At 33.5% G+C, this 144,179-nt stretch overlaps 1 protein-coding gene across 1 annotated transcript; it reads right to left on the bottom strand.

Moving 5' to 3' along the window:
- Window positions 1-77,308: 77,308 nt before the first annotated feature.
- DICER1 (dicer 1, ribonuclease III) lies at window positions 77,309-130,219 on the bottom strand. The gene is given in 27 exon segments (XM_074291381.1): window positions 77,309-78,541; window positions 79,535-79,610; window positions 79,709-79,871; window positions 83,456-83,724; window positions 88,515-89,394; window positions 95,550-95,705; window positions 100,004-100,793; window positions 102,319-102,494; window positions 102,596-102,701; window positions 102,991-103,173; window positions 105,032-105,185; window positions 105,637-105,850; window positions 106,099-106,278; window positions 108,539-108,678; window positions 109,235-109,310; window positions 110,320-110,452; window positions 111,113-111,267; window positions 112,398-112,640; window positions 114,154-114,286; window positions 116,362-116,834; window positions 121,593-121,761; window positions 125,154-125,314; window positions 126,096-126,230; window positions 127,730-127,860; window positions 129,267-129,429; window positions 130,072-130,191; window positions 130,193-130,219. Coding segments are annotated over 27 exon segments (5,772 nt in total). The 3' UTR covers window positions 77,309-78,375.
- Window positions 130,220-144,179: the final 13,960 nt, after the last annotated feature.

The raw sequence follows: 144,179 nt of genomic DNA, 5'->3' as shown, positions 1-144,179 counted from the left end.
AAAACCATTCCATATTTGAAAGGCCCAGCAGAAATGTCATGACTCTGACTCCATCAGGATCTTTAAACTAGAAGAGGATGAACAGAAACCTCAAAGTAGAAGTGCTAGGCGTTTAGCACTGGTTTCAATTAAGATAGAAACTTTACTAATGAGTGTTCTATTAAACTTAAAAATAGATGCAAAATTGATACCTATTTGGTTCTATAACCTAGTAGTGATATACTGTCTTTTCCCTTCTGGGTAATATGCTTGCATTCAGTCTAAATTCTGGCAAGGAAAATAAAAGGAAGGGAAGGAAGGAAGGAAGGAAGGAAGGAAGGAAGGAAGGAAGGAAGGAAGGAAGGAAGGAAGGAAGGAAGGAAGGAAGGAAGGAAGGAAGGAAGGAAGGAAGGAAGGAAGGAAGGAAGGAAGGAAGGAAGGAAGGAAGGAAGGAAGGAAGGGAGGGAGGGAAGGAAGGAAAGGAAAGGAAAGGAAGGGAGGGAGGAAGGGAGGGAGGGAGGAAGGAAGGAAGGAAGGAAGGAAGGAAGGAAGGAAGGAAGGAAGGAAGGAAGGAAGGAAGGAAGGAAGGAAGGAAGGAAGGAAGGAAGGAAGGAAGGAAGGAAGGAAGGAAGGAAGGAAGGAGGGAGAGAGGGAGGGAGGGAGGGAGGGAGGGAAGGGAAGGGAAGGGAAGGGAAGGGGGGAAGGGAGGAAGGAAGGGAACAAGAGAGGTGAGAAGGGAGGGAAAGATCACAGAAAGAGAAAGAAAAAAAGAATGAAACATAATGACAGAGAGAGAAAAGACAGAGAAAGAGAGAGAGACAGACAGAGAGAAGAAAGAGAGAGAGACAGAGAGAGACAGAGAGAGAGAGAAACACAGAGAGAGAGACAGAGAGACAGAGAGAGAGAGACAGAGAGAGACTCAGAGAGAGAGACAGAGAGACAGAGAGAGACAGAGAGACTGAGAGAGAGAGAGAGAGAGAGAGAGAATTATCATGAAATAATAGAAAGAACACTGGCCCAGAAATCAGGAGTATGAATTCTAGATAAAGCTCTGTCATTAAACTGCTGTGTAACCATAGTTAAATTCATGTACTCTTTCTTTATCTTGCTTTCTTCTGTAAAATGAGGCAAATAGATTATGTAATCTGTAAAGTCCCTTCCAGATCTAATAATATTGGTAAAGGAAAGTCATATTATTTAGGGGAGGAATATTTATGTTCTAAAGTTTATATCTGCTCTAATATGTTATGATTCTATAACTATACTGGTAGGTTTGACTAAAAATCAAATCTTAAGTTAGACTGAAAGTCATGGTTGCAATCCTCAAAGCCATGTGGATAGCATGATGTAAAGGGCTGACCCTAAGTAACTTTTCTATTGGTTTGTTGTGGTATTTGAAATTCCCCCTATTAAAGTTATTCCTTTAAGCAAAAGCATTCTTTTTCAAGGGATATCTATTTTAAAAATGAGTGTTATCCTGGAGGAATAAAAATTGAGTCATATGCAGAGATTTTATAATTAGTTATAGCTATAAAATTTGTTATAGCAAAAACCATAAACTCATCTTTTCATCAATGTTTTTGACAAGTTACCATCTATTTAGTATCAGGCAGTCTACACTGATTATTAAATCAGTTATTGGAGATATCCATGATAGGTATAAGCAGTCTGCAGCACATTAGCAAAAATGACTTAAAAGGGAAAGTCAAACAATAATAACAATAACCATAAACAAAAATAACCAACACTTATATAGTACTTTGGGATTTATAAAGCGCTTTCCATTTATACATAATAGACACTAAATAATATTGTCATTATTTTATTTTTTTAAAATCACCAAAAGATATGTGGGATCAGAAAACGATGTGGGCTGGTCATGGAGCAAGAGGAATAATATATGGATTCTTCAGGTGCTATATTGGTATCTTCAAAATACTTATATAAGAACTGGAAGTGGGTGAGGTGATAAAGAGGCCATGTAAGTATCTCTTGAAGGGTTAAAAGACCAACCTGTTGAGTCAATAGTGTATGAGGGTCCCTAAAATTTACCACAAATTAAGAAAAGTGGGATCCCTTCTCCTATATATTCTTACCTATCAGTAAATTAGAAACATTGATGCTGACAGTTTTTTTTTTAAAAGAGACAAGACTTGTGCATGGCTCAAGGAGACAGATTAGGATTAGACTTCATAGGAGGCAAAATATCTTTGACAAGTAGATAGTAATTGTAAATTTCCATCCCTGGAGGAGCACATTTCAGAGACACTACCTGTTTCCAGGAGAGATGGGCCTATCTAAATTAAGAGATCTCTTTTCACATTGAGGTTTATAAATGAATCACAATAGCAATGATGAAAAAAAGTGAATCCTCAGGCTTCTACTTAGTGTCTCCTTTATTGAATCATAAGGATCTAAAGCAGAGGATCTTAATCCTTTTTTGTCATATACACTTCCCTTTGACAGTCTGGCAAAGTCTATGGACCTCTTGTCAGAATAATGTTTTTAAACACAGAAAATAAAATGCTTTGTGTTACAAAGGAAACCAATTAAAACAGAACAGTTATCAAAATATACATTTTTTTTAAAAAAACACACAGTGTTTGGGGCAGGATTTGACACAGGTCTTCAAGTCTTGACACAGACTTCAAGGCCAGCACTTTGATCACTGTAGCACCCAGCTGTCTCACATAAAGAGGAAAAAACCAAAACACTGGGAGAGCAGGCCCCGGTTGAGACACAAAAGGGAAACTCGATAGGGACCAATGGGCATCTCAGACCACATTTGTTATGTAGATATGTAGGCACATATATTTCACAGGATGTCAGCACTAGCAAGGACTTTAGATCCCCAGAACTTTAGCATGTTAGTCCTGGACAGACATTAGAATCACCAAACACAGAGCATTTAATCAAAGACTTCATTTTAACAATAACCAAAAAATTCTTCCAGAGAAACATTATAGTGAAAGAGGAATAGGATCGATATAGTAGACTGGTTATAATCCTGATTCTGCCACTAATTGTGGCCTTCCCCTCTCTGAGCCTCAGTTTCCTCAATTCTAAATAAGGGTCTAGTACTAAATAAATTTCCATTCAAGGCTTTTATATAAAGAGGACTATGATAAATGACTTGTTCAAGAACAGAACTAGGCATTCAGGTTTAAAAAATCAACAAGTTAATAACAAGCATAAATCAAATATCCTTAACATGAAAGAAAAATAAATTTGAAAAAAAGACTTCATTTGATAAGTAAAACTGAAAGTGATTTTTAAAAGTTCAATATTCTAAGCATATCTTGAACTATCCTAATTTAATTTAAAAATATGGCATAGGGAAAGAAATAATTTAGCAAAATAAAAATGACTACGGAAAAAAATAAAATTATCAGAATTGTTAATATTTCAACTAAACTGAAAATTATAAAGAAATGAATTTTTACAAATATTTAAAACATATAGAATATTAAAATTATTCTGAATATAATCTGAAAAAATAAAATTGAGGAAGCCATAATGAACTCCCAAGGGGAGAAAAAACAGATGATGAATTTATAACTTAATTCTACCTAATATTTAAACAAAATTTAACCCTCATACTACATAAACTATGGACAAATTTAGAAAAAAATGAAGGCATATCATAAACTCCTTTTTTGAGAAGAAGGAAGGAAGGAAGGAAGGAAGGAAGGAAGGAAGGAAGGAAGGAAGGAAGGAAGGAAGGAAGGAAGGAAGGAAGGAAGGAAGGAAGGAAGGAAGGAGGAAAGGAAGGAAGGAAGAAAGGAAAGAAGGAGGGAAGGAAGGAAGGGAGGGAGGAAGGGAGGGAGGAAGGGAGGGAGAGAAGGATGGAGGGAGAAAGGGAGGGAGGAAGGGAGGGAGGGAGGAAGGGAGGAAGGGAGGGAGGGAGAGAAGAAGGGAGGGAGGAAGGGAGGGAGAGAAGGATGGAGGGAGAGAAGAAGGGAGGGAGGAAGGGAGGGAGGGAGGAAGGGAGGGAAGGAAGGAGGAAAGGAAGGGAGGAAAAGAGGAGGGAGGAGGGAGGAAAAGAGGAGGGGGAGGGAGGAAGAAAGGAGGGAGGGGGGAAGGAAGGGAGGGAAGGAGTATGCAGATAAGAAGCAATTTGGAATAGGAGCTAGAGAATTATCCTTAGAAATAGAAAGATGTTGATCTAAAAGTTGTTTGGGTTTTTGGTTTTTTTTTTTTTTTTGGTTGTTGTTTTTGCTTTTTTTTGTTTTGTTTAAAGCAGGGATCCTCAAACTACAGCCCTTGGGCCAGATGTGGCCGACTGAGGATGTTTATGTGGCCCGCCGGGTTATGGCAAAATTAGACTGGAAGTGACGTTTGACCTAAACTCCTGTTAGCAACGCACACTTCCCACTGGGCTGAGGTAGTGGAGACAGAGTGTTAAGCGATACTTGGCACTCGACAAAAGTAATGATGTTCGTGATTCTGCACAACTTCTAATTTTTATTTGTGGGACGAATGATTATTTTGAAGTCATAGAAGAGCTTGCTGCACTGCAAAGCATCAAAGGAACAACTATGGAAGAGGATTTCTATGAAAAGGTTTGTCAAACTATGAATGGTTTGGAGCTGGACTGGGCTTAACTAGACAGCATGACAACTGATGGTGCCCCTAGCATGGTGGGGTCTAAGAAAGGAGTTAATTGCTCATATTGACCAAGAGATGGACAAACATAACCATTCTCATCCAATAGTCATACACTGCCTCATCCACCAAGCGCTGTGTAGTAAATCACTGAAGTGGGAATCTGTTATGAAAATTGTGGTATATTGTGTTAACTTCATTAGAGCTAATGCAACAAATCATAGACAAATTCAGGAATTTCTGTCTGAGCTAAATGTTGAGGATGAAGATGTTCTATATCACACAAAAGTCTATTGGCTGAGTTGAGGGAGAGTTTTGAAATGTTTCTATGACTTACTTCCACAGACTTTTCTGCTTTCAAAAAATAAAGAAGTACCAGAGCTCAATGATGCAGAATGGAAATGGCACCTTGCCTTTCTGACAAATGTAACAGAGCTACTCAACAATTTCAATATGCAACTTCAAGGAAAGGGGAAGCTCATCTGTGATATGCAATCACATGTCAAAGCATTTGAAGTAAAATTAGGCCTCCTCATCAAACAAGTGAAGGAGGAAAACTTCTGCCATCTCCCCACAATTCAAAATCTGTTAGCAGAAAAACTGCTGATTGCATTCCCAAACAAAACTTGTGTGGATTCATTGGAAAAATTGCAAAAGGAGTTCCAATTTAGATTTAAAGAGTTTCATCTCCATGAACAGGACATACAGCTTTTCCATAACCCATTTTCTATTGACATTGAAAATGTGGATACAATTTACCAAATGGAATTGACTGAACTGCAGAATTGTGACTCTGAAAGACGCATTCAAGTCCATCAGCCTTCTTAATTTCTATGCATCTCTCCCCTCTGAGACATATCCTCATCTCAGGAACCATGCACTCAAAATGGCAACCATCTTTGGCAGCACTTATGTCTGTGAAGAGACTTTTTCTAGAATGAAACATTTGAAATCTCCAACCAGATCAAGACTAATGGATGCACACTTGCATCACTCGTTAGGACTAGAAGTGACAAATATAGAACTAGATATTGACCATCTCATTAGCCAAAAGCAGGCCCATAGCTCCCATTGAAATGTTGGTAAGTTTGTTGATTTAACTTTACTTCGTTTTAAACATTGTATTTGTTCCCGTTTTGTTTCTTCACTTCAAAATAAGATATATGAAGCATGCATAGAAATTTGTTCATAGTTTTTGTTTTTACTATAGTCCGGCCCTCCAACAGTCTGAGGGACCACTGATTTAAAGAAAGAAAAACCAATGGTAGATGTGCTCAGGCTACAACACGTAAACAATGATGAACTTTCAAGAAAAATAGGAGAAAAAGATTTCATCAAGGAGGGAGGGAGGAAGGAAAGAAGGGAGGGAGGGAGGGAGGAGGAAGGGAGAGAGGGAGAAGGAAGGGAGAGGGAGAAGGAAGGGAGAGAGGAAGGAAGGAAGGAAGGAAGGAAGGAAGGAAGGAAGGAAGGAAGGAAGGAAGGAAGGAAGGAAGGAAGGAAGGAAGGAAGGAAGGAAGGAAGGAAGGGAGAGAGGAAGGAAGGAAGGAAGGGAGAGAGGAAGGGAGAGAGGAAGGAAGGAAGGAAGGAAGGAAGGAAGGAAGGAAGGAAGGAAGGAAGGAAGGAAGGAAGGAAGGAAGGAAGGAAGGAAGGAAGGGAGGGAGGAAGGGAGGGAGGGAGAGAGGAAGGAAGGGAGAGAGGAAGGAAGGAAGGAAGGAAGGAAGGAAGGAAGGAAGGAAGGAAGGAAGGAAGGAAGGAAGGAAGGAAGGAAGGAAGGGAGAGAGGAAGGAAGGAAGGAAGGGAGAGAGGAAGGAAGGAAGGAAGGAAGGAAGGAAGGAAGGAAGGAAGGAAGGAAGGAAGGAAGGAAGGAAGGAAGGAAGGAAGGAAGGAAGGAAGGAAGGAAGGAAGGAAGGGAGAGAGGAAGGAAGGAAGGAAGGAAGGAAAGAAGGAAGGAAGGAAGGAAAGGAAGGAGGGAGGAAGGGAGGGAGGGAGGGAGGGAGAGAGGAAGGAAGGGAAGGAGGGAGGGAGGGAGGAAGGAAGGAAGGAAGGAAGGAAGGAAGGAAGGAAGGAAGGAAGGAAGGAAGGAAGGAAGGAAGGAAGGAGGGAGGAAGGGAGGAAGGGAAGGAGGGAGAGAGGAGGAAGGGAGAAGGAAGGGAGAAGGAAGGGAGAGAGGGAGAAGGAAGGGAGAGAGGGAGAAGGAAGGGAGAGAGGGAGAAGGAAGGGAGAGAGGAAGGAAGGAAGGGAGGAAGGGAGAGAAGGATGGAGGGAGGGAGAGAAGGATGGAGGGAGGGAGAGAAGAAGGAAGGGAGGGAGGGAGAAAAGAATAAAGGAACTTTGATTTGGAAAGCAACAGAAGACTATATAATCTAAGGTCATAGATATGCTTGTCCAGAGATTTGAGGCTCCTCAGAGGGATTGGGAAAAGGAAAGATTTCTTTCTACCTTTCCCAATGGAAATATTTCCCAATGAAAAAGAATCATGTGACCCCCCACCTCTTTGTTTCTGTCATGTCCAAACTGTCTAATTCCATCAAGGAAAGGGCTCTAAAATACAAAACCCAGGCTTTGCCTTTGGGCCAGTTTCAAGTTTCTTACAACACAGTAAATCCGTTTGTTTTTATTTCTTCTTTCTGTAAACATTTCTCCATCTAATATGGTAACTGTTATTTATACAAAGCTATAAAAACAGAGGTCAGAACACAATAAGATTAAAGTTTTATTTCAATACATTTGGTTCATAATAAAATAAAATCTTAAAAGTATCCTGAGTACCCATTCAAGATTCTCAAAGAATTAATGTACATCACATTGAAAGAATTCTATTTGGATATAATATTTTCCACAGCTGTCAGGCCTTATTTAAAAGGCAATATCCTCTTTCTGGCATTTTATTTAGTCTCCATTTTCCCCATATGTAGGATTGCTAATTCCATGATGTATGAGTCAGGGGTGTATGATTACATGAAGGTAATATGCAGAATGAGCTAGAGAAATGATTTGGTGTGATGAATGAAAATGTGGTGTGTTACCCTATTTGTGGAGTTGCCTTTCTTGTTGATGATGTGTGTCAGAAAAGATAGAAAACAGCAGCATTGAAATAAAACACTTTTTTGGTGCCACTAGAGTATGCAGATAAGAAGCAATTTGGAATAGTAGCTAGAGAATTATCCTTGGAAATAGATGTTGACTTAATTTTTTTTTAAAGAAAGACCAATAGTAGATATAATCAAACTACAACACATAAACAATGAGGAACTTTCAAGAAAAATAGGAGTAAAAGATATTATCAAGGAATTGTATAATAGAAAGAAAATAAGGAATGGTCAGTCGGGAGGCAAAACTGAGAAATGTTAGATCAGAGCAGTTCATTGGCACCCTCATGAAGCTAGGAAAAAAAGAAAAGACTTTAACTCCAGGGCCTCCATTGTTCATTGTAATTCCTGTTTTAAAAAATACAATATCTATTTTACATTGAGATTGTAACTTCTCAAGGGTCATGGAGAACCAACCATGATTTTCTAGAAGTCTGATCTCCTGACTCCACCATCAAACTAGGTCCAACTCTCTCATGAACTTCTGGGAAGACAAGTTAAGAGCTGCACAAAATTGGCAGTAATGGATTAGTTTCTATTTGCATTGTTGGAGAAAACTCCCAAATTGATGAGATCATAGATCCATTTGAGTAGCTGAATGCTACTTATATATTGTATACCTCACAGGCTGTTGTGAAGAAAGTGTTTTGCAGAAAGACAAGTGCTATGGAAAAATGACTTCTGCACTGACTTCAATCGATTCATGATATTTTTGTGGATACAGCTAGAATGCAGTCCATGCCTTCTCATTAGAGATAATTCTCATCCTTGTTCTGTCACTAATCCTTCATAATGTGCCTGTCTGGTACGCTTGAGACCTTTGTATTACATGAATTCCTTAAGGCTTCATGAATACCAATGAAACAGGAAAACTGTCCATGTCTTACTTTTGCTACTGGACCAACTCATCTCCTTTTCCTTTCATGTAGATCCTTGATAATATCTTTTATACCTCTTTTGGTATAGAAATCATCATTTACATATGACTACATTCTGACCGGTTTTTTGTTTTGTTTTGTTTTGTTTGCCACCATGTGTTTTTCCATGTTTTTAGGGCAACTGAAATTTTAGTCCTCTTGATTATGGTATAGTGGATAGAGTTGGACTTGGGATCAGGAAGAACTGGGTTTGAACCTCACCTCAGATACCTATTTGATAAGTGACTAGGTAAGTCACTTAATACTACTCAATCTTTTTTTTTTTTCCATCTGCAAAATGGAGATAATAGTACTCACCTCACAGGATTGTGATTAAACAACTGAAGTAATACACACACACATACATGTATGCATTGTGTTCAGTTATTAAGTCACATATTTGACTCTTTTCAACATCATGTGGTGTTTTCTAGGCAAAAATCCTGGTTTGTCATTTACTTCTCCAACACATTTTGCAAATGAGGAAAGTGAGGCAAAAAGGATTACATCATTTCTCCAGGGTCACACAGTTATTAAGTGTCTGAGGCCAGATTTGGACTCTATTATACTCTATCTACTGCTCCACATAGCTAATATGTATGTATGTGTATATATATGTGTGTGTGTGTGTGTGTGTGTGTATGTGTGTGCATATATATAGATATATATGCACACACATATACACTATATATAGTATGTATGTGTGCTCATATATGTGTGTGTGTGTATATATATATATATATATATATATGTATATATATATATATATATATATGTATGTATATGTGGCATTTCACAAACCCTAAAGCACTATATAAATATTAACCACTTTTATTACATGATTTGCAGCCATATGGCATTACCAGAGAAATATTTGTGATTAAAAAAAAAATGAGTTTTTGTGACATGGAGCAGCTTGGAATCATTGAAAGTTCTGCACAATTTCCCACAATCTAACCTACTTTCTTCCTCCTCTTATACATCTCTGGACTTTGAACACTAACTACCTGCAATATTTGTTCAAAATATATAAACTGCAGTACTAATTCAACAGACTGGCCATCTAACCAATCATCCAAATGATACAAATTCTTCAGTCATGTTTTCTTATGTGGCTTCTAGGATAATATCTGTTGGGTAGTCATGAGTCTCGCTGAGGACTCTGCAATGTTTCAGTCTTGAGGGAACCACAAATTGGAAGCCTCAGGAGGAATTTACCTTCTTTCATTTGGACCATGTGTCTTCTATGTAGTAGCCACCTTTGATGACAATGTAAATTAAAACAATATAAATGCTTTACCAGATCAGCTTTACTCTAAAATCCCAAACATAAATTAAGTCTTGAGTAATTAGCTGTTGGGTTTTAATTTGGGAGCAGATAGTAAGTTGTTTTAGGATCATAGGCTGGGCCTTGAAGATCAGTTAGTTTAACCTCCCAAACTATGTAGAAATTCTATCAATAAAATCCCTGATTGATGGACACTTTCAGTGATAACAAGGTTAAGACTTCCTTTTACATGAATAAATAGTAAAAAACCATTAGAAGGTTTTTCATGTTGAAACTGAAGTATATTTGTCAACAGAATTATTTTGCTTAATGGTTTCTTTACTTTATGCAGTATCTAGGAAAAAAAATTCCATTCAAAATTATATTCAACTCCCTTTCCCTCACTCTACAGACCAGCCTAACTAACCTTGCTGTTACACACATGAGATTGTCCCTTCTCTTTATTGCCTTTGCACAGGCTTTCCGTCATGACTGGAACACGTTCCCTTATTACCTCCCTAAAATTACAATCCCTAAAAATGCCTCCCACATGAAACCTTTCCTGGTGCCTCTTGTCATCCTCAGAATATCCCAGGGGATATCTTCCTCCTGGCTTACTTTCTTGGTGTTTCACAGTCATCTTTCTCACTTGGATCTTCTAAAACTTTCTTCTGTTAATTTTTTAACCTCACTTAGTGCATATCATTATGTATTAACATCAGCTAAATGGCACAGCAGATAGAGTGCTGACCCTGGAATCAGGAAGACATCCTTCTGAGTTCAAATTTGACCTCAGACATTTACTAGCTGTCACTTAACCCAGTTTGCCTCAGTTCCTTCGTCTGTAAAAATGAGCAAGAGAAGGAAATGACAAATGACTCCAGTATCTCAACTAAGAAAACCCTAAATGAAGTCAGGAAGAATTGGACATGACTGAAAAATGAACTGAACATTATATATTACAGATATTTGCATTAGTATCTCATTAATAGTCTTTTAAGACAGTAAATATATATCACATCTTATTGAAACTTTGCATCTTTCCCCAGGACCCATTCCAGTGCTCTGCACATAGTTGATATTTTGTTGTGTTGTCCAGGCAGCCTCAGTGAGGAAAAGAAGCTGAAGCTTTCATGGTTATTGGCTGCAGCTAATGATTTCTGGATTACACAGCAATGCTAGCATGCAAGACCATATGCATCCTTGCCATATGTTTCTCCAGCAAGTCTCATTAGCTGCTCCTAGAGATCAGAACGGTAAACACTGGGCAAAAGGTTACACACACACACACACACACACACACACACACACACACACACACACGTGCAGAATTCAGGTGCATTCTGCTGCACTTTAGTCTGTTCTGAGGGTAGAAAGAAATTGTAAGAGCACAAGAGAGAAAACAGCTCACATTTTAGGCCATTGCCTGACGAGTGACCAAAGGTGGATAAGCAAACAGTGAAAAGGGCTTGGTAAGCCCTCACACTAAAATTCTCCCTCATCAATCCACACAACTCCTTTTTCTTGTGACTCCTAGCTGTAACAATCACATCCCTGTAAAATCATATGGGCAGAAAGTCATGCCAGGTTGAGGGTAACCAACAGGCTTCAAACCCATGGATGAACTAAGAGAGATCTACTCCAAGCATATGAAGACCTCAGGCTGGCAGGATGAGTGCATGAAAACAATTTGCTCCAATGGCAAGAAGGCAGCCATTGAAACACTATTTTCAATATGAAACACTAATTAGGACTTGGTCAGAGACTGCAAATACCATGGTCATCCACTATATCCTGGGTCTTTACCAATCATCTTGGTTCTTGTCTTGCCCTTGGACTTCAGTGACTCTGAAAGAGTGAGTAAGGCTGCTGACTGAGCAACTCCACCTCATTTAAATCCAATTCATTCATGAAATAAGATTTAACCTGTCACATATTAATGTCATTAATCTTCTTACAAAATGAAAGAGGAGCAACAAGAGATCACCTAGATAGGGAGCTGATTCTTAACTAACAAATCATCAGGAGGCAGTTCCAGTATCTGGGCCCATATATACATGTGCATATGTATATATGCTGAGGCAAATGGAATTAAGTAACTTGCCCAGGGTCCTACAGCTAGGATGTGTTAAGTGTCTTGATAGGCAGCATGCTGATGTTCTATGAGATGGCCCTTCCTTGCTCCCAAAGAAAATGACATAATCTCATATTGACCAATGAAGAACTCAAATCGATAATCAGCTCTTCTATCACCCTGCCTTACATAATGCTTAGACTGGTATCAACTTCAGAAAAGATGTCCATCTCAATATAAGCTCATCACTTCAAATCTCATCCCTGTGCTGATAACTTGAGGCCTCAGGTCTCCTATGATTGGATGACTGAAGGTAGAATACCAAATCCTAAACCTACAGGGAGAAAGCAAGAAAGTGATTTTGCCTCTTTGCATCTGTTATTCTGCCAAGTTTCAACTCCACAAAACAAAATACCCCCAGTACCCAACACTCCTTAGTGACTTCCCCTACTTTCCTGCTTCCTTTGATGTTTTCCCACATGTAAAGCTCCTTCAGGACAAGGATTGCCTTTCTCTTTATTAACTATATCTTAACACCTACCACAGAGCTTGACATTAAGTGCTTAGTAAATGTTTATTAGATTGGATTTTCTTTTTGCCAGCTCTGACATTCTATAATACTCAGTTTCTTTTTCATAGGCTGCTATAATCTGTCTATAAACACTTGATAAATATTATTTTAAGCAAAATCTGTAAAAAAATTTTAAATTCTTTGAAAAGTTGTTGTCAATTAACAATATTATCAAAATCACACAAGAATAGAGTATAATTGTATTTTCATTACTTTATACCTTAAGATAATAGTCATAGATTTGGAAAAGACATCTACTCTAACCCTTTCATTTTATTTTTAAAATTTTATTTTATTAATTTGTGGAATAAACAATATTTTCAAGCATAGCATATTTTTTTTAAATGATTGTACATGAAATTACAAATCTATTATGCACAACTTGCAATATCTTTTAAATATTTAATAAAGTTATTATGTAAATTTCTTTTTTGCCCCTTTTTTCTTCCCTTTCCCACCCCACTCTACTTCCATCCTAGAGATGCTTTAAGATCAATTGCCTTGTCCAAAGTTATACAAGTAAAAAAAAAGGGTGCCCTTATTCAAATCCAAGTTTTCTGACTCCTAATCTACTCGTCATCTTTTGAACCATATGATATTTAGTCTACAATATTTGGTCATTATTGTCATGTGATTAGTTCTTTTCAATGCACTATAACTAGAATACTTCCCTATAAACAACATCCAGCAGCCTTTTGACTGTGAAAATATTTTTGTGCAGTTTTCTGACCCGCAAAAAATATTTTTATAGTGAAAATGTATGACTGGCAACAGACTGTGTAATGTCAATGGTTTGTTAGTTTCACTGGAAAATAAACAAAGGTGAATATGTGAGTACTGGGGGATGGGTTACTCAAACAAATGTGATACTCAACAGCCCTTGGGTTGCATTTTTCCTCAGTCAAACCATAGCACTAATTGCTTTATAATCAAGTTGTCTGCCAGAGCAATTGGATAATCCTGGTGAAGGGTGGAATATGGGACAGATTGATGCCAGAAGGGGTGTACTTTCCTCTTGTTTAAATCACTCTCCTCAGGGAAGTTGTCTAGCCTTGAAGCACCCTACTGTAACAGAAGGGAATTGGTTTTATCTTACTATCTTTTTTATTCCTCCTTTCTTTCTTTCCACATTCAATTTCTCTTCTTCTATTCTTCTTATAACATGGAACTATGTCCTTTATATTCTGCAAATCACAAGATTACAGAATATTAGAGCAAGAAGAGATATCTTACAAGCAAATGCTGTCTTCTGTATTTGACAGGAAAAATTCAAATCCAGAAGGAAATGACATTCAGAATCCCAGACACAAGCAACCAGTTAATAGTGACTATTGTGAATTATATCTATTGACTCCTAGGTCCAATATTCTTTTGGCACAACATACTCCTCTTTCACCTTCCTCTTCACAATCTCATGCACTCTAATGCAGATGACTTTCAAATCTGTATCTCCACATTCTACACAATAATAGCAAGATTATGTGACATTCACCTATGATAAACTTAGCTCTTCTCAGCAATATATTGATCCAAGACAGTTCAATAAACTTGGGACAGAAAATGTCCAGAGAAAGAACAGTAGAGATTGAATGTAGGTCAAAGTACACTATTTTTTTTTTTTGCTTTTTTTCTTGGTTTTTCCTTTTTGTTCTGATTTTTCTTTCATCACATGACTAATAAGGAAATATATTTTAAATAATTATACATGGATAACCTATGCCAGATTATTTGCTATTTTGGAGATGGGGGAGGTAAGGGAGAGCAGAAGAAAAAAATTGTACCTCAAAATTTTATAAAAATGAATGTTGAAAACTATCTTCTCATGTAATTGGAAAAATAAAATACTATTAAAAGCTAAAATGAAATCTATATCTCCAGCCCTCACCTCTTCTCCAAGCTTAAGATCATCATTTTCCACTATCTGCTAAATATCATGATTTTATATCAGTGGCAGTTTTTGAGTTTGCAACCTTTCTGAAAGTCATATGCTATTGTAACACAAATAGTCTCTTCTCCAATAGATATAACCTACTAACTGGTTTTATCTCATTTTCTGGAATCTTCCATACCAGAAAGTTTCTCACTAATTAATAGCTCTCTACCTATATAACTTCAAAGGTAAGAAGCTAATCAGATGTACTTGACTGAGATTAATTCAACTTTTCAAAATATAAAATGTGTATTGCTCTTATAGATTATATATGTTCACATGGATTGTCCAAATGCCATTCACATGAGATATTGATAACTATCTCTGGAATATTCTCTACCCTTCTCCAAGGGAAACTGTAATTCCTGCTTTGAGGAGAAAAAGAAAAATGATCATGAGGCTAGTCTTTGGTCTCTAAGAGAGGAGGGAAATTATATCTATCTGCTGCTCTAAAAGTTAGTGATTTAGAGACATGATTTTGGTTCAAAATCAAAGAAGAACCATTTTTATAATCGTTCATGGACTGGAAAATGGTTGTCCCAATCTTATACCCACCAATTTTGGTCCTTTCTTGTCAATCACCATTTATACAAAAGACTGTCACAAATAGTGAATAACTAAATAAACCCCTTTATGCAAGCAAATGGCAAACATAAATTTCTTATAGATTAAAATATGCCAGAGAATTCACAAGAGCAATGAGCTCTTTAGTTAAGGGAAATATCTCAAAGTTGCTAAGGAGATAAGCTGATATTCAGGTGCATGTTGAGGAGTAAACTTCCACTGCATATCTGTAGCTTCTTTCTCTCATACCACATGTGGGAGTCAGTCCCCAAAAGAGTCTGTAACCATATGTATTCTCTCTCAAAGACAAAATACAGACTTTTCCTCTCCAGAGTTCTATTTCCAACCCAACTTCTCACATATAGAGGTGTAGCGTTGCATTAGCATTTTCTCTACTAATTCAGTCATACCTAAGCAGCAGCACATCAGTTGTGATGACAATGAACCCCATCCTGGTCCTTCACAATAAAATGGTTACTCTGATTAGAGACAATTGTATAAAAGTTGCCTATGAGAAAAAATGTATTCTCCAATATGATAGTGGTTGCCTGCCATAGTATGGGGACTTAACTAGAATTGCAGTACCACATCTTAAATTGTTACCAACTGCATCTGCCCCAAGATGTGTCTGGATTAAGAGGCTTCAAGTCTCTGTCTCGATCTTTTATCTCTTCCCACCCCATTATCCCTAACCAAGAATTTCAGAACCCTGTAGATTATTACCATCCACAGCACTCTGGGCTTCCAGGCTTCCTACAGTTTCTTTGGATAGAATGCTGCAGACTTTCAGGCCCTATGAAGTATCTGCATTCAGAACACTGGGGTCTTCTCAGTTTCATATAATATTCTCTGTTAGTGAAGTTGGGCCATCTTAATTAGAGCACAGATAATTTCAGACCTATTTACCTGAATATGTACTGGGTTCCTTGATAAGTTCCCTCTTTTGTTATCTTTTTTTTTTTTCTAAACTCTGTTGTATAAAAGTGCTTTACTGTTGTTTCTCTTTGTATTTCTTTATCTTGATCAAATATGAAATCTGGTGCTATTTATAGATCTTTTTTCTGGACTATATATCTGAGATCTGGGATTCTCTAGTCCTTGAATTCTTTGAGCCAGCTACTTTATAGATAACTTTTGATCCCAAGCTCATACCTTCCTGGTTCTTTAGTTCTTTTTATATTGTGCTGCCTTTTTGTTTTTGTTTTTTTTGATTGGTCCACACTTGTTCCTTTCACTCTCTTCCTCACTTTTCTTCTTCCTGATTGCCAGCTCCAGGAATATTATCTATTAGTAAAGATAAGGAAAGGAGACTGGAGCTGAATTAAGGTTTCAAGTGTATGCCATGAAAGGGATGGGCAAAGGAGGACAAAGAATAGGGAAAGGTAGAGCTAAGATGGACAGAAATGAGAGGATGAGAAATAGCAGGACTCAGCAAAAAAATAAAGGTTAAATCACAGAGATGAGGGAAACCAATGATAGAAAACATAGAATTAAAAAAGTATCAGTTGATTGGTTGTCTTCTTATTAGCTAGAATCTTTCAAATCTAATTAAAAAGATATTGAACTGAAGATAGAGGAAGGAGAAATATTTACATTTATCTATCAAGATAGATACATAGAAAACATCTAGAGTGTAGAAAGAAGAAAATCAGTAAATATCTTCATTAATTCACAGGGGGCAAAACTGAAGAAACTACTAATAAAACCCATGGAATTAGATGTCAGTAAAAAAAATATAAATAACAAGCAAAGTGCACAAGAGATTCTAACACAGAGTAGTAAATTTGACTTCATAGGTTTCACTTTACGACTAAAATATGACTAAGTCTATGTATTATCAAAATAGGTAAGAGGAAAGACATGTATCATTGTACATCAAGAAAATATAATTATTTGAGAAAATTTTGGAACTAACAGGAAGAAGCATTTGGAGAAAGCATTTGGGAGAAGATCAGTAGAGAGAGAAACAAGTGATATTGTCATCAGAATATACTGTAAACCATCTGGACAAAAAGAGGAAATAGATGAGGAGTTCAGGAAATAGACTACAAGCCTAGCACATGATATAGTGGGGATAAGGGACTTCAGTTATCTGGACATCTGCTATAGTCTCTCTCTTTCACAAAAATCAGAGCACATAATAATTCCTTTCTCATTCTCTTTTAATGATAATTTTGTCTTTAAAAGGGGAGATGTTATTCTTAGCCAAATTCTAAACAACAAGGAGGAACCCAGTTACCAAAATAAAAATGATAAGAATTTTAAGTGGAAATAGTTACTCCATCTTAGAATGTATAGTAAAGAAGGAATGGAAATCTTCCTAAGAGAAAACTAATTTCAGTAGATTCAAAATAAGGAATAGAAGGATACCATGGTTCAAAATTCAGTCTAAAAAGAAGGAAAAGCATTTTTAAATTTTGAAGTAAAAAAGAGAAACAATTTTGGTAATTATAAAAAGGGAAAAAAAATTAAAAGACCAATGTGGACATATAGTAAAATCATCAACCAAATTAATTTGAAAATGTCAGACACAGAAGACGGAATAACTATGAATATGAAAGTAGCAAAATCTTATAAAAAGAAAAGAATAAAGATCAGAAGGAACTTATACTAGAGAGGAATGCAAAGGTCAACAAAAATAAGTTTTTAGCTTTACACAGAAAAAAAGGAGAATCGGAGAAGGGAACTCTGAGTGGGGAAAATAAGGAAATCAGACAATGGAAAGAATATAGAACTGATCAACTTTTATTTCTTTGCTTTTTCTGCCAAGGAAAATTCTTTTTGGATTAAAAAGGGCAAAAGAAAAAAGGATTAATAAGGATCTAAAAGCCAAGAAAAATAGAGATACACTAGGGAATACAAATAAAAAAGCAAGATACACTTTGCTTTCAAAAAATTCATATTTTAATGGGGAAGATAACACACACACACACACACACACACACACACACACACACACACACACAGATACACCATATACAAAAGAAAGTTCAGCTATAGAAAGGATGGAAAGGTTCAGAATTCCTAAGGATACTGAGGTGTAGCACAATTCACTGCCCAGTAGTCAGGTGATAGAACTAGAAGTCCGTAGTAGGAAAACATAATAGGGTCTTGTAGTCCTCCACATCTCTGAAAAGAATAGAGTTGGTTAATCCCATTTTATGCATTAGGTATATGCAGCCTTCGAGAATTCTGGATGGCCTCAAGGCAAAGGGCAGATAATAGAGAAAAAGTTTCCAGTGCCCAGTTGGTTCTATGTTGTAAGTATAGTTCTAAACCCTATGAATTTAAAAAAAGAAGAAAAGGGAGCAAAAATAACCCCTGCCTTCAGTAGACTCTTATTGTAATGAGGAAGACAGCATGTAAATAACCAGGTACATATAAGATTGTTGTTTGTCCTTTGTTCTTTGAGAGGACCAATGATACCAATGACACTAATAATTTGGAAGTGAATTGGATTTAAGTGAAGCCAGTCTGGGCAATCACCAGTCTCACTCTTCTCCAGAGTCATCTTAATCCAGTAGCAAGAAATAGGTCAGGATGATGGAAGATGACTCCAGATGTATATGGCCTTTTAAAGCTAAAGTCTTTCCCAGGTAAGTCTCATTTGTCTGAGATTTAAGGCTAAATAAGAAATGAGGCAAAAGGTGATTTAGTTTGTCTTCTCAAAAAAAAAAAAAAATCAAACTGGGAGAGAAGGACCCTCAGGATTTTTGGCCAGAACTGAAACAATTGCTATTCAGACTCACTCAGAGCCATTAAAAACTGAACTCTGACCAAGTGAGGCTTGGACAGGGACCTATTATTAGCCAAACAATGAGCCAGGGAGATTTGGGTATAAGGCATGGTCAAGTAGTTCCATTTAAATTCCGATGGGCTTCATCAAAGTCTGATTTTTCAGAGCTCTTTTCAAGAAATCACAAAACTACATGGGACAAAAAAGTTAATTGTCCCATATAGAATAAAAAGAAAGAAACTCAAAAGGAAAAAAGAATAGCAGTGGGAGATCTGGACATGACAGGGAAAGAGTGGGAGAAGGTTTCTTGCAAAAATTGAGATTAGAGCTATCTTCTTTACAGGAAGCCAGAATAACAAGGAAATGGAGGTGAAAAGAGAGAGGAAGAACCAATGCAAAGACCCAGAAGCAGGATAGAGTGCATCACATTTGAAGAGCAACAAGTAGGTGAGTGTTGTTTGTTGTAATGTATAGAAAGGGAAAAGTAGAAGAACCTAGAAATACAGAAAAGAACAAGGTTATGAAGAGCTTTAAATGCCCCAAAGAGAATTTTCTATTTTATCCTAGAGGAAATAAGAATCCACTGATAACAACACAATCACATTACATGTATCTTTTGATCTTTAAATAATACTTGATGTAGTCGCCATTATTATGTCTATTTTGTAGATGAAACTAAGATAGATTAAGTGACTTGTCCATACTAGCACATGTGCGAGATAATATTTGAAGAGCAATTGGATTTGCTGTTGGGGTTTCAGGGGCTGCATCAGTCTAATATAGATACATGATAGAAAATTTTTCAAGGACAAAACCTTTTGAGAAGGGAGAAATAAAATGGTCAAAGGAAGCTTGTTTCTTTCTCTGCAGGCACTTTTCCATGATGAAGTCTGGGCATGAATTAAGTTCAGGGACAAGCAGTGAATGTATGTACAGGTAGGTGAAATGAGGATAAAGACAGGATCACTGACAGGAGCCAGTGTTTAATCCAATTTGCCAGTGGTGCTGAGTGCCCAAACTGGAGTGCTCAAATTCTGTGGACACTAAGAGCAGCTTGGGAAGCTCACGTTCCTGAATCATTGAAATCATTCAAGTCACAACAGGTTTAGCCATGAGTAAGAAGAACAACCTTGGGGTACATGTTTGTGGGGCAGCTAGATGGCACAGTATGATAAAAGATTGAACCTAAAATCAGGAAAAGTCACCTTCCTGAGTCCAAATTGGCCCTCAGAGATTTATCATGACCCTGGGGCAAGTAATTTAACCCTGGTTGCCTCAGTTTCCTCCTCTGTAAAATGAACTCAAGAAGGAAATGGTAAACTACTCCAGTATCTTCGCCAAGAAAACCCCAAATGGAGTCATGAAGTCAGATGCAACTGAAAAGCAACAGAAAACAACAAAGATGTCTGATAATTTTCTGCAAGAGCAGGAGCAGGAGGGATTGAATTTAATTTTAAAAGGAATTTGAGTTCCTGAATAGTGTTTCCTTAAGCTCCTGGATTTGGCCTGCCTACAAAGACTTTGAGTGCCCTGATCCAGAAGCAGTCTGAGATATCCAGGCAGGTGCGAAATCAGAGGACTTGGGTTTTGCATCTGATACTCAACACCATAGCAGGAGGCAGCAAAAAAGCTTAAATCACAGAGATGAGGGGAACCAAAGATAGAAAACACAGAATTTTTAAAAAGTATCAGTTGATTGAGTGTCTTTTTATTGGCTAGAATCTTTCAAATCTAATTTTAAAATGTTGAACTGAAGATACAGGAAGAAGGAGAAATATTTACATTTATTTATCAAGGTAGATACCATAGAAAACATCTAGAGCAGGGGTTCTCAAACTACGGCCCATGGGCCAGATGCGGCCCATTGAGGACGTTTATGTGGCCCCCTGGGTTATGGCAAATGGGCTGAGGGGCGGAGACAGAATGCGAGTTTTTGTTTTTACTATAGTCCGGCCCTCCAACAGTCTGATGGCAGTGAACTGGCCCCCTATTTAAAAAGTTTGAGGACCACTGATCTAGAGTGTAGAAAGAAGAAAAGCAGTAAATATCTTCATTAATTCACTTGATCTCTATGGGCCATAGGTTCCTCATTTGTAAAATAAAAAGGTTCAACTATATGGTCTTTGAGGTCCCATATAGCTTCAAATCCATTAGCCAATGGGTTCTTAATGCATTTGATTTTTTTCTTTTTTCCTATTGTTGTGATCAAAGAACTGTACACAGAGGTCACATTCTTCTGAGTAAAATCCATTGAAATATTATAAGGTTGGGAAGAAAGACAGTTCTTTTGGAATGGAAGAATTATTAAGGAAAGAGTGTAATGGATAAGTCCTTACATATTTAGCTATTATAATAATGAGAAGAACTTTCCTAGAGCTCTGAGGTAACCAGAGAAAGCTTGTGATATTAATCCCAGAGCATCTAATAGTATTGGGTGGAATGCATAATTGCTAAGTATGAGCCTTTGCCTAATTACAGAATTGAATAAAAATATATTATCAGTGGAACCCCCAGATAAAAATAGATTAAAATAAAAATTCAAGAGTTAATCTCGGATGTAACAGACAAATCTGGAAGGATGGCTGCTCTGGGAGGTTGTAGGCAATTGTTTATCATCTGGAAAAGGGAACCAGAATACCAGGAATGGGAGAGCAGTTAAAATGGAAGAAAATAATAATGATAATAATTCACTTTTATGGCTTAGAATTGTGATAGATAAGGAGAAAGCCTGAGAATAATCTGACATGCACCATAGATTTTGGATGAAAATGTCAGAGTTGGAAGAGAATGGACTCTAAAATTCTATATAAGAAGTCAATCTAAGAAAAAAAAGGAGTCTCTCAGGCATTGGTCTGAAGATGAATATCAAAAATTCTATCAAGAAAAGCAGTAACTAATGTGGATACAAAAAGAATCACTTAAGTGTGTGTGTGTGTGTGTGTGTGTGTGTGTGTGTGTGTGTGTGTGTGTGTAAGTACAGAAAATGAGAATAAGGTCAGGTAACAGAGGACAAATACAAAAGAATAGATTGTTTCTGTAGGAATAGTATCCTGAGTGTGATTGGTAATGTACGGCAAGAACAAGAAAAAGAAGTTTGGTTTTTTTACACTGTATTGGGTACCAAATGAAGATCAAAGAATAGAGAGAAATAATTTTCATGCCAGATCTTAGGAGAATTATGAAAAGCGAGATAGAGAGCCTTGCATAGCACAGTAGAATGGAGATTAAAATTATAGGAAGATAACTGTATGCAATTGAAAATAAGGAAAGTTTTTTAACCAGTAATGGTAGAGGTGATAACATTAGTGGAGGTGATAGTTATTGAAGCACAGAAAACCGTTTGTAAATGAGGAAGTAGGCACAAGAATGGGATCCCCAGAGAATTGTTAGGCTAGAACTAGAGGGTATCCTATCCCATGGTGGCACCTCTGGCAGAGCCTCTCAGACAAATGCCTCTCAGACAAATGCCTTTTATAGCTCTGATTATGAAGCCTTTTTAAAAATTTTCCTTTTTGTTATGGACTTAACATCCACAAACACAAATATTTCAACATATCAATTACAAAGAAGGATTGTAGAAGACATTGTGAACTTTTGTTATGTACAGTTTGTTTTTAAAGGGTATATTAAATTTAACAAGGCATTAAAGTGGCCCTTTATATTTGTGTTCCCTTCTTACCTTCATTTTGTTTTGTTCTGAGTATGTTTAATGTTTCCTTGGTCCTTTCTCTCTCTATCTAACTCTCTCTCCATCTCTGTCTCTCTTTGTTTCTCTCTGTCTCTCTCTTTCTCTGTGTCTCTCTCTCTTTGTCTCTGTCTCTCTCCTTTTCTCTCTCTCTCTCTTTTCCCCTTTCCCCCCTTTTCTCTCTCTCAATTTTTCTGTCTCTGTCTCTATCTGCCTGTGTCTCTCTGTCTCTGTCTCTCTCTTTGCATATCTTTTACTATCCACTAATTCATTCCCCTCCCCACTCCAACAAAAAAGAAGTTCTTTGAAACAAATAGTCAAGCAAACATATCAACACATTACTAATGTCAGGAAATGTATGTCCTATTCTGTACTTCTAGTCCGTTACCATGGAAGGCATACTTTGTCATCAATCTATTGAAGTCTTTCACAATTGTTTTCCTATACAATATTTTGGTCAATGAGTATATTGTCCGCCTGGTTCTGCTTATCTCACTCTACATTAGCTTATACAAGTCCTCCCAAATTTCTCTGAATCCTTCCATATTTATTATTTCTTGGGGGAATGAGGAAAAGATGAGAAGGGGAAGAAAATAAGCTTTTTTTATAGTGCCTTCTATGTGCCAGACACTGTTAAGTGCTTTTCAAAAACCTTCTCAATTGATCCTGACAATAGGAGATAGGAGCTTTATCATTCCCATTTTACAGTTAAGAAAAGTGAGATAAATATAGGTTAAATGATTTGCTTAAGGTTATACAGCTAGTTAGCATCTGATGCTAGATTTGAATTCATGTCTCTGACTCTAGCACCTGCCTTTTGTCAACTGTGCCTTCTGGGTCCCTTTATTATTATATTATATTATATTATATTATATTATATTATATTATATTATATTATATTATATTATATTATATTATATTATATTATATTATATTATATTATATTATATTATATTATATTATATTATATTATATTATATTATATCACAATAATATTCCATTACATTCACATAATACATTGTCTTTAGTTAACCCCATTCATGAAGTTTTTTTCCTTCTTTTTCAAGCAACACAAAAGTGAGTAATGGTTACTTCGTTTTTCATGATTTTAGCAAAGATAGTACTCTCTGGTATCCTTTCCAAACAATAAGAAGCTTTATAGGATTGCTAGATCTCCTCTTGCTAAAGTGATTGTAATATTCAAAGACATATATTCTATTCCTTTAATTCAGAGTTCATTAGTTATAAACAGTTTGCAAAAGTTGTAAAATTCAGGTGGTTGTGATTATACACTTGCTCAGAACCATCAGCAGTTCCCCTCCACTCTACAACCTAATATAACTACACCTGATGGCTAATTCAGTATATGGAACTACAATCAAAAAACAGGCACTAGCAAACAACAACAACAACAAAGCACCAACCAGACATACAAAAGAGTAGGGATGAGGAAAGCAGGGATTCTTAACCTTTTTGTGTATCTTGGAGTTCTTTGACAGGCTCATGAGGCCTATGGAGCCCTTCGTAGGATAACTTTTAATATATAAAATAAAATATATGAATCACAATGGAAACTGATTACATTGAAAAACAACTATCAAAATTATGGACTCCAGGGTAAAAAATCCTGGTGTAAAGAAAGGGGAAAGAGAATAGAGAAAAAAATGAGTGGACAAGGGATAAAAAGAGGAAGAGAGAATGGGAGAAAAGGGAAGGGAATGGGGAAAGGAGGAAGAAAAAAAGAAAAAAAAATAGGAGAGAAAGGGAGGGAGAAGGAGGTAAGGAGGAAAAGATAAGGAGCTATAGAGAGAAAAAGAGAGAAGAGGATACAGTGCAATATGAAATCTGGTACTGGAAGTCACAAAATCTATTCTTTAAACCTGATTCTGCTAACCATTTGCTGTGTAACTTTAGGGAAGTCTCATTTCCATAGGCCTCAACTTTGTCTTCTGTAAAATAAGAATGTGTGGTAAGATGTTCTTCAAGGTTTTATTCTGGATTAGGCATCCAAGCAAAAAAATTCAGAAAAAAATACAAAGGTTTAAAAATACTATCTTCCGTCAAGGAATAGAAGCCAAAATAATCACTAGAAGGAAAGAAGGAAAAATGAGTGAAGGAAGAATGAATGAAATAGGATTTATTGAGCCTTTACTAGGTGTAAAGCACTTTGCTAAGTGCAAGAAATACAAATAGAAAAGCAGAAATAGTCTCTGCAGTTCAATAGTTCAGATCCTAATGGGCAAGACAACATACCTAAAAAGAAGAAATACCAGAAACATTTTTCTATAAATAAGGAAAGAACATTGACTGCAACCTCCTGTGCCTGTGGTACGAGACAGAATCACATGCAAATGGGTAAGCTTTTAAACAGTAAAAAATAATCCAGGAAAAACATTGTAGGTGTCAGTGTCGAAGTGAGTTACAGTTATGGACCATGTTCTGTGTTGACAACACCTTATTTCCCAACTCAGTGAATCCTCACCTGCTAATGATATCAACAAGGTCCTGACCCAGCAACCTCCAGGCCTTCTCTGGAAAATATCTGGAGCAAATCATTAAGCGATCAGGTTCCCAGCCTCTGGAGGATAAGTAGGTGCTAAGTATCAGCCAAACTGGATTTGTTAAAAACAAATCAGACCAGGTTGCTGCACAGTGAGATTTGTCTAATATTCTTAACGACAAAACCTGGGGAACATGCCCAATGCATTTAGAGCTAAAAGAGAATATAAAGAGCATTTAGTCCAGTCTCCTCATTGAAGAAGCAATGTGAAACTACTCATCCAAGGTTACATCCTGAGCCAAACCCATAATCTTTGGAGCTAGTGATCCTAGTGTGATCTCTCAAGTGAGAGGGAACATCGTTTTTCAGTTCTGGATAGAAGATATTTTTTTATAAACGCCTTGGACATAAGGAGGGACATAACTGTTGGCTTCATGAATCTGTAGGATTATCATATAGTGCAACGATTAGATTTATTCTGTTTAGTTCTAAATTGCAATCTGTATTAATAGAAGGAATTTCCTCATCCTGTCATTTCCTATATCAGTGAAATATTTCTATCCGATGGCTCACTTTGAGAACTGTGCTCATTTCTGGTTGACATAGTTTAAGAAGAACATTGATAAGCTGGAGTGTCTCCAGAGTCATAAAATGTCAGAGTTGAAAGGAAACTCAAAGGCCATTTGGTCCATACCATACCATAAGAGAAATGCCAGTATGCAATGTTCTACACGAATGGTACTCCAGTTTTTGCCAAAAGGCTTCCAGTGAAGGGAAATTTGATCTTTCCAAGGAAACCCATTTCATTTTTGTGTGGCTGTAATTGCCACACCTAAATCTGCAAATAGATGCAAAGGCTTCTTAACAATGAGAGCTGTCCAACTATGAAATTTGTCATCTTGGGAGGGAGGGAGTTCCCTGCCAAAGGGATACCTTTCTGTTAGAGACACCATGTAGGGGTTAACTCATCATGTTGGATTTTTAATATCTCTCAATTCTATGAAAAAATTTTAACATACTTTCAGAAACTATGTAATGGCTCAAATACAATCTGATGTTAGCTGGAGATTGATGTTGATCCTACCCATAGGCCTATCCAGGCCACCAGGTTCAGGTTTCCCATTCCCATTCACACTCCAACTATTTTCACCTCTTACTCCTACCTCTCTCAACATAATGTATTTATGTTGTACTATGACAGTGCTTTGAGATGCCAAGAAAAAAAGTAAAAGAAAAAAAAATTTAATTCAACAGCTATTTATTAGTGCTTACTACTCAAACATTGTGTTGTGTTAGATATATAATGACAAAAAATAAAACAAGGATCTTGTAGAGAGATATAATATATGCCCAGATAAGTAAATACAAAGTAATTTAAAGTAGAAGAGGGAAATGACAGCATGTAAATCAGAACAAGAGATGCTCCCTAATCTGAGCCTGAGGGAATCCAGGCATTCTTAAAATGTGGAGGTGAAAAGAAAGTACATTTCAGGCTCAGGGCTCAAAGAGATGGGATATGGCTTGTCAAGTTCAGGAAAAACCTGGTAGGCCAATTTGTCTGGAATGTAGAATGTGGGATGGGAAGTAATGTGAAATATCTAGAAAGGTAAGAGGGGACCAAATTGCAGAGGACTTTACATGTTAGTCTGAGTTGGTATTTTATTCTATGGCTATCAGTAGCCATTGAATACTATTGGTCAGGGGTAATGTTAGATTCATTTATTTTGAAGGAGAGTGACCTGTCCAAATTCATACAAATTGTAAGTGAAAAAATGGAGATTAGAATTCAAGTCTCCTAACTCCTAGAGTTCTTTCTATTACACTACCTGTTTCTTTCCTTTTTCCTTTCTGTGTTTATTTTTATGGACTCGTCTTCCTAATCCCAACTACTTCTTCACTCTCCCTAGCATTTGCACTTTCATTTTTTACAATCTTTGGATCATTTATCCATCCATCTCATTCTCCCTGTCTTCCTACCTTAGCTTCTCATTCTCACTGACCCTTTACATATATATATATATATATATATACATATATATATATATTTAATTTTATTTAGAATTTTTTTCTACAGTATATATGCATGAGTAATTTTTTATAGTATTATCCCTTGTATTCATTTTTCCAAAGTATCCCCCTCTCCCTCCACCCCCTCCACCCAATGACAGGCAATCCCATACATTTTACATATGTTACAATATAACCCAGATACACTATACATATATATTTTTTTCCAAAAAAAAAAAAATGCTCATTCCAACTTCTTCCTTTTCCTATTGGATCTACAGAGCTGGGAATGGAAAAAAAAAAAAACAACACAATGCTTCTGAGAAGGTAGCAAGCAAAAGAAAGAACAGGAGCAGAAGAATAAGAAAACCAAGAAGGAAATGAGAGTCTGATCACAAGAATGAAGAGAAAAATGTAATGAGGAAATAATATGAATGAGAAGGGAGAAGTCTTCAGGAAGAAGAGGAGGAATAAGAATAGCAGAGAAATAAGAGCAAATAGGAAGAAGGCCTTTTGAAGGGCAGGAACCATGTGGACTTTTTTTATTTTTATCACAGAGGCTAACAGATGGAAGAAAATAACCATTTATTAAGAACATGTTATGTGCTAAACTAATCACATAATAGCAAATAAGCACCTATTAAGTACTTATTATAGGTTAGTCACATAATAGCAAATAAGCATTTATTAAGTTCCTATTCTGTGCCAGGCACTGTATTAAGCATTTTATAACTATTATGTCATTTGAAACTCATAACAACCCTAAAAAGTACCATGTTCCTCATTTTATAGTTGAGAAAACTGAGGCAGAGATTGTGACTAATTTAAAGTTACACAGCCAGTTAAGTGAATGTGGCCAGATTTGACCCAGGATATTCAGACCCAGTGTTCTATTTCCTAGCCTCATAGCTGCCTCTAAGAAGCTCCTTTAAAGCAGTGTTTTATATAAAGCATTAATACGTGTTTGTTCAATTCAATTAACAAACATTAACACCATCAGCACCCGAGCACTGTGCTGGGCACTGAACATGCAGAACATTAAACAGTTCCTGTTCTCACAGAATTCAAAGAACAAGGAGAAGAAAAGGTGCAAAGGATGAAAAATGAGAAGAAAAGGGGAAGAAGGGAAGGACAGAAAAAAAGTATAGGAAGAGAAGAATTGGGGCAGTAGATGGCAGAGTAGATAGAGAACAGGGTGCAAAGTCAAGAGTACTTGAGTTCAAATGTGACCTCAAACACTTAACATTTGCTGGCTGTGTGACCCTGGGCAAGTCACTTAACCCCAATTGCCTGGGATGGGAAGAAGAGGGGAGAGAAAGAGAAGAATATAAAGAGCAAGAAGAAAGAGGAGAATAGAATGAGAAGCTGGGGGACTAGGAAGCCATAGAGGAGGATAAGAACAATTAATTCATAAGAATGTGCTTCTAGTCTACTTAGCATGAGCCCTGCTCATTCCTAAAAGAATGGGGAAACAAAACACTCATCCAAGAAGGATCTCACTACAGCTGAATGAAGCTCAGGCTACTTCTCCAAATTCAAGCACAGAATTAGACTTCACACCCTGTCAGGTGTCTGGACAAGTTATTCCTTTTTCTTGGATGCCTTTTTCATTTGAGCCTCATTAGAGTGGAGCCCAGACTTGCTCACACATGGCAGGTGCCAGCATTCTTAATGTGTGCCGTGACAGATACACGAACTGCGACATTTTAAAGCCATGAAGTCTACTAGGAAAGTCCCCAAACATCCTGGGCTTTGCTAAGCCTATAAATCCCTTTGGTTCCTCCTTTTTCTGCTTCCCCTTCACTACCATTTTCTTTCCCAGTCTAATATGCTGAAGTCCAGGTTTAATCAGAAAGCATCCATCCTTCAATACTTTTCTCTAAGGAGCTTTTGGATTATTTTTAAAAAAAGAACTCCAAAAACAATTTATAGGAGAGAAATCCCGCCCCAAGACTTAATGGGAAAAAAGACATTAATTCAAACTTCTCTAAAAGAACCCTGTGGTGCCGATGGCAAGATGAAGAAACTAGCTTTGCCAAAGTTTTTAAAACTTCTTTCTCCAACAGCCTCATTCTACTCCTACAGCTCATATTCCTTAATGAATCTCTTCCCAGAGAAAGGCTCTGGGCAGAGATTGCTCTAGAAATAATGACATACAAGAAGGCTTAGTCCATGCAATACTGTAATTAAAAAAAAATACAAATGTGTCTTGATTAAGCAACCCGGTTTTGGCAAGATTATGCTGACCCAGCATCCCACGTCAGGAGGGAGTGCAATGTTAAAAAAGAAAAATCCTGGAGATGGTCTCCTTGAAGACAGACTGCTGCATCATGAACAATTTCCTTTTATTGACTTTCAGAGCTCATGGCTAAGGGTTACATACCCAAGTCACTTGAACTATATTTTCTATATTACTTTCACCCCAGAACATTGTGGGTCTAGAAAAAGACTGAGCATTTCATCAATGCTAATTTATACATTAGCTGAATGCTCACTTGTCAGGTACATTAGAGTAGGATTCTTTTTTCACAAATAGGTTGGACTAGATGGTTATTAAACTTCCTTCCAGCTTGGAAATTTTGTGAGGATTCAATGATTCAGTGATTGTTTGCCCCAAAGATTGCAGAACACCCATGTTATAAAAAGAAAAGAAAATATTGGAAAAAAATGGAAAAATTAATCATATTTTCATACTTAAATAGACCACTAAAATATGTATGTACAGTGAATATTTAGTGTTGTCATTTCTATCAACGTTCATTAAAGGCAGGAAAATAAGAGTAAACTCATTTTTATAACTCTCCATCTTCCACTGTTTTATATATATATATATATATATATATATATATATATATATATATATATATATATATATTTTTTTTTTTTCTCCATTATGCCTCTGGCACATAATAACTGTGTGACCTTGGACAAGCCACTTAACTTTATCCTTAAGTTTCCTCCTTTGTAAAAATGGGAATAAAATAACATCTACCTCAGAGAGTTGTTGTAAGAAGCCAATATGTTAACACATGCCAAATGTTATGCATACCTCAAAGCACTTTATAAATTTAGCTATGATAATTGATGGTGATAAACCCTAGAATATACTTCTGTATAGTTCTGAATGGTTGTTTTTTTCTAAAAACCTTAATTTCAAAGAAGTGTCTTGGCCATTGCACTCTAGTCTCCACTCCAGACTAATGGCCATGTTCAAGGCACTTTCTCCTTCCACCTTCCAAACCATGCTTGCTTCCTCACTTTGTTTTCTTTTATATGTTGGCTTCCTCTTTAGACTATAAAGTCCTTCTTGCTTGTATATGGATTCTTAGCATTTAGTACAGTGCCTTATATGTAATGAACATTTAATGTTTGTTGACTTGACTTGTAGCTATTCAGCTACATTGGGCTGGATCTAACCGAAAATTTTATTTTCAATAATTGAGACAATTCTGTTAAGCCCATATCCTGAGAAGAAAAAATGGAGCCAGTAGGAGAACATGATAGACCAAAAGATTAGCACTTTGGACTCCTGAAGCATACAAGCAAACACAATAAAAAAAGACTAGAGCTTTGTGGAGAGATATTGAGCAAATTCCATCATTGGCACTCCCCATATTTTGTTTCTTGACCTAGTACTAAACTACAATCCTGAATGTCTCTTCCTTATCCTCTTATCCTATTCAAAATTTCTCCCTGTCAAGACTTAGCCTTGAATTACTCCTTTTCTATTTTGCCTTAGCTCCTATTCATATGCTACTGAACAAAACTGGAAAAAAAATCATAAAATCACAGTGATCAGGTCCACTACACATTGAAATTACATAATCCCACTCTCTATGGAAAGGCAATCCTTTTATATTTCCCTAATTGATTCACAATCCCATTCACCACAGCATCTTTCCTAAACCCATTTTCCCTTTCCTATTCCACCCTCTCTTTTGAGAATTTTAATTCATATTTCACTGAAAAAAAAATTGAAGCCATTTGCCAAAAGTTCCTTTTTCTCCCCTCCCTCTTATCTCATTTTATTCAGATGCCTTCACTGCTATCTCATTCTCGCCCCTATCTCATATGAAGATGTGGCTCTTTTCCTTGCCAAGATAAATCTCTGTACATGCATGTGATCCCATTGTAACCTCTTTTTCCAGCAGATTGTGCTTTCTATCATCCTTACTTTCTTACTTATCTTTAGTCTTTCCCTGTCAACTGATTGCTCCACTAAAACCTTCAAACTAGCCCTGTCTTTTCTATCCTTAAAATATCTCATTTGATCTATTCACCCTCTCTGATTATCATCCTTTTCTGTCCTCCCTTTTGTTCCCAACCTCCTTGAGAAGGCTTTTTACAATGGAAGCCTCTGCCTCTTTTCTTCTCACCCTCTTCTTACGTGCTTGAGTCTGGCTTTTGAACTCATTATTCAATAAAAACTCTTCTTTCCAAAGTTACCCATGATACCGTAATCACCAAATTCAATGGCCTTTTCTCAATCTTCATTTTCCTTAACCTCTCTGCAACCCCTGACACTGATGATCTTCTTCTCTATGATTTTCTTCTCTTATGTTTTCAAGGCATTATTCTCTCCCAGTTCTTTTTCTATCAGTCTGATTGATCTTTCCTTCTTTCCCTTGCTGGACCTTCATTCATCTATTCACTGTGGGTATCCCCCAAGGCTTTGTCTTGGGCCCTGTTCTCTTCCTCCTGTATTTTATTTTGTGATTTTGTCAGCACTCATGGATTCAATTATCATCTCCATGCTAATGATTCCCAGATCTACTTATTCATCCCCAAACTCTCTCCTAATCACCAGTCTTGCATCTTCAACTGCCTACTGGACATTTTGACTGGATGTGCCATAGGCAGCTCAAATTCAACAGGCCCCAAATGGAATTCATTATGCATCCACCAAAATCCTCTCTTCTATCTAACTTTTCTATTACTGTAGAGGGTATCACCATTCTTCTAGTCATCCAGTCTTATAATCTAGTTATCATCCTTGATCTATAATTCTCTCATCCTTCCCTACATCCAATTTATTGCTAAATCTTGTCAAATTTTGTCTTTGTCACATCTTTAGAATATGTTCCCTTCTATCCTCTGATACTGCAGGCCAACCTAACCTTATACTTGAACTATTAAAATAGCCTGCTTGTTGGTCTCCTGCCACAAATCTCTTCCCACTCCAGTCCATAACTGACTTCTAAGCACAAATCTAACCATATCACCCATCTATTCAATAAACGCTAGTATTTATCAAGTCCAGGTTTAAATATGAAATTCTCTGTTTGCTGTTCAAAGATCATTATAACCTGCCCCCTTCCTTTCTTATAGTTTTCTTGTACCTTACTCGAATTTAAGTCCCAATTCTTTCACTTCCAGATAGAGATTGTCTTTCTCCTACCCAAACATCTGCCTAATTCTGGGCACATATCAGTCCTACTTTGGAGAAAATACCAGAATGCACATCAACATAAGCAAAACAATGAAAGAGAAAGCCCACTTTGCATCTATAGTTCCTACACCAAACCTTCAGCCTTATCGATCCTTTCCCTCATTCTTCTACTAATTCTTATAATATGCTGCTGTTATCACTACCTTCTCACACACAAGTTGAGTGAGTCTACTGTCAATAGAGATAGAGCATCAAACTGATGCACACCAGTCCTATTAATATACACTGGCTTTCCCAATAAAAGAGCAGAAATATTGCAGTCCACTACCCTTTCCTTTATTCTCCTCAATGGCAAGACTGTCCCTATAAAATCTTTCCCTTGCTATGCAGCATTTAGACCCTCAGCATCCCAATATCCCCTGCCAAACAGAAGAGTGACAGAATTTTGGCAATATATATAATTTCATGTGTATAAAATTTCATCTTGAAGGGAAAAAATATCACTAAGATTGACATTTCTTACTAAATCATGTGTTGAATATCAAGGTTTCACAGAACACAGTGTTGAAAATGTTAATTTTGTCAATGCTTTGAGCACTGACCCAGGGGACTAAGCATTTAACAGTGTTTGGCTATCCTTTTTTTTTTAAATTTTTATAATTATAACATTTTCTTTGACAGTACATATTCATAGGTAATTTTTTTTTTACAACATTATCCCTTGTACTCCCTTCTGTTCTGAGTTTTTCCCCTATTTCCCTCCACCCTCTCCCCTAGATGGAAGGCATTCCCATACATACTAAATATGTTATAGCATATCCTAGATACAATATATCTGTGCAGGACCGAATTTTGTTGTTGTTTTTGTTGCAAAGGAAGGATTGTATTCGGAAGCTAAAAATAATCTGGGAAGAGAAACAAAACAAAACAATGCTCACAGTTTATACTCATTTCCCAGTGTTCCTTTTCTGGGTGTAGCTGATTCTGTCCATCATTGATCAATTGGAATTGGATTAGCTCTTCTCTATGTTGAAGATATCCACTTCCATCAGAATATATCCTCATACAGTATCATTGTTGAAGTGTATAATGATCTCCTAGTTCTACTCGTTTCACTCAGCATCAGTTGATGTAAGTCTCTCCAAGACTCTCTGTATTCCTCCTGTTGGTCATTTCTTACAGAACAATAATATTCCATTACATTCATATACCATAATTTACCCAACCATTCTCCAATTGATGGACATCATTCATTTTCCAGTTTCTAGCCACTATGAAAAGGGCTGCCACAAACATTTTGGCACATACAGGTCCCTTTCCCTTTTTAGTATTTCCTTGGGATAGAAGCCCAGAAGTAGTACGGCTGGGTCAAAGGGTATGCACAGTTTGAACTTTTTGGGCATAATTCCAGATTGCTCTCCAGAATGGTTGGATTCATTCACAACTCCACCAACAATGTATCAGTATCCCAATTTTCCCACATCCCCTCCAACATTCATCATTATTTTGTCCTGTCATCCTAGCCAATCTGACAGGTGTGTAATGATATCTCAGAGTTGTCTTAATTTGCATTTCTCTGATCAATAGTGATTTGGAACACTCTTTCATATGAGTGGAAATAGTTTCAATTTCATCATCTGAAAATTATCTGTTCATATCCTTTGACCATTTATCAATTGGAGAATGGCTTGATTTCTTATAAATTAAAGTCAATTCTCTGTATATTTTGGAGATGAGGCCTTTATCACAACCTTTAACTGTAAAAATGTTTTCCCAATTTGTTACTTCCCTTCTAATCTTGTTTGCATTAGTTTTGTTTGTGTAGAAACTTTTTTAATTTGGTGTAATCAAAATGTTCTATTTTGTGAACAATAATGGTCTCTAGTTCTCCCTTGGACACAAACTCCTTCCTCCTCCACAAGTCTGAGAGGTAAACCATCCCATGTTCCTCCAATTTATTTATGATTTCGTTCTTTATGCCTAAATCTTGGACCCATTTTGATCTTATCTTAGTATGTGGTGTTAAATGTGGGTCCATGCCTAGTTTCTGCCATACTAATTTCCAGTTTTCCCAGCAGTTTTTGTCAAATAATGAATTCTTATCCCAAAAGTTGGGATGTTTGGGTTTGTCAAACACTATATTGCTATTTTTATTCACTATCTTGCCCTGTAAACCTGATCAACTAGTCTATTTCTTAGCCAATACCAAATGGTTTTGGTGACTGCTGCTACATAATATAGCTTTAGATCAGGTACACTTAGACCACCTTCCTCTGACTTTTTTTTCATTATTTCCCTTGAAATTCTCGACCTTTTATTCTTCCATATGAATTTTGTTGTTATTTTTTCTGGGTCATTAAAATAGTTTCTTGGGAGTCTGATTGGTATAGCACTAAATAAATAGATTAGTTTATGGAGTATTGTCATCTTGATTATATTCTCTAGTCCTATCCAAGAGCACTTAATGTCTTTCCAATTATTTAAATCTGACTTTATTTTTGTGGCAAGTGTTTTTTAGTTTTGCTCATATAATTCCTGACTCTCCTTTGGTAGATATATTCCCAAATATTTTATACTATCGACCATTATTTTGAATGGAATTTCTCTTTGTATCTCTTGCTCTTGGATTGTGTTAGTAATGTATAAAAATGCTGGGGATTTATGTGGATTTATTTTGTATCCTGCAACTTTGCTAAAATTCTGAATTATTTCTAATAGCTTTTTAGCAGAGTCTTTGGGGTTCTCTAAGTATACCATCATGTCATCTGCAAAGAGTGATAGTTTGATTTCCTCATTTCCTACTCTAATTCCTTGAATCTCTTTCTCGGCTCTTATTGCCAAGGATAGAGTTTCTAGTACTATATTGAATAGTAACGGTGATAGTGGGCAACCTTGTTTCACTCCTGATCTTACAGGGAAAGGCTCTAGTTTATCGCCATAACATAAGATGTTTACTGATGGTTTTAAATATATGCTCGTTATTATTTTAAGGAATATTCCATTTATTGCTATACTCTCAAGTGTTTTTAGTAGGAATGGATGTTGGATTTTATAAAATGCTTTTTCTGCATCTATTGAGATGATCATATGTTTTTTATTAATTTAATTATTAATATGGTCAATTATACTAATAGTTTTCCTAATATTAAACCAGCCCTGCATTCCTGGTATAAATCCTACTTGATCATAGTGTATTATCCTGGGGATGATTTTCTGAAGTCTTTTTGCTAATATCTTATTTAAGATTTTAGCATCAATATTCATTAAGGAAATTGGTCTATAGTTTTCTTTCTCAGTTTTCGATCTACCTGGTTTAGGTATCAGTACCATGTCTGTGTCATAAAAGGAATTTGGTAGGACTCCTTCAATCCCTATTTTTTCAAATAGTTTATATAGCATTGGATTTAGTTGTTCTTTAAATGTTTGGTAGAATTCACAGGTAAATCCATCTGGTCTTGGGGATTTTTTCTTAGGGAGTTTGTTAATAGCTTGTTCTATTTCTTTTTCTGAGATGGGACTATTTAGACTACTTACTTCTTCCTCTGTTAATCTGGGTAAGCTATATTTTTGAAGGTATTCTTCCATTTCATTTAAGTTATCGAATTTATTGGCATAAAGTTGAGCAAAGTAGCTCCTAACTATTGTTCTAATTTCCTCTTCATTAGTGGTGAGTTCTCCCTTTTCATTTTCAAGACTAACAATTTGCTTTTTCTCTTTCCTTTTTTTAATCAGGTTTACTAAGGGTTTGTCTATTTTGTTGGTTTTTTCATAGAACCAACTCTTAGTTTTATTAATTAATTCAATAGTTTTTTTACTTTCAATTTTATTAATCTCACCTTTTAATTTTAGAATTTCAAGTTTTGTGTTTGTCTGGGGGTTTTTAATTTGTTCCTTTTCTAGCAATTTTAGTTGTAAGCCCAATTCGTTGGCCCTCTCTTTCTCTATTTTATGCAAGTAGGCTTGTAGAGATATAAAGCTTCCCCTTATTACTGCTTTGGCTGTATCCCACACATTTTGGTATGATGCCTCATTATTGTCATTTTCTTGGGTGAAGTTATTAATCATGTCTATGATTTGCTGTTTTACCCAATCATTCTTTAGTATAAATTTATTTAGTTTCCAATTATTTTTTGGTCTATTTTCACCTGGCTTTTTATTAAATGTAATTTTAATTGCATTGTGGTCTGAAAAGGATGCATTTACTATTTCTGCCTTACTGCATTTGAGGTTTTTATGCCCTAGTATATGGTCAATTTTTGTATAGGTTCCATGCACTGCTGAAAAGAAAGTATACTCCTTTCTGAGCTGTGTGAGCTGCCTGCCTCGCTCTCGCTGCCTGCCCTCAGTCTGCGCCCAGTCTGATCAACCCTCCCCTGAGCAAACACAGACCTTTTCTGGTGACTTTCAAGGATGTCGTCTGTTGGTGATTATTTCTGGGTTTCTTTCTCCATCAAGCATTAACTCTGAGGCTTGTCATGAAGTAAGTTCTGAGAGAAAACGAGGAGCTCAAGCAGCTGTCTGCCTCCACGCCGCCATCTTGGCTGGAAGTGTGTGTTTGGCTCTCCTTATCTTACTTATCAATTCCTTGGAGGACTAAAACCATATTCTCCCTCCAGCCACCTCCTCACTTCTTGCCTCCAGGAATATGAAGTTCTCAAATGTAAGAATTACTAACTCCAAGACATGGCCTGGTAAAGCAGAAAGAAAACTGACCAAGTCCAAAGATCTGGATTTGAGTTCTTGCTCCATCCATGATTAGCTGTTGGATTTGATGCAAGATACTTTGCTTTTCAAAGCCTCAGCCTCCTTGCAACTAAAATGATGCCTCAGAAATAATTTTGATAAATCCTTACCTAACCCTGGCTCCTTGCCTAGGCTAGCTCAGTGACCAATATATCAAAGGCAGTATGGTGTTGCAGAAAAAGTAATGAATTTGGACACCTAAATTTAAATGGATACTTAAATTTAAATCTTGGCCATACACTAAAGTAGTTAAATGATCTTAATAAGCCACTTAATCTTACTAAGCCTTAGTATTCTCATAGGTAAAATGGGGGCAATAATACTAGGATTACTTAATCTCACAGGCCACAGGATTCCATGTCAATGCATTTTTAAAAGTGTGATCCTGGCTGCCTGATAGGAAAGAGGGATGTCTGAATGAGAATGGTAAGGGAATGAGAAGCTTCTCCAGAGAGGAGAGAATGTCAAAAAATAATAATAATATAATAAACAACAAAAAAGAAAAAACAGTGGAAGGATACATCAAAGTTTTCATAAAGGTCAGTATAAACCATCCATAGTGTAGCTCTCAGTGGCAACTGTATTTCTTACGTTCTCCAATAAAACTATATATATCCCACTTGTTATGCTAGTTGTTAAAAGGGAAAGTACAAAGGGAGCAAGTAGAGTCACTTTGCCAGGTAGGTGTCTCTTGTAACTTCTCTGCCTATATTTAATCTCTTTTCAATCCAAATCTTTAGGAAAGAGATAACTATATGAATATTTCTAATGATATTTTAAACTATTTCCTTCCTATTCTGCCTACAAAATAATCAATTACATAGTGAAATAACAAAAAAATCAGTTAGTAATATCTTTGAAATGAGGAAGCTTCCTTCTGAACAATATGATGATTCAAGGTAATTCCAATAAACTTGGGATGGAAAATGCCAATCACATCCAGAGAGAGAACTGTGGAGACTGAATGTGGATCAAGGCATAGTATTTTCACCTCTTTGTTTCTTTGTTTTTTTTTTCTTTCAGTCTGATTTTTCTTGTACAACATGACAAATATGGAAATATAAAATAATATATATATGGATATATATAATATAAAAGGAAATATAAAAGAATAGTACATATTTAACCTATATCAGATTGCTTGCTATTTTGGAGAGGGTGGAGGTGAGAGGAGAGAGGAAAATTTGGAACAAGAAGTTTTACAAAAATAAATATTGAAAACTATTTTTACATGTATTTGGAAAAATGAAATACTATGGAGGGAGAAAAAAAGAAAAGAAATGAGAAAGCTTAGCCGCAGTAATTTCATTTCTTCCTTGGTCTTTCTGTGTGTCAGTGGGTTTTGATGACATGTCTACCTTAAGAGAAAGGCATCCAAAAGAGTACATGAGGTCTCTGTTTCTACCCAAGGTGTCTTGTCTATCCAGAGCTGAGATATACTGCCCCAGGGTCAAAGTGCAAGGACCACCATCTGGTAAGAGACTGTGTCCCTGAACTTTTGGACTCAACAGACACTAAATACCTGTTAAGCCTCATGTGAGAAAATTCTCCTTTTCAAATTCTCCTTGTCAAATTGCTTTCAGGTGCCAACATATGCTATTGATTAGGACAATGATCACAATATCACCCACAAACAAAAGAGCATCGGTAGGACTTTACCATTAATGAGCTCTCTCCCTATGTAACTTGCAATGACAGGGACATATGCAGCATAGAGAAGAAACATGTCACAGTGGATAGATGCAGACTTCGGAAGCCAAAAGGAACTGGGTCCTACTTCTCACATGGTTGGATGACCCTGGTCAATGTCTTGGTTATTTAACTTCTTAATACCTTCAGAGAAGGTGCCAATTTGCATTGCAGTTCTTCACCAAGAACTTCCTACACTAAAATTGATTGTCCAATTTCTGAGGGTTTTGGAGTATACATGTGTATAGTAATAATACTGAGCATTTGGAGTAACTTGTGTAACTGGGCTCCCATCTATAAATGCCCATACATGTAAAAAAAAAAAAAAAAAAAGTTGTTCATGTATAATAGCAATTAATGATTACAGGATTTAAGAGTGTATATAGCAGTTATTTTTGTCTCTTTTACTTTGGGAATTTCCCTAATTTTTAAAATATTATTACCATAACTAGCATTTCTTTTTAAAATTTATTTTTGTTTTCAGTTTTAAATTCTTGCTTTTTGGGGCAGCTAGGTGGCACAGTGGATAGAGCACCAGCCCTGAATTCAGGAGGACCGGAGTTCAAATCTAATCTCAGACACTTAACACTTCCTAGCTGTGTGACCCTGGGCAAGTCACTTAACCCCCAAGTACCTCAGGGGAAAAAAAAAAGAAAAGAAAAAAAAAATTCTTGCTTTCCCTTTAGCCTCTCCCTCATTGAGAAGACAAAAAACTATGATACCCCTTATACATATGAAGTCATGCAAAACATATTTTACATTACCCACCTTCTGAAAAATAAAAGCAAAAAAAAAAATGAACAAAAATATGCTTCAGCCTAAATTTGAAGTATATCACTTCTTTATCTGAAGGAGGACAACATTTTATATCTTAAGTCACTCATGGTGAGTCATTGTATTGATCACATTGTATTTTCCACAGTTGATTATTTTTACAATATTGCTCTTACTGTGTGGATAATTCTCCTGGTTTTGTCCCCCTTTACTTATATACCTAGCATTTCTAGATCTATTTTTAATAATAACAGCAACAATAGATATTTGTGTCTTACCCATAACTTCAATGGAAAGGCCTGTAAATTTTGCTTCTCCATTGTACCTAGAGCTAATTCTTGATTTTAAATAAATAATATTTTATCATATTAAAGAAAGATCCTATATAATTCTGTTTAGCATAAGTAACTATTATATTTCTATGCTAATTTATAGACATGTAATTTTTATTGTTCTTATAATTAATAGCTTCTACTATAGTTATATATTTTCTAATATTATCTAAATCTAATCAATCCTAAATTTCTGCTATAAATCCAAACTAATCACAATGTATAATTTTTTCAATAGTGTTATTGTCTCTGTTGATACTTTTTTATGACTTGTCTTTTAAATTTTTTATTTAATTAAATATTTCTCAATTACATATACAATTTTAATAATTAAAAATTTTATAATCTTGAAAATATCTTTCTTTCTCCTATTTATCCCATACCAATTGGGAAGCCAAGCAATATATCAATTACACATGTGAAGTCTTGCAAAACATATTTCTATATTACCCATATTGGGGGGGAAACAGTAAGAAAAAATAAAGTGAGAAAAAAAAGTTTCACTCTGTACTCAGAGTTCTTCAGCTCTCTGGAGGTAGATAGCATCTTTTATCAAGGGTCCTTTGGAATTGTCTTAGATCATTGTCTTGATAACAGTAACTAAGCATTTCACAGTACATCATTGTACAATATTGCTGTTACTGTGCAAAATGTTCTCCTGGCTCTGTTTACTTCATTATATATCAGCTCATGTAAGTCTTTCCAAGTTTTCCTAAAGCCATTCTGTTTGTCAGTTTATACTTCAATAGCATTCCATCAAATCACATATCACAGCTTGTTCAATTATTCCCAATTGATGAGCATCTCCTCACAATTACACAAATTACACTCTTCTTAGCTATGTTATTCAGCTTCAGATTCCTTTCTTATTTGTGAAATGGGATTACTAAATGCACTATTTCACAAAGTTATTGTGAGAACAAAATGAGATATTTGTTAAGTGCTTTGCAAACCTAAAAGCTATAAAAGCAAAATACAGTACTCATTCCCATTAAAAAACATATGAATCAATGGACCTTTGCTTAACATGATAGCAAATATCTATCTAAAACCAAAAGCAAGACTTATCTGTAATGAGAATAAGTTTGAAGCCTTTCCAATAAGTAGGGATAACCATTACCACCCTTATTATGCAATCCTATATTAGACAGTAAGTTTTATAGCAGTAAGACAAAAAAAAAAAATTGGAGCAACAAAATAGGTGATAAAGAAATAAAATTATCATTTTTTCTTAATGATATGATAGTAGATTTATAGAACCCTGGAGAATCAACTTAAAATGATGTAAATAATTAACAATGTAAAAAATATAAAATATAAAGTAAATCCACATAAATGATAATCATTTCCATATATTACCAATAAAAATCCACAGGAAGAAAGAAATTCTATTTAAAATATTCACTGATTATAAGAACACTATTATAAAAACACTCTTTCCACAAATAAAGAGATCTAAATCATTGAAGAAATATTAATTGCTCATAGGTAGATTAGGGCAATATAATAATAATTACATTTCTTGCAACATGAAAAAAATTCAAAACAATTTTGATTAAAACAAGATATGTCCATCATAACCCAAATCATCCATGAGCTATTTGCTTATAAGTCTTTTGAATTTACTACCAATAATAATACTGATTCAAAATGTTTATCAAGATACTTTAAATGATCATTTAAGAATTAATAGACAATTGGGCAAATTCTAAGTTTAAACAAGATGTATAAAACAGAAATATTTTATATAAACAGTATTTTCAGAAGGTAGTATGACTAAAATGTTGAGTTTTTTGGGTTTTTTTTTGCTTTCTTGGACTATAATATTTCTCATTGCCTTTTAAAACTACTGAACAATTTTGGAAAATGTAATTAAAATCCTATTAATAATGTATATTCAAAGTTAGGAACCTGATAGACAATTTTAAAGAATACTTATAACGTATAAAATGCTGCAGAACAAGATCAAATTTTTTCTTTTCTTACCAAAAAAGTCTGAAGAGCAAAGGCATCCATGAAATGACAGCCATTGATAATAATAAAGACAAATGCTACCAGAGATTTGTACATAAAATTATTAACAAGTAAAATATGTCAAATCTCTAATATATTTCTCTATTTGGGAAGTTAATTATTTTCCAAATTGTGATACAAAAAGATTTCTTCTTGTTAAAGAAGTTGTTATTCCCATATTTAAATGCTAATATCTAGTTTAGAAAATATGCAGATACAGCTTAAAAACACACTATTATTTAAAAAAAATTCTGTGCTTTGCATAGCCAATTTTTGAAAAGGTGCCACAGTTGACATATGTATGTAATACATACATGTATAGATGTGTGAAAACACATGTTTATATGTATAATATTATCTGTAAATATATACTTACTGCTTTGTATTACCATTCAATGATCAGTAGAGATTTATCATATTTAATTTTTCCAAAGCTCTATTTATGTTCTTAACTTCTATAGAATTTACTTCCATTACTAGATTCAAACTTATCCAAATTATATCCTGTACAATTATTAGCCATGTTTCCATATATCCAATCTATGAAAATATATGAATAGAAAGTAAGCTTTTTTGTTTGAATATCTCCAATACTTGCCTCATCATATTATGTCTAGACAGTTTCAATTGTTAGGATATTCAAGACACTCTAGTAAAATACTAAAAAGTAATTATATCCACCTTATGTCTTTTCATGACCCCTTTAATCAGGAGTAAATTTGTAATTCTTTTAAGATTGTGATGTTCTATTACTTTGAGCCAAAGTGCATCACCAAAAGAACAATTTAAATAGTATTTAAATGGTGAGCTCTTTAAAGGAGCGAATTGTTTAGACTCATTAAAAGTGCTATGCAATTTCTCAAAAAAAATCCTACTGAAACTCCTCATATTTAGTGCTCGTTCCTAGTCATTGTACATCTTTAATACTATTCCTAAATATTCATTATATATACACATACATATATTTATATATACAACATATACACATACATTCACATGCAAACATATATTTGTGGGATAACTCAATGGAAAGGACACTGAATATGGTGTCAGAATATATGAAGTAAAATTCTGGTTCTTCCTAGCTGAGTGATTTAGTAATAAGTAATTGGTCTATCCAAGCCTCAGTTTCTTCTTCTGCTCCCCCCCCACACAGAAAAAAAAAAGAGGAGAATTGACTAAACAATTTCTGAAGTCTTTTTAGATCAAATCTTGAAATTATATTATAATCTAGACAATATGCATTTTTATCCACTTTATTTTTTCAGTATAAATTTGCATCCAAATTCCTTTCTAGTAATAATAAATATTAGGGATTACAGAATTGTCAGGGATCACAAAATGGACATACATTCCTTCAAGGAAAACTTCCTTGAATTTCAACCTGAATACAATATAAAAATTGACTAGCTCTAAAAGAAAACACACAAATAAAATCTATATCAAAAGTACATTCAAATTCATATAGCTATTCTCTTAATACATGTCAAAAAGAAAAAAAAGGAACTTTCATCAAACAAATGTATGTGGATTTGTATGTATATATATATATATATATATATATATATATATATATATATATATATACATATATATGCACATACATACATATGTATGTGTTGTGTTGTGTTGTTGTTCAGTTCAGTTGTTTCAGCCACATCTGATTCTTCATAATGGAATTCTTAGCAAAAATACTAGAGAGATTTGCTGAAATGGCAGTCTATTCTTCATATCATTTAACAAATAGTTTCCTATTGGTTAAATTGGTTAAATTGGTAATATGGTTAAATAATTTGCCTAGGATCACATAGCTAGTAAGTTTCAGAGGTTGGATTTGAACTCTGGTCTTCCTGATTCTAGGTTCAGTACTTTATCCACTGTACCACCTAGCTATTCTGAATATGTATGTGTGGATAGATATATAGGAACAGACAGACAGACAAGCACAGTTAAATATGTGCATACATATATATATATATACACACACACACACACATATACATATGTATTTACACACACGGAAAAAGGCATGTCTGTATAGATAGGCACAATTTATTCTACATAACATATTATATCAATTACATATACAAATATATATTCTAAAAGTAACTAAAATTTATGTAGTGCTTACTATGTATCAGACACTGTGAGGTATCAATGATCCCCCCCACAACTATGGAAGATAGATGCTCTTATTATCCCAATTTTACACACATATGCACAATATGTGTATATGTAGATATACATGGATACATATCCAAATCTTATAAAAATTATATAAAATCACCATGGAGTAGTGTCTTTGATGCCAGAAGGAACTGGTTTCAAGTCCTGCCTCTAGCATATGTTGATTATTTGACTCTGGGCAAGTCATTTAATCTTTCAGTATTCTAAGTCATTTGTTCCACAAATCCCTTTCAACAACAACAAAGATGGGAACTCTGGGGTAATTTAACATACTATTCATAATATTCTTTTAGAATTATTCATTGAGTGTTGACAATAACTATGATGATAACTATTGCCCCCAAATGCTCCAACTTAAATTTGTATTACATATTATACTTTTTTAAAATTCTAGCTATTAAGTAACATAACTTTGAAGAAGTAAGATGTTACAACTTGGAAGACATAATATAATCATATAGAAAATTTAAATCCGATTTTGGAATTTTATTTTTATTTGGTCAAAGATTTGCAATATTTGGCTCAATGTCATATAATCTACCTTACATCAATATTTTTTTTTAAGTTAAAATGTGGAGTTGAAATGGCCACTTATACTAAAATATGATGGGAAATGGTAGGAGAATTTCACAAACTTCATTGCTGAGAGGTGGAATTTTTTTTTTAGATGTCTAACTAAACAACAGATATGAATAGTCAGTTAAAATACAAAACATTTCTGGAATGTATAATGACAAGTACTGTATTAAATGACAAATGTACTTAAAGTTCAATTACATGTATCACTTTGCTTTTGTTTTAACAACGTTTACATATTCATTAACCTTTTTAAAGAATCATCTTTTCAGACATGACATTTTTCTCTTCTATCACTGGTATCACTTGCACAGAAACTTTACTGAATGACTGTTTCCAAACAGTTTATTTAAAATTTTTATCAATAGAAAAACTTTAACATAAATGGGGCATGAGTTTAAATCAGAAAAAAAGCCTTCAATATTGCGATGAAAGGTAACATAAGCTTTATTTCTGCAAAATAATTGTGATAGTGGTTTTGATGGTTTTAAGATGGCTTGTAATATATGTGCCCAATGATCACTTTTAAATACCTTGACATTTGCACTGCAAGAGCATGAATGTTCAAAGAATCTTGCTCATGTAATTATATAATTGATTCCATGAGATTACAGGATAACAGAAGGAAATATGGTACAGCACACAAATGAGGGGATGTGCATGTCTGACCATCCTTCATGAATTAGTGGTGGTTTGGAAACAATCTGATCACAGGTTGAAAAATGGCAACATAGTTAAGCTGGAACTTAATGGTTAAAATTTGATATCAATGCTACATGAACACCTGAATCATACACATGATAGTGACAGTTTTCAATCACTGTAATAACAAACCTATAATACTTTAAATATTCATATGCTCCTTATCACAGAAGAAAAATATATTTATAACAATTGAGCATTTATCTCTTAGGCAAAACATTGCCTAAATACCATTAGAGAATTTTTGAGTATAAACACCCACTCTAAATCATTGAGGAATGACCATCCAGGCTCTTCTTAAAGGTCTCAAGTAATAGGAAGTAATCTATCACTTGATATAGACTATTCCTTCAAGAGGAGACATTTTTAACTTTTTTTATATCAGGGATTCCTTTGACAACTGCTGAAGCCTGCTGACCCCTTCTCAAAATAATGGTTGTTCCCTACATTCATATGGGAAGTAAATACTAAATTTCAGTTCAAGAATAGTAAAAATAAAGATAAAATAAAGTTTTCTCCATCCAAGCACAAGGACCCATTAATCCATCAGCAAAACCCTTGGGCCTCCATGAAGCCTGAATCAAAACTTTCTGATAGAAGATATTTAAATAATTAGGAATTTCATTCTTGCATATCACTTCTACTTACTAAGTGGTAATGATGACAAGGAAGAGAAAGTTTTATCATTTAAGAGTATTTTAAAATTAGAAAAAATAATTTACATACACTATGTCACTTGGTCTAGTTGCTAGCATTGGGACTAAGCTGAACAAATCTTATCTTTTCTCCACATAATAATCTTGTAAGTAGTTCAGAAAAATTATACTACTACCTAAGTCTTTTATTCTCTAGGCTAAATTCTTTCAATCTATTATTAATTGACTTAATTTCACACAGTTTTCTTCCCTAGACACACTCAAGCTCATCATAATCCTTTTCCAAACATCATACTCCTTTCCCAAATACAATTATATATTTTGTGCTACTGGACACAGTAACTAGATAGGATTTCACAAGGCCGGTGTCTTATGAGATCAAAATTTCAGAAGTCCTGGACTATATGCCTTTTCTTTTAAAAATGCAGCTTAATATCATTAGCATCATTAATACATCACACTGTCCCCTCATAGAAACTTAGAGTTGAAAAAGAACAATGACCTCCTCAAAAGCAATTTAGTGTGATCTACTTAGGGTCAAACTTGTTACATCAGTACAAGAAGTGCCCAGTGAGAAACTTCCCTTATCCATTATGGATTTCTATACCCTCTGCAGTTTATAATCTCAGAGAACCTCATTCACAATGGACCAAAAATCCACTCCAAAGAATAATGAACAAGTGGTCATCAAGCCCTCCAATGAAATGAAACCATAACTTCCTAAAATATTCCCTTCTATTTTGGATAATCTAATTACAATTAAGGTTTTCCTTATATATGCTTCCCTGAAATTTCCAATCATTTATCTTAAAACCTCTAAGTTCACACCAAATAAATCTTATCATCTTTCTATGTGATAGCCCTTCACATATTTGTAGACAATTACAATTGTTCTAAGTTTTTTTTTTTCCTCCAAATTGTACACTCTTTTTTTTTTAATTTATCATTTTATGGAGTGATTTCAAAACTGTGGTCACGTTCCTCTATAAAGTCTCCAACTAAAAATGAATTCCCTTCTTAAAATGTGGTGATGCCCAGAACTGAACACAGTAATCTATATGAGTTCTGATCAGGGCACAATAGAGTGAGATTATTATGTCTTCCATTGTGGTCACTATGCCTGAATTAACACAGTTTAAGATTGCTGCTACCATTTAGGACTGCCATATTATACTTAAATTGACTTATATTGAGCTAATATTGAGTAGTAGTCTACTAAAATTGGCAGATCTATTTCAGATAAACTACTATCTAGTCTGAGAAAAAATTCCTGATCATTTTCAGGCAAACTCTCTAGTCAAATTTTCTTAACTGATACTTGTAGAATTGATATTTTTAACTAAGTGTGAGAATTTATATTAATCCCTATTGAATACTGTTTAATTAGACTGCATCCAACATTCTAGACTGCTGAACTTTTTGTAAATCCTGACTTATTTTTTCAAGTAATTTTGTTTTCAAATACATTATTCCTCCTAGCTTTTTCTCATTTTGTCAATTCATTTTTGGCATTTTTTAAAATTTAAAAAAAAATTTAATCACAACTTTCTATTCCATTTTCTACAACACTGATAAAAATGGTGAAAAGTACAGATCCCTGGATGTACTCTACTAGAACTGATATCCAAGTTGATATCAAACCATAAATGTCTATACTTTGATTTTGGGGGGCCCCAAAGGAAAGTGTGAGAGAGAAGAGATTAGACTGCCTACCAAACTTAATTACTAAGTCTACATGAGTCTTACAATGAGTCTACAAACTCATTACGCTGATCTCATTCTTGTATACCTTAAATACCTGTGGCCAGTATACCAGCATCCTGCAAGAAAACTGAATCACTTTCATTCGAACTGTTTTAGGAAGATTATGAAGATTACCTGGCAAGATAAGGTACCAGACAATAAGGTCCTTTCTTTTTTATATATAAATTTTTAAAATTAATTTTATAATTATAACTTTTTTTTGACAGTACATATGCATGGGTAATTTTTTACAACATTATCCCTTGCACTCACTTCTGTTCCAAATTTTCCCCTCCTTCCTTCCACCCCCTCCCCTAGATGCCAGACAGTCCCATACATGTTAAATATGTTATAGTACAGGGGTCCTCAAACTACGGCCTGCGGGCCAGATGCAGCCCACTGAGGACATTGATGCAGCCCACTGGGTTATGGCAAAATCAGACTGGAAGTGACATTCGACCTAAAATTGCATTAGCAACTCACATTTCTGGCATTGGGCTGAAGTTCATAATTTTAGTTTTTACTATAGTCTGGCCCTCCAACAGTCTGAGGGACAGTGAACTGGCCCCCTATTTAAAAAGTTTGAGGACCACTGTTATAGTATATCCTAGATACAATATATGTGTGCAGAACCGAATTTCTTGTTGCACAACCTGGGAAGAAAAATAAAAATGCAAATAGTTTACACTCATTTCCCAGTGTTCCTTCTCTGGGTGTAGCTGATTCTGTACATTATTGATCAATTGGAACTGAATTAGATCTTCTCTTTGTTGAAGATATCCATTTCCATCAGAATACATCCTCATACAGTATTGTTGTTGAAGTGTATAGTGATCTTCTGGTTCTGCTCGTTTCACTCAGCATCAGTTGATGTAAGTCCCTCCAACCCTCTCTGTATTTCTCCTGTTGGTCATTTCTTACAGAACAATAATATTCCATAACATTCATATACTATAATTTACCCAGCCAATCTCCAATTGATGGACATCCATTCATCTTCCAGTTTCTAGCCACTACAAAAAGGGCTGCCACAAACGTTTTGGCACATACAGGACCCTTTCCCTTCTTTAGTATTTCCTTGGGATATAAGCCCAGTAGTAGCACTGCTGGATCAAAGGGTATGCACAGTTTGAACTTTTTGGGCATAATTCCAGATTGCTCTCCAGAATGGTTGGATTCATTCACAACTCCACCAACAATGCATCAGTGTCCCAGTTTTCCCACACCCCTCCAACATTCATCATTATTTGTTCCTGTCATCTTAGCCAATCTGACAGGTGTGTAGTGGTATCTCAGAGTTGTCTTAATTTGCATTTCTCTGATCAGTAGTGATTTGGAACACTCTTTCATATGAGTGGATATAATTTCAATTTCATCATCTGAGAATTGTCTGTTCATATCCTCTGACCATTTATCAATTGGAGAATGGCTTGATTTCTTATAAATTAGAGTCAGTTCTCTATATATTTTGGAAATGAGGCCAATAAGGTCCTTTCTTGAGCTGAATCCCTTGTATTCATTTTTCCAAATTACCCCCCCTCCCTTATTCCCTCCCCCCGACGACAGGCAATACCATACATTTTACATGTGTTACAATATAGTCTAAGTAAAATACATGTGTGTGAATATCATTTTCTTGTTGCACAATAAACATTAGAATCCGAAGGTATATGCAACCTGGGCAGACAGATATTAGTGCTAAATTTACATTCCCCTCCCAGTGTTTCTTCTCTGGGTGTATCTACCTCTGTCCATCATTGATCAACTGGAAGTGAGTTGGATCTTCTTTATGTTGAAGATTTCCACTTCCATCAGAATACCTCCTCATACAGTATCGTTGTTGAAGTATACAGTGATCTTCTGGTTCTGCTCATTTCACTCAGCATCAGTTGATTTAAGTCTCTCCAACCCTCTCTGTATTCCTCCTGCTGGTCATTTCTTACTGAGCAATAATATTCCATAACTTTCATATACCACAATTTACCCAACCATTCTCCAACTGATGGACATCCATTCATCTTCCAGTTTCTAGCTACAACAAAAAGAGCTGCCACAAACATTTTGGCACATATATGTCTCTTTCCGCTCTTTAGTATTTCTTTGGGATATAATCCCAGTAGTAGCGCTGCTGGGTCAAAGGGTATGCACAGTTTGATAACTTTTTGGGCATAATTCCAGATTGCTCTCCAGAATGGCTGGATTCTTTCACAACTCCACCAGCAATGCATTAGTGTCCCAATTTCCCCACATCCCCTCCAACATTTGTCATTATTTGTTCCTGTCATCTTAGCCAATCTGACAGGTGTGTAGTGGTATCTCAGAGTGGTCTTAATTTGCATTTCTCTGATCAGTAGTGATTTGGAACACTCTTTCATGTGAGTGGATATAGTTTCAATTTCTTCCTCTGAGAATTGTCTGTTCATATCCTTTGACCATTTATCAATTGGAGAATGGTTTGGTTTCTTATAAATTATGGTCAGTTCTCTATATATTTTGGAAATGAGACCTTTGTCAGAACTTTTGTTTTTAAAAATATTTTCCCAATTTGTTACTTCCCTTCTAATCTTGTTTGCATTAGTATTATTTGTACAGAAACTTTTTAGTTTGATGTAATCAAAATCTTCTATTTTGTAATCAATAATGATCTCTAGTTCTCCTCTGGTCATAAATTCCTTCCTCCTCCACAAGTCTGAGAGGTAGATTATCCTCTGTTCCTCTAATCTATTTATTATCTCCCTCTTTATGCCTAAATCATGGACCCATTTTGATCTTATCTTGGTATATGGTGTTAAGTGTGGATCCATATCTAATTTCTGCCATACTAATTTCCAGTTTTCCCAACAGTTTTTTCCGAATAATGAATTTTTATCCCTAATGTTGGAATCTTTGGGTTTGTCAAAGATTAGATTGCTATAGATGTACCCTTTTTTGTCCTTTGTATCTAATCTGTTCCACTGATCTACCGGTCTATTTCGTAGCCAATACCAAATGGTTTTGGTGACTGCTGCTATATAATATAGCTTTAGATCAGGTACACTTAGACCACCTTCCTCTGAGTTTTTTTTCATTAGTTCCCTTGCAATTCTTGACCTTTTATTCTTCCATATGAATTTTGTTGTTATTTTTTCTAGGTCATTAAAATAGTTTCTTGGGAGTCTGATTGGTATAGCACTAAATAAATAGATTAGTTTGGGGAGTATTGTCATCTTTATTATATTCGCTCGGCCTATCCAAGAGCACTGAATGTCTTTCCAATTATTTAAATCTGATTTTATTTTTGTGGCAAGTGTTTTGTAATTTTTCTCATATAATTCCTGACTTTTCTTTGGTAGATGGATTCCCAAATATTTTATACTATCAACATTTGTTTGGAATGGAATTTCTCTTTGTATCTCTTGCTGTTGCATTTTGTTAGTGATATATAAAAATGCCGAGGATTTATGTGGATTTATTTTGTATCCTGCCACTTTGCTGAAATTTTGAATTATTTCTAGTAGCTTTTTAGCAGAGTCTTTGGGGTTCTCTAAGTATACCATCATGTCATCTGCAAAAAGTGATAGTTTAATTTCCTCATTTCCTACTCTAATTCCTTGAATCTCTTTCTCGGCTCTTATTGCCGAGGCTAGCGTTTCTAGTACTATATTGAATAGTAATGGTGATAGTGGGCAACCTTGTTTCACTCCTGATCTTACTGGGAAAGGTTGCAGTTTATTTCTATTGCATATTATGCTTACTGACGGTCTTAAATATATACTCCTGATTATTCTAAGGAATAATCCATTTATTCCTATACTCTCAAGAGTTTTTAGTAGGAATGGATGTTGGATTTTGTCAAATGCTTTTTCTGCATCTATTGAGATGATCATATGGTTCTTATTAATTTGATTATTAATATGGTCAATTATATTAATAGTTTTCCTAATATTAAACCAGCCCTGCATTCCTGGAATAAATCCTACTTGATCATAGTGTATTATCTTGGAGATGATTTTCTGAAGTCTTTTTGCTAATATCTTATTTAAGATTTTAGCATCAATATTCATTAAGGAGATTGGTCTATAATTTTCTTTCTCAGTTTTCGATCTACCAGGTTTAGGTATCAGTACCATGTCTGTGTCATAAAAGGAATTTGGTAGGACTCCTTCATCCCCTATTTTTTCAAATAATTTATATAACATTGGGGCTAATTGTTCTTTAAATGTTTGGTAGAATTCACATGTGAATCCATCTGGCCCTGGGGATTTTTTCCTGGGGAGTTGATTAATAGCTTGTTCTATTTCTTTTTCTGAAATGGGACTATTTAAGCAATTTATCTCCTCCTCTGTTAATCTAGGGAGCCTATATTTTTGGAGGAAGTCATCCATTTCACTTAAGTTATCAAATTTATTGGCATAAAGTTGGGCAAAGTAACTCCTTATTATTTCTCTAATTTCCTCTTCATTGGTGGAAAGATCCCCCTTTTCATTTGTAAGACTATCAATTTGATTTTCCTCTTTCTTTTTTTTGATCAAATTTACCAAAGGTTTATCTATTTTATTGGCTTTTTCATAAAACCAACTCTTGGTTTTATTTATTAATTCAATAGTTTTTTTACTTTCAATTTTATTGATTTCTCCTTTTAATTTTTGTATTTCGAGTTTAATTTTTGGTTGGGGGTACATTTTCTTCTTTTTAAAAAGAATTTTTTTAGGTTACATATGTATGTTTATTTTTTTTACATATTTTTATATGCATCATATTGGGAGAGAAAAATCAGAACAAAAGGGAAAACCATAAGAAAGAAAAAAAACGAAGGAAAAAAGATGAAAATATTATATTTCAAACTACATTCAGTCTCTGTAATGTTCTGGTTGGTTTTCTGGCGGTCTATGGACCAGTCTTCGTGTCAATAAAGTAATCATCATGAGAATAACCACAGATAAAGTCCAAATTTTTTATATTTCTCCTTGCCTGGGGCTTGGCTAGCTTTCTGGAGGCCCTTCAGAGTGGCCTTGGTCTCAGTGGGGGGAGCAGGAGGACAAGCTCGGTGGTGGTGTGAGATGGAGTGAATGAATCTGGCTGAATTTGTCCCACCTTATATGCTCTATTATAATTACATTGTCATAGGTGTGAATCTTGTAGAATAGGTGTCAATTTTGTAGAACTATATTAAGTATTAGGTACATGTACTGAACTAGAGAACTATTAATCACCATGCTAACTAGATAATCATTGTCTTTTCAATTCCACTGAGTTAAGACCTTATAAGAATCCTTGTTTCAAGTACAGAGTTCTGGCCCATTACAAGTCTTCATAGTTCTTTGCAGATTTTGAACCTGAAAATAGAAAGATTATTGAGATTGCAGATTAGAATGCTGTTATATTCAAAAATTATGAATAGTATGAACGCATAAAAGAGTGAGAAGTTAGGAGGAGGGGCACAGAGTACAAGTTTGCAAAAAGATTGGTGTGATTCTCATTTAAACAAGACGGTTTAATACTCTTGAAGATAAAACCAAAAAGATTAAAAATGAAGCAGATATGTCAGCATTTCCATAATACTTTTTTTTATCAATGACAGTAAACTAGGCACATTTAGATTCTAACATCTCAATCCCCAAAGTATTAAATGAAGAATCAGAAACATAATTATAAGGACATGAGACAGATCTTTATTCAAAACGACAAGGAACATAGTTAGGCAGGGAGTAGGGACAATTACCTTGACTTCTTATTTCTTATGGTTTATATAGCATTGGAGCTAAATGTTCTTTAAATATTTGGTAAAATTCACATGTAAATCCATCTGATCCTAGGGATTTTTTCTTAGGGAGTTGATTAATAATTTGTTCTATTTCTTTTTCTGAAATAGGACTATTTAAGCAATTTACTTCCTCCTCTGTTAATCTGGGAAGCCTATATTTTTGGAGGTAGTCATCCATTTCACTTAAGTTATCAAATTTATTAGCATAAAGTTGGGCAAAGTAACTCCTTATTATTTCTCTAATTTCCTCTTCATTGGTGGAAAGTTCCTCCTTTTCATTTTTAAGACTAATAATTTGATTTTCCTCTCTCTTTTTTCTAATCAGATTTACTAGAGGTTTATCTATTTTATTGTTTTTTTTTTTTCATAAAACCAACTCTTAGTTTTATTAGTTCAATAGATTTTTTTACTTTCAATATTATTTCTTTTTTTAATTTTAGAATTTCAAGTTTAGTATTTGATTGGAGTTTTTAATTTGGTATTTTTCTAGCTTTTTAAGTTGCAGGCCCAATTCATTGATCTTCTCTGTCTCTATTTTATTCAGGTAAGCTTCTAAAGACATAAAATTTCCCCTTATTACCACTTCGGCTGCATCCCACAAATTTTGGTATGATGTCTCATCATTGTCATTATCTTGAGTGAAATTATTGTGTCTATAATTTGCTGTTTCACCCAATCATTCTTTAAGATAAGATTATTTAGTTTCCAAAAACTTTTTGATCTATTTACCCCTAACTTTTTGTTGAATGTAATTTTTATTGCATCATGATCTGAAAAGAAATGCCTTCCTGCATTTAATTTTGAGGTCTTTATGTTCTAATATATGGTCAATTTTTGTATAGGTTCCATGAACTGCTAAAAAGAAAGTATACTCCTTTCTATCACCATTCAGTTTTCTCCAAATATCAGATTCCAGGCCCTTCAATCCTTTAATGTAGAGGCAGCCAGATCTTGAGTGATCCTTATTGTGCCACCTCGGTATTTGAATTATTTTTTCTGACTGCTTGTAATATTTGTTCCTTAGTCTGATAGTTCTGAAATTTGGCCACAATATTACATGGAGTTTTTTTGGGGGGTCTTTTTCAGAAAGTGTTCAATGAATTCTTTCAATGCCTATTTTACCTTCTGGTTCTATTACCTCTAGGCAGTTCTCTTTGATAATTTCTTGTAAAATAGAATCTAGGCTCTTTTTTTCATCATAACTTTCAGGAAGTCCAATAATCCTCAAATTATCTCTCCTAGATCTATTTTCCAGATCTGTTGTTTTTCCAAGAAGATATTTAATATTTTTCTCTAATTTTCATTTTTTTGGTTTTGCTTAACTGATTCTTGATGTCTCAATGATTCATTCATTCCAATTTGTTCAGTTCTGATTTTTTTTTTTTTTACCTCTTTTTGTCCAATTGAGTTTTTAAATGAGTTGTTCTGCTCTATGGAATTTCTTTCCATTTCACTAATTTTTTTTAAGTGAGTTATTTTCTTTTTCCAATTCACTAATCCTACTTTCCTGTGATTTCTTTACCTTTTCCAATTCACAAATTCTGTTTCCCTGCACTTCCTGGGAGTTTTTTTTACCATTTCCAATTCACTTTTCAAGAGGTTGTAACTCTCTTGCATAGCTTCTCTTTCCTTTCCCCATTTTTCTTCTAACTCTCTTTTGAGATTTTTAATAGTCTCTTCTAGGAGAGTGTTATTTGGTGTTATTGTCTGGAGGCTGCTTACTATTAGTCTCCTGGGGTTGAGAATCTGCTCTCTTTCTGTATAAAAGCTATCCATTGTCTTTTTGATTTTTTTATTCATTTTTAAAAGCCTTTTGGGTCTTCCTTCAGGGCCAGGAGGTTACCAGCTTCCTCTGCAAAGCAGGGATAGGTACCAACCAGCTACAGAGAGTGACCAGGTACAAGAGTGCTCTGGGAAAGAATTCCCTACTGGAAGTGGTTTAGACCTGATTGGCTTGTCCAAGCTGCAGAAGCACCCAGTGAAGAACCTTGCTTTGTGGATTAGCGACTGCCCTGAGGCTAGAGACTGGGCAGTGAAAAGTGTCACAACCCCAGGCCAAAGCCAGCTGTGGGATTGTGAATATTAGCAGCTGACCAGCAAATAGCCCCACACAGACCGGAAGTGGCTCTGCCTGGGAAGCACAGTCACACTTCAGAAGTTCTATTGCCTGGGCCAAGCCCTGCACTGTGCAGATTAGAGGCTGCTCCGGACTGTGCCCCCCATGCCATGCAGATTTGCAACTGCCCAGAGGAAAAGCCCTGTACTGCAGAATGGGACTACACAACTGTGTTGTGGTCTGTGCTGAGTCACTTCTGGTTTTGAGTGGGTATAGCCAAGTCCTGTTAGGATCTGGCATTTTTTAGAGTACCCTCTGCCTTTGGCTCTAATTTCTCTGCTGGTCTACTGCTTTATAACAAAGGCAGAGCAATCAGCCTATGCCAGAGTCATCTCTGTACTTTTTTCTAACCACAGAGGCTATCCCTCCCCCAGTCCACTCTGTTTGCCAGCCTGTCCCACCTCCTGTTTTGTGCTAATCTGCTCCGGCCCCTCAGGACAAACCTTTTCTGATGAATTTCCAGATTATCTTCAGCTGGTAAATTGTACTTCTAGTCTTAGTGAATTTTGCCAGTCAAGCTATTTTTGAGGCTGAATTCAATTATTGGTGTGAGGTATGAGAGGAGCTTAGAAAGTTGTATGTGCCTTCTCCACCATCTTGGCTCCACTGACTTCTTATTTCTTAAGCTCTTCCCCTTCCTTGGACTCAACTACATGAGTTAAGATGATGAAACTGATTAAGTCCTGAGTTTTAGGAACCATTGGCTTATAGTTTTTAACCTTCAGATATGAAAATATATAGAATCCTAACAATAAGCTAATGTGATTTCTTTCAGAAAAATCAGAAAATCAATTGGCCCACATCCTGGACCAAAAAGAAGAGTCCAAAGAAAAACCTAAGTCTAAAGTCATAACATAATTGACAAGACTCTGTTCTTTATCATAAAGCTTTGCACCTAGAGCTGAGAATCTCTCCTTAAGAAAATAAGAAATAGCCAAGATATCAAGATGACAATGAAGTAATATAGTATATAAAGTTCTGGGCCTGGAAAAAGAAAGACCTGAGTTTAAATGCAGCATTAGACACTGTGTCATTCTTGGCAAGTCACTTAACCTCTGCCTCAGTTTCCTCAACTGTAAAATAGACACACCTACTTCTCAGGATTGTTAGGAGGATAAAATCAAGTATTTGTGAAATATTTATCATAGAGTATATAGTAAACACTATATAAATATTTGTTCCCTTCCCTCCCTCTTCTCGCCAAAAGTCTGAGAAAGTAATACCAGGAGACTTTTTGCTGGCCCTAAAATAAGGATTTTTCTAAAAGAACAGGAAAAAAAATGTGTAAAGGTTTAAATCTGAAAGAACACAGCAGCACCTATTCTCTTAAAATGAGAGCTAAGAACTTTAGCTAAGGAAGACATTTGTGACTACCTGCTAAGCAAATATCAAGTCAAGAATACAGATATGTGTCCAGTAGAATAATATCCAATAGAGACCACTTATCAAGGAGAACAGGTCTAGCAAAGTAGCACCTAGATGAGACCATGAGAAATAGTGAGATGATATCACTCCCAGACACAAGCAGCCTTACAACACTGAAGATATGTTATCCCTCTAGGAAAGAATCTTAGTCATATGTGCATGCCTCTCTAAAAGCACTGTGGCTGTATATTTTCCCTATGTGTGCACCCTAGCTGCATGTGTTCCCTTTGTGTATATCCTTCCACATATATTCCCTGTATGTGTCTACTCTTCCTACTAATGTAATATTTGTGCATCCAGTTTATAGGGTGATTTTTTTGTTGTTACTTTTCTTGCTATTCATTTCATTATTCTCTTTGTTTTGATTTAATTGTGTCATCTTGCTATTTGTAAATGTTGTTTCCCTATTAAAATAGGGGAAACACCTGTTTCATTCTTGTCTTTGTATCCCTAGTATTTAGCTGTCCTTTCATTTAGTTGCAACTTCTTTTGCATCTTCCACTTTAATTTATAGTGAAGACATTCATATTGACATGTATATACAAATGAGATCATAGATATGACAAAATACTAAAGTATTCACGGCATGCTTGGTCCTATGATATACTGAGGATAGAGAGGCATCTTCAAGTGTACCAATGACCAAACTGCTGAATGAAGTTTTAAATTTGTGGCACTTGAAAAATATTAATAAGGGGCAGCTAAGTGGGACAGTGGATAAAGAACTAGCCCTAAAGTCAGGAGGACCTGAGTTCAAATCTGGGCCTCAGACACTTAACACTTCCTAGCTGTGTGACCCTGGGCAAGTCACTTAACCCCAGTTGCAGAAAGAAAGAAAGAAAGAAAGAAAGAAAGAAAGAAAGAAAGAAAGAAAGAAAGAAAGAAAGAAAGAAAGAAAGAAAGAAAGAAAGAAAGAAAGAAAGAAAGAAAGGAAGGAAGGAAGGAAGGAAGGAAGGAAGGAAGGAAGGAAGGAAGGAAGGAAGGAAGGAAGGAAGGAAGGAAGGAAGGAAGGAAGGAAGGAAGGAAGGAAGGAAGGAAGGAAGGAAGGAAGGAAGGAAGGAAGGAAGGAAGGAAGGAAGGAAGGAAGAAATATTAATAACATCAATTCATGAAAAAGTAAGAAAGATAAATTGTGTATGACATACAGTTAAGCAAAATTATTCCAAGAGCTGAAGTATATAGAGCAATAAAATGCTGCAATAAGTTCTGTAAATAAAGAAGTTTGGTCTGGCACATGTATAAAGAATGGATTAGAGGGGAATAGAAAGGAGACAGAAAGACTTATCTTAAGAAACTATAGCTAACTTGTTCCAGGTAGGTAGTAATGAGAGTAGGTATTACAGACAGAACAGAAGGGATAGGAAGATATTCAAGACATCATAGAGATAGAATTAACAGAACTTGGTGACTGCCTGCATATGAAAGATAAAGAATAAGGGGAAAAAACTATGAAAATTTCATGGCTTTTAACATCAGACATTGGAAATATGTAGGTAGCCCTGAGAGAAATGAAATCTAAAGAAAAAACAGCTATAATGGGAAAGATGATAAGCCTGATTCTGAATGTATGAGTATGAGGAGTGGTAAGACATCCTGGTTAAGATATTCTGTAGGCAGATGGAGGCTAGAATCTGGAACTGACAAGACATAGATTTTTGCATTTGTTGCTTTTCAGTCATTCAGTCCTTTAAGTCTTCATGACTCTGTGGACCATAGCACACCAGTAAAACCCATACGTTTAATTGACAAAGGCATTGGAATGAATGGTTTGCTCTTTCCTTTGCTAGTGGATTAAAGGCAGAGATTAAGTGATTTGCCCAGTCACACAATTAGTAAATGCTTGAGGCCACATTTGAATTCAGATCTTGGTTTAGCCCTCCATCCAGTAAGCTGCCCAGCTGCCCAGAATCAAATCTGAGAGAGTAAAAATGATGACCATAGCCAGCCGTGTGGAAAGAGAAGAGTTGAGAGCCAGGGACAGAACAAGTTTATTTCTATGCTATTACCCAACTGAAGAGCCAGAAAAACATATGATGGGTGTTGCCACATATTTATTTTTTAAAACCAAAATAAAAAAATTAAGCCCAACTCAATTGAAGCCAATTTCCCCAAATTAATTTTTAGAATGAAAAACTCTCTCATTTCCCATGCTCTCCAACTTTAAAATGAATTCACTCTCTTTGGGAATTGGAGTGTCTGCCAACCTGCTGACAACTTATGGAGCATGCTAAGCTGTTGGAACAATTTGACCCTGGAGTTTGCAAAATACATCATCCCCACAAATCAGGGGTCACAATGACCACCTTTTAAGCCACTGGTGCCCCTCAAAACATTCCCCAAGGACACATTCAGCTAAATTAAAGTTTCCAGTAAGCTTTGGCATTTGCCAGGGGAAATGATGTAGTATGGCACATTTGAACTAACGTTGGCCTAGGAAGAAGGAGGCCTGACCTGGATTCTAATCACAACTTCACCATTGCTTAGTTGGGTGGTCATGGGTAAGTTGACCTCTCTGGGTCTTTATTTTCAAAATGTTTGATTAGAATAGATCTTTAAAATTCCTCTCAGCGCCTAGCATGCTTTATTCCTTACATATTATAACTTCTAGTTCTAAATTCCAAGTCCTAAGATACATTTTAGCTAGACTACCCTATGTTCTAACATCCTGCTTGCTAATATTCTCTGTTCCAGTGTCCTGTCCACTTCTAACATTCTATGATGATATGATCATATAGCTAGTTTATAACACCAAGGTAAGGCTTATCTTATGTCTAGTTCAATTTTGATTCTTCTTTCTTTGGACTTCAGCTCCACTTGGCGACCCTATCAGCCAACATTTTAAAATATGAGTTCATTCCCTCACTAATCATTGCCAACCTTCCTGAAGTTTCAGACAGTGTCCCTTTAATTTCTTAAAACTAAGCAGCAACATCCATGTGTGGGGGGTTGTTGGTTTTAAGTTTTTAAATTTTTTTTTGGACTCATTCTGAGTGTGATATGTTCTGGAGAATGTTTTTCATAGCAAGGAAAAACTTAATTTTTTTTTCCACATTGGGATGTGTCAAACACAATTTATACCCATACATAATTCATCCCTTAAAATAAATACCGAAACCCAAGAGAGGAGAGGCTGCCGCAGAATTTCTAACAGGGGAAATTGTCTCCTTTCCCCATCCCACCATCAAGTAAATGAAAGCCAAGGAGTGAACTCCAGCTCCAAGCCCGGCCCAGGCTCAGTCTGAGTAATGTAGCAGACTTTTTTTTTTTTTTTTTTTTTTTTTTTTTTTTTTTTTTTTACGGGCCTCTTTTGTGTCTGTTGAACTGTTGCTCTGTCTTGAGTAAAATCTCTCGCAATAGAAAGTAGAAAGCCTCAATTAAAACCACCTGCTGGCCTTTGTCAGCTGAGCTTAATGCTGTCAAATAACTTTGAGCTCTTTAAGCCAATACAAGTCATTAAGCTAGAGGTGAATTAGAGATTCCACCGATAGGAGCCATCCATAATCAATTGATATCTTCCTCTGCCAGAGGCAGGTATCTGAGTAGGACACCTCCCCCACAGGCAGCCCCAACCTTGCTCCCCCCTCAAGTCCTGGAGTGGGGGGAGGAAGGAGGGAGACCTCTACCCCTGGATCTCATTAGGTCTGAGGAATACCAGGTCTGGGGTAGCACTGAAAGGCGGTCAGTAGGCCTATCCATTAATAACTCTCTGGTGCGCTGCGCATTGTAATTGTCAGACTGCAATTTACAGTAATCCTCCAATGCAAAAGCTTAAATAGCTGCAGCTGATTCAAAATTCATACACCCAGTTGAAAGAGAGAAGAACAAGATGCGTGGGTCAAAAGGCCAAACTGTGCAAGTGTGTGTGCTGAGTGACAGACATTTTAGTGCTAGCCTGGGACCATATTTTAAAAGGTCACTGAAAACTTTTGGCTTAGGCCCTCTGACAAACAATGAACTTTCCATATATTTATTTGCCATCTCTTTGTTTTTACAGCAAGCAGAATAAATGAGTTAAATGACGTTGTGCGGGCCTGCACATTGTCAGCACAGGTTATAAGTCATTATTAAATGCCATCAAATCAGACCAAGCCCGGTTGAGGCAATGAGACTAAAAGTTATTTGCATTCCTTCTGTCATAAAAAATCATATCCCCTTACCCAAGACTTTCGTTTCTTTATTAAATGCAGCCACAAGAGTATTTCAGGTCTGGCAATATAAGCTCAGGAAACCCTCTTCTGTATAACTCAGTGTAACAGCTTAGAACCGATTCCACTAAAAAGTCCCAGTTGAGTGTATCTGGGCACTCAATCAAGACATACATATTACTTTTAAATAAGATTAGCTTTTATATTTTGCTGCTTAAGTTAAAACTTTCATGTCGTTCTCTCATTTTATGTAAACTCCCGCATAATTCTGTTTTAGTGAACACTTCAAACAAATTAAAAACCTCAAGCTGGACACATCTTGAACAAAAAACTTTCCTAATGGCCTCGCAATCTGTTTGCTGACATGAAAACACTTTCAAATAAGATGGATTTTCCCGTCATCACCCTGGCTTTGTAATTATAGCAGAGGGCCATTAGGCCTTTGGTTACAATGGCAAAAGCAGTATCTCTAGGGTTGCAAAGAATACTTGACAAACAGCTTACAAGTGACCTGGACCATCTGTTTAAAAAATCGTTTGTTCCTATCAACTGCCAATTGAATTTAGTATTAATTATAAAATGGGAATCAATCAACCAAGGGACATTCAAGGGCTTACAGAGAGAAAAGGGCTAGGTAGAGTGGTAGATAAAAACTTGGAATCATAAAATGATTAGTGCTAGAAGGGCTATAACATTATAATATGGAATATCAGAATCAGGAAGCCTTAGAATCAGAACCATATAATGTCAGAACCTTGCGATCACAGAACCTAGAATATCTGAGTTAGGATGAGGACTTCAAATCACTGAATCATTGTAAGAGCTGGAAGAGGCTTTAGAACAGAACACAGAATATCAGATCTAGGTCAAAGTCTCATTTACAGAGGAGATACCTATGGTTTAGTTTTATCGAAATTTAGTGACTTACCCAACATCCCAATAAAAGTTTCATCTGAATCTGGAACCCAGATCATCTAACCTCAAATCCACTGCTGCTTCATCTTCCTTTTAGGTTCCAGCTACCAACTTAAAAAAAAAAATCATCAGTTCAGGAAAATCACCAGAGAATAAACTATTTATACCCTTATTCATATTAGTTTATTCTGGAAATTTTTTAAATTGGCTGTCATGGTATCTTCTCAGTCTGAAATGTTCAAGAGAAACTGAACGAGTAAAAGTAAAATATTAAATATTTCATCCTTTCATAATTTGAAAAATACATCCTTGGCCAATAGTAAAGTTTGGGCCAGTAGGAGAATTTTTTTTTTTTTAAATGAACAGCAAGCAATTTTACTCCCCATTCAGAACTCTAATCAAATGAAAGCCATATTCAAGTTTGCTCCATGTTGGCTTGCTTTCTTCATCTTAACAAGCCTGGTGAAGAGACAGTTCGGATATCATAGAAGCAGAAATCCATTAGGGCTGGCAGGAGCACTAAAGACCATCTAATCCAACTCCTTCATTTTACTCCTTCATTTTCATTTAATAACCCAGAGTAGCTAAGTAATATATTCAGAGTCACAGAGCAAGTCAATAAAAAAAGTCAGAAACAGAAATATGTTCTTACAATTTAATATACACACGTTAGCATCCTGATCAAGATTATGAGCTAAAGTTCATTTAACTACATGAATCATAGAGTGTCAGAGCTGGAAAGGACCTTAGAATCATTCAACACAGAATGTTAAAGTTGGAAGGTACCTTAGAGAAAATCTAAATTAACCCCTTTCCTGAATTAATATATGAGGAAACTAAGGGCTTGGGGGTGGCAGAGGTTAGAGATAGGTTAGAGGCAGTGCTGAGAACCATGATCTTTTCTGTTTTGCCACCAAAAAAAATGTACTTATTCCCAAGGCTGCACTTTAAATCATTTCTTACACTTACTCCAAATTTATTTTTTGTGCAATAATAATAATAATAATAATATTAGCCAGCATTTATATGAGGCAGCAGTTGGCTTATTGAAGAGATCACAGGTCAGGAAGACTCATCTTCCTGAATTCAAATCTATCCTCAGATACTTACTGTGTGACCCCTAGACAAATCATTTAACCCTATCTCAGTTTCCACATAAAATGAGCTGGAAAAGGAAATGGTAAACCATTACAGTATCTTTACCCAAATGGGCTCATGAAGAGTCCAACTTAACTGAAACAATATAGCACTTTTGGATCTGCAAACAACTTTGCAATTTTATACTTAGTAGGAGATAAGTATTATTATTATCTCCATTTTACAGATAAGAAAACTAAGCCAAATAGAAGTCAAGTGACCTGCTCTGGGTCACACATCTAAGTATCTAAGGCTGAATTTGAACTCAGTTCTCCCTGACTCCAGGTCCAGCACTTTATTCATTGTACCATTTAGCTGTCATAGCCATTAACATGAGTGTGCCTGAAGATCAAGATTCTAATCGTGTTCATGTCATTAACTAGCTTTGTGACTGAACAATATAGCACTCTCTAAGGGCTTAAATTTTGTCATCTGTAAAATAAAAACATAACGGATTATCTTTGAGGCCTCTTCTAGATTTAACATTATGAACTTATATTTATCCAGTTTATTTTGCCATGTCAGGAATAAAAAAAAAAAATGGCTAAAATGAAGCATTTTTTTCACTGGAAAGGTCAAATGCCAGCAGCATACTTGACACCCATAGAAAATCTTCTTGTTAAGCCCAGCAAAATTAGTACCTTATGAGAAAAACTGGACTTTCCAAAGCACCTGACTAAATATTTCATAAATGCTACAAACAGCAAATGACTCCAGTAGATTCACTGGATTTACAACCATCAAACTATATTAAATTTACAAGATCAAGATTTATCACTTATTAAATGGAGTCTTGTTTTAGTAATATCTTGCACTTGATCCCAAAGGATCTCAAATGCTTTATACCCGTCATCATGGTACTACCCCATCATTCAGAGCATAGAAGTGAAAGAATCCATTACACTAAAATCTTTTGGACTTATTTTCCCATCAGGAATGAATGGCAACAGCTGTTCAGGAACAGTGAAGGAACCTCCAAATCCAGTTCAGAAAAAGAACACATAACTTTAGAGCAGAATAAAGAATTGAATCGTAGTCATGCTACAGAGAGGAAAAAGGATATTGTTCCATACCTATATGATCTTCTCTAAGTTGCTTCATTTCTCTTGGCCATAGTTTGACAGGCTTGGTCTAGATGAATTTGGAGACCCCTGAAGGCTCTAATTCTATGGCTAAATAAAATGTTTACAAATCGATGTGAACCTTAGAATGGTACCAAATCCATACCAAAGAGGTGGCGAGCACAGGGACTAAACTTCACATACTTGTAGGTCACAAATTGAGTTAGAAAATCACATTATAACTATCTATAATCTATGAAATTTTAAACTTTATTTTTGGAAATATTTTCCCAGTTATATTTTGATCAAGTTTGGAACATATGTTTGACAACTCTGACTTACAATATGTACTAGGACACAGGATTTCAGAACTGAAAGGGATCTTAGTAAACAGATTCTTCAGTCCTGGACTGTTGAAACTAGAAGAAGCTCTATCTTTCTACACATTGTTTTTATGGATAGGAGATAGAGGTATCAAATGATAGTTATTATCAACAACATAATTTTTAAAAAGATAGAGACATTAGAACGGGGAGCTCAGAAAACCTGGGTTTTATTCCCATTTTTTGGTTACTAATTAGCTGCTTGACATCACTTAGATGAACTGGAGATTCCTCATTTGCAAAATAAATGGATTAGAATGGGTGGGCTTTGAAATCCTTAACAACCCTAAAATTTTATGTTTTAAGTCTCTCCCAGCTGTAAAATTCAAAAGCATTAAGGTCCTTTTCTGCACTAACATTCTATGTTCCCTTATAGCACTAACAATCTATGACTAAAGTAAGATACTGGAAAAAGCACTATGAAAGCACAAATATTACTCACACTACAACAAGCACATGCTTTGGCAGTACCTCCCCTCTGTCAAAACAATCAATTGCCTTTACCAAGTCCAGTTTTGGAAATGTTAGCTTGTGATTTGATATGTATATAACTAAAAATTATAATCTTGGCTTCTTGCGAAAACTAATGCAGTCCATTATTCCAAAATCGGTAGAAGTAAAACCTAACCTCCAAATGAGACACAATCCAGGCTCTGGGCTCTTAGAACTTAAAATTTGAGCAGACTTTTCCAGAATAGTAACTGTTTGCCCATCAACGCATTTTAAAGAAAAATGGGCAGAAAAACAGGAAGGCAAGGTGGCACAGCAAATGCATTAAGAGTCTTAAAGAAGCTGGGTTCAAATATGGTACCAGACTTACTTGCTGTGTGGCCTTGGGCAAGTTACATAGTTTGCCTCAGTTTCCTCATTTTTAAAATAGTTGGAATGAGGATAAATTTGAAATTAGCTGTAGAGCTCTTTGCAAATCTAATTAAAATGCTAACTATTATTGTTCTTAATCTTACTCTTGTTATTAGGCTGATGCCATTCACTTGAAAAATCTGTTCTACTCCTATGGTCTCATTTAGCATTATAACTCCATATAGTATCTACCCATTTGACTTGCACAAAGATCACAGCACATTACAAAACAAAGTTCACAAACTCATAGCATTTAGAGGTAGAAGAGACCCTGAGATTATCTAATATAATATTTGCATTTTACAAATAACTAAAGCCCAGAGCACCCAAAATACTTGACCCCAAATCAGACAAATAGTAAGAAGAATGTTTAGCATTAATCTCAATCCTTTGACTTGACCCAGGACTTGTCCCTATAGCCAAGTTCCAAGGAGTGAAAATAATGAAACATTTGAAGTGGTCACATATATTTGAATTTAGACTATTTGAAAGTCAGTTTTTACTTGTATAAACTCTACATGATCCCATTTGAGTTTGTTTGGAATTTTTGGGTTTTTTTGTTTGTTTGTTTGTTTGTTTTTGTTTTTGTTTTTTTTTTTTTGGGGGGGGGGCAAAGATACCGGAGTGGTTTGTCATTTGCTTTTCCACTCATTTTACAAATGAAGAAACTGAGGCAGTTAAGTGACTTGCCCAAAGTCACACAGCTAATAAGTGTCTGAGGCTAAATTTGAACCTGTCTTCCTAACCCTAGGCCTAATACTCTATCCAGTGTGCTATCTGGATGTCACCCAAGTTTATATGAAGTTACAATTCTATAAAACATGATTCTAGTCCAATAGAAAGATGTTGTCTAAATTCAAAAATATAACATGAAGAGGGAGGATTCTGGGAAGATGGCAAAGTAGGTGGATAAATTTCAAACTCTCCAGCTTTCTCCCACAAACAGAACTAATTTGCCCTTCAGAGCAAACATAGACTGGTGAAAAATCAAGAAGACTTGGGACAGAACAAGGGTTCTCTGGACACAAGCCAAGATTCAAAGAAATACCTCAGGCTGGGGATTAACCCAAGTGAAGTGCAAACACCTCTGAGCTAGATCCACAGAAGCATCAACCGGGGACCTTTAGGGCTAGCTGGGTGTGGCTGGAGCCTCAACAAGGAACAGAAATTTTCATCTCCTAGACAGTGAAGGGAGTGGGGGGAAGGGGGAGCTGGAAAGACTGAGGGACCTTCAGCTGATTTAGTGCCCTGGGTAAGAAGGAACCAACAGACCCAGGGAGTGTAGAAACAGTGAGGCAGGAATGTTGCCAACACTTGCTGAAGGGTATAGCATTTGGTTTAGGGTTCCAGGTCAGAGGAGAGAGCAGAAGTCATGTTAGACGCATCATACTCCCCACTCCCTGATTAGAAGTGCTTACACGAATACCTTTCATTTTAAAAAATAATGAATGGCAAAGAAGAAAGAACCCAACCATAGAAATCTATGGGAATACAAATGACCAAAGCTCATCTTCAGAGGAGGACACTGAAGTCAAAAAAGCTTCTTCTGCTCCAAAGAGCAACATTAATTGGCTCCCTATAACCAGAGAGAATGTATAGAAGAACTCCAAAAATAATATAAAAATCAAATGAGAGACATTGAGGAAAAAATAAAAAACCTACTCATGAAAAACAAGATAATGAAAAATAAAATTTATCCAACTAGAAAATAAGATACAAAGTCTTAAAGATGAAAATAACTCTTTGAAAATTAGAATTGAGCAAAGGGAAGTTAGTAAAGCTATGAGGCACCAAAATATAAAGAATGAAAAAAATAGAAGAGAATGTGAAACATCTTAGAAAAACAACAGTTGGAGAACAGATCAAGAAAAAAATATATAAGAATACCTGAAAGTTGTGACCAAAAATGCACCTTGACACCATAATGGAAAAAAAAAAAAAAAAAAAAAAAAACAATCCAAGAAAACTATTCTAGATAGAATATAAGGGAGAAGTAGAAACAGAAAAGAATTCACTGATCACAGCCTCAAAGAAGTCTTTTGTGGAAAACACATAGGAATGTCATTGCCAAATTTCAAAACCTCCGGGTCAAAGAGAAAATTTTGCAAGAAACAAGAAAAAAAGCAATTCAAGTATGCTGGAGTTGCCATTAGAATTGACTAGGACTTAGCAACAGTAACAATAAAAGACCCACAGGCCTGGAATCACATATATAGGCAATCAAAAAAACTAGGCCTGTGGCCAAAAAATTCAAAATTATCCATAATATTGAATGAAAAAAAATGGACATTCAATGAACTTGCAGATTTTCAGGACTTTTTCAACCAAAATCGGAATTTAATAGAAAATTTAACACTTAAGAGCCAATATCTAAGAAATTAGCATGGACAAATTGTTTGTTTTTTACATGAAAATGTACACCATATGTTTAAGATTGACATCAGGTATTTGGGTAGTTCAAAAGAAGATTTATACAAATGAAGTGCAGAGGAAGAAACAGACACTGAGGCATTAGAGAAGGGGAAAGGGCTTATAGTTCTGAAAACCTACTTACATCAGGAATGGGTTAAATAAACAACACTATATAAATACCATGAAAAATATTACACCCTCCAAAATCTATAAAGAAATAAGGGGGCAGGGATGGAGAGAAGGGAAAGCAAAGGGTAGGGGAAGAAGACAAGGGAGGGATCCATGGGTGGGGAAAATTAATAGCAAGGCTAGTTAAGGAGCACAAGTAGAAGAATTAGCAGGGATAGGAAAGAAGAAATATCTACAAATACTATAACAAGAAGCAGGAATGAATATAGATATATGTATGTGTGTCAGTCTGTGGATGAGTATGATATATGTGTGTGACTGTTTTTTGTCTATTTATAGATATATCTGAACTTAACTACAGACTGCTTAGGAAAGATGGAGGGATAAAAAGGAATAAAGAGAATAAAGTTTAAAAGTACACAGGAAAGAACAAAAAACAACCTACAAGAAAAAGATAGACACTTATAAATATAATTTTTCTACTATTATATATCCATTCTTGAACTGGAAATTTGTTATATATTTTTAATCCTCTGTGATATTCTTCTGGGCACATGACAATGTTCTGTTTTGTTTTGTTTTTTTTTTTGATAAAAATAATAAAGCAGGCCCTCTATAACAAGGTAGCTGTACAATAATCAAAGGTGCAGCTTTTCAGGAAATAACTGAACCTCATTACCATTCCTGGGAAATAGAAAAGGATACACCATGAAGACTGGAGCCAATCCAAATCTTACCAAAAAGGATTTTTTCAGTAATGCTACAAAAGTTGCCAAAGCAGTGGATAGTAAAGGCACATTATTCTGGATGGCTCCAGCTCTGCCACTTAACTTTTCCAGGCGGGTTTCCTCGATGGTGAAATAGAGATGCAACTATTATTCATTATCTAACAAGATTCAAATGATTATTTGTGTAATTAAATATATAAGTATCATGATCAAATAACGTATATATAGCAATTCTCTCCTGAGATGAGAGGTAGGTCCATCCTAACATTGTTTTATAATCAACCACTATCCTCAAATTAGAGGCATTTTTAACCCTTTTTCACTTCCCTCTGAAGAGTATAATAAACTAAGCTTTGTAAAATTCAATTGCAGATACATGTTTTGATGTTTGTTTTCATCACTGCAAATGTGTTCCAACTTAAATATCATCTTCTCCATGGCTTTCCTCATTTTCCTCTCCCTATCCCACAAGCCCTCTCCCAATCCCTCCCCAGATTTCACACACTTCTTTACTATGCTTCTCTATTGCATTTAATGTTAACTATATTCCCGGTAGTGTGCTATGCAATGGGGATACAATAATTGCACTTTACACAGTAGGCACTTAAATCCAATTGAATTTACTTCTTACTATTTTTCATCTAGCTCTCAGCATACCTTTTTTTTAAATTAATTTTATTTTTTTTTTGACAGTACATATGCATGGGTAATTTTTTACAGCATTATCCCTTGTACTCTCTTCTGTTCCAAATTTTCCCCTCCTTCCCTCCACCTCCTCCCTAGATGACAGGTAGTCCCATATATGTTAAATATGTCATAGTATATATATATATATATATATATATATATATATATATATATATATATATATATATATATATATATATATGTGTGTGTGTGTGTGTATGTGTGTGTGTGTGTGTGTGTGCAGAACCGAATTTCTTGTTGCACAGGAAGAATTGGATTCAGAAGGTAAAAATAACCAGGGAAGAAAATGCAAACAGTTCACACTCATTTCCCAGTGTTCCTTCTCTGGCTGTAGCTGATTCTGTCCATCATTGATCAACTGGAACTCAGCATACCTTTTGATGGTAGAAGTAGTGAGAAGCCTAGATTTGAATTCTGTCTTTCCCTCTATCTCTGCAACTGGGCCAATCATCTCCTCTCTCTGGGACTTGATTTCTTTCTCTGCAAAATAAGGGATTGAACTAGAGAGCTTTTATATACCAGTTCTAAAATCTCAGGAGCAAAAGTTAAGATCTTCAATCAATCAATCAATCAACCCACAAGTATTATTAAGGTTCTATATGCCAAATGCTGTATCCTTAAGGATACAGATAATAAAAAAGGAAACTTTTGTCTCCTTTTGTATGCTTAGTGCTTAGCATAGTGCCTAACTTAAATGTTTGATTGACAGAAACAATCCCTACTCTCACACACTTATATCCTATTGGGGAACATATATGTATAGAAGCCTATACAGAATAAATAAAACTATAAGGCAAATACAAGATAATTAGGGAGGGAAGAGACAACTGGAAACAGCAAAAAAAAAAAGCAAAAAAAAAAAGCCTTATAGAGAAGGTGGTACTTGAACAAGGTTTTGAAGAGAGGGATTTTATGGCATAGGAGTGAAAAGGAAATATATTCCAAGCATGGGCGATGACTATTACTAAGCACAGAGACAGTGCAATAGTTGCCTTATGTAAGGAAAAGAGAGGTCAATTTGACTGGATTGAGAGTGTGAGAGAATGAGTAACATAAAATGAAAGTAGAAAGATTGAGTCCAGTTAGGAAGGGCTTTAAAAGCTAAACAAAGGAGTTATTTTTTACTAGGGACCCAGGAAAGTCATTGGAGTTGAGTGAGTAGGACAGTGACACAGTCAGATGTCACAGTCAGATGTCCACTTTAGGAAGATAAGTTTAGTAGTAATGTGGAAGATGGACTGGATTAGGTAGAGACTTGAACCTGGGAAACTGTTTAGGAAGCCATTGTTATTGTTTGAGGTAATAGGGGCCTATGGTAGCTCTATAAGCAGAGAAAAACAGATAGATCCAAAAAAATGCTGGAGGGGCAGATAGCAAGATTTCGCAACATATTAGCAATATGGTATGAAAGAAGGTAAGGAGTAAAGGATAAGGATAAGGAGCAAAGGATATGCCTGGCTGATAAAAAAGACAAAGTTGTCTTCGACAGAAATAGTGGAGTTTGGAAGAGGTTTGGGTTTGGGAAGGGAACAAAATAAGGTTGTGTTTTGGGCATGATAAGCTTGAGACATCTATGAGATACATTATTTCCCTTGGTAAAAATAAATAAATAAATAAATAAATAAATGCCGCTGAAAAAGGAAATGGCAAATCACTCCAGTATCTTAGATAAGAAAATCTTATGAATAATATGGTCCATGGGATCATGAAGAGCTGCACACTATTGATGCCTGAAAAACAACAAAAAAGTATTTTTGAAAGGGAAATGTACTGTAACTGCATATAGAGGACTTGTCTGGTCCTCACAAGAAAGTACACAATAGGGCAGGTAGATGGCACAGTGAATAAAAAAATCAGTCCTGGAGTTGGGAGGATCTGAGTTCAAATGTGACCTCAGACACTTACTAGCTTTATGACCCTGGGTAATCCTCATTGCTTCCAAAAAGAACAAAAATCAAAACAAACAAAAAAATAATACAAAGGGTAGTCTTACTATCTTAGGTTCAACACTTTTTGTCATATCAACTAGACAAGTTGCTAAGTAACAGAGCGAAGTCAAAATTGAACAGTAATCCACCTATCAATTTAAAATTCTATAACCCCTAAAGGATTTCTTTCTTCACAAGCTGATGAAGAGCAATTCAGGGTGGTAGAATGGAAATAGCACTTGATTTGGAAAACCAGAGAATCTGGGTTGAATTCTGGCTTTGCCAATAACTATTTAAGTGATCTTGGGCAACTTACTTTCCCCAAATCTCAGTTTCTTCAATTGCTTGGAAAAAAAATAAAGGTAGAGAGTAGGTAAGATAATGGTTTGGCCTAGATCTCTAAGTTCCATTTTACCTCTACATTTTATGGTCCCATGACAGATAAGGAAACAAGCTCAGGGATGTTATGTAACCTGTTCATGGTCATGTAATTAGTGTCAGGCTCAAAATTTAGACATATTTATTTCACAGTATTTATTAGTAGGAAGGATTTTTTTTTTTTAAAGCTAGTTCAATCCTTACTATTAAAGTGTTGTTTTTTAAAAATAGATCTTTCTGGATACCTCTTGTTTTTACATTAACAACATTTCCTCTTTTCCTGTCTAAGAGAGCTATCCCTTCATGAGAATATTTTTTTTAAAAATTAACAAAACAAAAAAATATATTTTTGAAAAATTATTATTATATGTAGTGTTTCACATGCATGGACTATCACCTGTGCAAAGTAGAGAGGATAGGGGAGAGAGATCTCTTCATAACTCTTTGTTAGATTAAGCTTGATTTTTATAATTTTACTACATCTGTGTTTGTTTTACAGTAGTTGTGAATTTTATTTATACTTTTTATTTATACCATTTGGAACATCACATTTCTATGAGAAAATGTGTTCCAAGCCCCCAGCTTCTGGAAATTAGGAATTCTAACCCAGAAATGTTGAGGTGGAGGTAGGTATTATTGAGTCACTAGAAAATTAATTTTACACATCTACATAAAGAAAAACTCTTAATTGCGTAAGAAAATATAATACCTAAGGATTGTTCATTTCTTGGTTCTTTTGACTCCAGGCACAATGGAATAAGGGATTCTACTTCAGGCTTCTTTGCTTCCCAAGCTTACCTATAGCACTAGTTTTGGATGAGTTTGGTGTTCCACATTAAGGGAAGGTCTTTGCCAATCAACCCACACCTTACTTAACAATGGATCAGAAAATGTGGACCTTAAATGGACCATAAAAACTACCAAAGTCCAACATTTTCACTTTACAGAGAAAAAAATTGAAGTCCATAAGACAAGTGACAGGTCTAAGATCATATAGTTAAGCAACAGAACAGCAATTTGGAAGATTCTAGGGAATCTTTACATCAGATGAAGGATCATAAACCTGGTGCTGAAGCTTACCTACAAAATAATTTTAAAACATCACCTTATCTTATGAAATATTTAGTGGGACATGATTTTTATCATTTGTATCACAGATTGATAAATTTTACTATATTAATCTGGGTCTCAGGTCTGGCATACTAGGAAAGCAGGCTTAGAGTTAAGATACCTAAGTTGCAAACCTGTCGTGATACTTAATCTCTCTAAACTTCAGTTTCATCTATAAAATGAAAAGAATACACTTGCCTGCTTGCAGGACAAAACAGAAGATTTTGAAATAAATGCAAATTCACATCATTACTTTCTTTGGGTATCAATTAAATGCTGTTTTTCTTCTGTAAACCAAGTAATTATCATCTGCACCAAACTGAATAAATCATTTTTCAATAATTAAAGATTACCAAGATCATGATCTCATCTGGAAGAGATTTCAGAGACCATTTAGTGCAACCTAAAGTTGTTCAAGAATACTCTTTACAATATCTTCAACAAGTGGTCACATAGCCTGTGCTTTAGTGAAGAGTAGCTTATTATCTTCTGAGACAGCTTATCCTACTTCTGGACTTTGACACTCTCAAGTAATCTGAAATTATTTCATCTTCCAAGATTGCATAGAGGAAATTTTAGTAAGTAGTGCTTTAGAAAATTTAGTAATGAAATGGCAAAGTAGAACTGGGTATGGAGTCAGGAAAGCCTGAGATCAAAATCAGCTGGATGTCTCATTTTCCTCAAATACAAAATGAAAATTCTAATAGCACTTATAGGATAGTTGTAAGGATCATGTGAGAGAATATTTGTAATAGTACATAACACAGTCCCTGGCATAAAATGGACTCAAAATATTTGATCCTGAAGGATATTGAGGAGCCAATGGAGTTTAATTGGATAAGGCAGTAACATGGTCAGATCTATACTTTAGGAAGGTCATTCTGATGGATGAATAGAGGATAAATTGGAGTGGAGAAAGACTTTAGTTGCAGAGGCCATCTAGAAGGCTATCCTTATCCTTATCTAATTTAAGTGAGTTTTAGACATAAAATTACCCAATTTATTGAATCTGTATTAAAAAAAAAATTCTAAAGTGTGAGCTCTTTAAATAAGAACAAAAATATACCTTACTTCAATTCTGAAAATGTTAGTGCTTTCAATAAAACAAATAAAAAGGACTCGAAGTGAACAGACCATAACTTTATTGGAGATATACTCAGCTACAATTATTACATTAAAAAAAAACTATTAAAGGTAATTGTGATCCATAAGGTGCAGACTGCAAATTTCTGCAGCATGATTACAGTATGAATGAATTACATTTTATGTCCCTTAGAGACAGCTGCAGCATGTGATGGTAAATATTTTATTGTCCATCAAATTATATATGTTATTAATTCTACTTGATTTTAACCATCTTTTACATCAAAACTATTTACAATTTTAAAAAGCCTGCAATTTTCCATTCCTGTTCACAAAACATTTGCGCTTTTTGCTACACAACCTGCTGCTGCAGTGAATATTGAGTGCATTGACAAAGCAATTTAAAATTGTCTGTGGTTGCTGCCCAAGGAAATGGGCTGGGGAAAAAATCGACACAATGAATGATTGAAATGTATTTACAAGTTACCTTTGAAAATTTAATTTTAACTGCTAGTGGAATATATATAATGGCCTACCGCAATGGAAATTTCCCAACATATTGCTACTGGTGTAACCACAATTTTGATATTCATTTTTAATAATAGTCTTGGTCTTAAAATGGCATATCTTACTTAAAAACACTTAATGTACAGTATAAAATAAAGGAATTCATTTGGAAATAAATTCCTGAAAATTAATCAATCAGTGGTTGAAAAATATACACATATGAACATACTTAAAATCGCTTAATAAGGTAACAAATATGACAAGTGAATTTCCTTTCTGTAGATATGAAAGCCCCATGAAGGATGGATTTTATGTATACTGTAAATAGAGGTCTCAGGATCTCAGCTGGGTGGCACCATCTATATGTAAAAGAGCTGAAGACTTAACTCAGCATTCATAGTCTTAAGTCAACTGGGCCTTTCAATGAGTTCTGAGACTGTATTGTGGTTGGCTTAAAATTCTATTATATTCTGTACTCTGAAGTCACAGCATAATTTCCAGTAACAATGCTGAAAGAACAGGCTGTTATGTGAACTGAACAAATAGAACCGGAGTTTCTTGATATTTAAACATGGTGTATTATTTCAGGAGCTTGACTCTTTCAGAAGCCAATATAGTACACCAGGTATGTGAAATATTGGTTTGTTCAGAGATAATTACAGGAGTGTCAGAGGTCATTCTAATTTTAATCACTTCACATAACAATAAAAATATAACCAACAATTTAAAAACATAATTAAGAATTTTGTTAACACATCTTTGTTGTATTTTCACAAACAGTAAAAATGCCACAGACATTACAAATGACCTATTTAAGTTGTGCAAGTATATGACACATTGCAGGCATTATAATTATCTTTTTCAAATTCAGTAAATCAAAACAGCAGCAAGGCCAAACCACATTTTTTTTCCTCTCTGTTAAGCATATTTTCCTTGAAATGAGGTAAAGCATGGTACCAAGTGCAATGCTTAATTGTGCTACATGAACAGAACAGCGCAAAAAAAAAAAAAAAAAAAAAAAAAGCTATTAAAAACGCAGCATAGTTAGAACTGTTGAAAGTACAGTATAATAGAAATAAGAAAACAATTTAAATGTTTGGAGGTTCATGCCAACTAAGCCCCACACAATCCTCTCAGAAGGAGTCTGTGCAGATCCTATCCCTCAAGATTGGTTCCAACAGTCTCCTATGACTGACTATTCCTCAAACTATCAGATCTTTAACAGTATTTTCTGTTCAACACTGCAAACACATGAACAGAGGGAATACAAGATTCTATTACGTGGCAACACAGGGTGATGTCTTAATAGATGGATGCAAACATTTCAATGAGGTTACACTGGGAAGAAATTTACAAGATCAAAAACATATCAGCAGCAGGAACTATAGTTTAGCAGTCACAAGATACCTATTTCAGATACCTAAGTCATAGTCTCGCCTAGTAATGAGGGGATGATTGAATGCTTCAGAAAGGCAAGATACAAATTAAATTAAGCTCTTTCCCCCTCAACTAAAATGAAATAACTGTTCATAAAACATTTTGATGGCAGCAGGAAATTTGAACCCCTGAGAATCCTATGACCTAATTTTGTTTTAATATCAACTGAAATGACTAATTTTTTTTTTAATGTTACAAAAGATACTAAAGAATGTTTTCTCCAATGTCATGTCACTTTGAAAACATTTGATCTTAGTGCCAGGAAATAATGGAATTTCTATTAATTTGTTTAAAAAATTAACATTTCTATTCATTTCTTTAAAATTATCTTAGAACCTTAATTTTTGGCATCAGTTTTTTAAATAAATTACCAAGGGATTGTTGAAATAACTGCCACATATAACCAATGCGAATAGAATTAATATCAATCCTTATTTTAGCAGCTGTAAAAATTTACAGATGCAGATCAAGTTTGACTTGGTTTTATAGCATGCTATATTTTAGGTTGAGATTTAAAAAAAAAAAAACATCACCACATTAAAATCACTTTCCTTAAAATTAATTTGTTTTTAAAATTCCTTAAATAATTTAGAATCTCAATTTAAATTTTAAGACATCTGAATCCAATAAATAAGCTTAATTTCCAAGAAGCTTAATCTACCCTGTCACTCAGGCTTCTTTGAAAGCTGGAGCTGACAGTTGTCTTCGTGTGCATGCAAAAGGGGTTGTTCTCTGGAGCAGTTAAAAGCAAGGAATACAGTATTCAACTGTGAGTTAACACATCAAAAACAGCATTACATGAAGCATCAAGTTCAGACTGATGTGCTGGAAAACATCAAATACCTCTGCTCAACTTTCTCAAACTTCAAGCATAATTAATGGAGCAAAATTGCAGCAAACCTCTACTGGTATATTGGTGGGAGTACAAAATTGACCCACAGCTTTTTAAAAAGTAAATTAAGAGGTATTATAGTTACAGTGCAAAAAAAAATTAAAATTTCAAGCATAATACATAAACATAGCACCAAACAGAAAAAAAAAAAAAAAAATGCATGCAAAAGAAAAATAAAAGAACTGAGGTATTTAAGTGAAGAGTGCCTACCAAATCTAATCAAAGAAATTTAGGCCCAAAGCCTACAAATGCAACTTTTTTCCTTCCTCCCCCCTTCCCCCCAAATAGACTGAAACAACAATGAGCTAGTTTCTCTAAATCAATGACCTAAATCACAGGCATCCCAAGTACGGCAGTTTATCTCTAACATCAAACTTTCCTGGCATTTAACAGCAGAGCTTTGGTAGGTGACACATGCATGCAACATTGTGAAAAGCACAGTAAGAAATTCCTATGAGAAGTCTAAGTGTAAAGGTGCTCTGTTTTTTTTTTTTTTTTTAATAAGTAACCAATCAATTATAAAATCTGCAGCATATTTTAGGTGTGATATGTCTAAGGTTATTTTGTTAGAGCAACGGCTTGGCTTCCATGGCAAAATTTTTCCCCATAAACATTCCCTTAATTAGAACTATCTAGCTGGCATTTTCCAATGAAATTAAAGATTTAGCCAAAGACCACTTGTATTTATGGCATTAAAAAAAAATTCCATAGATTAACCATATTTTCTGTGTTTTCTCTTCAAATAATTTATGTATGTTCACTAATAAGGTAAAGTATTATAATTCAGCTACATTAATGAATTGTAAATATTGAGCTGTTTCATCATATGACACATGATAAAATGTAGGGAATGTAAAATAAATTTGTTCTAAAAAGATTAGAAATAAAAAAAGTACATCCATGAGGGTTTACTTTTTAAGGCAAGAACCTTTTCTATGCAAGATCATGTGGCATCAGAAAACTGAAATTTTATTCTAACAGTATGCCAGCCCAGCCATTTCAATTATAAATCCATCCCTAACTAATAAGTGCAATGATTGGGAACGTCATCTGATACTAAGATAACATGGAAATAGAGGACAATACTGACTGGCACACTTATTTTCTCTCATCCCATATCATTCAGTACGGTTTATAAACTGTTTCATGACTGGCACTAGTGCACAGATGGAGGAATTTCAAGATCACACTATAGAAATCTAGCAACTGCTTTAGCTGTATGCTCCCTGGCCTTCTAACACTAAGCAAAGCTGCACTGACAAAAGACCTGATAACAATGGTTTTGGAGACTTGCTCAATGTCATCATTAAAGCACTCTTGTGATTAAGCAAAGCAGAATTGAGGAAAGAAGACAAGATTGTGTTTGCGCAAAAGACTAAAACTACCATTAGTTTCAACATTTTTTATACAATGTTTGACTCTGCTACTACTCTGTTTTCAAACAAACTTTAAACTCTGTCTTCAATTTGTTCCTCTCAACATCAACTTTAAAATTCTTTTTAAAATGTGTTTTACTCTCAGTTTTGCTCTTTGTTTCCAAGTGGGTGTCTCAGCTGTTGGGAACCTGAGGCTGATTTGCTTTGAGGCTTCGTAGTGCTCTCCTCGCAGCTGCAGATTTGGCAATCCTGTAGCTCCGGCCAACGCCTTTAAACTTTCCCTTCCCTACCACTTCCACAGTAACTCGGACCTTTCCATCATAGGTTCTTTCTGCAGGGCTGAAAAGAAAACCAACATTCCTAATGAGAGGTACAGTCACTTATATTTAGATCATTGAGGAGACTGCACACAAAAGAAAGATTTAACCTTGCCTTGGTTCCTTGGTTCAGCATTAAATGGTAAAAATAAAAAGTGTTGTGGGCAAAAGGGCTAGAAGACATAAATTACCAAGCAAGGTACTGTTCTGATTTTTGGGCGACTATAAAATTTTACAGTAATACAGACTAATATTGATTTGGTTTTAACCCACAATATCTAATAATGTGACTAATACTGAACTATATTAAAATAACTTCCTTTAAAGCCAATTATTTTTTAAAAATCATTAAAATTAAATCTCAATTTAAGTTGCATACATTTATAAACAATAAGTATGTTTAATTTCTCAAAAACTTTTTCTCCCCTTCACTTAGCAATCCATAACAGAGTAAATATTAATATCAAAAATATAGATGTATTTTTATATGGTAAATCTCTGTAAATAAACCAACAAGTACAATTTAATGATGCATTTTCCTCAGAAAAATCCTATAAAATCAAAGCATCAGAGTTAAAAATCAAGTCTTCTATTATATATGTGGAATTTTAGGCAATTCACTTAACTATTCTGGGCCTCAGTTTCTTCATGAATAAAGTAAAGGGATTATACTAGATAATCATCTAAAGTCCTTTCCAATGTTAAATCTTATAAACAGAGCTATGTTGCCATATGATCATCCCAATTTTATAAATGAGAAAACCCAGGGCGTGCCTTATCCACAGTAATTGTGGCAGAGTCAGAACCAGCACCTGAGGATTCTAACTCTCTTACTTGGTGATCTTTTCAATCATTCATGGAGCCTTTACATGAAAAAGTATCACTAACTCTCTGGGAATCATTAATTATTATTGGTGTCATTCAGTAAACTATCACATAGGGGAACCACATATCACAAAAGGGAACTTAATAAATGCTGAATTGTCCTGAACCTTCACGGGAAGGCTCTTCTTACCTAAATTTGGCAGTTTCTGGTTCCATCTCAAGCAATTCTCTTACAGGAGAACGGGGGACGTTAGCAGAAAATTTTTCTATAAGCAAATTAAAAACATAATATGAATAATGTTCCAAGAAATAAATTATATAACAATTCATCATTTCATGAACGCAAATAATAAATAAATAATACCTATTAATGGTCGCATCATTGGATAATAGACTTGCCAAACCATTTCCAATGACATTCCACTATCCATATAAATGGCACCAGCAAGTGACTCAAATATATCTCCCATAGCCTTCGGCACTTCTATATCTTCCTCTTTCTCTTCATCTTCCTCAGATCGTCTAAGCTGTTAAAAGAAAGAACAATTATTTCAGGGAGCATCAGGGCAAAAGATAATACATTTTTTAAATTAATCTCATAAATCATTTTCCTTGAGGTTTCATTTCAGTAAAGATAAGCAATTTTCTCAACATCCCAAACAAAATATAAATATGTTGTACCATATTAAAAAAATCAAAGTAGATAATGCAATTAAAAAAAAAAACAAAACATCAAATTAAATTAAGTAGAAGGTCTCTTGCTATATAGGAAGACTATTTTTTTTTTTTTTTAGAATACTCAATTATAAAGGCACTTCCAGCTAAGATATGCCTGAAAAGTTATACAGCCCACCTAGCTCCTCCATTTCTACTCAAGCAAAAACCTAAAAATCATACTGAATTGAGTAATGGTCAAATGAAAAATTACATTAAATTATTTTTTTCAACCCCAGAAATGCAAAAAACATTAGCCAGAAAGTCATAGGCAATAGTCACCAAAAGAGCCAACAGCAGATTAAGTATACAAACAACAATGTAAACAGTGAAAGAAAAGGTAGTAAGAGAAACATACTAATAGAAGAAGGAAAAGGGGGGCAGAATTGACTATTTCTTAGAATTAACTGGGAGTAGGAAGGTGAGGGAAGAAACAGGTACCAGAAAAGTCTCTCTTATATGAACCTTACAAAACAACGTTGAATATGTATACACACAGAGTTTGGAACAGAAATAGATTAAATTCGACCAATAGAAAAACACTTCCAAGTCCTAAAGAGACTATTAAAAGAAAAAAAAGAAAAAAGAAAAAAACTGTAAACTAAGTAGATGTCCATCAGCTGGGAATAGATGAACAAAATGCATGTAATGAAAAATTATTATATGGTAAAAAATGACAAGACGATTTCAGAGAATCCAAGGAAGAATGAACTGATTTAAAATGAAGTGAGCAAAACCAGAAAACAATTTATAAAATAACAACAATATAAAGAAAAAAGTTTCAACCAACCAAATCTTCAGGATTATGATATAGCGTTAAACTCCTCATAGAGATGATGGAGTCAAGGTACAGAAGTAAACATAGATTTTTGGACAAGGCCATTATATGAATTTGTTTCACTTGACTATGCTTATTTATTGAAAGAGCTCTTCCTCCCCCCAACTTTTCCTGTTTTTAATTAGAGAAAAGATGGAAAAGTTGGGAGGTGATAATAGAAGAAACTACCAGTGGTACCCCAAAAAAAAGCAAAGAAAGGCAGGCCAAGGAAATATTTTTTTTAAAAAAAAGCATACATACATATAGGAAGAAATTCAGAAAACAGCATAATCAGGACCATTCATTTTTTTAAAATACAAGTTTGAGTTTATTATATGCTATCTATCTATATCTATGTGTGTGTGTGTATATATATATATCTACATATATATATCTATAGATAGATAGATAGATAGACATAGATATAGATATAGATATAGATATATGTTTATACACAAAGAAGCAAGTGGCGAAATCGAGATTCATAGTTTCTTAGATAATTCTTATTTGGGGATCCACTATACATATGGAAATACTCATTTTGGGGTTTTTGGTTTCAGATTTTTTTTAAAAATTTAAATACAAGTTACATATGAAGGAATTAAGACTAAATTAGATCTAAATCATATAATGCCTAAATCAATCAAAATCTACTGTCCAATCAAAATTATAGTAATCATCTCTTGATCTCCAAAACAGCCTGTTTCTTTCTTCATTGAATTCAGTATCTAACTTGGTCTTTTTTTTCCTCCTCCACTCCTGCTCTTATATTGGAGGACTTCAACATATATGTTGATAGGTATTCCTTCAAAACTGTAACTTTACAGTTCCACAATTTACTCATTTCACCTAATCTAGTCTTATGCCCCACCTCAGCAATACACAAAGAAAATCATCCTTTTGGTTTTGTCATGACTCACAAATACACCATTTATATGCTCATAAACGCTGATCTGTTGTCATTCCACATCTCCCTTGCAACCACAAAATCTATTTACTCTATCTACACCATGACCTCCAATCCCTCAACCCTTCAGTTCTTTACCAGATCACCCATGCACAAGCTACACTCACCTTCCCACCATCTGTAACAAGCTACTTCTGATCCCCCTTAATGGTAGTGCCTTTTCTTTGTTGATTATTTACTATTTATTGTGTATTTAATTTCTTTGTACATAGTTAGTTGCATGTTGTTTTCCCCATTAGACTGAACTTCTGACATAGCAGGGATTGTCTTGTAACTTTCTTTTTATGCCCAGTGCTTAGCACAGTGCCTGACATATCATAGGTACTTAAATGTTTACTGAATGACTGGCTTACATTAAACAAACTCATTTTAATTCAATTACTAGTAGGCACAAATCACCACCTTTTATCCTACCAAATTCTCTAATTGCTGAAAGTCTTGAATGAAACACTAAATAATACTGACACAATACTTATGTTGATAATCTTTTAAAGTTTTAATTATGAGAAAAGTAAGAATATGAATTTTAATTAATTTTCATTTAGTATAAAGGTATATAACAGAGTGCTGATCCTGATGTGAATGAACTGAAGGACATCATATTTGTGCTTAGTCCTTTTATTTTCCTTGACAAGAAATCAAGGAATGGAAAGGCTCCATTAATGGTAGCATCTACTCTTCCCATTTATTAGCCTTTGTAGCAAAAGGCCACAGTCTGGACTCATTCTACCGCTATAAATGGGAATGCTAGAAACTAAGGGTAGGGTAATTAAAAGAATATTAGTTATTTAAGGAATAAGTTGTTTTTTTAGGAATAAGTTGTTTTCTTGACTTCAAAAGAAATGAAGGTTAAGCTAGGAAGAAGGACAGAAAATTATTTCATTTCTAGTATTAGAAAGTGTGTGGGGAACTTTGATTGGAATAGATACAAAAATCTAAAAGACATATTTAGTATCTTTTCCTATTAAAAATCTAAAACAGCAGTCACACCTCAAAGACAACTAGAATTAATTCTCTTATGAATCTTATAAAGTTATTTTAAAAAACTTTCAAATGTCAATGCATAAAAACTGAACTAATAATTTTTTTTCAAAAAGAGTATCTTCCCTTTCCAACTAGAATCAGAATTGTTTTGCTGATATAAAACAACTAGTATGCAAAGAAAAACTATATAATGTTATGTTTTTCTCCCCAAGTTAAGAAGTCTTAACATAGTATCCCATATATAGGAGGTACTTAATAAATGTTCACTTATTCTTTTGGATGTCACTATTTTTACCATAGCAGATAGAAAAGAATTTAAAATAGTTAAGCCTAGTCCTTTGAAATGAAGTATACACCATGTTCTCAAGGATAAAAGTTCCAAAAGAAAACTTGAGTTGAGATTCTATTGTTGGGCCATTTGCACTATGACCACCACATCTGTAATAGGCTTGAGGACTTGAGAGAAGTTCAGAAAATTTCCCCTGAAGACATTCACTGACTTTACCACTAACTTCCCAATGGTATTCACCTGGTCTTTATGCTGCTATAAAAACATCAAACTATAAGGTTACAAATATACTGCATTATAGTGATGTTAAATTCAAACCACCAACTCAAAAATCACTAACCTCAGAATCCATTCCTTGCATTTCATTCTTCTCAAGCTGAAACTGCACAAAATCATCAATAACATGGAATAACTCAGGAGAAACAGCTTTGAAGTACTTGTGGTAGTCATACTTAACAGCTAATGATGCAAAGATAGTATTATTGACAAGAGCAGATCTTAGGTCAGTTAGAACTCCTGGGGAGTGCTGCCGTGGGTCTTCATAAAGGTGCTTGGTTATGAGGTAGTCCAAAATTGCATCTCCCAGGAATTCCAAACGCTGATAACAATCTGTGTGGAAGGGAAAAAAAAAATTTAAATCAGTTGCCCCAGAAAATTCTTAAACTATTACCTACCTGGCACTTTTCTGTGGCAGCAAAAATCTGGAAATAAAATAGGTATTTCTCATTTGGAGAACAGTTAAGTATATTAAAACATATGAATAATGGAATATTGCTGTGATACAAGAAGCAAAGATATAAAGAACTAAGAGATCTGGAAAAATTTATGAACAAATGCATAGTGAGTTAAAGAAAACAACATTTACAACTACAATAATGCAAATGAAAACACTAAAAAGAGTTGAGTGATTTAAAAAACAATCTTGGCCAGGGAGAACAAATGCACCCCATTCCTCACCTTCCAACAAAGAGAATTGGGGGTGGTAGGAATTAATATCTAACTATAATTATAGGTCAGAACAAAAGAAATGAGGCTGAAAAAACAGCTCGGGATCAGATTGTGAAGGACTTTTAAAAGGTTGTATTCACAAAGTGCTGTGCTAATAGAAGATATGATAAATTCTATAGCGCTAGCAAGAGCAACATTTGGCAACTGATTGAATATACAGGGTGAAGAGGAGTGAAGGATAAAGCCATGGTTATAAAGCTGGGAAACAAGAAGAATTGAAAGTACTTCAATAGAAATAGAGTTAGATTTTGGGGAAAAGAAAATGATAATTAGGTTTCTGAACATGATAAGGGTGAGATGTAATTTAAAATATTCAACTGGCAATTGCTATTGCAAGACTGAAGCTTAGGAAAGAGACTGGTGGCAGTTACACGGGAAATGATGACATGCCCGAGAGAGAATATAAAGAGAAGAAAAGCATCAAATTCCAAAATTGAGAGATAAGTGATAACTTTGGAAGGAGCATTTTCATTTGAGTGTCAAGACTGAAAAACAGGATTAAGTTTGGGGAAATAGGCTAAGGATTGGGAAAGAAGAAGTAGTAGCTTAGCAGTAAGCATAAACAACATTTTCTAGAACTCGCTGAAATCATTTAAATAACTGTTAGTCATATTCAATGAATATTTCAACTTCATTTTTGGATTCTCTGAATATGAACACCCAACACCATCAATATGAAGCCAAGTTCCAAGTTCCATTTCAACCCTTTTGGTGATGTTTAAAATTTCCCTCATGGGTGAGCAAGACCTTGCTAATTGAACTATTCTAAGGACAGTCTTTACCTGTATATGTTGATTCAGGAATCGTTGACAGCATCAATCAAAAAGTATTTTTATTAAGCAACAAATCTGTGCTAGTCACCAGGGAGACAAAAACAAACTGAAATAGCCCTGGTAAGTATCAAAATGGATACAACACTGGATCTGATGTCAGGAGGACCTAAGTTCAAATCCAGTCTCAGACACTTACACTAGCTATGTGGCACCGGGAAAATCATTTAACTTCTGTTTGCCTCAATTTTACCTCCCAGGGTTGTTGTGAAGATCAAATAAAATAACATTTGTAAAGCACTTAGCACAAACTCTGGCACATAATGAACACTATATATTCATTTTATTTTTTTGTTTTTTTTTTACTATTAAAAGTAAACACAAAATAAGAAAAAAGTGAGAGGGCTAGGGAATGGGACTAGCAGGTCAGGACATCAGAAAGGCCTCATGTGAAATGAAGCCCTTTAGATGGTCTTTGAAACAAATTCAGCTCTACACCTCTCTCCCCCCCCCCCCCAGATCAGACAGAAGAAAAGGATATAGAGCCCTATCCAAAGTACAGAACCAAGTTATGGATAAAGTCATCTTGAATAGGCATTATTGGGAAGCACAGGATTTCTGGGTCACATGACCAATACTAGACATTTTCTCTGCTCTTCAGTACCTCTTAAGCTTCTCCAAAATAGAAGATACAATAGATAAAGCAATTTCAACTGTCTACATGGTCTAAGACTGTGAAATGGCCAGTATGGGAAGAGGCTAAGATAGTTTTGAGAACCAGCTCCATGATTATATTACTATTTACCCCTGGGGGAAGTAGTTGGAAAGTGAATGAGAAGCAACTACTAAAGAGAAGTTAAAAGACTAAAATTGTCAAAGATCTCAGAAGGAAGAAAATTCAGTTAAAAAATTGAGCAGATATAGACAAAGTAACAGGAAAGAATTAGTAACAGAAGGAAATGAAGCCACCAGATTAACTAAAGAGTTCAGATAGCAGTGCATAAATACTGAAAGAAAAAGGAAAATGAATCAGTACCTGGTAAGGCAAAGTACCGAGTAGATTTCAAAAACAGCACAGGGTGCTCTTGAATAGTTTATAGGAAAAATAAAAATTATAAAAATGGAATTTGTGGCCTATAAAGCAGAAATAATTGGCATAATAGAAAAACGTGAATTTATTATGGCAAGGTTTACCAAGTTAACAAATAGGAGACAAATACACAAAAGTGAAGCATAAAATGGCAGAGAAGGAAGTAATATTAACATTAAATGAAAACACGATCTCCACATAAGCAAACTATATTGATCTCAAACACAGGATATATATAGACAAGTTAAGGATTATGTGGTTCTCAGAAAACACAAAAAAATTTCAACAGTATAAGGCCAGAAATAATACAAGAAATCTGCCCATAACCTCTGAACAAAGATCAGAAGAATACACAAATTGCCTCCAGGAAAAAAAAAAAAAAAAAAAAAAAAAATTTTTTTGCAAATTGCAAGCAAGATACAATGTAGTTAAATTATTTGCTTCTCAAAAACACAGACAACAGAAATAAGTAAGTATAAGTGGTTAAGTAAGTATAACCACCAAGAATAACAACAGAGAAACCATTAAGAGATTTCTTTCTAAATGTAGAGGGACAAGACTGAAAGTAGAGGATAAATAGAGGTGATAATGAAAAATATCATGGACTAAACTTCACAACATCCTGCCTACAGATGAATCAATGTGGAAATTGCATAAACAGATGAAAGGGAAGAATATGCAAGGTAGCCAAAACAAGTCAAAGGCTAACAAGAAAAGGAAAATCACTATTATTGCCTCTCAAAAAAAAGAGAATTTATAGGAGAATGGGCAAATGAGGAAAGAATCTTGTTTCAGTAGTTAAAGGAAATACTGCTGATGAATGGTCTTATGAGAGGAAAGAAATATTCTATAAAGGGAGATGGATATCTTACAATGGTTATGATCTACAGGGATTTGATATTTAAAGAGAACATTCATTCTCTGAAGAAAAGAAGAATCTGATCAAATATGAGCAACTAACAACTGAAAAGTAGAACATGGACCTCTCAAATTTTAAGGCAAATGGGGGGAAAACTACCAAGAGGAAGGGAGCAAAGTTTATTAATGAACTGCACACAGGGACAAAGGAAAATTCCTACCATGGGACAATATTCTCTCTATCTCCAGCAGTAATTGGTACTTTTCAGAACATGACAAAATGAAAGGAATTGTGGTGGGGGGTGGGAAGGGTGTTTGGACAAAATATCTGAGGCAATAACAAAGAAGCTATTTAGAGGAAGGTAACCCCAAATAGGAAGTTTCAATGCAATGAGGAATTCAGACACTAAAGAAGGACAAAATAAGTAGAAGGGTCACATATTGAAGGGAAGACAGATAACAAAGAGAATGAAGGAAAGAAAAAATTTTTTTAAGAAAAAGGCACAGAAAAATTTTTAAATTAAAAAACAGAGAAGAGGAAGGGGGATTCTACTATTTAACTCAGAAGAAAACAAAGAAATTACTAAAAAAAAAAAAAAAAAAAAAAACAAGCAAGAAAAAAGGAATTAATAAGTTAAGGGAAAAACTCCAAAACTAGTGGAAAAGTTAACAAATAGGCTCCCTAAGGACAGCCAAAGACAGGCCATCGGAGAGCAAAAGTAAAAAGGGTTACCACCTTAAAACAGATTTAGCTAAAATAATATAGTATTATGTATGTTTACAGAAGAAAAAGAAACATAGGAAGGGTAGACAGAAATAGCTATGATTCTGTTCTAAAAAATATAGATTGATATGTAATCTGTACAATCTATAAAAATTAAAATATCTATTATATGCAATGGCATACTTGAGCTTGGGCTGCCAAATCTGATAATTTGATACCAACATTTTGGTATTCATCACTGGAAAAAAAAAAAAAAAAAGAAAAGAAAAGAAAAAAAGGCAGCATTTTTTGCTGCTAAGTTTAAAAAAAAAAAAAAAAAAGCATATACTAACCAATGGGTGAATAAACTGGAATGAATATAATGGAATGTTACTGTACTATAAGAAATTGCAAATATGAAGAACTGAGAGAAACATGGGAAGATTTGATCAACTAACACAGATCAAAACAGAACCCAAAAAATTATGCACAATGACTATAATAATGTAAATGAAATTAGTAATATAATTAGTAAAAGGAAGCCAACCATGAGTAACTTAGAAAAGCAATCAAAGTGCATGAGAACAGATAAATAAAATGTATCTCTTACACTGTTTGCTCAGACATGTGATTACTAAGCTAGAACATATAAACTGACAGGCCTATTCATGGGTGTTTTTGCTTAACTGGTTTTCTTTGTTTATAAGGGAGGTTCAAATTTGGAGCAGGGAGGTGAAAAGGAGGTATGTCCAAACATAACTATAATGTTTGAAAAAAGCTGATAAATCTAAGAATTGAGAATGCCAAGAGTGTCAAAGATAAACACTTTCATATTTTCCAAAGAGCTTGGTTCTCACAGAAAGTAAACACTTCTCATGAACATAAAGATATCATTCTCCACAAAACCAAAAAGTAATTGATACTGAATTTTATTTTTAAAGTAATAAAGTTGTATTTTACGAGATCTTACCAGTGATGGTATTGTAGTGGTAGGAGGCATGAGTAAATGCTTGAAGAAGGTAAGCTTTATTCTTGAAATTGTAGTTAATTTTCTTTTCAAAATTTTCAAAGCCTGATATAAGGTGATTCAGTGTTTTTTCGGCATCTGGATAATCAAACATGCACCTTGGAGGAATCTTCAAACAGCCATATTCTAAGTCTTTATATAAAGAAGACTGTAAATTGGCTACAGAGATAGAAGCAAAGTTCACTGAAACGTTCTTTTGTTGACTGTTGAAATCCTTACTGGGGTATAATGTGTTCTCCCAATCACTCCTTTTAATTACTGGGAGCACCTTCAGCCCCAAAGAACAGAGAAAAAGTTGAGCAGCTCTCTCACCACAGCTGGTTAAATAGCAGCCCAGTAGAGCTTCCACACAGTCTGCAATGCTTTTATCAGCAATACACTGCTCTGTATGCAAGTCATAAGAAATTGACTGTTTTCCTGTGTCAATACCACAATTTTCTTCTGATGGATTCCAGAACCCTACTACAAAATCATCTTCTTCAACAGCCTTGCTAGGATCCAAATAGCACATTGCATCCCAAGAACTATAATCAAAATCATCAATATCAGATGAAAATGGTATATTACCTAGGGATGATTTTTTGGGCATTTTCCATTCATAATTTGAATCATTGGTTGAAAATGGAGAAAGAGATATTTTCTTCACAAAAGCCCCTGATCCCATTAACATATTATCTATAAACTTAATATGTTCCTGATCATACTCCAAGAAATCATCTTCATAATCCACTTCCTCCTTTGGAACCCTCCACATCAGATCTTCATCTTCTTCCTCATCATAATCTTCATCTAGCTTACCATTTGCCAACATGTTATCTTTTGTCTGAAAAGAGAAAAAGAGGGTAGAATGAAGGGAAAATATAACTGTCACTTTAAAAAGCAACTTGATATTCAATAAAAGCAAGGGGTTATGGATAATTTCAAATGAATGACTACTTCAAATACTAAAAGTCAAGTAAAAAATTGGCCATTTGCTTTCAATTAACATAAAATAAGTTATTTAATTACATAAACAAAGACATGTTCATTTTACTGTTTGTTTTTGAAGTTATCCAATAAGAACTAAGGTTTTGTACAAGAGCATAAATTTGCAATATTCATTAAGAAAATGAAAGCAGAGCATTTTTTTTGCAGAATAAATTTTTAAAAAGAATATTTATAAATAAGAATGCCTTACATAAGAACCTTACTTTTTTTATGAGTCCCAATATTTTTTAAAAGTATGGCAATGGAATTAAAACAAGGATATTACAATTAACAAAGTTAAATTTTTGATGTAACAAAATGGTTTGATCTCCATACACATCAAAAAAAAAAAAAAATTATCCACTAAAAGAGAAAAGATGACTGAAGTTTTCATGAAAAAGATCAAGCCAGTATTTTATTGAAATTTTTGGCAGTATTTATGCATGTGGATAAATCCATACATTAAAACGAAATTCCTTTGCTTAAAAAAGAAAATATGGGATTACACTTTTGTACTAAAGTTTGTTATGTTTATGTAACTTTTAAAATGCTACAATTATCATTAGGATACTGTTGTTTCTAATTATAACTAGTAAAATTACTGAGTTTAGAATAACAAAGGGCATAATTTACTTTTGTCAGGAAATCTATTCTAATTCCAATTTTATTAACAAAAGCTTTTAGGGAAGTGATAAGATTAAATGGTAGTGTATCTTTTCTGAGAATTATAGAAATTTGCCAAAAAAATTATCCTTTTCAAAGTTATTTTAAAATTACATTTTAACAATGACAACCTTTAAAATATTATTGGGGGTTTTTTGTTTTCAAGAATTTCAGAAATTAACAAATATTTTATCAAATTGTTGAGGAATTCTATTACATTTCTTTGAAAAGATGGTTAACAAACTCAAATATTTGCAACCACACTTAAATTTTAATTAATACAGTAAGTTTGCAAAATATAGACCTGGAAATGGTTGTCAAATAATGATTATAAGAATAACTTTCATAGAAATATAAAACTACTTCTGTTTGAATAAAAAGATATGAACTATAGCTACCTCACCTGTGCAGCAAAATTAGGACAATGGAAACTAATTCCTATTACAGTACAAAATAAATTGCTTCATGCTGAAACCTGCCGTTTTCCAAATTACAATTTCTGTATCAAATATTAGGTAAGAAATATACCAGTCTTTGCCCCTCATAATAAAGAGTGTTGAATGATCAAAACTGTAGGAAACAAAACAATTAGTTCTGATCATTTTAATTAAAAATCAGTTGTACACTAGTATGAGCATTTACACTTTGGAAACCGGCAGAGTCTACAAATCAGGGCTTTATTGTTTTGCTGGTCATCACTAAACTTAATAAAATGACAAAGAAAATGTTAATAAAGTAGATTAAACTTAAAAGTGTCATGGGGCAGCTAGGTAACACAGTGGATAGAGCACCAGCCCTAAAGTCAGGAGGACCAGAGTTCAAATTTGATCTCAGAAACATAATACTTCCCAGCTTTATATAACCTTAGGCAAGTCACTTAATCCCAATTGCAAGGGGGGAAAAAAAGGGTGTCATAGCTTTTAGGAGATCTGGTTGTTAAACATTTACCAACACATCCCTGATTCCAACTGAAATGAAGTTTTTACTTGATGTACACATTTCATGTTTAAATCAAATATTTCTCAAAAGATCTTTGAGGGCAAGGGTAGTCATTTCACCTAAGGGAGAAAAATTAGTGTTCTGAAAATAGTAAGTGGTCAATATAAGTTTGTCATTCAATTCAATACACCAAAACCTTTATTAAGTACCTGATGTGTTCAGAGCACTGTGCTAGGCTGTTAAAAGTTTTCCACTGGTTTGAATAAGGCATTTTTGTCATATCACACACATAACTGTTTAAGTTATATAAATTATAATCTGGTAGAAAATACATATATTGGTTTAAAAGTTTTCATACCTTCAAAGCAATCCCAATAAACTTTGGACAGAAAATGATATGTGCATTCAGAAAAAAAAAAAAAAAATAAGGAGACTGAATGTAATCAACACATGCTATAGTCACTTCTTTTTTCCATTTTTTTTTTCTCTCTCCTTTGGTTTTTCCCTTTTTCTCTTATTTTTTCCCCCAACATGATTCATAAATCAACATGTTAAAAACAAAAAATAAATTTAAAAACCCCAAAAAACATATTGTGGTATATAAGTGGGATAGACTACTACTGTGTTGTTAGAAATGATGAGCTCACTGATTTTAGAAAAAAACATAAAAGACTTGCATGAAATACTATACTGAAGAGAAAAATAACTGGAACCAAGACAGCATTGTATACAGTAATAGAAATATTGTTTTAAAAATAACTTTAGTGAATTATTTATTTTGATTTTATAGATGCCCAAATTAATGATAAAGGATATATATATCTGTATTCATTGAAAAAAACAGATAACTAGAAGTATATGAAGAATAGTTTTATATATATATATATATGTGTGTGTGTGTACATACACACAAACTATTCGTGTTTAACGGCAGCTATCCATACCATTTCTAATCTACCTTTACCTTTGCCATTTCTAATGGTGGGGTGTTGGGAAAGAAAGGGAAAAGATTTATGTGGTAATTGTACTATATATTTGAAAAAATAATTGCAAATTTGTGCGGTTTGATTTGTAGTTTCATGTATAATCACTTTAATACTATGCTATAGAAAGGCTTGTTTTATTCTATTTTAAAAGAACAAAAAAAATTTTTTTAATAAAGTTTTCATACCTTTTCAAAGAAAGCTTAAATTCAATGTAAATATTCAACTAGATATCCTATCTAAATTATCCCAAGATTTTAAAAAAATGCTTATTTCTCAGCATTAAAATATCTCTTATGTTCTTTTCAGCATAACAAAAAAATGGATGTGGAAAAAAATATCAGGGATTAAAATCAAACATAAAGAACAGTGAGATGTTATGAAGTTTCATTCCATTAGCCAAAAAGTCAAATGAAGGAGGGTTATGGGGAGAAGAGAGAAAATGACACATAAAGTGGGAGACAATATGGTTAAACCCAAGATGGTACATTATACTTCATTGTTCAAAATATAAAATGAAAAGTGATTTAATACCCATACTGGCTACAAGACCTAAGCCTCCATATACTGGAGATGGCTTAGAAGCAAAAGCAACAAACCCAAAAATCAGTAACAAAGACAATAAAAAAATTAGTATCATTTCCATTATAATTTTAGTATGGACTCTAACCATAACCTATGGCATGAAAAACCATTGTTGTAATTCAACTACAAAAACCTAATGACCAAGCCACGCAAAACTCACCCACTGATTAATAATTTTTATCATTCATTCATTGACCTCCCTGCACCCTCTAACATCTCTGCCTGATGAAACTTTGGATCTTTACTTGGCATCTGTTTAATTATCCAGATCTTAACAGGGTTGTTTCTTGCTATACACTACACTTCAGACACCCTAACTGCCTTCTCTCCAGTCTCTCACATCTGTTGCGACGTTAACTATGGTTGACTGATTTGCAACCTTCACGCTAACGGAGCCTCTATATTCTTTATATGCCTATTTTTACATGTAGTAATAACTAGTAATTTTATTCAATATAGATCTTTACAAAGTAGAATAACTTGTCTTATTTTTATTAGGAAGCTAACATTTTGCAAAAGATTACCCAAGTAATACCAGTTTTCTCTCTAACATTCTTCTAAATTTAAATTAAATTCTAAATGCAATTTTTGAATTTTGTGTTACCTTGCAAATAAATTTAAATTTTCCCTCCATTATTTTCCTCTTGTGATTTCATTTTATCTGCCTGCTAGGTAACTCAATTTTTAAAAATTTTTCTGCTTGCATATTAGAATTGCACCTAGAATTTCAGCTTAAGTAACAAAGTCAAATATCACAAACCTCTATTTTTCCAAGTAAAAAGAAGAATTAATAGTTTAATTATTTTCTATTTATTTTATTGGTTTGAACCTGTACAACCTGTACAACTACCGTACAATTCAAAAATCTCACAGAGCTGCCTGGGCTACATACAGTAAGGTTAAGTGACTTTAAGGTCACATAGGTAATATGATGTATCAAATACCTAGACCTGAATCCATTTTGCTTTTGCTAAAGATAACTCTCTATGCACTCAATATACTTTTCAAAGAAGAAATTATGCTATTTGGAACCATTTAATATGCATTGCTAGACTATAAAACATTATTCAGGAAATGCATATTTATTTACAGGCATAGCTGTCTATAAAACTGTTAATAGGAGTTGCTGAGGAAAATGAAAACTCAACCATTAAAAATAATTATTACAGGCATATGTAAACTAGTATTTTGTTAGCAATACCATATAAATATTTAAAAGATGGAATTGCCCAAAAGATCAATTTTGTAAATTCAGCAAGTTCTTTTAATCAACATTTAGTGTTATAAACTCCAGTAACCCTGCTAGGTGCCCTCTGGTGGCCTCGAAGTTAAGCCTAAAGATTACAGGTTAATTTCTCACTACTAAAACTAAAATTTTATTTTTAAGAAACCTACAACCTTTTTATAGTGAATTTTTGCTTGCTTGTTTTTGTTAAAGTTCACAAGAAAAAGAAATGAACTATTTAAAAAAAAAAGACTGAGGAAAATGAAGTATCTTTATCAGAACTCAAGAGGGAAGATATTTTTGTATTCAATAGAAAAATATTAAGGAATATTAAAGAAAATAAGATATAATGGATATGTTTTTAATTTTTATACAAAAAAAAGCAAAATGAAAACAAGTAATTCAAAATGACAAATGGAAACAACAAAGAAATATTAAAAGACCTTTATAAAATAATGCAAAATGGAAAAAAAATTAAACCAAAATCAGAAAATACATGATTACCTAAGAGGAAAAATGGACAGAAGTAAATAAAGACAAGTAGGAATGATTAAAAAGTTATGTGTCATCTTTTATGCAATGAAATTAATTAAAATGTAACTGGTTGCAAAGCAAATCACTTTTTAAAAAGTTTACAAAATTAAAAAAAACAACAACAATATTCTTTTCTGGCTAAAATATAAACTGGAAAACTGAGCTTTTAGTGATGGGTAATTTCTGAATTCTACTAGCAAAAACTATCTTGCTGGAAATGATTATTTGCACATAGTACAGAAACTCATGGTTAGAGATCACAAGTCATTTTTCATTCTGTTTTTAACAGTTAACATTGTAAGTGAAAGAAAATCATTTTGAGAAAAAAAGAAAGATTTTTCCCTATTTCTTTTTTAAAAAGGCATTTGTCATTGAAAAATTTAAGAAAATCATAGACAAAAAAAAAAAATAGTTGCTGGTTTCACTGAAAAATTAGTTTAAAATAGTAATAAACTGAAAATCACTGCAGTTCTACCAGAAAAGGCAAAATATATAGAAATAATTGAATAATAAAAGAGCATGCAGAAAGACCCTAATAAAACTTATTTCTATTGGACTCCTAAAAACTATTTTAGGTATTGCCTCAATATTATCAGTAGACTGGATTCAAATGGTTATTATCAGTTAAAATGTGGTTAACCTGTTTGGACATGTATACATATATTGTATTTAATTTATACTTTAACATATTTAACATGTATCAGTCAACCTGCCATGGGGGGAGGGGGGTGAGGAGGGAAGGAGGGGAAAAATAAGAACAAAAGGTTTGGCAATTGTTAATGTAAAATTATCCATGCATATATCTGGTAAATAAAAACTATTAAAATAAAAATGAAATGAAATGAAATAAAATGTGGTTAAGAATTTAGTTCTCAGCAAATTTTGAAAACATTTATGGATATTTTGTTGTAACCAAGGGTCAATTAAGTCAATCAAGTTTTAATTATACTTTTTAAGAAAAAGCTTTATTCAGAAAGAGAGGCCCCAAATCTTATTTTATATATTACTAGAATATAGGGGAAAAAAACTAGTAAGAAAGAAATACATAGCTAGCTACATAAAAATCAAAGATTAAGAACTTACCATTTCATCTTTCTCCCATTTATCTGTGTTACTTTTGTCTTGATTTACTATATAACCAGGAGGAAGCCAATTTACAGGGGGATCAAAAATTGACACTACCATGCGACTGGGCAGACCTTTCTTTTTCCCAAGGCGATAGAGATTACAGTTGCTGACCTTCAACAGAAATGTTCATAAAACACCAATACTCAGAATAGTACAATGGAACTCAAATAAGACAAAGCTGCTTTTGTTGTTTTCTTCAAATTTTACTTTTTTCCCCAAATTCAGCATAAACATGTTTTCTTTTCTCCCTTATTAATTTCTTCAACTATTCAAATATTTCCCACCACCAATACCAATAACTTTTTATTTATGTATTATAAAAAATGGAATCATTTCCCAATATGTATCCTCTTCCAATCTTTCTTGTAAGAAAATTATAAACAAAATCTAACCAATACAAGCAATCAGGTTTCATAGTATAAACATCATTTCCCATTGGTTAGGGAGGAATATTTCCTGTTCTTTCCTTAGGGACAAAGACATTAATCAATGCAACTAATATGAGGCAACTTTTCTGTATATTTTCCATTGACACTGTAGTCATTTTACATATGGTAAATTTGAAGCTTAATCTTCCCTTTGCATCAGTTCATACCAATTTTCCCATATTTCTCTGAATTCCTCTTCTACATTTTCTTTGTACCATAATAATATTCCATTAAATTCCTACATTTCAAATTAGTTTTCCATTCCCCCAAAAATAACAATTCCAGTATTTTCCTACTACAAAGAGTATTGTTATGCAAATTCTGTATTAAGGACCTTTTACTTTTGTAACTTACTTTCTAAAGGTAGAAACCTGGGGCAGGGAAGAGAACTGCTAGAACAAAGAATATGTATGGATGGTTTAGTGACTTTCCGTCCATAATTTCAAACTGTTTTTCCAAATAGTTGTTAATAGCTTTTTTGTCAGCATGTCTGTTTGCCCATATCCCACCAACATTTACTGTTGCAAGCTTTTATCATCTTTGATACCCTAGAAGCTGAAGTAAACATCAGAATGGTTTTAACCTTCACTATTAGTAGAGCAATTTATAAAATTCTTTCATGACTGTTGTTAGTTTGCTAACTTTTTTGAGAACTTTTTTTGTTCATATTCTTTGACCATCTATCTTTTGGAGAATGTCTCTAGATCTCTTGTCCCAAATGTTTTATTTTATTCAGATATATTTGAAACAAAGACCTTTTCCCCAAAATTAAGTTTCACTACTTATCTTGGAAGCACTGATTTTATTTACGCAAATGCTTTTAAATCTTACTTAACTAAAACTGTCTATTTTGTCTTTTATAATCACCCCCTATTTCTTTACTGGTTAGGCAATCTCCTCTTATAGCAATTTGGAATAATATGGTTAACAGTGATTAAAACATCTATTTGACCCAGAGATTCCATTATTAGGAATTTACCCCAAGGAGAGAGATGACAAAAATAAAGCCTGATATATATAAAAATGTTTAAAGTAGCATTTATTTTGTGTATGGTAGCAAAGAACTAGAAACAAATGGATGCCCATTCAACGGGGAACAGATAAGAAAATTATGACTTGTAATTACAAACTATTATTCTGCCATGAGAAAAATAATCAATACTGAGAAATATGGAAAGACATATAAACAGATGCAAAATGAAATCATTAAAACAGCATATATGATGACTATAATGTAAAATGTAAATAATAACAAATTCTCAACTGAATTCCATGAATTCAGAATAAACTAAAGTTTGGCCTCAAAGAAGACTCATAACCACCACCTCCCCCAGTTTATTTGCAGAAATGGGAGATCAAGGATACTTAGAAAACAATTTATATGTTAATGGTTTAATATACTGATTAGTTTTGTTAAACTTTTTCTTTCCTCCATTTTTAAGTTCTTTATTAAAAGGGATGATCTTTGAATAAAAATTGGGGGAGGGGGGATATAGGCAAAATAGGTAATATAAAAAAACCACTAAACTTTTTTTTTTTAATTTTTTCCTAGCCATAGATTTTCAAGGTATTGGGTTACCTCCTTTCATTCTTGTCTCTTAAAAAATATGGAATCGTGTTTTTATACTGAAATTTTGTGCCCATTTGGAACTCACGGCGTTTTATGGAGTAGACTGGTCTACACCTCTTTTCTGCCAAAATGCTTTAAGTTCTCTCATGCAATCTTGTCAAGTAGGCATGCCCCAGAAGCTTATCTTCTTAGATTTATGAAACACTGGATTGTGTTCACTTACTTCAGAATTTTGCTGTTCAAAGTCCACTGGTATCAGATAGACTTGATGAATATAATATGATTTTTATAATATAGTTTGAGATGAAATAATGCTATATTCTTTATTTCTTGTTTCATTATTTCTCGAGTTTTTACATCTTTTCTTCCACCAAATGAATTTTTAAAATGTTAAGTTATATAGGTAACTCCTTGATTTAATTCAGATAGCACTACATTTATGAATTAATTTAATTGGCATTATAATACAATATAGACTCTATTTAATAATAAATAGTGACTGTACCTCTACTTCTTTAATTCTTCTTCTTTATAAAGAATATAGGTGTATTTTGCTAAGTGCTAAGTGGGCCTTAGTAGATTAATTTCCCAATATTTTATGCTTTCTGTGGTCACTCTGAATGCAATTTTTCTTTGTTTCCTTCTATTTTTTCATTAATACTAAGCATATGTAATGCCTTTAAATATAACTTCCTTAACTACAAACTTTCACTGATGTCTCACTGTGGCACAAAAGTGTTTTTAAAAGCTACTTCAGGAGAGTGCAACTCTGATAGCTCTTACCAGGCTAAAATGATTTTAAAGTACACGCCCAGTCAAAAATTACATGTCTGTTGTACAAGGATCAGGTTACTGAAGGTAATGTAATCAGAAGTACCTGACATTTATGAAACTATAGAGCCCTGAAGTACTAAAGTAAGATATCTTTACCTATACTTTACTCTTCTATTATTCCTTAAAGTAGTAGCAAAACATTAACAAACCTTCTAGTGATTTTAAACATTCATTAAAGCATACAACTTGAGTACAAAAAGGAAAAATATTACAACATAACTAATGTATATAATATATACATACATAATATAACGTAAACTTTAACATATTAGTATATACATACTAAACTGAAAAGAAACTGTTTTTCAACTAAGAATATAGAACATGGAAAAATAAACAAATATGCATTTGTATTTCCAAACTCAAAACTTAATGACGTTAAGTATCAAATAATTGCTTTTGATGATCAGATTAGCAATCTAAAAAAAATCGATATTCAAAGTCAATAATGTCATAATATACCAATTATATGTACAACGGAATATCACAAATTCTTTATCTAGAATGAAACTTGGTCTTACACAGTTAAGAACTTAATTTTTTTTTGAAATTCAATCATGAATACAATACTGATTTTAATGTAACACAAGGTAGACAGAGTTAAATGGGTCTCAACATTTAGATCAGTAGTATGGATCTATTTAAATACCTGCATTTCTGAGCACAGTTCAAGTATTATTTTTTAATCTTACATAGCATATCAAAAGACTTTTAACTCCATAAAGAGAAAAAGGTAATGTGTAAGAAAATCACCTTATTTACATCCATATGATATTTTAATCCTGTCACTGTTCTTTTTTTTTAACTCTAATTTCTCCATGGCTTGCTCATATTACATTTATCAAAAATTGACAAACTTATTATTACCTCCGGAAATTGATGATTTGCTTGAAATATTATTTAAAGAATGCTTTGAGCTCTAGCTCACAGTACTCTATATGCCTGAAATATTCTTTTTCCTTTCTTGCCAAATCCTACTTATTCTTTAAGAGTTAGATCAAAGCTCATCTACTCTGTAAAGTCTTCCATGAACACTGAGAAGTTCCTTTTCCCTCCTCTGAATTACAGTAGTAATTATGTACCATTCAAATTAAGCATCTTACAGTCTTATAACTTTTATATATAATTTCTTTAATTAGATGGCAACCTCCCTAGGACAAGGAATTTTATTTGTATATTTATATTTGTACTCTACCTCTGCTGCCTCCAGTACTTAAGTAGAGCTTTGAACAATTTAGTCAAAAATCAAAAAGCATCTTTTGATATTTCATTTGAATTAAAGCACTGTACTTAAGAAAATCAGATAACTCAGAGAAACTTCTAAATTTCATTGCTGATAAAAAGGTTCATGTCAAGAATTGTGTTATTACTATTTAGATCTTTGCTGGCTATTGCAGAGAAGAGGGAAATAAACACTGGAATAAAGTAATCTAGAGTTGATGTTGCCAAGTGCACAGAAGTCAAATTATATTTCCAAAATTGATATTACATTTGACAATATTAACACTATGCAAAAAATAAAGCCTGATAATTATTTTTGAGGAAGTTTTGCAAGTTTAGAGTATATTACTGCTTACCTTTTTACTTCTCATGTAAGAAAGGCGGCCCTCATGAGCATCTGGGTAAGTGCAAAACAGATACGTGGTGATTGCGTGCTTTAAAAAGGAGTCACCAAGCATTTCAAGTCGCTCCAAGTTAAATCCATCACTAGCATTGGAAAGCGTCAGAGCCTGAAGAATGAGTCCAGGATTTGGGCCAAGCGTTTTTGAGGAATACCCATTAGAAGGGCTTTGTTCAGAATCAATTCTCCCTTTTGAAGTAATAGAAGTTTCTGAAGTACTGGTGGTCACTGTCACTGCCTTTGTGGGGCATCCATCTGAGGTAGATTTGTTAGCATTTCCATCAAGGTATTTATTACTCAGCAGAGTACATTCATTGTTGGGTTTGGGCTGGTTCTCACTATTGTATAAATTCTGAATGGGATATGAGGTAGTTGGTTGTACAGGTATTTCCTGCCTGTAGTAATTTAGCTGATTTCCTTGGCAAAAGTCTCTATTGACTAAATCATAACTGCCATTGGCAAGATTTTTATTGTATGAAATACCATTAATTGCTGTGAGTTCTGTGGAAACTTCAATTTGGATCTTACTGGGTGACTCACTGAATAATGATCTGCAGGTCACAGACATCTGGTCATGATTTTCTAGAGAGGAGGTTCTATTAGTGCCTTGATGTGCAGCATTTTCAGGGACTACAATTGTGCTGTGCTTACAGTAATTTTCATTTTCAGCTAAAGAGGAGTTAGGAATTGAGATGAAAGATTTACTGTCAATAGATTTTTTCCATCCAAAGTCCAAATTAGGATATCTGAAAAGACAATATGATTATTGAAAGCTTTTATGCCACAATATTAAGTGCAAAACACAGTAGTTGAAGTATACAAATATAAACTTGTTCATTTTCTCTTGACTCAAAAAAGAAACCTTATTCAGACTGACTATTACAAAAAGACAACTTTATTAAAATCTGCTTTTCAATAACTTATAAAGAATTGAATCTAATGTAAATGTAAAGCATAGTGGAAAGAACATTCATTGGTATTGGGAGTCAGAAGGGCTAAACCTGCATCATAGCTCTGACATTAGTTATATGGCCTAGGGTAAAATGAGCCAGTCTGCCAGGGCTTTACATTGTTATGTTAAATCCCACACTATAAAAATGAGCATTTATTATTTTGCTACTTGCATTAAAAAAATTTCTTATCTCCCTCATTATGTTGGTCTATCTTTATGCACTGAAAAATAAAATACATAGAGTGGTAGATTACCACTAAAGTAAAGAGGTTAGGGTGGCAAAATGTAGGAGGAAAGAACTAAAGATTGATATGGATTTTTTTAAATGAAAGAACCTTTTTGAATGTCTCAGAAATTAGTTGTCAGATTTTTTCAGACTCAAACTTTCCTATCAGATCTCCTATAGAATTCTACTATCACTGATCAAGAGTAAATCTTCTTGGGAATGTATATTCTTTTACATAATTTAAGAAGGATTTAAGCAAAGAATGAATATATTTTACATACTAAAACATGCTATTTTTTTAAAAAAATTTCAGAATAACTTTTTAAAAGTATAAAATAAGAACTAATTTCAAGATGTTTGTGGCAGCCCTCTTTGTAGTGGCCAGAAACTGGAAACTGAGTGGATGCCCATCAATTGGAGAATAAGTGAATAAATTGTGGTATATCAATATTATGGAATATTATTGTTCTGTAAGAAATGACCAACAGGATGATTTCAGAAAGGCTTGGAGAGACTTAAATGAACTGATGCTGAGTGAAATGAGCAGGACCAGGAGATCATTATATACTTCAACAAAAATACTATATGTTGATCAATTGTGATGGACATCGACATCTTCAACAATGAGATGAACCAAATCAGTTCCAATAGAGCAGTAATGAATTGAACCAGCTACACGCAGCAAAAGAACTCTGGGAGATGACTATGAACCACTATATAGAATTCCCAATCCCTCTATTTTTGTCTGCCTGCATTTTTTATTTCCTTCACAGGCTAATTGTATACTATTTCAGTCTGATTCTTTTTGTACATATATTGTATTTAATTTATACTTTAATATATTTAACATGTATTGATCAACCTGCCATCTGAGGGAAGGGGTGGGGGGAAAAAGGGGAAAAATTGGAGCAAAAGGTTTGGCAATTGTCAATGCTGTAAAATTACCCATGCATATACCTGGTAAAAAAAAAAAAAAAAAAGCCATAAAAAAAGAACTAATTTCAAGTTAGAAATTAAATCCATTCAATTCCTTTCTAACTAGGATTACAAATTAGGCAAGTAAAAATTTTCTTTTAAATAATCCCAAGGATACCTGAAATCAGCAGGGAGTGATTTGACCCCTACGCCAGCATCAATGGCTGTCTGGGCTCTTAATTCCTCTGCTGTCAAAAGGCAGTGCAGGCGATAAAGGATGCTAGGGAGACAAACTGCTTTTCTCCATAATGATGCAGGAATTGGATGAATTGCACAGAGCTCAGGAACCAGTATCTTTGAATGGGGGAAAAGGATTAATCAGGTTAATTTCTAATGATCTTAAATACTTATCATTTTGATAATATAAAAAATTGTATCTTGTCATTTCATATTACCTGTTTATTTTGCAGACTTTCCCATTTGGCTTTTCTTTTTTCAGCACTACTTAGAGGAAGGGCTTTCCCCTTCTGATTTAAATGACGAGGAGTCAATAGATTAAGTCTAAAATAAGAAATAAGATTTCCTTTATTATAGCAAATAATAAAAACTAACAAAATTTTAGATGACAAAAACAAAGATATATATTATTACCTTTAAAAATAAAGTATTTAGTGTAAACTGATTTTATGACTAGATTTGGAACTACAAAGCATTTAAGAAGTCACGGTCCAATCTTCTCATTTTACAATATCACAAAAGTAGTCATAAAGTAGTGTTAGGTGAAATTTAAGCCCAATTCCTGTACAGCAAGTACTCTCTGCTGCCTTCCCACATTTCAATGATTTCTTACCTTGAAGATGTATGGTCCACATCCAGCAAAGGCTGGTTTAGGTTGGTCAGATCAAGATTGTATTTTGTTTTATAATATTCTGCAAAAGTTTCATATTCAGGGGATGGGAATTTACTGAGTGGTGTAAGATCAGTATATACATCAGCAACATAAAATCGATGAGGCTGATCAAAATTCCGATACCTGAACAAAAAATTCAGGGAGGTAAGGGGGGAAGAGAATGGGATTCAGAATGATTAACTTACTTTTAGTTTAAATTATTACAACTAAGAGAAAATTAACTTAAAAGCTTATTAATGTAAGGTAATAAGAAATTAGATAACATGTAAGAAAATTATAAATTTCTGATAATATATCTTAGATAGTTCATTTCAAAACCTTAAAACAAGACCTGTACCTAATGTTTAAAAAATGAAGCATTGAGGCAACTAGATGGTACAGTGGCTAAAAGACCTAATTTCAAATCTGGTTTATAAGCTGTGTGATTATGGGCAAATCAATTAACCCTGAATGTCTTTAAAATCCTGTTTTTTAAAAAACTTCGCAATTCATGTCTAAATCTTATTGTAAAATCCCAGTAATTAATGCCATTATTTCCCATACTTTTCAAGTTTATACTGCCTAAAATGTCAGGAAGGATAATAAAAAAATCCCCAAACACCCTTATTTTGAGGTAGAGAAATGGAATAAATAATTACAGAAATAAGTTACATGGCCTTAAATACATAAACAACTATATTCTCACTGATTTTTAACTCTCCATTTATTTAAATGCCTATTATGGCTATGTAAAACCTGATCTTAGGTGAAACAATATGTTGGTAAAAGATAGCTTTATAAAAAGAATGTTATAAATTAGAGATTGGCTAAATAACATTATAATAGGATTTCATGGTATTATGATAAGGTTTGGCTAAAATTATAATAATAACATTATTTCAACTCTTGGTAGTGACACAAAATATATACTTGTTCCAATGCAAGAAAAATTCACTTCTTTAACTTTTGACTTTATTTCCCCTTATTATCATCATGATAAATATTTGTGTTCTGGTAAAACATATATCTGTACCTTTCCCCCCGCCCCCCTTTTTCTGAGGCTGGGGTTAAGCGACTTGCCCAGGGTCACCCAGCTAGGAAGTGTTAAGTGTCTGAGACCAGATTTGAACTCGGGTCCTCCTGAATTCAAGGCTGGTGCTCTATCTACTGTGCCACCTAGCTGCCCCATATCTGTACCTTTTAAGAATATTATTTCTATTTAGTTTCAACAAGTTGGACAGAGCAGAAATTTTCTAAAACTGAAAAAATTATAGGGTAAATATTTTAGTAAATACAAAAGTACTACCACCATTCTATTTATTCAAAAAGGATACCAAAGCAAAAGTGTAATTTAGCCCGATTCTGACTAATCCATAGGATAATAATAATCACAAAGGATGATAAAACACTGTAGTATTTTTTGAGTCACAGAAAGATTAAGATATGGTCCACATTTTTAGTATTCTAATTCTTTGAAAATTGTAACTTGTTTGGTCTACATAAATTTACATGATATTTGTTATTTCCTGAATAAGTTGCATAACAATATTATTCTATATTTGCCATTGTCTCCTCCAAAAAAAATTGTTTTAGAAGACAAAAAATAAAAACCACTCTTGTCACTGTAATTTATGATTTTTAATGGATTTTTCTTAGCAAAATTCTTGGGAAGTATACTAAGCACTATTGCTATTACATAGGAAGAATCTATAATTATAGGTAAATAGAAGAAGAGAGGAAAAAGAAAGTGGAACCTGGCAAAAAAAATTCTACAGAAAATAAATTTTTAAATTACTCTCTCCTTATATTAAGATCCTTCTACCATGAAATAATTGTTTGTAAACATAATTAAAGAAATTAGAGGGAACACGACTCTTGGAAATAAGAATAATAATGTTTCCATACTCATTTTTTCAAAGCCAATACATAAATATTTGCACTGGAAAGCATATTCACATATATAATGAAGCCATTTAAATTAGCAAAAATGCAATATACTTACCTTGGAATGATAACTGCATCCTGGTAATCTTCTAGTTTGAAAATAAAAGGTGTTTCTTTTGTATACTGAGTACTGGGAATGCCTGTACGAGCTTCAGATTTTTCAATATCATCCATGAACTTAAAGTCAATGTCCAAAGTGCTGGAGTCATTAACTAGGAGAAGGATAAAAAAAATTAAATAAATAAATAAATCTTTGCTTTGTTAAACATAAAAAGGACAAATACAAGAGTTCCAAGTCTGATCACACATTACCAGATTTGTGCCAAGTTATGAATAGAAAAATAAATTTCTATATCCTAGATTTAAATTGCTTCAATACTTCAAAGGCCTGTGATTTCACTGAGACAGACCACTTCTGTCAATGTACACTGCCATTCTTCTTAGAAGACAATTTCTAAAAGTTGCTATAGGTGAATAAGTATCACTAGTACCCAAGTGGTAATGGCTATCTGGGCTGTAGCTCAGACCACTGAAATATAGCCCATCATTGGGCCCACATTTATTGAACCTTAAAATTAGCCACCAAAAAGAATCAGAGATTTTGTGAAATATTGCATAGTATAGTTTAAAGCTGGAACTTCTATTCTAAGACCGAAACCTTACCAACATTAAGAGGTAGAACACAATAGGCTGAATCAGCTTCTGTGGGTTTGAATTCTAGTGCAGGTTTTTCAAGCCGAAGAATATGTGAGAATATATACTGGTGAAGTCTCGTGATCAGCTCAAGCATTTGTAATGACAAAGTGAAACCAGACTTCTTCAACTCAATAGATATAGTAACTTCTCCAGAGCGTGTATACACAGGAAAGTGAGGAATCTAAGCACCAACACAAAAAAGCCCCCAGCCAAAAGTTAATAACTGAATAGTGATTAGAGTTATATCACCTATAAACAAATAGAAAAAATGCGTGAAATATTTAAATAAAGAAGAAAATTTCAAACACTGAATTTAAATTTTGGATTAACAAAAGATTCCATATAAATCCCATTTTTTCTGTGAAGAAGAATAGGAGAAGAGAAGTAAGTGGAAGATAATACAGAGAAGAGGTTAAAAAGAAATGCTACCTGAGGTATAGGTTTGGCTGTCAGTATTCCAAAACATCTTGTGGTATCCTCTGGAGGATAGAGCTTTCTTCTCCTAAAGTTAAGCTCATCAGGTAAAGGGGTAGTTAATACCATCCCAATTACATATAAGTAACAGGGCTGATCAGGCTTAGGATAACTATTCCTCAAACATTCTGGAATCTATAGTTGGAGAGAGAAAAATCTGAATCATTAAAACAAGCTCACTTAAACTCAATGAAATCAGGTAATTTTTCTCTAAGAGCTGCTAAAAAAAAAAAAGTTTAAGAAATAAATACACAGCACAAGATCTATAATAATTATTCAATGAATAAAAATTTGTTCAGCACTACCACATCAGGCACTGAACTAAGCACTGAGATTACAAAAAGAGGGAAAAGACACCCACAAAAAGCTTATGATCAAAAGGAGAGATGTAGAACAATGATCTTACATTTGTTAATGCTAAAACTTTTTTTTTTTTTTTGCTATCTAAACTTTATGATACAGTCTTTTAAAGAACAAAATACGGTAAGTTCTTTGTTATTAAAAAGTCAAGAAATTGAGTATTCAGAAAATTCAATACCTGGTTTAGACTGGTTTACCTCGGTGGCCAGAGTATAAACCATATATGAAAAACATCCCTACTATAACAAGTGGTCCTCTAGCATCATTCTACTTTTGAAACACTCTAATTATTATAAATCTTTTTGTGACATCAAGCCTAAATTTGTTCCTTTACCACGTCTATCTATTGCTCCTGGCTCTGTCCTGGGGCCAAAAACAACAAATCTAAGCCTCTTCAACATGACACTTTTTCAAATACTTGAAGAAAGCTACCATGAGTCTTCTCCAGATCTAAACAAACTTTATATATGGAATGGTTTCAAGATCCTCCTGGGTCCTGAACCCTGAAGAACTATGCTGGTTGCTCTTCTCTGATGCTTCTGAGGATAAAAATGTCCTTAAGCATCGTACCTTGAGCTGAACACTATTCTAGATGAAGTCTGTAGAGGGCAGAACACAATGGCACTATCAACACAATACAAAAAAGACCAAAATATCTGAGCCAAATGGATTATTGAGTTTTGGAGGTGAAAATATGTACAGCAAAAGCTATTTTAAACAAACTCTTAGAGACTAAGATGCAAATAGGTAAGCTGTTATCCTCTCTCAAAGCAATCTCAACAGTTCATACCCGCAACTCAGCCTCTGAAACTAATTGTAGGATTACATATCTAGAGCTAGAAAATAGACCACTTAGTCTAAGTACCTAATTTTACAGTTGAGAAAATCAAGGTTCAGGAAGTTTATGAAACTGATCTTAATTCATATCAGGTAATATGCATAAAAAGCTGAATTTATAGCTAAGTCCTCTGATTCTAAAGCCAGTGCTCTTTCACTCTGCCAGGAGCATTTCTTGGTATGAGTATCAGTAATGCTCTAATTCTTCTTTGCCGTTTCAATTCTTCTCTGTTCAACCCTCTCTTTATATCCCAAAATTATATTTTCCCTGGCCCAAACCATTAACATTGTATATCTTTTTACCACAGCTAAGTGGAAATGGGTGAAAGATGTTCTCAGGAGAATGACAAAAATCACACTAACGATCAGAGGAATCATGAAAAATGGTTCCAATAGCCCACCTAACATGTTTGACTAGATAATTAAAGTTGTAAAGAAACTGGGATGTGGGCCTTTTAAGAATCAATAAAAATGCAGAATAATTCAAATTCTTTGAAGTTCTAATAAAGACCCCCTGAGAGTTAGAAAATGAAATCATGTATCAAAATTGTACACAGCAACAAGATTAGGTAATGACCAACTATGATGGACTTGGCTCTTCTCAATAATGAGATAATTCCAATAGATTTGGAGTGGAAATGCCAAATGTAACCAGGGTTCTAGAGAACTATGAGGACTGAATGTGCATCAAAGCATAGTATTTTCACCTTTTTGCTTTTTTTTTTTTCTTTCTCATGGCTTTTTTCCCTTTTAGATTAGGTAAGACATCTAGATCAGAGAATAACATGACAAAAGAACAGAGATAAGAAAGTCTCAGGGACAAAGAGGAGACTAGCCTTGGTGAAGCAGAAAGCAGGTATTGGGTAAAAGTGGAATGTAGTCAGAGGGAAGGTGTGAATCTTAATTGTGCCACTTAAATTGGCATATAGCCTTGTGCAAAGTACTCCAACTCATAGAATCCCAGTTTCTACCTTTAAAATGGGGATATATATATGTATATATGTAGAGTATACATCACAAGGAAAGCAATTTACAAATCTTAACTGTATTGTGTAAATGCAAGTTATTATGATATAAATTTAAATTATCACAAGAGGCTCAAACTATTAGAAGTGAAACAAAGGATTTATATTTGACATTGTAGGAAATAAAGTCCCCAAAGATGTCATATCTTTATCCAGTTATAATCAATACTAACTGCTTTGGGGTAACACTGCCTTCGTTTTGTGGATCCTGGTCGACCTGGAACACTGGTTTCTTCTTCATCATGCAAATCAAGCTCTTCCTCATATTTAACAGTCTCTTTTCCAACTGGCATCAGATGATCATCTAGTTCACCTGTTCATTAATAGAAAAAAGAAAATTGGCATACGTGATATAAGCCTTACTTCTCTGATAGTAAAATTACTAAGTATATTCACTAGTGAGATTCATCATTGTTTATTACATTTTTGAACAAAGGATCACAGTTTCAGCACTAGAAGAGACTTTAAAAGCCAATGAATCCAGCACGTTATTTTACAGAAAAAGAAACTGAAGCACAGAAAGATCAAATAACTTGCCCAGAATTAAAGAGCTAACAAATGTCTGGGGTGGGGTTTGAACAAGAAATATTTTACTCCTGCAAATGCCAACATTAAAATTTGCTTTTCATTCATAACTCCCTAGCTGTGAGATCATGGGCAAATCACTTAACCCCAATTGCTTTGCCAAAAAAAAAAAAAAAAAAAAAAATTGTTTGTTAAAGAATTTTCTTTACCTAAAGTATACCATCAGCAAAATGACATCCTTACAAAGTACAAATTTAGATACCTACTAACATTCAATATTTCCATCCAAAGATTTTATTCATGCTTTTCTGCATTCATGTTTGTTGCGTTTCAAAAATCCTTACCAATTTTGTGCAGTTTTTCACAGCAAATGAGAGCTACAACTCTTTCAGCCAGTCTTGCACAACTCATTGGTGGACCCTGAAAATAATGAGACCTTTAATTTATACATAAGCATCACTAAGTTCTCAACTCCATTCATTGAAAAATAGACAATACATGTTTTTCCTGAAAATAATTTTTTAAAAGTTCCCTTTACTAGACATTATAAAATCCTATATTTTTAGAAATAGTGAAATGTCTCCATATAAGAGAAGATGCACTTTTATAAATTCTTATGGAAGAACAAAAGGAAGTTATCATTATTATAATTTTAAATTGTGACTCAATTAAAAAATATATAAATTTTACACAAAAGAAACTCTTTATTCCAGCCATAAATCACAAATATAATAATCAATTATGTAGCTATAGATCTCTTTTGATATATATAACTATAATATGTGTTACTAGTGATGATACCTAATTTTTAATGTGGAATAGGGAATAGGCTTTATCTTTGCTGCTCTAGAAAATTGGTTTAGAAAGGAGCAACAGGTGAAAGCTAGGCAGATTTCAGCACAATATAAATAACCCATTTATTTTTAAATTCATATTTGATTCCATAAACTTAATTATAAACAAACATGAACGTTGCAGGATACAACAATTAGGAGGATCATGAACATGCTTTTAGGGAATACATTAAATTTAACACAGTAAAGACAAAATAATCTTGCTTTCATCCTTTCTATATGGCTTGCAGGTACTATGCTATACTACTATTTTTCCTGCATCTTTATCTCTACCTACTGCTATAGTCAGTAGATGCCTACACTTAAAACAAATCAATATACCTGAGCAAAAAAGATTAAATTGGCCATTTCTAAAAATGTTTATCTCATTCAACACTCCTAGTTCACCATCATTCTGACAAGAATTGAGTAGTATTCACCATTTGTGTTCTGAAGTCACATACTGCATTAAAAAAAAAAAAAATCAAGAGTCTTTCAATAACCTAGTGTGATATTTCAGAAACATTCAAACAGAAAGTGAAATAATACTCAACAGATTCTATACACAAAGATACACGTAACTTTTCCATACTCACAACAATGGCAGCTCGGAGAGGTGAGTTAATTGGCAGATAGAGAGTTGAATAAAATGTACCATCTGGCAATTCCCGGGTTTTACATTTAGGAGCTAGATGAGTAAATGGATCACTTGGTAATCTTGCACAATATCTATGAAGAAGAAGAAAAATTCTAAAATTGGAAAACAGTGTTATTTTCATTACCTTGAATATGAACTCAGCTTGCAAGTATTATAAAAAGTACTAAAAGGAGTATGATCTATAACAGTATCATATCAGTGTTTTATGTTAATATATGGATCCTGCAATGCACTTGAAAAGAATACATCATAGTACAAAAGCCATACTGAGAAAACTAATTGTTCAGACTCAAATAAATTTTTATACCATCTCAAAAAATACAAATTGGCATGATAATCGGTGTTACTGCTTTGAAAAAAAAAATTAATTTCACTTGATAGTTATATGCTTTAAAAAGGAACTATTATATATAATCAAACAAAAATGGAATCCATTAATCTATAGTTGCCAATGGATGCTTAAACATTAGCTCACCTTTTTTTTTTTTTTTTTAAACCTTTCCTGCAAAATTTGAGATTTTTTTTAAAAGTTCACTTTTTATACATATCATGGCTTGGCTTGGTATAAATAGCTAATGAGTTTTGTAAAAGTATACCATTTATTTGGAACTGGATATGTTGGTATGATTTAGGTAATTCTAAAATGACACCACTCACTTTTAAATCTACAAATCTTGTAATAACCATAGGTTTTAAGCCTTGAAATAAACACAAATGATGTAGTACCATACCTATTTATGTGTCCAATGGCTGTATTAATTGTGACTCTTGGACTTCCATCATCTGGCCTCAAAACATATGGTGGGAAAATGTCATCATCATCCACAATAGGTTCAGTTTCAGTCTCACCAGTATCAACTGACTTCGAACATTTATTTCTTAAGATCTGTATTTTTTAAACATAGAACTTCTGATAAGAACAAATTCTCTTCTGGTCAGTTCTCTCTGCCTTTTTATATACACCAATCCTTAACAGGAATTCATTTCTTTATCCATGACCCTTTCTCACTTCAAAATCCTAAACTTACATTTCCAAAAAGGTTTCCCAATTACTTCCAATGCCATATTCCTGTCATGATCCTCTTCGACAATGAAGAACAAACAACAACAATATAAGGATAAGAATAGCTATACTATTTTACTTATTCACATGAGGAGCTGGAAGAGATCTTAGAAATGATCTCAGAGTCGAAAGGCTCTTAATCTGACATCCATAAACCTAATGACTACATTTCAATATAATCTGTTTCCTTTAAATTCTATTTTTTAAAACATTATTTTGATGTTACCATAGTCTGTAACAGATTGTCAAATGACACATCCATGACACAAAAAAGATTAAGATCTCCAATCCTTATATTTAATAAATAAGAAAATTTATTAGAAATCTGGAAGAAGTAGGCTTTAAAGCCAGGTTTGGTATTCCTTCCATCAAACTATGTCCTTTCCTTTGTTGTGAACATCATGTCCACAAAGAGATATATAAACATTAAACTGCTATATGAGACAATTACTATTATTCAGTTTATCATATATTCCTTACATTAATTCAATCCATAGTGAACCCTTTAAGATAATTGAAACTTCATCTTTCCCAAAAAACCATTCTCAGTCAAACACAATTTTATTCTAATTGGTCTCAAATCGTCCAATTTATACTATTTATTTTCCTAAGACAATTGAGGTTAAGTGACTTGCCCTGGGTCACATAGAAGGAAGTGTTAAGTGTTGAGACCATATTTGAATTTATGTCCCCCTGACTTCAGGACTGGTGATCTATCCACTGTGCCACCTAGCTGCCCCCAATTTATACTATTATTGTGCCATACCTATTATGCTATTAAACTTAGCTCTTCATGAGATTAAATGATTTTTGTTCCTCTATTCCTGAGTTATGTTCTGTGACAGTGTTGACTACAATGTTTAACATGTCACATTTAAAAGCATATATTGAGCTCTATTGAAATACTGTTTGAACTGCTTGATAAAGACTATTATCTATTTATGAAAACCTACCTTTTCAATAGCTTTGTAGGTTTTGAGATCTTCTTCAAAACTTTTTATTTTGTCTGAATCAGCTAACATAATATAATTAGAGATGGGTGCCCTTGCTCTTCCCTTGGATTGTACATAAGATCGGTATTCCGTAGGCAAATCAAAACGAACCACCAAGTTGCATTTTGGTATGTCAACACCTTCCTCTACAATACTGGTTGCAATAAGAAGGTTGGTCTCATGTGCCCTGAATTTCCTAAGTACCTGTAAATAGAAAAAAGTCCCAAGATATAAATAGTTCTTAAACTGCAGAGCCATCAGTATAACAGAAGTTAAAACAACACATAAAAGTGGGTAGTTAACAACATTAATTCTAAAAGCAAATTGATGCCATTCTTTTCATACGTATTCTGAGTATGAATACTCTGAGTATATACACTGAGTATTCAGAGAACAAACTAAAATGATAACAGCACAGTAAAGGAAAGAAAAACAATCTCAATATACAAAGCATATTTCAAAACTACACTTTTAAGAGCTACAAATCCCAGCATTTAATTGGAATGCTTTCCAATTAAATGTCCAAATGTACTATAACTCTGCATAATCTTTTAAGTATAGTTTTCCTCAATCCTCTAAACCTATCAAATCATTTGGAATTATATAATGCAGACACCTGTTTATTTTATTTTTTGTAGACTCATCACAGCAAGTGTGATAAGCAATCATGGTAAAGAGTTTTTTAAGCAAAAATTTTCATTCCATTTTTATACAAAACTTTCTAATATACCAGGTTCAACAATTTCTTTTTTTCTACTAGAAAAGCTAAACATTGAGCTGAGTTTTAAAAAGCTGAAACAATAGGATTACTTCTGAATAGTTTTATAAAAGTTTCATCTGTAAAAATGATTCAAGAACTATATCGCTCTACTTAATTGAAAACAAACTTATAAACCTGAAAGTGTTTTATTGTTTTTCCAACAAAACTATTTTACCTCAAACTTTATGCTTCTTTACAAGGATATAATTGATACCTGTGCATTAAAGATGGTTAATAAAAATCAAATCCACAAATTCTATATATGTAAGTTTAAAAAGCATTCAGAAAGCTCTAGCTCAAACCATAAATTCAGCGTGGTATAACTTGCTACAAAGATCTTTAATTGTAGTTTATTAATCTAAAGAAAAATTAAGAAGTTCATTTTTTTAAAATTATAGTTGAATGATTAATATGAAATATATTTAATATGATTGTAAATGTATAACCTATATCAGATTGCTTGCTGTCTGGTGGAAGGGAGAGATAAGGAGGAAAAGTTGGAACTCAAAATCTTGCAAAAATGAATGTTGAAAACTATCTTTTCAAGTAATTAGAAAAAATAAAATACTATTGAGTGGAGAAAAAAAAGAAAAGAAACAGACCTAGCCTTAAGATAATGGGGACCAGTATAGTCACTATTATATTATTGTTCTTTTTCTTAGATTAACAAAACAAATAATTAACTAATAGACATTGTCCATGAATAAGAAAATAAATTGTACTTGAAATCATCATCAACCCTTTGAAGCAAATGAAATAACTGATGGCAGATCTGCTAACTTTTTGGACAACTTTTCAAGTAGAATATAATTTGATTTAGAGCTTTTAAATGATAAAGATATTTTCTGTAAAAATATTGTATTTCAAACAAATGCTAACATTCTAAGTAAAATATCTAAAGTCAGAATTTGTCTGTGTAAATCTTAATTACTAAAAAATTGTTTTTGTTCAAATTACCTCTTCCTGTTTTCTGAATTCCACTTCCATTTGTTTGTTACGAGGCTGATTCTTTCCAATGCCATGTCCAGTTATAAAATTGCTGCTAATATAAGCCAGCTCTGGATCTTGTTTTCCAGCTTCTTTTATCAATCTAAGAAAATTAAATATTAATTTGGAAGTTAAACATACCTAAGGGTTTTTTTTAAAGAAAACTTTTTGTTAATAAAGTCTACATGAAAAACTGTAAATATGAATGCCCATCTCCTCCCAACACATATTAGACAGTCTTGGCATTCTGTACTTTCTCTTCTTAAATGTTTTGTTTGTTAGACAGAAGTTTATAAAGATTATCAGTGGAGCTAATTTCTTCAGGAAATGTTGGAAAATAATTTGTGTAACTCTATGAAGAGCTTTGTGGAGTATAAGAAATACCATTTACATAAAAGTAGATGGCCATATTGATGCAAAAAAGTATTTATTCACTCAACAAAAATTATTAAGTGGTTATTATGTACTGTGCTGGATGCTGACAAAAACAAACAATGCCTATCCTCAACAAACGTATATTCCATTGAGGAAAGAACATATATACAAATATAAAATTATTTCAACAAGTGCTCACAAGACTGGAGTAAGATCAGGAAAAGCTTCATTTTAAGTGGTGACTGTGAGGTGTTCTTTGAAAAAGCCACAAAGATTTCATATGACAACACTGAATAGGAAGAACAATGCAGATGTGGAAGAACAACAACTTAAAAGCAAAAGTAAAAGCAAAAGCAAAAAAGAATGTCATCTACATAAAGGATCCAACTTGTCACTTGGATTATAACAAAATGTGCAAAGTGAAAATAAAAGAGGAGGTGGGAACCAAACAGTGGAGATCTTTAAATATGAAACTGAGAAGTTTTAATTTTATCTTAGAGGTTATAGGGAACCACTGAAAATAACTGCATTGGACAATGACAATTTAACAAGAAGAATTACAACTTCTATAGACTCAATTACTTCAATTGTACAGGATTACAAGAAAAGCATTAAGACCTAAAGGGCATACAATCTAGTAAGCTGCTCTCTCTAAGGTTTTCTAAAGGCATTAGAATTCTTAAAAATAATGTCGATATTTTATTTCCTTTAACTGGGACATTTTACTTAATCTACAACTTACTGTGTGGTATTGATATTTCAATACTTTCAGGGACCTATGATTTAATCAGCTCTATCCTATCTGAAAAATAAAAACTTGTATCATTCAAGTATATGGAACTGTCTTCTTAGTTTTCTATCAGTACTATACAGAAGAATAATATTAAATGTGTAGTTTCTGAACCAGACCATAATAAAATGTTTTAAAATTATTTTATAAAGCAGAATGAATCTACATGAAAAAGCAAAATGAACATTTTTATTAAATGCTTCAATAATGTTGCCTAAATATCCAGAAAAAAAAATTTTTTAAAGAATTGTTAGCTAACACTAAGCTGAGTTTTCCCTTGCTTTTAAAATGGAGAGATTAAACTATGTGGTACCAATTACATTTCTAAAGCCAAGATCAAGAGTTCTTGTCCTTGTAGTGGTCACAGCCAATGAAGCTAAGTGAGATGAATGATTCAAAGTGCTGTGTCTTTGTAACTTGTCCAGGGCCACATGGCCAGCAAATGTTTAAGGCCAGATTTGAACTCAGTAAGATGAGTCTTCCTGGCTCGAGGTCTGGTATCCACTTAGTCATCTAAAATGCCTAAATATACTCTCAACAGCTAAAAGAAAATTAAATATATTACTTTTTTATTAGTATATTCACCACAAACAATATATATTTTCAACACATGTAAATTAAAGTTTAACTATTCTGCTACAGATATTCTAATCTATTTAGCTGAAAGTAATACCCTTTGATTAAATAGAAGCAATCTACAAATAACAAGTTTGAGGCAGAATTTCTGATAGTCTCCACAGTGAGATTTCAATCCTACAGTGATCAGCTAAAGAAACATAATCTACTATAAAAGATATATTATTTTAAATTTATACCATTCTTATACTCATTTCAGATTTCTTAAGATATAAATTTTCCCTTTCTCAGCTGTTTTAACAATTATATGAAAATATGATGTTATAAACATGTCTGTAATATTTATGTTTGCTCTCAAAAGTTTTTCCATGTATTACTATAAAAATGCAAGATACAGCTTTTTTCTACTATAGAAAAACTATTAATCATAGTGTTACCTGTTTAAAACAACTGCTGTATATCTTCTCTCCACAAAAATAATACCACATAAAATATTGGTAAATGGAGAGGGAAAATTTGTCTCTGGCTTCTCTTTTTCTTCAATTTCTTCATCCTCATCATCATCTTCAGAATCACTCCAAGACACATAATTATCTTGATTCCTATTATTATACCATTCAACGCTCTCAAACTGCTGCCGCTCATATGGTTTATATTTACGTAAAATTTCAAGCAGTTTTATTACTTTCGGCGTAACAAATTTCAGGTCAAGTGAGGCAGGTGAGAAGTGCTCTTCACAGAGTGCATGTATTTTCCTTAGGAAAGTGTCTGTAAACAATAAAAATTTCCTGTGCAGCTCCTCTTGCTCATGTTTGATATATTTCTGAAGTTCTCTTACCATCATTCCAGCTACCTTATCTGTACACCAGGGTCCCAGAACCACCAATACTGCTCGGCAGTCTGAAAGAATCTAAAAAATATTTTTTTTTAAATGTGAAAAAAAGGCAAACAATAATGATCTGACAATTCACAATGGTAAGTTTTCATTTCTCAAACTCTCTACTAATAAATTTATCTCACTGACACAAAATAAATTCCCCCTTCCAGATCTAGCATTCCATTTTTCTATTGCAATCTACAGATGAGTCACAACTCATCTGATTATAGGCTATAAAATCATGAAATATTAGAAATAAAAAATGCAAAGTATGATAAGCTTTTAAGTTCATGAAGTAAAAATTTCAAGCTTGTTAGCTCACTTCTTATATTATCACTTTTTATGTCTAACTCACGAACCATTTCAACCTTATCTTGTTATATAGGTTGTATATATTAGGTGTTGATCAATGCCTAATTTCTGCCATACTATTTTCCAATTTTTTCCTGCAACTTATGTCAAATATGAGTTCTTAGCCCAGAAATTGGGATCTTTGGGCTTACCAAACAGTGACTATTGTGTCTTATGAATTTAACCTATTCCACTGATAGCCAGTACTGAATGGTTTTGATGATGGCTGCTTTATCATTATGATTTTAGATCTGATATAACTAGTCCATCTTGATTTGCATTTTCTTCATTAATTCCATTGAAATTTTTGACCTTTTGTTCTTCTGATGAAGTTTGTTATTATTTTTTCTAACTCTTATTTTTGGCAATTTGATTGATATGGCAATGAATAAACAGATTAATTTAGGTAGAACTGTCATTTTTATTATATCAGTCTACCCACGAACACTTGATATTCTTCCAAATGTGTAGATCCAACTTTATGTGTGTGAAGTGTTTTATGATTGTGTTCCTATAGTTCCTGACTTTGTCTTGTCAGGTAGACTCCCAAATATTTTATATTATCTACAGTTATTTTAAGTAGGGAATTTATCTTTTTTCTCTTGCTGCTGGACTTTGTTTGTAACATATAGAAATGCTGATGATTTATGTGGATTTATTTTTGTATGCTGTAACTTTGCTAAAGTCTGAATTGTTTCTAGTAGTGTTTTAGTTGATTCTCTAAGTATATCATCATATCATCTGTAGAGTGATAATTTGGTTTTCTCACTACCTACTCTAATTCTTTTCATTTCCTTTTTTTCTCTCATTGCTAAAACTAACATTTCTAATACAATATTTAATAGTAATGGTGATAGTGGGCAACCCTGTTTCACACCTGATCTTACTGGGAATGATTCTAGTTATCCACATTACACATGATGCTTGCTGATGGTTTTAGATAGATTTGTTAGCTCACTTCTAAGTAAATAATACAAAAGGTATCGAGGAAGAGTCAATTTAGTTTAAGAAGCAAAGGGAAAATATTTTCCCTAAATTTTAATATACTATGCAAACACTATAAGGCAAATATAATTACTCCTGTAAGTAATGATGATGATGATGACAAAAAGAAAATTAGTTTATAAACTCTACTTGTATGATGCTTTTAAAGTTCACAAAACCTTTTGGTTAGGACTTTGTTTTAGGCTTTACAAATGACATTCTTTTTGACATTTAAAGGTACTGAGAGAGGTTGTTAAGTCTTTTCTTTAAGAGAAAGGATAAGAAGGGATCAGTCTCTGGTGTAGTGACTAGACAGCAGTTCTGAATTCCTTAGGGAGTTTCAAAAGGCAATGAGTATTTTCCTTTCCCCAAGAGAGAAGATTATTTTGGAAGAGACAATAGGAAAAATCTTCCAATTAGTTACACATTTCCCAAAGAAGCTCAGGTATGTAAGCTTTAGAGTTTAACTTAGAATCTTAAGCTCTCTTGCCCTTACCTAGCCCTGCTACCTACCACTTATGTTTGAAGGAACTAAATCATATTTAAGAAAAACAACACTGAAGGGAATTTTAAGCTAAATCTATCCCTAAAGAGGGTCTTTTACTAAAAGGGTTTCAAAAGAAAAAATCAAGAACATATATATACATATATATATCTTTTTTTAATCCTGAACAATATATAAACATATACATATATAAAGTAGATAAGAATTAATTCAATCTTAAAATTCAAAGCTAAGAACTCAGTTAAGGCATGAGCAGTTAGAAAATTTTATTACAAAATTTTGTAGCTCGCAAAAGACTTAAGCTGGTGTGAAACCATTTCTCTAAAATATATATGCTTTCACTAACAAAATCCAACAGTTAGAGTTACAAAGAGAAATTCCATTTAAAGTAACTACTGATAGTATAAAATATTTAGGAATCTATCTGCCAAGGGAAAATCAGAAACTGTATGCGCAAAACTATAAAACACTTTAAACACAAATAAAATCAGATCTAACCAATTGGAAAAACATTAAATGCTCTTGATAGGGCAAGCAAATATAATAAAGAGGACAATACTACCTAAACTAATCTATTTATTTAGCGCTATATCAATCAAACTCCCAAAAAACTATTTTAATGACCTAGAAAAAATAACACAAGGTTCATCTGGAAAAACAAAAGGTCAAGAATTTCAAGGGAATTAATGGAAAAAAAAAAAAAAATCAAATGAAGGTGGCCTAGCTGTACCAAATCTAAAATTATAAAGCAGAGGTTACCAAAACAATTTGGTATTGGCTAAGAAATAGACTGGTTGATCAGTGGAATAGGTTAGGTTCAAAGGACAAAACAATCAACAACTTTAATAATCTAGTGTTTGACAAACCCAAAGACCCCAGCTTTTGAGATAAGAACTCACTGCTTAACAAAAATTGCTAGGAAAATTGGAAATTAGTATAGCAGAAACTAGGCATTGACCCACACTTAACACCATATACCAAGATAGGGTCAAAATGGGTTCATGACCTAGACATAAAGAATGAGATTATAAATAAATTAGAAGAACATAGGATAGTTTCTCTCTCAGATCTGTGGAAGGAATTTATGACCAAAGAGGAACTAGAGATCGTTATTGATCACACAGTAGAAAGCTTTGATTATATCAAATTGAAAAGTTTTTGTACAAACAAAACCAATGCAGATAAGATTAGAAGGGAAACAATAAACTGGGAAAACATTTTTTTACAGTCAAAGGTTCAGATAAAGGCCTCATTTCCAAAATATATAGAGAATTGACTCTAATATATAAGAAATCAAGCCAATTTCCAATTGATAAATGGTCAAAGGTTATGAACAGACAATTCTTGGATAAAGAAATTGAAACTATTTCTAGTCATATGAAAAGATGCTCCAAATCATTATTAATCAGAGAAATGCAAATTAAGACAACTCTGAGATACCACTACACAATTGTCACAGTTTGGCTAGAATGCCAGGGAAAGATAATGCGCAATGTTGGAGGGGATGTGGGAAAACAGGGACACTGATACATTGTTGGTGGAATTGTGAATACATCCAGCCATTCTGGAGAGCAATTTGGAACTATGCTCAAAAAATTATCAAACTCTGCATACCCTTTGATCCAGCAGTGACACTACTGGGCTTATATCCCAAAGAAATCTTAAAGCAGGGAAAGGGACCTTTATGTGCAAGAATGTTTGTGGCAGCCCTCTTTGTAGTGGCCAGAAACTGGAAACTGAGTGGATACCCATCAATTGGAGAATGACTGAATAAAGTGTGTCATATGAATATTATGGAATATTATTGTTCTGTAAGAAATGACCAGCAGGATGATTTCAGAAAGGCCTGGAGAGACATGAACTGATACTGAGTGAAAGGAGCAGGACCAGGAGATCATTACATACTTCAACAACAATACTATATGATGGTCAATTGTGATGGACATGGGCATCTTCAACAATGAGATGAACCAAATCAGTTCCAATAGAGCAGTAATGAATTGAACCACCTATACCCAGCGAAAGAACTCTGGGAGATGACTACGAACTACTACATAGAATTCCCAATCCCTCTATTTTTGTTTGTCTGCATTTTTGATTTCCTTCACAGGCTAATTGTATACTATTTCAAAGTCTGATTCTTTTTGTATAGCAAAATAACTGTTTGGACATATACATGTGTGTATATATATATATATATATAATATTTAATTTTATACTTTAACATATTTAACATGTATTGGTCAACCTGCCATCTGGGAGAAAGGGTGAGGGGAAGGAGGGGGAAAGTTGGAACAAAAGGTTTTGCAATTGTCAATGCTGAAAAATTACCCATGCATATATCTTGTAAATAAAAAACTATAATAAAAAAGGAGAAAAAAAATAGCAGAAAAAAAATAAAATAAAATACATATGCTTGGTTCGAGTGCTGTTTCCTTTCTGACTTGCAAAAATCTATGAATTCAGGAATTAGGAATCTTACTCAAATATGGTATTAACAAGAAAAAAAAAAACACTTAAAAGAGAAAAAAGATGCATACGTTTTAATTTGAAAAGAAAAAAAAAATCTGTTTTAGAATATTCTTTAATTTAAAAATTATACTAGCTTTCTATCTTCCACTACTAGAATATTATTGCTGTTTTGTCTTTCATTCTTGAAGAGAACCATGTTATCGGGGAGGTGATGCCATGACATGCAAGTAGTTTGGATTTAAGTGAGGGAGGGCTGTATAAGGTCACCATCCTCACTTTCTCCTCAAGAACCATTTGGATCCAGTGGCAAGATTCAGATCAAACACTGAAAATTTCTTCGCCTAACTTCTTAACCATAAAATTAAAATATGTTTAAGTCACAAAATTATGATATTCAGTTTAATGAAAAAAAATGGCAAAAAATGAGCACAAAACAATTAAAGCAGTCTTTTCCTATTAGGAAACATTTATGCTCTTACCTGTTTAGAAATTAATATAGAATCCTTTTCTTTTGAATGCACAGCTATGTTGCAGTCATTGAGAAAATTAAGTGCTTCATCTAATTCCTTTAGCAGCCTTTCATAGAGCCCACTAGTATCAGTATATGGTCCACAATCTACCACAATCTCACATGGTTGAGAAGTATATCTTTAGGATTAAAACACAAATTTTCATCAGCAATAAAAGCACTAATGAAAACACAGATTTACAATTTTTCTTAACATTGTTATAGAAATTTAAGAACTATCATAAAAAAATATTGCTCACCCACCACAGAATTTGTAATATTATAGATTATAATATGAGTCATCATGCCTGTTCTCCATTAATGTTAACTTCAAAAGCCTAGACATTTACCCAAAAACATCTCAAACTTCTCTTAATAACTCAATAGGAGGTTTTCAAACATAAACTTATTTATATCTTGAAGCTGACAAGATGCCATGGGATTTCACTCTAGGGGTATAACAAAGGAGTGGAGTGAAAGAAAAGGATAACCCTGTCAAACTTGTGCTATAGGAAGATCATTCTAACAACTATCTTCAGGAAAGACTGCAATTGAGAGACTTGTAACAAAGAAACCAACAAGCAGATTACTGAAATAATAAGTGGCTATGAGACTCACAGAATTTAGTGAATTGATCTGAGAAACTGAGACAGAGGGATCTAATATCCAAAAGAATTTTTCTACTTGAAGTCTAAGGATTTATCTAATCCAGGAAGATTCTGGAGTTTCCATATACGAAGACATCAACAATACCTTGACTTTTTTATCCCATGGAACTTTTTTATGCTTTTCAATAAATATTCCAAAAAGAATCAATTTCCACACATTTATTTTCAAAGCACATAACAAACATGACAGAATTTAGATTTCAGTACTACAAATTAAATAAGTGGATTCTTCACCAAGGATGACATGAATTAATTAAAACTATTTGTCTATAATCATGCAAAATACATCAAAAGGACTTTAAGTTGAAAAAAGGCTTGGAGGAAGAAAAAAACTGCCTATCAAGTGAGATACAATAGGAATAAGATGCATAGGTAGAAGACTGTAAAATAGCAAAAATGTCTAAAAAAAAATTAAATTAAAAATAAATCAAGAAAAGAGTCAGCAATACACCCCATGGTCTCACATAATCTTCAAGTAAATGTTAAGTGTGGGTGATAATCTTATTCCCTATGCAAATAAAAAAAAAAAATTGCTCTCATTGCAATCACTGAAATTGTAAACAAGCAGACCCAGATTTGGAATACAGCTCTAAAAAGGAAAACCCTATTTTGTAAGAAACAGGAGAAATGAAAGTGAAGTCAAATAGTTTGGGAATTTATATTATCAATACATAATTTATATATATATATGTGTATATATACATATGTGTAATATGTATATATAATATACATACATACACAAATATCCACATATAGCAAAAGATTTACTCATGAGGAAATCCAGAGAGGAATCAAGGTAGAAAACATTTGGATGAAAAAGTATACTGTAGACAATCTATACAAAAAGACAAAGCAGATAAAAAACCTAGTCTTGAGGCATGTGATATATAGTTAGTGGAAAATACATCAATTACTTTATCTCTGCCCAAGAACAATTAAAAAATCCTTGATTAGCCTTAAAAATTTCATCCATCCAAAAAAAAAAAAAAAAATACAAGATCCATTATTCTGTACCTGATACTCCGATATTTACCAAGTACAAACAGACTGATGATTTACAGGAAACTTGGGACCTATGGGAACCACTCAATTTTAGAATACAAGAGAGAAGAGGAAACAGGCATACTTTGAAAAAATTATACCCTAAATTTTGGCAGAGCAGATTTTAAGTACTCTAGAAAAATTACATGTGGGAATTCATGACCTAAAAATCCCACAGAATTCAGCTCAGAAGAAATGAAATGAGCAGTCCTTCCAGGGATGAAATGCTGAAGGCTTTAAGAGAAATAATTCCTTATTATTGCTCTGTAAGAAATGACCAGCAGGAGGAATACAGAGAGGCTTGGAGAGACTTAAATCAACTGTTGCTGAGTGAAATGAGCAGAACCAGAAGATCACTATACACTTCAACAACAATACTGTGTGAGGATGTATTCTGATGGAAGTGGAAATCTTCAGCATAAAGAAGATCCAACTCACTTCCAGTTGATCAATGATGGACAGAAATAACTATACCCAGAGAAGGTACACTGGGAAGCAAATGTAAATTGTTAGCACTACTGTCTATCTACCCAGGTTACTTATACCTTCGGAAGCTAATAATGTGCAACAAGAAAATGGTATTTATACACATATACTGTATCTAGGTTATATTGTAACACATGTAAAATGTATGGGATTACCTGCCATCGGGGGGAGGGAGTGGAGGGAGGGAGGGGATAATTTGGAAAAATGAATTAAAAAAAAAAAAAAAGAGAGAGAGAGAAATAATTCCTTTCAATACAATCAACAAAGGCAGTTGTCTAAAGAGACTGAAATGACTCACGTCACACAGGTAAATTATCAACAAACTTACATTTTTAAAACCTAGAAGCAAGGACTGATAAATGTGTGGAAATTGATTCTTTTGAAATATTCACTGAAAAACACAAAAACAAAGTTCCAAAGTTAAGGAATTGTTGAAGTCTTCATATATGGAGGCTCCAGAAGTACATAGCCTGAGGACCCGCCTGGTTTACAAAAGTCCCTAGCAAGGACAGGTAAGAATACTGTTAGGAAAGCTAAAATTTAGAATGAACTGAGTGCCTTATCAAATGCTAAGACAAAAAGGATTTTTAAAGTTATTTTGGGATAAGAGGAAATTCAAAGAAGAAATAGTACCACAGTTGATGATAGTCATAATTATGCCAACTTGAAGATATAAAGAAGGCAGAACTACCAAATTTATATTTCACCAGTTTTTCTCTTCCAGAGAAAATTATCTTTTTCTGTGCCTTCGCTAAAAGTTTTCGCCCCACATATGGGATTAAATTAGTAAAGCATTTTTTAAAATGCTTACTATGTGCAAGTAGTATCCCTACCTTAGGTAAAGGCTTTACAAAGTCAAAAAAAAATAGTCTTCCTTCAAAAAGCTTTAGTTTTATCAATAGACACTGCATGTACATATGAATATATACAAATAAATACCAGTAATGAAAGAGGTACTCTAGTCATTAGGGGAAATTAGAAAAGGCTTCATGTAAAAAGGGGCATTTTCAAGTTGAGTTCTAAAAGTAATTAGAGATCCAAAGAGACAGAGATGAAGAGTAAGAGCATTCCAGGGATGAAGAGACAATGCAAAATAAGCAACTACATCCAATCAAAACAAAGGAGAGGGGGGAAAAATTACAAGAGGAAAAAATGCTAAATTCTCCCATATCCAGTTAAACCCACAGAGGGCTTCTGTATACATAATATGCTAACATAGAGACTTCCATTCATTTAGTAAACATTCACTGAATGTGTTTGAAGCATAGAATTATGTATTACAAAAACAAAAATAAGGAGCTTGTCCCAGTAACACAAAGTATGCTGTCAAAACATACCTGTCTAAGACTACCAAATCAGTTGCAGTTTCAGCATTACTCTTAAGGATTTTCTCCAGTTTCTGAATTTTCTCCTCTAATTCTGCAGGATCACACTTCCCATTTAAAATAGAAGCAGTTAATCCCAAAATTCGAGGACATGATGGATAATCTTCACAGATCTAATATAATAAAAAGTTATTAGGAATTTCATCCTGCCCTAATAACATTACCACTGATCTTAAATCTGAAAAGCAAGACAAAGTCTGCTATAAAAAATGAATATAAGGATTTATGTAGTAGAAATTCTAATGATAATTCTGGTACAGGTTCACTATAGGGATACCAGATTACAATTTTCCCTAATTTATTGTAGCATATTTAAATAATTTCGGTTTACCAAACATTAACTTAGTTATGTATTCAATAAATAAACACTGCTTCTATAGTTATATCTGAATTATGTTTTATAACTTATTTCAAATTATTAGGCATCCATTCAATCAGAGCTGAAAAGGAATTAAATATCTAATCCAAACTCCTTAATTTAAAAAATAAGAAAACTATTGTTCTTAGAGGTAATTTACCCTAGGATCCCCCATCATTTTAATTTAATTTTTTTTGGTGAGGTATTTGGGGTCAAGTGACTTGCTCAGGGTCACATAGCTAGGAACAATTAAGTGTTTGAGGCTGCATTTGAACTCAAATCCTCCCAACTGCTCTATCCACTGTACCATTTAGATTTCCTCCACCCCCAATCATTTTTAGCAAGTATTGGCATTTACTGTAAAATCAAGAGGTCTAAATGATTGTTTTTGAACCTGAAGAGAAAGGGGATTTGCCTTTGTTCACGGTTGCTGTTATTCAGGAAATAATCTGTCTTTATATACAATTTAATTTCAAAAATCACTGATACTAATAATTTAAAACCCACTGATAGCTAAGCATCTTTTATAACCATACCTTCATAATTTCTCTATAGGGATGGTCCAGGATTGCAAGATGACACTCATCAAATACCAACAGATTAATGTTAGATAATGATAAGTAATCATTTTTCAAAACATTCAAGGCAACTTGACAGGTCATAACCAGAACCTAAGACAAAATAAATGATATATATATAAAGTACATCATCTATTAAACAAATGAAATTATACAATATATCATGTGATTTCTTTTTTAAAAGACTATTATTTTAAAATTTAGTACCCAAAGTTAAACAAAAAATTCTGAAAAAACTAATTCATGCATTTATTTTACATTAAAAGTATAATTATGAATTATACAGAAGTAAAACTGTAAGACAAAGATTCAAGATCTCAGTGATAGTGCCCATGTGATTACATCTGTTTCAGGGTTTCTGGGTCTTTTTAATTGAATTAAATTGTCAAATACATAAAACACTAGCCAGTTCAATCTTCTAGACCATTTTTTTCTTAAAAACTCAATAAACAAGCCTTTTGTTTTACAGTTAATACAAGTAATTCTCCCCACCAGATTCTAAAATTCATTTGATACTTCAGTAAAAACTGAAGAATTATGTCAAATTCTAATAAATCCTGCTGCAGAGACTTTATAACTTAAGAGTCCTTCCAACTTAGAAAAGTTAATAATAACAACAACATAAATAATAGCAGAATGTTTATATAGTGCCTTAAAATTTGCGAAGTGCTTTATAAATATTATCTTGTTTTAGCTTCTTCACAGTCCTGGAAGGCAAGTGTTATTATTGCCAATTTACAGATGAGGAAATTAAGTCACAGAGAGGTGAAATAATTTGCCAGCTAATATGCATCTAAAGTTAAATTTGAACTCAGGTCTTCCTGACTTCAGGTCCAGAGCTCTTATCCACTACACAACCTGGATGTCTCACTTTATTTCCTGGATTACAAGCATTCTAATATTAAAGTAACATTTTGAAAACAATTTCACTTTCGGTCTCACAAAGCTGTGGAGAAGAGGCGTGGTAATAACTCATTTTCTAACTGGTCTTCTAGTGTATAAGTATTAGTGGCTTAGAAGCCAATAATTAAGAGGCAAGTGATAGATAAATCACTCTGCAAGTTAGAACTCTTTAACTTTCTTTTCAGGAAATTTGGTATTTATATATTGATTCAAGGTTTGCAAAGAATTTCACAAGTGTCCCATTTTAGCCTTAGTGGCTCAGTGAGGTGATAACTGAGGCTTAATGAATTAAGTGACTTGCCCATGGTCACAGAGCTATTAAGTGTCACAGGCAATTTGAACCCAAATTTTCCTGACTCAAAATCTAATATTTCATGTACTAAGATTCATATTGCCACTCTAAACAATTACTGATACTTGATTTCAAGACTGATATTTTAATTCAGTAATCATTAAGTTCCTGGTATATGCAGGAGATAAAATATTTCAGTTAGATATTATTCCTGTACTCATTTGACTTACCATCTAATCAAAATATTGATTTATTATACTGATAAAAATAGGAAAAGGCAACTTTTGATTATATATTATTTTAATTCCTAACTTAGATAAGTAAGGTTAAGATCACTTTATAAATCAAATTCAAACAAATTTAATGATGCATATATAAATATTTCTCTACACCTCACCTGGTGTTTAATAAACTCTTGGTTCCATTTCTCCTTTGTCCAAGATGCACTAATTTCTAAGCTTGAATATTCTCCAACCTTGAGATCTGAATGAGTTCTGACAGCTGATGCTTGCTGAGCAACTTGGTTTGCTGAACACAAACATATATAATTTCAAGTGAGATAAAATAAGCATTCCTAATGAGTCTATGATCTAATAACATATATTTCAGGGCTCATAATTAAGATTTTATTAGAATGAAGAACTTCTCAATGGGAAATCTCTATTCACCTATACGAACATCAAAGTGGCCTATCATCTAAGAAGGTTTAAGAGCAGGATAGATAGCTTGTCTATGATCACATAGCTAATTTGTTTCACAAGCAGAACTTACTTCAACCAAGGTCTTCCTCACTATAATACCGGTCTTCCTATTATTCCAAGTTATTCTTGATAGTAATATTTATTTTCTAGAATGAACTATGTCATTTCATTAGCACTGAGGGTGTCCAGTGAGGTCCTTCTAACTCTAAAACCTATCCAATACCTGCCATATAGACAGGCAACTTATCTATCAAGTAAGAACTACCTGGAGCACTAAACAATTAAATGATTTGCCCAAGTTACAAAAATAAGGATGTATCAAATACCAAACTAGAAGACAAGTTTTCCTATTTGAGGCCAGCTCTAAAACCATTATACTAACAGTACTAGTTTTACAAAACAAAAAGTGAAATCATAAACTTTATGTACTAAGTTTAAAGAAAGATATATAAAGAAACTATATAAAGGAAAATATATAAAATCAAGCATACAAACACGTCACACTAACACGTCAATTGTCTCTGCCAAGATACTACTACTAAGTGGCATCACTTTTCTAAATACCCTCATTCATTTAGTCACAACCTTCAGTCAGAAAAAATATTTTCTTCTCAACATCTACAAATGAATTTTACTTCCCAGAATTCCCAGTCACTAAAGATTCACTCATTCTAACTTAAAGGAAGGGAATGAACTTAGGTAAAAATGATAATGATTCTCTAGCTATTAGAACTATTTTCAAGTTATATGATTATTTATCATTTTATCCTCAACAAGGATTTAAACTTTTAAAGAATTCTATAAATCACTTTAAATACTACATATTAAGATAAGCTACACTCAAGTTATTCATATATGTCAGTTTCAAAAGAACAGATAAAGAATTTTATCACTCTTACTCCAAATAAAAAAATTTGTAAAATGTTAAAAGTATGTTAATTGTGTTAAAACAAATACCATCCCCATTACTCAAATCTTAGTGACTATTTTACTTTTTCTTTTTGTAAATTCTCTATCAAGAAAAATGATGTAACTCAAAAAGTTACCACACACAATTATTTGAACTTTCAAACAGCGAATTTAAGAGGAAAATCAAAAAGTAATATTACTATTCTTAGGAATTTGAAAAGCCCATTATTAGTCAAACTCCTATCAATAAACACAAGAAAAATGTCTTTATAAATAACCCATCATTTTTTATTCCATACAATTTTTTGGATATTTAAAAATTACCAGAGTTGACCAAGAACACCGTCCTTTTTCCATTCCTGTTGAAATTTCCCCTGATCTGATAGGACAGCTCTTTAGTGAGTAGTACTGCAATAAACGTCTTCCCTGAGCCAGTGTTTAAACAGACTATCGTATTATGATCCAGAGCTGCTTCAAGCAGTTCAACCTAGAACCATATTGGAAAAAAAAAAAAAAAAAAAAAAAAGTAGAATTGAATGTAAGCCACAACAAAAATTAAAAATGCAAGAAATGTAAAATTTTTTCGCAGAAATTATAAAGCAAATTTTATGAACATTATTCAAAGAACACAAAAGATTCTTGAATATGTGAGAATGACAGCTAGATCTGCTGAAATGTTTCTGAAAATTATCTGATAGCTATTTTTATATTTCAAAAAACAGATATAATTTACAAAAATTTATTTAGGAAATTTTACTTACATAGTAAAAACACTTACTTTTAGGCAAGAAAATCTATAGCTAACAGGAAACAGTTAAATACAAGTAATTCTAAATAAAGTAATAGGCCATTAGTACAAAAGTAAAGGAGTCTACCCAAATTATCTATGAAATTAGTATTCAAGTATAGTGAGATCTTCAAGTTGGCTAAAGAAAAATGAACTTAGGAAATAATATCAAATCAATTAAACATAAATATTAAGATTAACTGGAACTCTGAAAAGAGGTGTTCTAAATAAGAATGATTGGGAATAGAATTATTTTATACCAGTAAAACTAGATGTTTGTAATTCATGTCAGATACAAACTAATTCACTCTATGTTAGTAGAAAATGCACAGTTATTATTACCTGATATTTTCTTGGGGTGTAAATGTTATCATGAATTGCTTCTTGTTGCCATGGTAGTCCAAAAAAAGGACCCATTGGTGAGGAAGCAGGGGTCATGAGCTGTAGTCCTGCCATGCTGAGGGGTTGCAAAGCAGGGCTTTTCATTCATCCAGTGTTTCTTTCATTGCATTTTGTTCTAGCACAGCTTACTATAAAGAGAAAAAGAATACCATTATATAACTATGCATTATTATAAAACATTTTAAAAGCAGAGAAATAAAGAAAATATTAGAGTAACATATTAGAGCAGCATATCATACTATCAAAGTACTCTATCAAAACATTACAGAAATTCTTCAAGTGTCAGATCAGTTTCAAACCAAAAGAGATTGATTGCCATTTTACCTTTTCATAGATTGAGTTTTCAAGTTGATCAACCACTAACTATTTAAATAATTGTATGTATATACATATGTATGTACAGAGGTACATATATCCATCATATGTATATACATAAATATACCTATATGAATGTTTTAAAATACTTTTTAAAAATAATGGCAATTTTTGAAAGGTGATGCAGAATAAAATCAGAATAATATAATGTTTATAACATATTATACTGTAAAATATCCATCAAAAAATGCTTTTAAAAAAACTGAACCTTAATTATAATAATAAAGCCTAACCTCGAAGAGATGATAGAAAGCACCTCTCTCCTTTTTTTTTTTTTGCACACTGGGTATGGAATGCTACAATGATTGCCAAATTTGGTTAATATGTTGGTTGATTTTAGTGAACTTTCCTCCCTCTTTCTTTTTTATTTTGATACAAGATTAACTATGTAGAAAAGCAGGGAGAGAGCATTTCCAAATGGAAATGATATAAAAATAACAGAAAAAGATAACAAAAGTGTTTTAAACTATTTGGAAAACAAAATAATAAACTACATTTCATCCAAGTGTCTAGAAACCTAGCTACCAGGAATTATATAGTAATCATGTCTACAAATTCTTTTTCATGGCCTTGACTCCTTAAAACCACAAAATATGAGCCAAGTATTGATGCTAATTTTCCAATCCACGGACAGAACTTCTTGAATATCATTGATTTTATAGTAACAGAAGGGATTTACCTACTTACTGTGGGAGAATTCATCTTTTCTACCATCCTTCATAACAGGAATGGTAAAAAGAAGACTTATCTCAATTGCACTATTAGTTACCTTGCTCTAAAACCAAGAAAGAGAAATAATGTCTTTGTTCTATGACAAGAGCAACTCTGCTCTCTAATGTTAAATATGCATTGTTAGTAGTATATTGACTTGATTTTTTTCCTACTTAAATCAACCTACAATCTAAGTATGTGATTTTTTTTTTTAAATATGGGGCCACTATGCCGAATCTATATATGTATAACCACTGAGTTCAAAAGCAAATTCAACAATGGAAGAAAAATGTTTAGCCTCTAAAGCTATTCTTTTGAAGGTAGATAATGCAATAGCATCATCACTAGGAGTTGAGGACACCCAATGACATAAGAACTGTGAATCATTATTACTTCGGTATAATTATTCTCTTCTCTTCTATCTCCATTCTCTCTCTGTTTTAGAAAACTCACCAGATACTACAGATTTAACTGTCATTTCTATGGAGATAATTCTTAGAGCTATGTTTCTAATTAGAGTCTCCCTTCCAAGCTTCAGATCACCAGTTATACATTAGATTAAAACTGGATGTCCCACAGAAATCTTACACTCAAAGTAACAGTAATAAGGAAACGTCCACACAAAGTTCTCCCTTTGGTCTTCTTCATTTTTATATTTCTATGACTGGCATTATAACCATCCAACCCAGTTATTCAGGCTTGCTTGTGAAGTAAGAATACGACTGTGTCTCAGAAATCCCCTTAAAATTATTAAAGAACAGATGCCAACTTGCAGTGATAGAAAAGTGTTTGCTTCCTTTGCTAAGAAGTTGCATAGTTCTGTTTTTTTAAAGTACAACTTTTCAGCAACTTTGAAATTCCAATCAGGATTGTTTTTTGTTATTTCATTATCATTCATTTTCCTTTCATATGATTATCATCAGTATATACTCCAGTAGCTAATAATAATAGCTAATATTTATTATCCTTATTAAGGTGAAAACTGGCAAAGATGACAAAAGATGGGAATTACTGTTGGAAGGGTTGTAGGAAATAGTAGCAACTAGCATTTCTATCCTGTATTAAAGTCTTCTGAAGGACTTTACAAACATTAATAAGGACCCAATAAGATAAATGACATTATTATTCCCATTTTAAAGTTAAAAAAAAAAAAAAAAAAAAAAGGAGACTAAAAGAAGTTAACTGACTTGCCCAGCGTCCTACAGCAAAGAAGTGTCTAACAACATTTGAATTCAGATCTTCCTGACTCCTACTTAAACATGTCTCCACTAAGTCAAGTTCCCTCCTTTCCTCTACTTTTTTGTTTGGTTTTTATTTTGCATTATTCCACAAAAGGTTTGCCAGATTTCTTTATGTAATATCAGCTTCAAATTGCCTTTTCTATTGAAACTATAAAGTTTTTATTGCCTACTGAAGAGTCTGCATTTTGACAATTTAACTACCTTTCTCTGAGGATAACCAATGGGGCTGTATGAATAATTTTACTTGGATCTATGAGAAATCTATAAAGAGACAGAGACTTATAACCGCTATTTGTAAAGTGAAAGTATTAATTATTTATAAACAAATAGTTTTAAATCTTATCTATAAGGAGATTGTTAACTGTCATGGCTGTCAAAGACTAAGATACAGAGAAAAAGATTACTTCTTTATTAAAAGAACTGTTTAACTTTTTATCTTTGACAGGAACACTTTAAAAAGAAAAAAATCTAAAGACTTCAGTAGCTATGCTGAGATACTGTGGGATTATATTCCAGAAGTAAAAAAAGAGAAATAGCCATAATGATTAAGGCTAACTTTGTAATTTCACAGCTAAAATGTAAATTAATATTTTTATCAATTTTATTTGTTAATTTTTAGAATCTCCTAGAACAGGGATTCAGCAAACTATACCCAAGAGCCAAATTGGAGCTGCCTTTGGAGCCAGAAGTTAAGAATGCTTTTTACATTTTTTAAAATACAATCAAATTACAATTAAAAATAAAAACCATTTGATCAAATCCCCAGGGTATAATATGCTAATGGAGCTAGCACTCCACCACAACAGCTTTCAAATATCAAGGGTCATTAACAAAGTACAAAAAATAGGAATTTTATAGTGGCATATATATCCAAATCTATATGTAAATATATACACACATACACACATATATGCTAAAACTTTTAAAGCACGTTTTTATTGATCATTTATAATATTAAGAATTTACAAAATTAAAAAAAAAAAGAATTAACCACTGCAACCAGTAATCTATGGTCTTATTGTTGTTATTACCCCTTTAAACTATATATATTGCAACCTTTACACTTTTAAGTATTCTTACTAGAAACAAAAATTTTACCACCTTACAGTGATGCAATGAACCTTTCTACTTCTTGCTATACTGATATTTAAACAAATGTATAGATACAATTTGTGGCCAGGTTACAGTCCAAAGCCATGCTGGCTTCATCAGTCTATCAGAAGTCTGTACTTTCACTTCATTAAGGAGCCAAAGGCAGTCATTCCCCAATATCAAATGGTTGAAGATATGAGTAAATAGTGATAAAAAAAATTATAAACAATGACCACATGAAAGCATATTTCAAATAACTAATATTAAGAGAACTGGCTGGACCAGACCTGTGACTTAGTTGGTATAGAGAACTTCCGGTGAAAAAACTCTCTCTAAAAATGTAGAGCAGCACCTACTCTGAATTTAAGAATCTTAAAGAACTAAGGAAACACTAAAATGTTAAGTAACTTGGACTTATTCCAATTATCAAACAGGCCATGAGTCAGTCAGGATTTAAAAGCAGAACTTTTAGTGAGGCTGTCAATCCATATCACCAAGCAGTCTCTAATAAGAGAAATTATTTAAAACAACCATGAAATTTCACCTCACACCAAGTAAATTGGCAAAAATGCCCCCAAAAACCTAGAAATAGTCAATATTGGATGGGCTTATGAGAAAGAAACTGTTAGTAGAATTGGTTCAAGTGTTCTTGACTTCAGTTTGGAATTAGGTAAGAAGGGTGATTAAACTTCATTCTTATGGTCCCAAAAACTCTGTTAATGGAGTATAGACCACTGAGTTTTGTTGTTTTTTAAAGAGAAGTCTGATTAAAGCAAAACATTCATAGCAGCATTTTACTTTGTGGTAGTAAAGTGGAAAGCAAAGAAAGTGCTCACTGACTGGGAAATAGTTGACAAACTATAATATACAAATGTAATGGAATATCACTGTATATAAGAAATACAAATATAAAGAATTCAGAGATATATTGGAAGTTTTTTGTAAGAACTTGAAAAAAAAATCCAAAAGAACGTTAAAAATAAAGTAAATAAAAAAGTAGAAAAAAAGGAAGTCAACTCTAAGCAATATCAACAAAAACAGCAATGGTCCTGGAAAACAAGCAAAGAGACAAAATCACACATATTGTTTTTGATTAACTTTGTCTTAGTTACAATTCACTTCTAAGGTAGGGTGGGATAACTATGACAAACAAAAAAAGTCATGGCCATTATCGAACAACACTGAAGATTGAAGAAATGATAATAACAAATAAAAGGACATTCTTTCTGTATTTAGAGGATAAGATTAAATTAGAAAGTATAAAATATTAGTACTACATTGCAGCCATAAATGAATATAGTCATTCCATGGGTCAATATTTCATACTTACAATTTTTAAACTAAAAAATAACATCCTGATATTATAGTGTTATTTCATAAAGGAGTATAAATCCTATCTACCTAATGCCAGCATTATAAAAAGTGATTCTTCTATAATTTTAGAAGGGCTCTTATTCAGATAATTTAACCTCTAATCTTATTTTTAAATGATTAGAAACTCATAATCATCTACTCTAAAGTAGAGGAGTAGTAGAGGAGTATAAGGCATATATCTAAAAAAACATTTAGTTGGGATTTTTCTTGGAGAAGAATAAAGAGGTTAGAGGCAATAGCTTTAATATGTTTTTATAGCTTAAATGTTTTTTCTTAAGGCTAAGAATATCTAAATTAATTACCTAAACACACAGTGGTTGGGCTTAGAGATATTTGCTGTTTATCACAAAGATACAAGCTAAAATTTAAAAAATTTCAAAACATAATTCCTATTGTGATAACTTCCAGAAAACCATATACAGACAGGGGCTGCGGGGGTGAGAATATATAACCCAGGAATATATTGCCTAAGATTTTCCTAATCCAATTCCTAAATTGAAGGATACACGTCTGTATGAAATAAGAGAGTTGGCACGAAAGCTGTAGAGCTTTCATTAGAATTTCATTTCTGCTTTAAAAAAGACTCTAGTGATTCCAGATTTTCAAGGAACCAACTCTAAGGGAAAAAGAGAAATACTCTCTTTATAGACATGTAAGAAGCTGGGTATCTTTACATGTACATGATTTGTAGTTTGCCTCCATAAAGACTTAGCAGGAATTTCCCCTGGGTGAATCTCTCTCTTTTGGTTGAGCAATTCTACACATTTTCTCATATTTTCTTGTATTGTTTAATCTGTAGAACTTCTCCAATCTCTATTTGCTATCTACTTGAATAAATGGATTTACTCCGTATTTGAGACGGTCTTTTTTTTAACTAGCTTTTGGTGGGAAGGAGCTGAGCTTAGATTACTTTTTTCCTTTAAAAAATAACTACTGGAAAGGATGGTGGCTTTGCTGGTTTTGAACTTTAAAAAAAAAAAATCCTCAGATCAGAAATATCTGGAGGTAGGGGTTGGAGAGAAGCTTCAGGTGCAAAGAGATAACTTCCCATCTAGTACTCCACCTAAAAAGAGAATTAAGAGGCCAACTCGATGGCCCCTTCTCCTATACCATTCCAGGAAGGGGCATCCACCCATGAGCTGAATTAAGACAACCTGTGCTGTTTACATGTAACATGCACATCTGATGTTAACAGAGTACACTTTATGGATCTGCATATTGGGGAAAGGAAGAGATGTTCAATTTTTAGCATTCCTGTGGTCAACAGAATTTATTTCCAAACTATGGCTTTATCTTGCCAGACCTGAATGATAAAACTGAATCTGTCTGCATGAATTTTCACAAATACCCAAAAAAATCATAATATGTTTAAACTTCTGAATTTCCAACTATATAAATCTTTAAAAATATAAAAGAAAGTAAGAGTATACTTAAAACATAACACAATAGAGTTGAACTGAATATGAATAGCATTGCTTTAGAAAAGACAGCAGATGGTCATGATACATGCCATTTTCCCCAAAACTTTTTTTTAACTTTTCATTTAAAAAATTTCATATGAGAACACAGCTATGTTATTGCATAGTATACAAAAAGCTAAATTCTGATTCTTATATGAAAATCATTTGGTTAAAAATATTAATTCCACAAACTTCTAGACTCTTCATTCTCTTTTTTCATTTTACAAGCCATATGTGATTGTGGACAAGTCACAATATCTTAACTTTAGTTTTTATCTGGACCACAGATCACAGAAGTAAAGTTGGTAAGGCCTGCTGAGCTTAGCTACTCCAATTCCATCATTTCAGATATGGAAAATAGGGAGGGGTTATGATTTGTACAGGATCTTAAAAGTAGGAAAATGGTGATATGGATTGACTCCATGAGTGTTTATTTTTGTGAATTTTAGATTTACCGTTTTAATTTCTGAAAATTCTGTGTTGCTGTTGGATGAACTGCATTTTGACACTGATAGTAGTGTATAAATGAAAAGTCACACCATGCCCAAGCTTCTGCTCTAAAAATAAATAAATAGTGACATTTGAGACTTTCCTGAAAATGAAAAACAAACAAATCCCTGAGAGGAACTTCAGTGGTTTAAAGAGATTAATAAAAGAGCAGTCTACATAACAAAATCAAACAAAACAATCTGTTGCTTTTTAGTTAACTACATTTCAGAGTTCTCTATGAACAAATAACATGTTAATTATAATAAATAACTGCCAGTAATTTCAAAAAAATTAGACCATTCTCATTAAAAAAAAAAAAAAATGTTGGAGGAGAGGATTAACAAGGAAAGGGAAGATAAGTTTTAAAGACTGAGATTTATATTTTTCTTTATATAATTTGAAAATTACATTATTATGTAACTTATAACCTTTCAAGATGCCTCTAAAGGCATCTAAATTTAGAAAAAAAAAGTGTTAATTAACTGAAAAAAGAAAGCACAGATGATTGGTCAGTAAAAAGTAAAAAGGCATATTAGGAGAAAAAGAAAACATGGGGATGCTAGCTGCCTATATTTACTTTTTAATTTTCCTTTATTAATAGCACACATCATATGGTTATAGTGTGGCTATTAATTTTATAACTTCAGATGTCAAGATTATGTGTAAAATTACTTTGATGTCTATGTTTATCTCAAAATGCTGATTCTGAGCTCTTCCAGAGTTCCTGAGTTTGTAAATTTGTTTCACACTAGGTAACCTAAAGGGTAATATAAAAAGAACATTTTTTTCTAATATGCCAGCATGTTTTGCTCAATTTTAAAATCATTAGGAATCAATGAAGAGGTTTTTTTTTTTTAAATTGGACACTCTTAGTGTATCAAGACAAAATAACACTTTTGTAAAGCTGTTCTTTAAAAGGCTTCAAAGAAATTGATATTTCCTAGCATACCTAAAAAAAACTTAACAAACCAATGGTTTTTTATTCCACCAAATTTAATGTTTTAGAGTACTTAATATATACAATCATATTTTATGATTTATAAAGAGTATTTTTTAAAACAATAAGTTCTTTAAATTTATTAAATATTTGATTTCATTTCTAATCCACTTAGCATGACTCAAAGACAATACTGTCTGATGTTTATATTTTGCTTTCCTTTTTTAAATTAATCTCTATTCTACAAAAAAACTATGAAAAAAGAAAGGTCACAATGCTATAACATCAAACTATTAAATAAAACAGCTGATCTTAATAGTTCTCTAGATGATTCTATTGGTTACAAAAGTAGTAAAAAGCCAAGTAAAATCTATTTATAATACCTTTTGTTTTGATGCTACAAAGCTTAATGAAAATCCAAGATTCTAATTTTAATTAATGAGCATATGAGTGAAGTGAGAAGAACCAGGAGATCATTATACACTTCAACAATGATACTGTATGAGGATGTATTCAGATGGAAGTGGATATCTTCAACATAGAGAAGAACTAATCCAATTCCAATTGATCAATGATGGACAGAATCAGCTACACCCAGAAAAGGAACACTGGGAAATGAGTGTGAACTGTGAGCATTTTTTGTTTTTCTTCCCAGATTATTTTTACCTTCCGAATACAATTCTTCCTTTGCAATAACAACAACAAAATTCAGTTCTGCACATACATATTGTACGTAGGATATACTATAAGATATTTAATATGTATGGGAATGCCTGCCATCCAGGGGAAGGGCTGGAGGGAAGGAGGGGAAAAATTCGGAACAGAAGGGAGTACAAGGAATAATGTTGTAAAAAAAAAAAAAAAAAAAAAAAAAAAAAAAAACCCTATGCATATGTACTGTCAAAAAAAAAGTTATAATTATAAAATTAATTTTTAAAATTAATAAGCATAGCTAAAATTACTATGGAAAAAACATGAAAAAAGAAAGGTCACAATGCTATAATATCAAACTATTAAATAAAAACAGCTGACCTTAATAGTTTTCTGGATGATTCTACTGGGGATAAAAGTAGTAAAAAGCCAAGTAAAATCTATTGATAGCACCTTTCGTTTTGATACTACAAAGTTTAATAAAGATCCAAGATTCTAATTTTAATTAATGAACATAGCTAAAATTACAAACCTGCCAATTCTGCCAACTAGGACCTTTTTAAAAAGCTAAAGATAACCCTGAATCTTGACAAGTCACAAATTAGGCATAGTCAAGTTCTAATACAAACCAGCATGCTTAATCTATATTAGCATTTAAATACCGTAGCATAGGTGCAAACTGCCAGACAAAGGCTTGTGGCAACTAAGCCTTCCAAACAGAAAGCTTAAAAGCATCTGGAGCTTCCCAAAGAGATTTTTTTCAACAATAGTCAATAGTGAATGCCTCCAACAAATTTCTAATTCATCTATTTTACTAATGTCACATTCAAATACCATTAACTTCACAAATAAAAGTGTCAAGATTTCATTCCCACTCTCCTTCAAGGAAAAAAAAAAATGCTTGCCTCTCACACAATCCCAAAGGTTCACATCGTAAATCTGCTACTCTTCAGCTGTGTGTCTTGGGCAAATAATCTCATTTCTCTGAGACAGTTTCCTTAGCTATATAACAGGGACAAAACAGTTATATTAACTACCAGAATTGTTATAAGCAAAATGCTATATAAATCACAAAACAACATAGAAATTATTCCTAGAAGAGCCAATCCCCAATAAATAGTCAAATATCATGAGCTGGCAGTTTTTAAAAGAAGTAATTAGCAAACTATTTAAAGCCACATGAAAAAATATTCTGAATCACTAAATGAGAAGTATATATATTTTTTTTAAATTAAGGTTCCACATTCACGATGATCAAAACCTGCAAAAAGAAAGTAACTGTTGGAGGAGTTTTGAGAAGACAGGCACCAATAAATTGCTGGTAAGAGTTGTGAACTGGTCAACCATTCTGGAAAACAATTTGGAACTATATTCCAAAAGTAATCACTAAACTCTGCATGACTTTTGATACAGTGTTATATATTATATATGTCAAATAGGTCAAAGATAAAGAACTTGTAAGAACAAAAGAATTTATAGCAGCACTTTTGTTGCCCATTAATTGAAAAATGACTAAAATTATGAATAATATTGTGTCATAAGAAGTGTCAATAAGAAACATGACATCCCCAAAACCTGGGGAGACTTGTATGATCTGGAAGAGTAAAGCAAACAGAACCAAGAACAATTTATGTAATTAATTTTAAAATATAAAGAAAAGAATTTTTTAAAAATTAATTCAAATCAATGCAATTACCATCTAAAAATTCTAGATAAATGATGTTATGAAGCATGTTTCCCATCTTTTGGTTAAGATGTAAAGAATGAGATACCCATTTTCAGATGTGGCCAATGTGTGAATTTGTTTTGCTTGACTGGAAGAGGTTTCTGATCAGAAAGAGGGTGTACAATGGATGGATAATTTTTAAAAAATTATTAAAAAAAAAAAATCAATAATTTTTTTTAAATACATATAAAGAGCAGAAGTTCAGAAGCTGATATACAAGTAAGGCAAATTAGGTACTTTTGTGGTAATTTTAAAAGCCAAACTGTACAGAATACAAGTTTTATTTCACATTTAATTCTTTTTTGTTTACTGAAATGGTCACAAATACTGATGTTTACATTTAGAATAAAAATAAAAGAAACTATTCCTAAACAGTATTGAAGTTAATTATTTTTTTGCTTTAATTGAGAATATTTATTATAGATTTATTGTATTCACTAACAAATTATACCTAGAACATTTACAAATCTTCAATTATTCAAAACATTAATAATTCTGCACACATAAGGCCTCTCTCTCATACTGCAAAATGAAGTCATCAGGGAAATATTACAATTAATGATATCTACATCAAAATCTTCATAATTCTGCACACATCAGACCTTTGTTGTCATCATTTTTTGTTGTTGTTTAGTCATTTTTCAGTTGTGTTTCACTCAGTAATTCTACTTGGAGTTTTCTTGGCAAAGATTTTAGAGTGGTTTGCCATTTTCCTTCTCCAGCTCATTTTACAGATATGGAAACAGAGGATAATAGAGTTAAGTTACTAGTTTAGAATCACACAGCTAGTGTCTGAGGCCAGATTTGAACTCTGGAAAATCAGACTTCCTGACTTCAGGCATGGCACTCTATCCACTGGGCTATCTAGCTGTCCATTGCCTCAGTTTCCTCAAATGTAAATTGGGGAAAATAACATACCTATCTAGCAGGGATGTTGTATGGATCAAACAAAATAATAACAAAATAATATCTGTAATACACTTAGCATAGTACCTAACACACAATAAGTAGGCAATTAATATTTATTTCCTCCCCCCTTCCAACCTCTTTATCTTTGCTTCTCTATCTATTGGCAACTCTTCAGCAATCTCTACTCTTAAAGATCTGCCTGGGGGGACTTAGAGATTAAGTGACCTGCCCAGGGTCATTCAGTGAGTATAGGTAAAAGGTAGCACCCTCAGTATGGCCTCAGCTTCAAACTGATTATCCAGAAAATATGACTGAAAAAGGAAGCAAACTAATCCTGCACAGAGAATACATAACTTAGAAACACTATTTAGAGAAATAAAAATTAAATTACCTCACACTGATCAAACTGGCAATCACAAAAGAGGAAAATTACAACTACGGAGGAGATGCTGGAAAAGGATAATATGAATGTACTGTTGGGAAGCCATAACTTGGGTCTGGCCATTCTGGAAAGCAATTTGGAACTAGGTCCCAAAAGTCCCTAAGTCATGGTCCTCTGACCCTGATTTCATAAGCAAAGTGATCAAAGAAAAAGAGAAATATTCATATGTACAAAAAATAGTTATAACATCTCTTTTTGCAGTAGTAAAATAATTAGAAACTAGGGGAGTGGTCTACCCAGAGGGGAATAGTTAAACAAATTATGGTATATGAATGTAATGGACTACTTTTATGCCAGGGAGAAGAAATAACCAAAAAAAAAAAAAAAAAAAAAAAAAAAAAAAAAGGTTCAGAAGAATCTGAGAAGACCCTTATGAACTGATGCAAAGTGAAGTGAGTATAGCCAGAACAATTTATACAATGATAGCAATATTTAAAAAAAAAAAAAAAAAAAAAAAAAAAAAACTCTGGAAAATTATAGAATTTTCATTAATATAATGACAAAACACAATTCCAGAGAACTGATGAGGAAGAAGCATACTACATGCTTCCAGCTAGAGGTGATGTACTTAAAATGCAGAATGAGAAATGGATTTTAAGATATGGTCAGCGACAGAATTTGCTTATTTGAGTATTATTATGCTTATATTAGGAAGGTTTTCTTTTTTTATGGTTGTCTTGCTCAGTGTTGGAGGTTGAGAGAAGCTGGAAGGGAAAAAACACAATAATTTCTTAATTGGAAAAATTGTATTAAAAAAATTTAAGTGAATATTGACATTAACTAAACCTCAAAATCTCCATGGATGGTTTATAAAAGATATAAAAAAGGATTACATAAGATAAGGCATGAGTGTTGAGATCTGTACCACTGCAGGAAGTACCCATATTGTTTGAAATCAAATCCACTGAAGTGTTTAAAAAGAGAGAGAGAGAGAGAGAGAGAGAGAGAGAGAGAGAGAGAGAGAGAGAGAGAGAGAGAGAGAGAGAGAGAGAGATGTGCCATTGAAAATTTATATAAGGAAGTATTTTGTTTACTAATAGTGTATTAAATAAAAGCAGATATTTCTAAAAAATTATCAAAGGTTTCCCTTTCTTCTTAACTTGTTTTTTTCCTGACAGACAAAATTTATACCATTTCCCATATAAAATATATATTTTAGATGTCAACCCTTAGGGTTGCTCCCATTTTACCTTATCTGCTCCTTACTGACTTCTCTGAATGCTACTGGAGAAACACTTCTAAAATGAAAGTGTTAAGATTAGATAAACACTAATTTCTAATCTATAAATACACAACCAAGGTCAACTACAAATTCAATTTATTTCAAATGTCCTCCACTGCTAAACAAAAATTATTTTATTTCTATAAGACCTTTGTTCCAAACTTCTATGCTCTTTAAACTCTTCATCAAAATCTACATATTCACTCCTAGATTCTCTCCTGAGCTGAAGTGCTTTTTAAATGCTTAAAAATTGTTTTTTTAATTATATTTTCTTTTTAAATTAATAAACCTTAGTTTTCTCTCCTTCCTACCTCTCTCCTGACCCTAGTAAAAAACAACAACAACAAAAAAAAAAAAAAAAAAAATTCCTGTAACAAACATAGTCAAGCAAAAATGCATAACCACCCTGGCCATGTCCAAAATTATATATCTCAATCTTTGTCAGGAAGTGACACTGGACCTCTGAAACCAACATAAATCATTGCACGATCAGGTCCTTAAGCCATTCACAACTGCTCATTTTATAATGTTGTACAAATCATTCTCCTAGTTCTGCTCATTTCATTATGCATCAGTTCAAAGTGATATTCAAGTGCTCTGTGCCACTTTGTCCCATCCCTTCCATATCTTTATAGATTTCTAATAGCATTCTTGCCATTATGTGAGAAGTTTCCTCCCCCATTTCTCTTCTTTTCTTCCCTTCATCCTTTTCCACTCTCACTTTCCTTTTTCCTTTTAAGACCTAAGAGTCACTTTTCATGCCCTTAATGAGTCCTGCTGAAAGAACATCTGGCAGTACTTTAAGAAGTATTTTGCCTCAGCAAAAAAAAAAAAAAAAGGAAGGAAGGAAGGAAGGAAGGAAGGAAGGAAGGAAGGAAGGAAGGAAGGAAGGAAGGAAGGAAGGCATAGTCCATCTACTCTTTCATGGCAGTAGAAACTAAATCTTGTATGATTTTGCATGATCATGAACATGGATCTTTGATAATGACCTTTCTTTCTAGCTATTTTTGGTACTCATGTAATCTCTCAAATTTGGTAGTATTACATTCCTAATAGTTTTCACTTTGTGCTTTATCTTAGGAAGTGACAAGTAAACTCCTTTGAAGTTTTCAAATTTCACTCTGCTTCTAAAAAAATGGGGCAGTTTTCATTCAGGATTTCCTCAAATATGACATCCAGGTTCTTTAAGCTAGTATAAATCTTAATTTAGGTCTCCTTACTCTGTCAGAATTCTCAAACATGTCCTTGAAGGCTACATGTGGTCTACAACAGTCCTGAACCAGATTAAAATATAATTAGAAAATATTAGCAAAATACAATAAAACATAGATAGTATTAATATATATCATCTAAGCCAATATATGTCCTGCAGAGATCCTTACAAATGGCTTAAGTGTCCCATGTTTCTATTTGAGTTTG

Source organism: Sminthopsis crassicaudata, chromosome 2, assembly GCF_048593235.1.
Source record: "Sminthopsis crassicaudata isolate SCR6 chromosome 2, ASM4859323v1, whole genome shotgun sequence".
Classification (NCBI taxonomy): Eukaryota; Metazoa; Chordata; class Mammalia; order Dasyuromorphia; family Dasyuridae; genus Sminthopsis; species Sminthopsis crassicaudata.
The sequence above is the reverse complement of the archived record's forward strand: the minus strand, read 5'-3'. Positions and strand labels throughout refer to the sequence as shown.